Genomic DNA, 115,639 nt, shown 5'->3' with positions numbered 1-115,639 from the left:
ATCACTGGGTACAACTTTAGTAACTATTTGAACTGTAAGCCAGATGGTCAACAGGTAAACTTCATGACTTAGATCCTGTTCATTGTGCATTTGGGGCAATCCAAAGTACTGTACTTTCATTGACTTTAAAGCTTCCTTTGCAGTTTTCATTCTTCATAGTTCCTTATGAATATACGTCCCCTTGTTTAAAATATTCATTATGAGTTTTATCTAGATATTAAAGCTAGACTTTTCTGAATAATACCAGTCTTCCTCCATCAAATGTTATAAAATATGAAAAATGTTGAGCGATGTAAAAAATCTTATAATACACTTAGAGTACATGAATTATATATTAATTATATTAAAGTATGTTCCTATAAATGTGGTACCTTAATCAGTGGGTCTTACAAAATCAGACTTACAAGGAAGTCATTCACCTTTTAAGCAGACAGCATGAGAAACTATGACAGCATCTTGGCTTAGGCTTGGTAGAAGAATCACTGAAGTTGGGTTTAGTATTGACTGTTCTAGTACAACAAAGCTGTCATTTTGAGGTCTATAAACTTAAATATTCAGCTTATTGTTAAGATTAGCTTAATATAGACCAGATTTTCTGTAAAACTACAAAAGAAAACAAGATGTTTTTTCCTCTTAGAAAACGTAAACATACTTTACAGCTTATTAAAAGCAGTTACTGTAATGCATATTTTTAGTAATTTAAAACAAACTGGCTCATACTTTAGAAGATATGTATCAAGTACAAGCTCTTCTGGGACTGGGGATATAGCTCAGTGATAAGAGTGCTTTGAGGCACTAGGTTTGATTCCCCAGTAAGGTTGGGGGTGGGAGGCTGCTACTTAGTAGCCAATAATAGCAATTATAAACCTATATGATGGTTTTTAAAGGTGAGAGCTGGAAATAAAGTTTGACCAGTTTTTGTAGGTTACCTTGTTTTAGATCCAGAAGTAACCTTAAGTTTAGGACATTAAAACTGGAATGAAGACTAGACAAACCCTTGTATCTTGCAGCAAATGGTACTTGCATGTTAATAAAGGCTGATTGACTAAAAGGTATGATGAACACTTGATGTTTGATCTTTTTAGCCTTAATGTCTCTTTTTTGTGGAAGATTCACAAAACTCTGCAGTGAAACCTTTTTCCTGACACATAGTAATTAACTTCATATTATGTGCAAATCTCCCCAGTTTTTTTTTTCTGCACAGAAGATATTGTGAAAAGTTTTATTCAATTTTTATTTCATTTTTGTGCTGTTTAGGTTATCCTTTTTAGAGTGCTTATTTTTCATGCAGTTATTATCAAGTAAATAATTTCCTTACTTTGAAATATGTTTGTACATACTGAGAAACAGAAATTTATTATATGCAGTAAATTCAGCTTATGCTAACTAACAGAAAGACATTGAGACATCTTGTTCTCCATGGGCTTGTCATATTGGTGCAAGTCATTTGCTAAAACATTTTTTTTTTTTGGAAAGTACAGATATTCTAAACAATATAAAATTGCTATTAAGAAGTGAACTATTTTAACTCAAGTAATATCTAAGAACAAATTTCATACAAATTAACAAAGCTAGAAAGTACTTAGATATAACAGTGCTAAGTTGAGCTCTGATTAACTGTAAATTTGATGAAATATTTTAAGGTCTCATACTCAAGATGCCATTGGCTTTATATGTACATGTTTTATTTGCAATATATAAATCTGGTTTAATACCAAGCCAAATCATGTTTTGTATTCCTGTTAAACTCTTAAAATTTTTACTTAATGGTTTGTTGGTTTAAACAAATATTTAATAGTCTACAACTATTTCGGTATATTAGAACTTCAACCTGGGAGTTAGAAAAGTCTAGATCTTGTGCTGATTAGCCATATGAGTTTCAACAAGTTCCACCTATAAAATCAGGAAGTTGCACATTATAGGGTGATGTTTTACCACCTTATTTTTCTAGTAAATAAGACTATTGGATAAAACCAAGACTATAATATAATTATAGATCTAGATTGGAAGAATTATGAACTACAGGGAAAATTTTGAGGATTTCCTACTTCTGGATTAGGCATAAAATATTACATATCAGTATTAAAACTAAGGGTTAATGATGTAGCTTGATGGAAGGCTTGATGAGCATGTGTGAGGTCTTGGATTCAGTCCCTAGAACCACTAATAAAAAGATACAGTAACTAGATTAATTAGAATCTTTCTGGTTTGTTTTATTTTATTTTTCTTGCCTGCCATATGATAAAAAAAAAAAAAATCCAATTTTAGCTCTGGTTATCAGTTATTTCCTAATATGAAGGGAAAGTATGTGCTGTGATTTTCATACCAGTATAATTAATGCCAGATCACTCAATTCTCTTTTTTCTTTCATTTCTTTATTTTTGCAGTGCTGAGGGTTGAACCTAGGGCCTTGAACATGCTTGGCAAACTACTACTGAATCACATCCCCAGCCCTTTTCCGTCCTTCATTTATTCATTTTCAGTATTGAGAAGTGAACCCAGATTGCTGCTACCACTGACCAACATGTGCAGACCTTTTTTAAACACTATTTTTAGACAGGTAACTTGTCCTCCTGCCTCATCCTCCCAACAGCTAGGATTACAGGTCTGTGCCGCCTTGCCTGGCTTAAGATGTCTTTCTACTTGCCTACTATGTGAGAGGCAGTGTGTTCACTCTCTAGTATGACAAAAGAAAAAAATTTTTCATTGACACACTAATAATTTATCCTGAATTGGGTACATATAAGATTTTTTCCTCCCTCTTTTTTTTTTTTTTGCAATGCTAGCAACCAAACCCAAGGACTCACCCATGCTAAGCTAAGCACAAGCTTTTCTACCAAGCTACAACCTCCAGCCCCAAATTTTGTATTTTTGTATATTGTTCTCATACAGGACAAAGGTAAATCAAAATTAAACTTTTCCCCTCCTTCTAGTACTAGATACTTGTGATTGCTCTTATATTTAGAATTTTTTGTTCTTGCCGTGTTGCCCAGTCTCGCTTCTAACTCAGTTCTCTCCTCAGCTTCCCTAGGATTACAGGTATGCACCACCACTCCCACCTGGTTTTGTTGTTTGTGTTTTGTTTTATTTTGAAATGGGATCTTGCTATTGTTGCCCAGACTGGTCTTGAACTCCTGAGTTGAAGTGATCTTCCTGCTTCAGCCTCCCTTGAGACAGGGTCTCCTAAATTGCTCAGCCTGACCCTGAAATATTGATTCTTCTGAGTAGCTAAGATTACACATGTACACTATTGTACTCGGCTAAATTTGGTGACTTTTTAAACTCAGAGTTGTCTAAAATGGTTATAACAGAGCCTTTTTAAAATATTTGGCATCATGCAGTAAAACTTGTGGTTAATCCTATCTATGCATGCCAGCTCGCCGAGATCCATGGGTAATTATTTTTATAAGAAATAGGATGTTAATTCTAGGCATCTAAATTTTCATGTGTACATTCCAAATTTCTATTTTTTTTAACTTCCAAGTCAGTGTATTGTCATTTCTGCTTTAGAAGACTCTGAGTCTGAATCAGTTTCCAGTATGATTTTGAATTGGGAAGTATAGTTTTTTAAGATCATCATAGGCAATGTTTGTCATTCCATAAATTCGTTTTTGAAATGCAAGTTTGTTTAGTTTATTGCCACCATCCAAGTCAGCCAGTATATTTCCTTTTGGTTTTTGGCTTTTAAAAAAAAAACAAGGATCTTAGACAATATTTAATTATAGTCTAAGATCACAAACTAATTTGCAGTAAGATTCTAGATCCAGATTATAGTTTGGATTAGTTAGAACAAATATGGTGCTTACATTCTAGAAAACTACACCCAGTTAAGAAAGTCTTTTGTTAAAGTATTGAAGTAAGCAATATGCAAAAATATTGAAATGATGTAATTGAAGTATAGGCAGTTGGTTCATTATGTATGCCTATAACATAAATGCTTTGAAAATTACATTTCTCTGCCCATGAACATCATCCTTCATTTAGTAGAGCTGTTCAAAATGTTTGTGGAACTGCCCTGCTTTTAGGACTTATAATAAATATTCTTGAAAGATTCCGTATCTTTTTTTTTTTTTTTTTAAGGTTCTGGGGATCAAACCCAGTGCCAGGCAAATGCTCTACCACTAAGCAATAACCCCCAGCCCATTCTTTTGAAAAGTATGGAACTAAAGGAATTAGAGTGGCTTTCTTATGTAGGCAGTAACCTGGTACATGTCATGTCAGAACCAAATTTAAAGCTGTAAGCTTACCTTGAGAAATAAAAGGAGTTAACCAAATTGTTTTTGACATATCTTCAGCTATTTGTAGCATACTTGTGAAAACACTAATTTCACAGGGCAAACTCAACCCAAAATTTTTGGTTAAAAATAATTACCAGGGCTGGGGAGATAGCTCAGCTGGTAGAGTGCTTGCCTTGCAAGCATAAGGCCCTGAGTTCGATCCCCGGTACCGCAAAAAAAAAAAAAAAAAAAAAAAAAAAAAATTACCAACATTTGCTTTTTAAATAAAAAAGCTGCATCAAAGTTGCAATTCAAATGAGTTTTATAAAATTTGCATCTTGTATCATCTCTTATTACTTTGCTCAGAGTAGATAGGGTTTAAACGTTGTGCTTCAAGCTTACTGGGGTTTTTTTTTGCAACACCACATTGAAAGACAAATTTCCTGTTCAGGGCAAGAATACAACCTGATAAAGTATCGCCCAAAATACTAAAGGTTCTGTCCATTGAGAACCTACCCCTAACGAATTGGGTCCATAAATTAAATGGATTGTTGGAATGGCTATACTAGAAGCATAAAAGATCAAAACTTACAAAACAAATGAGACTATAATTCAAAATTATGTCATGTTTTTAAAATACAACTATGTACATCATTTTCCTAGTGGCATGTTTCATCTTGTGGCTATCATCTAAAGACTAAAATAACGGGAATGGGGATGAGATGTTTTGTGGGGTTTTTTTAGGCAGTGCTTATCTTGTTCTTTCCTAGTGTGCCTAACATAGTACTATACACATGGTAAGCATTCAATAAATATTTGTTGAGCTAAATCAAGGTTCATTAGTATATAAAGGTAGTGTCTTAATTACGTTAAATCGGGTCTTTAAGTTTTACATCATAATTATCCATGAAGATTTGTCCCTTGATAACCAAATGGAGGATGTCTGCACATCATCCACTCCCCCACTTGCAGGGAAAAATACTAAGTTGGTAGATAGAAAAGCCATGTTCTAGATTACTGGTTGCCAATCTAGATTCTTGGTGCTCTTTCTTGAGAATGGTATCAGTCTCTGAACACACATTTCTTCAAAGGAGATACAGAACTGATCAACAGCATATGAAAACATGCTCAAGTCATTAGTCATCAGCAAAATGCTAATAAAAGCCACAATGTGTTACTACTTTATATGCACTAGGATACCTACAATAACAACTATTGTCCAGAATGTGTAAAAATTGGATCCCTCCTACATTGGTGATGGGAATATAAAATGGTAGGTTCAGCTGCTGTGGAAAAATTTGTCACTTCTTCAAAAAAGAAAATAGAGCCTCGTGTGCATGGCCCTAGGTTAGGTGCCCAGCACTGCAAATAACAACAAAAGGGTAGAATTACCATCTAGCAATTCAACTCTTATAACTTCAAAAGTTTCTTTGAATTTTTAAACAGAATAACTTTTAAAAAAAAAGCTGTGATTAAATTACAAAAATTTGAATAAAATGCCAAGAAAATAAAAGAATTAACTAAAGTATAAACAACTGGAAAATAGGATTTAGCAAACGCAACATTTCTGAGAGCTGATTAAAAACAACAGATGAACTTGTGAGAAATCGAGAAAAAATAAGCAAGCAAAAATGCATTGTTATGAAAAAAAAAAAAAACTGCCCAACATTTGTTATGAGAAAGTTCATATCCAAAAATAGAGAAAGGTTTTTAAGTTCTAAGAATATGCCATACCAAAAATTTTTAAATGGGAACTGAGTGATAGGCAGCAATGAATGGCTGGCTCACTCCTGTAATCCCAGCAGTTTAGGAGGCTGAGGCAGGAGATTGCAAGTTCAAAGCCAGCCTCAGCAACAAAGCGAGTCCCTAAGCAATTTAGCGAGACCCTGTCTCAAAATAAAAAGAGCTGGGCACTCAGTGGCTAAATCACATAGTGACTAAGTGACTAAGCACCTTGGGTTCAATCTGTAGTAATAATTGCTGGGATTACAGGCATGTGCCACAGCGCCCAACTAGTTTTTTAATCTTTAAGGAACATGATTCCCATACTAAACTCTTCTAGCATATAGAAAAAGACTGCCAATTTCCAAGTTGGTATTACAAAGCTAAAGTATCCACCACCACCAAAGAAGAGAGATCTTGCAGGCCTCATCAGAACAGAGCAATGATCCTGACAAAAGTACTAGCAAATGAGGTAAACAGCAGGGAATTGATAAGCAGCAAAAACTGCCTCACCAAGAAACAGATATCCTCTACTTGAAACCCAAGTTAAGGAGCAACAAGGAACGCAGCCTCCCTCTGGTCCACCATCTTGGATCTCAGTACTAGCAAATGAAGTCCAGACTCTAGTCAAGAAAACACCATTTAAGTGATGTTTATTCCAAGAAAGCAAGGATGGTTTTAAGAAAATCTATTGATATTAATATGCCAAAGGAAAAAAGTATCTCAATAGGTGATTTAAAATTCATTTGGTAAAATACAATCTCCACACTTTATTTTAATCTAATACACTAGTAGTAGGAAAGTATGAAAAGGACATTATTTTAAAACAAACGCAAGCCAACTGTTAATTTGTACTTAACAAAAAACATTCATCAGAGGCAATCTCATTAAAAATGAGAACCACCATAAGAATAGTCAATTTAGCAGTTCTTTGAAATTTCCATACAATGTTGCATTTTTTAAATTAGGTATAAATATTGAAAAGGAACAGACAAAATATCTGCAGACAATGTGGTGTTGCTCAGAAAAATTCCAAAAGGGTGAACTGAAAAATTCTGAAAATTTTCTACAAGGAAACATTTGTAGAATGTCTTTGTATGAGCTGAGATAGTAGCATAGAAATCTCCATTCTGATTGTGCAAAATACCCCAGTATCTGAATCTAGGTGAAAATAGGACCCAAGCAGGACAGGGTTGTAGCTCAGTGGTAGAGCACATGCCTAGTATATGTGAGGCACTGACTTTGATCCTGAGCACTACATAAAAATTTAAAAAAATAAAGATTGTGTCCATCTACGACCAAATATGTATATATATATATACATATATGAAGATAGGACTCGAGCATCCTACTACAGAATTCCAAAAAGAGATTCTTCCCTGATTGTTGACTAGGGCATAAAAATATGATGGAGAAATCTAGGGTGTGGTGGCCCACGTCTGTATTCTTAGTAACCAGAAGGCTGAGGCAAGAGGATGGCAAGTTCAAGGACTAAGGATCAGTGGTAGACCACCCTGGGTTCAATCCATAGTACTGAAAGAAGAAAAAAAATGTGTGTGTGTATCCTTCCAATAATTGTCTCTTTCCTTTTACCTAGACAGTTCAATTGATTTCAGTTGCTTTCCATGGAGAACTATGATTCTAAGAAATTAGTAGTGACAATAGGTTGCAGGTAATAATCACTCAGGAAAAATGAGAGAATCTGATTTGATTAACATGTGTAGCTTGAGCTGAAAGTAGAAGCACTTCCACTGCATTTGTAAGGGGTGTCTGAATGCCAGGAATTCAGGAGGGTTAAATAGCTATTCAAATTATTTCTTAGAATAAGAGTGCCCATTGAGGGCATTGTGTATAATACATCTGTCTAAAACAGGGGGCTGGGGAGATAGCTCATTTGGTAGAGTGCTTGCCTTGTAAGCACAAGGCCCTGAGTTCGATCCCCAGCACCCACCAAAAAAAAAAAAAAAAAAAAAAACAGGATGGAGGACATGAAAGCTTTAACAGCATAATTATTTTGTTTCTAATTAGTATACCTGACAGTAGAATGCATTTGACACATCATACATAATTGGAGTATAATTTCTCATTCTTCTGGTTGTACATGATACAGAATCACACTGGTCGTGTAGTGATATATGTACATAGGATAATAGTGTCTGATTAACTCTACCCTTCCTACCCCCATACCCCCTCCCCTTCACTCCCCTCTGCCTAATCCAAAGTACCTCTAGTCTTCCCTAGCCTGCCCCCATTGTGAATTACCATCCACATATCAGAGAAATCATCTGGCCTTTGGGGAGGTGTTGGCTTATCTGGTTTAGCATGATATTCTCCAGTTCCATCAACAGTGTGATTTCATGGCCTGAATAGTGAAACAATTGCTTTGAATGGTACTGGATAGATTAAAGAAAGAAGACCACCTCAAATGACTGAATCTGATTGCAAGATATGGTCAGAATTGTCGTAGAACAATTTTAATACTCTGTTCTTCAGCCACAGAAAACCTTCCAACAAAACAAAATCAAGTTTAATCCAATAAGTTGCTGAATTAAAATGTCAGTTGACAGTGCTTATCATGTTACATTCAGGACATTAATGGGGGAAAGAGTGGAAAACCTCAAAATTAAACAGGCATTTTCCCCAGCCCTGATGACTACACAGCTAAACATACCCCTCCATCTTCTTGTGGAAGAAGCAGAAGCTCCCTTACCTGGAGTTAACTTGCAGGAAGAGATAATTCTTGCCTCCCCATCAGTGCTTCAAACTGGGAATATAAATGACAACTTAGGAATTCCCTTGATCCAGCATCAAAGTTGATGGAGACTTCTCATAACCCAGCATCACCAGGAACTCAAATTCTTCAGGAATAAAAGTTTAGGTCACACCTCTGGGTAAAGAATTTCAGCCAGGAGACTTAGTGACTGAAGAAAAGAGAAACATTGTAGCTAAAGAGATTGGAAATCATAAAGCTCCTTTAGCCTTATGATCAGCTGTAAAAACACAATGACAACCTCTCCCTATATGTCCTTTCCTGCTATGTCCTGTGTATATTTGTTTATAACTCCCCTCCCCCCTTTTAAATTACCATCTTTTTTTCCCCCACTACATTATTTAGAACTTGTGAAAGTTTAACTTTAGTATTATTAGTCCTTGAGAGGAGTACAGGAGAACTAGAGAAGAAATGGACTTAATGTAGAGACCCCAGACTCACTGTTTGGATACTGGGTTGGGAAGACTGAATCCAGAGGTCCTATGAGCTACATCTCCCCCACCTTTTTAAAGTTATTTTTGAGACAGTGTTTTCCTGAGTTGCTTTGGACCACACTAAGTTGCTGAGGTTGGCTTTGAACTTGAGATTCTCCTTCCTCAGCCTCCCAAGTTGCTGGGATTATAGGCATGCATCACTGCACCCAGCCCATAATATTTCTTGAATTGTACCTTGTTTTCCAAACCAACTGTCATCACCCTATTTGGACTCTCATTGCCTATTGCCTAGACTGTCCAGAGGTTTGTAATAACCATTCTGCAGGGATATTGAGTGTGTCTGTGTGTGTGTGTGTGTATATGGTATGTTTTCTTTGGTGCTGGAGATCCAAACACAGGGCCCTTGGGCATGATAGATAAGTGTTCTAACCACTCTGGCCACACCCCTAGCCCCTCATTCTGCTTTTGAAAGTACATGCCAGCCTGTTAGAAAATTAGCATTTTGTTTTAAAACTGTCAGTACAACTCCCAAAAAAGTGATCTGTTGGGTCGTGTCTTGTTTTTTTCTTCCTTTCTTTTTTCCTCTCTCTCTCCCTCCCATCCTTCCTTCCTGTTAGTTTTAATTTTTTTTTTTTTTTTTTTTTTTTTTTTTTTGCGGTGCTGGAGATTTGAACCCAGGGCCTTGTGCTTGTGAGGCAAGCACTTTACCAACTGAGCTACATCCCCAGCCCCCAGTTTTAAATTTTGTTTTGTTATTTTTTTAAAATTTAGGATGAATATTTATTATATATATATATAGGAAAATACCAAATCATATGTGCATAACTCAATAAATTTTCACTAAATACATACAACTGTAACCACTACTCATACCAACAAATAGAACATGATCATCACCCAGTAAACCTCTCTTAAGTTCCTTTCCTCAGCACTGGTCTCCCAAAAACTAATAACCCCAGACATCTAGTACCACCGATTAGTTTTGCCTTTTTTTGGACTTTATATAAATGATACTTTATATGTCTAACATTTTTTGTTTAGCATTTTTTCTGAAATTCTTCCATGCTACATTTAGAAATCACTTATTCTCAGTTCTGTAAAGTATTCGTGTGTGTGTGTGTGTGTGTGTGTGTGTGACATAATTTATCCATTCTGTTGATAGACATTTAGATTGTTTCCAGTTTTGAGCTGCCCTGCATAATACTGCTACAAAACATTTTTGTACATGGTTTTGGTGCTCAAATTACATGCATTTTGTGTAAATACCCAGAAGTAGATGACTGGTTCAAAAGAAATGCCTATATATTAAACTTTATAAGTAGCTTTCCCAAAGTTGTGGCAATTTACACTTTGTCATCAGTGTATGAGAATCGCAGTTACTCCACATCCTCACCAATGCTGAGTATTGCCGTTTTTATTTTAGCTATTCTGAGTGGTATAGTGGTATTGCATTTTAGAGTTTTCTTATTATATAAATCAGCTTTGTGCTACTCCAACAGAATATGAGACAACTAACTTATAAAGAGAAAAGGGGGCTAGGTTGTGGCTCAGTGGCAAAGTGCTCACTTAGCATGTGTGAGGTCCACATAAAAATAAATAAATAAAATAAAGGTATTGTGCCCATCTACAACTAAATATATATATATTTATATATATTTATATATATATAAATTTTAAAAAACAGAGAAGGTTTGCTAGCTCACACTTTGGGGGGTTCAAAGTCATGGTACCTCTTTTGGTTTAGTTCTGGTGAGGGCAGTGGATGGTGGCACATCATGGTAGGACCACTTTTAGGAGCAAAAGAGTCACATCTCCAATAACAACAAAAAGAGCCACTGGAGGAGACAGGATTTCCACAGTCCTCTTAGAGGACACGCCCCCCAATGACCTAAGGAACTCTCACAAAGCCCCACCTCCCAAAGATTCCATTAACTGCCCAATAACACCACCCTCTGCAGTTCAAGCTTTCAGTTACACTGCACCCTTGAGGAACATTCAAAAAAATGATAAGCCGAGTGTGAGTCTGTGTCTCTGGGGCAATGAAGAGCGGCTGGTGGCGTCGCTGCGGTGGTGTCCCGGTGCTTGGCACAGACGGCTGCAGTGCAAGAACTTAACCCTCTCTCGAAAGTATACTGTGAAACCAAAGAAGGCAAACCACCAAGGGCCATCTGAAATTGTGCTTGGCTTACTGATAATCCCGGGCAAAATTAGAGAGCATAAGCCTACCCCATAGTTTTCCTAAGACTGCTACAAAGATGTTTGTCATAGAGGCTTGGGCTGAGTATATTGTGGAACGGGCTACAAAAGACCCATATGGCTTCCTTACAACAGTTATTTTGGCCCTTACTCCACTGTTCCTAGCAAGTGCAGTGCTGTCCTGGAAACTGGCCAAGATGATTGAAGCTAGGGAGAAGGAGGAAGGAGCAAAAGAAGAATCAAAAACGTCAAGAAAATATTGCAAAAGCTAAACGACTGAAAAAGGACTGAAGGAATGAATAGACTCCGCAACCAGAGAAAAATCTTTTGGAAATTATGCAACTTTGGAAGGACTCACTAAGATTTCTTTGGATTTCATGATAGTATTATTTAGTAAATGGAATCTGACCATATAGAAGACTCATGTCATTAGTTTTGACATCAAAACTGTAATTTTAGGCTTGGGTATAGAAGTTTGTTGGTATGTACTGTCAATTATTTAAAATAAACATTAATTACACAGGTTGAGTATCCCTAATCAGAAAATCCCAAACCCCAAATTCTCCAAAATCCAAATTTTTTTGTGCATAAACAAGTGGAAAATTCCACACCTGACTTCTTGAAGGGTTTCAGTCAAAACACAAATACACTAAAAATATCATAAAAAATATCATATAAAATTACCTTCAAGCTATAGAAATGAATTTTGTGTTAAGACTTAGGTTCTATCCTCAAGATATCTCATGTATATGCAAATATTCCAAAATCTGAAAAAATCAAACACTTCTAGTCCTAAGTATTTCAGATATGGTTACCCAACCTGCAAATTCTTAAAAGTTCTTCATAAGTGACTAAGTCATTTGCCATTGTAGCTTTTGTACTGAAATGAAAACATCCTATGGAGAAAAATGAGTTTACATTATGAACTTTATTCAATTAGTGGCTTAAAATGGGATCCTGTTCTGGACAAAGGATGTTAAGAATATAAAAGAATTATCCTCTGAGGTGAAAAGTTTGCTTTGGCTTAAAGGAGATAGAGTATATTAATCACATCTTTTATCATTATTGCTTATTCCTTGGAATGTAATCATTTCTGGATTCCTCAAAATAAAACAGTATTTTTTTTTTTTTTTTTTTTTTTTTTTTTGTAGTGCTGGGGATTGAACCCAGGGCCTTATGCTTGCAAGGCAAGCATTCTACCAACTGAGCTATATCCCCAGCCCAATAAAATAGTATTAATCAATGAGTATATTAGTCTATTTTCTTCATTTTTTCTGATTTTAGCCTTTGAGACAACTGGCAATTATCAAGACATTCTCATTTTTAAAACCGAGTTTTATAAAGAATTCCCTTGCCTTGATTATGTAGAGTACTACCTTCTCCCTTGCCTTGATTATGTAGAGTACTACCTTCTGGTTTTAACAGTTTTTGTACTTATGAACACTGCCATTTTCTTAAGAGATGAGTTGTTGAGAAGAATAACACTGATTTAAAACTTGCAGTAAAAATGCCAAATGCTGTAGTATCTTAGAACCAGTTTATTTTTGTGTTAACTAGAACAGTGAAGTAGGTAAAAAGTTTTATCAGATAATTTGTTGATTATATAGATGGCACTTTTGGTTTTATTCCATTCTTTAACTCATAGGTAGTGATGTCCTGTACTTCTTGATCCAACAAGTTTGAGGTGAAAACTAAAATTTGATATTTCTTTTACAAAGTTAACAGCTAAATCAAACTTCTTACATGGTTAAAAAAAAAAAAGGCTTAAAATTTGGGAAGATTTTGTTGGGCATAGTAATAATTGAACAAATAGGATAAATCATATTCAAAAATGAGAGTGGTATAATTGGAAGTACAGAGCTAAAGGATCTTTCAGTTAAGTAGTATTACTGGAACTTTTGACTGTTACACATGGCTTTTCTAAATGCATGGTCCAGTAATTTTATTCACTGTATTTAATAGCTTATTAATGTTTCTGTACCTCTGAGAATGAATTTTAAGTTAAATAATTGTCCAACAGCTCTAATTTAAAAATGAAACCAGATATTAAAATAAATTTGATACTTTTATAAGAAAAAAATAAGTCATAGCAGTTATTGACAAATTAAATCAAATAAGTGTTTATTGGCACTTTGCATATTCTTCTTAATTTCCTATTTTCTGAAGTGTCTCTTTAGCCCTGTTTTGTATTGGGTGCCCATCTTTTTTCTTGATTTATAGACTATATACTTATTTTTTACTGTCTGTAATAGAAATATCTAAATCTGCAGTTTGCCTTTCAGTGTGTGTGTGTGTGTGTGTGTGTGTGTGTGTGTGTGTGTTACTGAGAATTGAACCTAGTGCCTCACTCATACTAGGCAAGAGCTCTACTGCTAAGCTAAAACCCCAGGCTTTGCCATACACTCTCTTAATTTGGGATTTTTTTAAACCAAAGTTCCTCATTATAATGTAATCCAAATTAGTTCCCTTTATGATTAGGAATTTCTGTGTTGTTTAAGAAATCTTTGCTTATCCCAAGGTCATGAAGCTATTCTCTTATGTTTCCCTCTAGAAAGTGTACTGTTTTTCCTTTCACATTTAGAATACGGATAGTCCATCTAGAACTGACGTTTACGTATGGTATCAGGGGGGGGATCAGTCAAGATTTATTTTTTTCCATGTTAAGGTCCAATTGACCTAGTATCATTGACTGAAAAGGGTATTCTCCCTCCAAAGTACTATAGAGTTGCCTTCATTTCTAATCAAGTTACTGAGTGTTGGGGAGGGTCTTTTTCTGGTCTCTTTCTCCTATTCTCATGCACTGTTGAAATGAAGTCCTACATCCTATAACTGTCCTTTCCAAACATTCTTCCATCCTTCTTTCAGAATCATCTTTCTGTAGCAGATATGGTGTCATTTCTGATACATACAAAATGAATTGTTTTCAAGGCTAATCACAATCTGAATTCAACCTGTATTTCTAACATTATACCTACCAATCACTGGCAAAAGAACCTTTACCCTCTCAGTTCAATCATGCTGAGTCCCCAGTCCAATTCTAGTTGAATTGTGTACTTTAGAAACTTCTTCCCCATTATTATTGTCTGGTGAACGAAATTAATCTTGCTACTCTTACCCTGATATCTTGTGGATCTTGAATATATTTATAGCAGTACAGCTTGTCCTCTGATCCCTGATTCCATGCTTGATTGGTCTGACTTCATATTTGCCACAGGGTCCTGATTCCAATTCGATTTTGCTATCAATTATGATGCAGACCTATTGGACTCTCTGCTTGGCTGGGACCCAAACATCATACCTGAATATTGCCACAGTGTTATTCAGGAGGCTAAACAAGTCCTCATAGAACCTCCAATCACAGCATGGGATCTGGTTCAAACTTCTTGAAACAATGATGTACTCCCATTATTGGCCACACCTGTGAGCACTGCCTAGCGATTCTAGCCGTGGTGTCCACCTCTGACACAAGCTCCATAAACACTGTTTCCTATCCAAAGTTCTGTGTCCTTTTGGAAGTTGTCATATAGGCTACAGATCACTGCTATGGGGCCAGTCCCAGACTCAGACCTTTCTTTCAGCCTCTGCCCCACATTTCCCTTTTCTTTTTCCAACCCATCATTGTTTATGTTCTGTCCTGTTCTATAATCAAAATGGTATGTATTTCAACATCTATGCCATATTTCTACCTTCACAAGCAGTTAAGTCATCCTAGACATCATTTACAAACTCGCCAGCTCCACCATCCCCATGAAAACATGATTTGCTTTCCCACCTTTTGTCACCTCCCCAATCTCTGTTCTCTTATTTGCTTTTATTTGTGTATCACTTTCAGCATGCCACAACTAGCCTTGGATCGTAAGTAATTATAGTTATGTATGTTTATATAATTCTATCATTACTGTTTCCCTTCAATTGTAGAACACTGGATAGTGTTTTTATTCCTCGTACATAGCAGAGTTTAAACATAGGAAAAAAGACGAATATTGGCTCTACCATTTATTTACCTGTTGTGTGACCTTAAGCAAGTCATGTAATTTTCCATTCTGGTTTTCTCAACAGCAAAAATGGGAACATAAGCCAGGCAAGGTGGCACATGCCTGTAGTCCCAGTGGCTCAGGTGCCTGAGGCAGGAGAATCTCAAGTTTGAAGCAAACCTCAGCAACTTAGAGAGGCCATAAGCAACTTAGGGAGACCTGTCTCAAAACATAAAAAGGGCTGGGGATGTGGTTCAGTGATAGAGTACCCCTGGGTTTAATCCCTGGTACCAAATAAATGAATTAATTAATTTAGCAAAGAAAATGGGAACAGTTGTTCCACAGTATCCTCAGGGAATTGGTTCCAAGATCCACTCCATGGATACCAAAATCCAAGGATATTCAAGGCTCTTATATAGTGGCATAGAATTTGCATATAACCACAAACATCTTCCTATATACTTTAAATTCTCTAGATTACTTTAATACCTAATATAATGGAAATGCTATGTAAAAATTTTATATGCCATATTATTTAGGGAGTAATTACAGGGGAAAAAAATCAACATGTTTGGTACAGATAGTTTTGTTTTGTTTTGTTTTGTTTTTTCCTAATTTTTTTGACCCACAGTGAGTTGAATAAATGGATGTAGAACCTGCCAATATGGAGGGTCCACTATATGCCCAGAACTGGAATTACTTCACCATATGGTAATTATATTTTTAATTTATTGTAAAATAATGATAATATTTTCCACAGTTATTTTTTGTATATGTAAAGGTAGTGATAACTATATGTTGATTTTCTGCCTTCCACTTTACTAAATTATTTTATTCTGCTTTAGCATTGAATTATCTTGGGTTGTCAGGTATGACATCATATAAACTACAGAGTTTTAAATTTTTCTAATTCTTATGTAAAATTAAAATAATTAGAATTGTTTTCTTCTTTGATTGAATAGTGTTATATGATGTTAAATAGTAATGAAGATAGAGTCCTTAGGCCCTGGGTTTGTCCCAAGCACCTAAAAGAAAGAAAGAAATTTCACCATTTGACCCAGCTATCCCACTCCTGGGCCTATACCCAAAGGACTTAAAATCAGCATACTACAGAGATACAGCCACATCAATGTTCATAGCTGCTCAATTCATAATAGCCAGACTGTGGAACCAACCTAGATGTCCTTCAACTGATGAATGGATAAAGAAACTGTAGTATATATATACAATGGAATATTACTCAGCTATAAAGAATAATAAAATTATGGCATTTGCAGGCAAAAAAAAAAAAAAGAAAGAAAGAAAGAAATGGAGATAGGGGCGTCTTTCATCTGTTGTGATCTTAGTGGGGCTCCTGCTAGCATTTCCCCATTCGCTTAGATAACAGTTGTATGACTAAGATTTCATTCATATATTATCTTGGGTATTTTTTGACACCAAGTACCAATTACCAATTCTCTTATTCTCTGGACACCAACTATTCAATTCTGACATTGATTATACTGAGTGAGGTTAAAGTCTCAGTCCACTTCAAATGTCAGTCACAAGTCCCAGGCTTCCTGACTTTCTTTTAACCAAATGGCTATAAACCAGGGGTTTCTGTGACTACCCCCCATCTGGTTTGGAAATTTGCCAGAATGACTCACAGAACTCAAAATCCTTTATTTGTGATTACCAGTTTATTATAAAGGATATTATAAATAATACAAATGAAGAGTCAGAGAAGAGGTACATAGGGTATAGTCTGGAAGGATTACTACTGTCCTGTGGAATTGGTGTGTGCCACCCTCCCAGCAAGTAGATGCACCTAGAAGCTCTCTAAACCCTACCATTTAAGTACAATCAAATATCGATTGACTTAATCTACAGCTTCTCTTCTGTCCTCTATTCACCAATGAAAGAATGAGACTGAAAGTACTAAGTTTGGATTCAAGGTGCCGTCTTTCTAGTGACCAGCTGCCATTCCACCAAAAGTCACATTATTAGAACAAAAGCTACTCCTATCTCTCAGGAAATTATGATCTTTAGGAGCTTTGTGTTACGAATAAAGAACAAAGACCAAATATATTCTGCACAGCCTTTGAATTGTGACAGTTTGAATTTTATAATTTTCCAACTTTACGATAATGTACAAGTTGTTCAGATGCAATAGAAATGAGGGTGGAGATGTAGTTCAGTGGTAAAGCCTTTGCCAAGCCTATGCAAGGTTCTACCCCCAGTACTGGAAAGGAAGGGAAGGTGGATTGATGGGAAGAAGGAAAGAAACTGCTTTAAATTGTGAATTTTGCTCTTCTCTCCTGAACTAGTGATATGCAATATGGTACTCTGTTGTGATAATGGGCAGTGGTCAGTGAGACACAGTTCCCAATTAGGAAACAACCCATACTCTATAGTATCCTGTTCAGCTAAGCCATGATGTTTGATTGGTTAGATTGTTTAGATGCATTTTTTATTTATGACACATTCAACTTACGATGGGGTTATTGGGACATAACCCCACTAAAGGTCAAGAAACATCTGAATTTCTCATTGTACCACATCTTTTAATATTTTTGTTCCATTTAGCTTTTCTTTTTAAAGATTTTTTTTAGTTGTAGATAGACACAGTACCTTTATTTGTTTATTTTTTATGTGGTGCTGAGGTTTGAACCCAGTGCCTCACACATACTAGTCAAATGTTCTATCACTGAACTACAACCCCAGCCCTCCATTCAGTTTTTCCTCAGAAACCATCAATTATGCTTATGTATTTAATGATACACTTATGGCTTTAACATCCATCATTTCCTCTCTAATATTCTTTTAATCTGTTTTTGAAAAACTACACGGCCTGTGTTGAAATTTCTCTTATTGCCTCAATAATGTGTTTTTTTCAGTTGGTTTGATTGAATCAGGATCCAAACAAGGTTGACATTGCATTTGCTTAATATGTCTCTTAAGTATCTTTTAATCTGTGAAAAATTCCCTCCCCTCCCCGCTTTTATGACATTTAGGGAAGAAAATGGGTCATTTGTTTTGATGAATTTCCTATAATCTGACTTTGGCTGTTTGCAGCCTCATGATGTGGTTTAATAAGTTTGTATTTTATACCTCTCTCATCCTGAATTTCCTATAAACTGATCATGAGATATACTCTTGATTCTATATCTTGGAAATCTCTTGGCAACAGTACTTCCTAATTTACTTCCTATTGTTCTATCTCCAGGAGGCACTTATCATCTGACTGACTCACTCCTTTCTGATGTTAGCATTGATCAATAGGATCATATTCGCTCCTTATGTTTGCCCTGGATATCTAAGATATTCGCTTTAGGGCTCCCCGAGATACCCAAATCCACAGATGCTCAAGTCCTTTATGTAAAAGGGTGGAGTGTTTGTATATGACCTATGCACATCATCCCATATATGATAAATCCTCTCTTGATTATTTGTAATATCTAATGCAATGTGAATGCTGTGTAACTAGTTGTTGTACTGTACTGTTTAAAGAATTTTAAACGTCTGTAAATGTTCAGTACAAATACAACCATTGTACGTCTAACTACATTGTACAGGAACAAGATGTGAGGCGAACAATGTTCAAACAACAAGTGATAGAGACTGAAGTTTTGTGCAATTGCAGGGAGTACCATAGCATATAACGACATATCACTTGGTGTGAACTCAACATAGTGTTTGGCACTGACAAACCAAAGTTTTACATTTCAGAACTTACAGGAATTTCTTTTCCAAAAACATTTATACTGTTTTTGGCTGGGATTACAGAGGCTGGTCTCCAAATATTTTGATCCATGGTTGAATTCATGAATGTAGAGCCTGGAGATAAGGAGAACAGACTGTATTAGGCTCCTCCTCAGATTTTTATCTAAGTGTTTTAATATCAGTTGGTGTTCCATATGCTTCCATTATTTCACTAAGGTTTACAAAGTTTTATTCTCTAATTATTTCCTAACTTCCATGTGCAATAAATACATACATACATGTACACTGTATTTCTGGTTACATATATGTGTTTCATTTTATCAAGGTCCTTACTTGTTTTGTTGCTCATACCATCTTATCTTCAGCCAGCTGGAAACTTTTCCAGGCTGTTGTTTTTAGCTTCTCTAATCTTTTAACCTCTTTATTCTTTTTTGTTTCATTCGATACATCCAATTAAACAAAAAGCACCAGCAACAGAATGAAATTTAAGATCTCCCTTAGTGATTTTTCAGTTTCCACTGCAGTAATCCTAAGTGTGAACTTAAGGAGTCTGAAGAACATTTTATTTTAAATAACTACAAAATACTAAAATTCTTGTTCTAGGAAGATGTATCATATCTACCAGTGATTTTATAAACCCTACGTCATATCCTAGGTGTATGTGTCCCCAGCTTTATAGTACTGTGATGTAAAAAGCTACAGGGAGCTACATCCTGTGGACTTTGATCGATCTCTCTCTCTCTCTCCCTCTCTCTCTCTGTCGCTCTCTGTCTCTCTCTCGCTCTCCCTACTCCTTCTCCTCCTTCTCCTATTAGCCAATGAAAATACTCAAACTTCTTTCTGAAACAAGACAACAAAACCTTTCCCTACTCTTTTTATTTTTTTGAAGCATGATCTTTTAAAAATTTTTTGACCAGTTTGGGCTCAAACTCGCAATCCCCCTGCTACATCCCCAGTAGCTGAGATTACAAGTGTGCACTATATGCCCAGATTGCCCCCTACCCTTGACCTTGCATTCGTCTTTAATATAGTTTTATCTCTCTTTCTCTTTTCCTTAAGCTTCTTGATATCTCTATTTCTTGGCTTACTAGTTCACTCCACAGTTCTTTCCAGAAAAATCTTTTTGTGGTAATAGGGATTAAACCCAAACCCTTCAATACGGCTAAATACGGCTAGGCAAGTGCTCTACTACTGAGATAACATTCCAGCCCTTTTCCCCTTTCTTTTTTTCTTTTTCTTTTTCTTTTTTTTGTTTTGTTTTGTTTTGTTTTGTACCCAGTATTGAACCCTGAGGCGCTTAAATCACTAAGTCACATTCCCAGCCCATTTTTCTATTTTATTTAAAGACAGGGTCTCTAAATACTTGCTTAGGGTCTCACTGAATTTGCTGAGGCTGGCTTTGAACTCCTGGTCCTCCTTCCTCAGCCTCCAGAGCTGCAGAGATTACAGGCATACATCACCACACCTGGCTCCCTCTCCGCTTTTTAACTCATTAAGTTCAAGTTTTCAATTCCATAATGGGAGGATGGGATATAATGGGTGTTGGTGTTTCCCTAATTTCTAACTTCTGCATCATGATCTTCTCTCTCCTAAGGTTTCTCTTGAGGTGATCTCTTTATTGTTGGGTTTTATTTATTTGGTACTGGGGATTGAATCCAGGGAGACTCTACCACTGAGCTACATCCCCAACCCTTTTTCTGTTTTTATTTTGAGACAGGGTCTTGCTAAATTGCCCAGGCTAGCATTGAACTTACAATCCTTCTGCTTCAGCCTCCCCAGTAGCTGGGATTATAGTTGTGAGCTGTTGTGCCCTGCTTGTAAGGTAAAATTCTAACTCTTCTATTTATAAATTGGGCAACTTTGGCAAATTACTCCCTAAAGATGCTTCCTTGTGTGTACAATAAGAATCATTTTTATGTACCTCACAGTGCTGTTTTAAAGATTAAATAAAATATGTGGTGGAGATTAGAATATACCACCCTGAAAAATGACTGTAGGTGATGAGAATATGCCACCCTAAAATTAATTTTTGAGCTGGTTATTTTGAGGAGCTACAAACATATAAACTCTGAAAGGTTACCTTTTTGTGAAGGAAATTTACTCTTATTTTTCTATTTTATTTTTGTGACAGAGGCTGGCTTCAAAGTCCTGGGTGCAAGCAATCCTATGCCTCTGCCTCTGCCTCTGCCTCTGCCTCCCAGGTAGCTAGGGACCCACCACTGGGCCTGGCTGGCAATTTACATTTATAAAGGAATTTTTACTAGTAAAGGGATATATTCCAGGAAGAGAGCTACTCTGCTACAACTTTTGCCACCTGAGACTCTGATGTGCATAACAAGACAACATTTATTCACTATACATTTCCTCCTTTTTCTCTCTTATAATGTATCTCCATCTCCTGGAAGCGCCATACTATTATTCCTTTCTGTTGCTCAGAATAATATATAAGCCTCAATCATCTGGCTTGCTTCTTCAAGTCTCATATTTTTATGGAACTCCTGTGCGTGTGTATATAAATAGAATTGTTTCTCTCCTGTTAATCTGCCTTATGTTAATGTATTTTGTAGACTATTCAAAGAATATATAAGAGTAGGAGGAAGCAATTTTTCCACTCCTAGATAGGATATACAAAATATCTCTCTCTGGGCCCAGATAGCACATAAAAATGACAAGTATCTGTTATGATTACTGTCATTAAAAGGCAGATCTGAGCCTGGCACTGTGGGGCTTGCCTGTAATCCCAGTGACTTGGGAGGTTGAGACAGGAGGATTGCAAGTTCAAGGCCAGCCTTAGTAACTTAGGGAGGTCCTAAACAATTTAGCAAGCACCTCTCTTAAAATAAAAAATAAAAAGACTGGGAATGTAGCTCAATGGTAAAGCACCCTGGGTTCAACCCCTGGTATGTATGTACATATGTATGTATGTATATATAAATTAAAAAATAGAAAGGTAGATAGATAGATAGATAGATAGATAGATAGATAAATGGCAGATCTGGGAAGATACCACATGTGGGCAACCATGAGGTTACCTCTGCACACTGGGTAGGATATGGAGAAGCAACAGCCCAGTCTTAAAATTTTGTCTGTGGCAAACTGTGTAGAGGAAAGTGTCTTGGTGCATTCTGACTGTTCTAACAAAATACCATAAACCGGGTGGCTTATCAACAACAGAAACCTATTTTACATGGGTTTGGAGGCTGGGAGTTCCATCAGAGGACTGGCAGATTTAGTGTCTGGTGAGGTCCCATTACTGGTTTGTGGACAGCCTTTTTTTCTCTGTCATTACATTGGTAGGAATGGAGAGAGACTCTATGGGTCTCTTTTATAAGAGCACTAATCTCATTCCTGAGAGCTCCACCCTTGTGACCTAATCATCTTCCAAAGGCTCCACCTTCTAAAATCATCACTTTGGGGCTTAGGATTTCAACATATGAATTTGGGGGGACAGAAAAATTCAAACCATAACATAGAGTGTCTTCCAGACTCTTCTGTTTTCATAAGTGGCATGAAGTTTGGAAATCTTGGCAGGCTATTTCTCAGGTTACTGCTATATACTTCTAGTTCTTATATCTAGCAACACCTCATTTGTTTAATAGACAAAGACCACTGAATAATAGGAAGAAAAGTTAGGGATCCGCTCTTATCAGTGTGATGCTGTGTAGTTCACACAGCATCTTACATCCATGATGTCATTCAGAGAGCACCACCACAAATCATGTGTTGAGTTGAGGTTTTTTGTTTTTTGGTGGGTTGTTTTTTTTACAGGGAATCAAACTCAGGGGCAACCTACCACTGCGTTATATTCCAAGATCCCCATCTTCTCTCCTCCATTTTATTCCACATTTTTTCTTGGTGCTTTATAGTTGTATGTAATGATGGGATTTGTTGTTACATATTGTGCATGCACACAATATACCAATATAATTTGGGCAATGTCACTCCCCAGCATTTCCCCCCTCCATCCCCTCTTTCCTCCTCAGGTCCCTTTTCCTCTAATCTATTGATCTCTCTTTGATTTTCATGAGATCCCCCTCCACCTTTCTTTTCCTTTTTCCTCTCTAGCTTCCACATATGAGAAAAAACATATGACTCTTGCCCTTTTGAATTTGACTTATTTTGCTTAGCATAACATTTTCAAGTTCCATCCATTTTCCTACAAATGACATTATTTCATTCTTCTTTATGGCTGAGTAAAACTCCATTGTGTCTATATAGCACATTTTCTTTATCCCTTCATTCACTGATGGACACCTACACTGTTTCCATAGTTTGGCTATGGCGAATTGTGTTGTTACAAACACACAGTTAATTGGGTATGCATGTATCACTATAGTATGATGACTTTAATTCTTCAGGATAAATATGGAGGAGTGCTATAGCTGGGTCATATAGTGGTTCAATGCTAAACTTTATTTTTTAAAATTTTTTTGTAGTTTTCAATGGACCTTATTTATTTGTTTATTTACATGTGGAGCTGAGAATCAAACCCAGTACCTCTCACACGATAGGCAAGAGCTCTACCACTGAGCTACAGTTCCAGCCCAATGCTAAACTTTTGAGGACCTCCATACTGGTTGTACTAATTTATAATCTCACCAACAGTGTAAAGTATTTGTTTTTCTCAGCATCCTTTTGTTGTTTTTGTTGTTGCTGCTGTTGTTACTGGGAATTGAGCCCAGGTGCACTCAGCCACTGAGCCACATCCCCAGCCCTTTTTAAAATGTATTTTGAGACAGGGTTTTACTAAGTTGCTGACTGGGATTACAGGCATGCACCACTGTGTCTAGCTTAACATCCTTTTGTCTGTGTGTGTGTGTGTGTGAGAGAGAGAGAGAGAGAGAGAGAGAGTGTGTGTGTGCGCTTGCACGCATCACACACTTGCCAGGCAAACACTCCACCACCGAGCCACATCCCCAGCCCTCCCTTTTTATTTTATTTGGAGACAGGGTCTTGCTAAATTGATGAGGCTGAACTTGATCTTGGGATCCTCCTCCTGAGCAGCTGGGATTATAGGTATGTACCACCATACCCTGCTTGTGCTGGGATTTTTTTCCCCTCTTTTTGCAAATAAGGAAGCTAAGGTTTAGAGAAATTTAAATGACCAACTTCAGTACACCTAGCTAACAAGAAGCTGAGTTTACATACAAATATAAGCCATTTGATTCCAAGCCTGGTGCCTTTTCTGATACATGGGAAAGAGAGATAAGTCAAAAAGGTGGGTGGTAATGACTAGGGAAGGGATGGAGAAGAAATGGGAAAACCAGGCAGGAGGTAAAATCTTAGGATAAGAAAGAACTGTCTGGCAGGGACAAAATCACTAGGATAGTCTTTAGTCCTAAGAAGCAAAGGAAGGATGAGCATATGTTTGAGCAGTGAAGGCCTTATAAACAAGTGAAAAGGAGGCAGTATGTATGATGACACAATTATGGAAATTTTTTAAAAGGTTAGGAATTCAGCTGAAGAACTTTGAAGAAACCATCAACCCTCCATTTTTTTTCTTTCTTTTCTTTTTTCTTTTGGTACTGGGGATTGAACCCAAGAGTGCTTTACCACTGAACCACATTCCCAGTCCTTTTTATTTTTTTGAGACAGGGTCTTGCAAAGTTGCTTAGGATCTCACTCAGTTGCTGAAGGTGGCCTCAAACTTGTGATCCTCCTACCTTAGCCTCCCAAGTCAGTGGGATTACAGTCATGTGCCATCACCTCTAGAACTCTCCACTTTATAGATGAAGAAATTCAAACTCAGGGAGATACCTGACCAACCTTAGGTCCTATACCATGAACAGCAAAGCCAGACAGAAGGCCAGCCAGGATTCATGGGATATATATGTTAAAATATTGAAATGCCTCTCTCTTTTTGCAATTTTGTTAAACTTTTTTCTTTCTTTTTCTTTTTTTAAGAAATAGGGTCTTAGCTGGGTATGGTGGCACATGCCTGTAATTCCAACGGCTCAGATGGCTGAGACAGGAGGATCTCAAGTTTGAGACCCTAAGCAACTTAGCAAGGCCCTAAGCAACTTAGTGAGACCTATCTCAAAATAAAAAAATAAAAAAGGGCTAGGGATGTGGTTCAGTGGTGAAGTGCCCCTGGGTTAAATTCCCAGTATTGCAAAAAGAAGAAAAAAAAGAAAAAGGAAGAAAGAAACAGGGTCAGGCGGACCCTAAATTCCTGGGTTCAAGTAATCTTCCTGCCTCAGTCTCCCAATTAGCCGGGACTGCAGGTGCACACTACTGCACCTGTGCCTATCCTTCTCACTCTTCTTCTTTCTCTTCCTTAAATTGCTGGGAATTGAATCCAGGGCCTTGCACATATTGAGCAAGTGCTTTACCACTGCGCTACATCCCCACACTCTTTTTTTGTAAACAGCTTTATTGATGTATAATTTAAACATCTTAAATTTCACCCATTGTAAGCATATAGTTCAATACTTTCTAGTCAATTTATGCAGTTGGATAACCACCAGCATGATCTAGTTTTAGAATAGTTCTATCATACCAAAAAGAAAACATTAATTATGTCTATAGAAACTAGTAAATAGCCATTGCCCTCAAAACTCCAAAAGAAGCTTCTTCCACAGTCTTTGAACCCCCCTTTACTCCTCATGATCTAACCAAAGGTCGCTGGTTCACCTAGTAGAGTTTCCAGGACCAGGACTTTACCCCAGCAGTGAGTAGCCTCTATTCTGAATGATTGGTACCTGCGCCACAGGTGTAGTTAAATAACTTTATTATTACTCCTGGGAAGAATCAAGGCAAGTACTCAATTCATCTGGTTCCCACTCCTGAGCTGTTCAAACAGCATCCAGCCTTTCGGGAAGACTAATCCTTAATTTGGATCTTGAAAGTCCCCTAAAGGCCCATGTATTAAAGCTTTAGTCCCCAGATAGTGGAATTACTGGGAGGTGGTAAAGCCTTTAGGAGATGAGGTTTAGAGGAAGGATGTTAGGTCACTGGGGGCATCAATAAATCAAGTTACATTATCAATATTGCAATTGCTCCATGGTCCTTTTGTATTTGGTTTGGTTGACTGAGTTTTTGTTTGTTTGTTTATTTTGGTAGTACTAGGGATTGAATCCAGGAGATCTTTAGCACTGAGCTACATCCCCAGTCCTTTATTTTTTGAGACATATTTTGCCTTGTTAGCATTTTGGATGTTGTGTTTTGAGTTTTTGCAGCCCATAATTTTCTCAAAACGAATGTCTGTGCCTCCTGTACTCATACAACCATTGTGTTTTTTCACTTTCAGTACAGTGTTCAATAATTATAAACATTCAACACTATTATAAAATAGGATTTGTTAGGTAATTTTGCCCAATTATGAGCTAATGTAAGTGTTTTGAGCACATTTAAGGTGGAATTGGCTAAATTCTAATGTTTATTATGTTGGATATATTAGGTGCATTTTCAGCTTACGATATTTCCAATTTATGATGGGTTTATTGGGAACATTTGTAAAAGTTTTCCTAATTCATAATTTTATCTACAAACCGGAGTCACACAAAATAAGCCACATATACAAACCATGGTTATTAATTTTCTCTGTTCTTTATTAGGAGATTCACATGAAATGACTGGGTCAAGTTCAAAAAATTTTAAATATAGTACATTTTGCTTTGTAAATATGCTTTTTAAAAAGTATCACTCTAAATTGTGATTATGGAGTTTTTGCTACTTCATGAAATGTAATCCAACATATATTTTAACTAGATGACATAAGATTTTAAAATTAACCTAAGTATTTCTATGTAAATTACAATGAAGCCAAGTTCTTTCCTTAATATATTTATTTATAAAAGTTATTTTTAAACTTAAAATAGTACAACATTCCTATTGCATTTTATCTTGGACTGTTAACATTATATTTTTGACAACTCACTATAATTTTTAATTTCTTTTACTAGATGAACAGAATTTGCAATCTGGATGAATCTGAAAAGGTTATGCATTCTGGTTTGCAAAATTTTATTGATAAGAAAATAAACCAGAGAGATTAGGATCCTTGCTCAAGCTTGCTAACAACAGAAATAGGGTAAAACTACAAACTTCAAAAAAATTTTAGTGCCTTTTCAAACATCCAGTAATCAAGTTATTGATTGCTGAACTGCCTCCATTTCTCTGGTAAGATCAGCCATGAGGAACAAAGTACTCTACAGATATGTAAACTCAAGCAAGGGACTCTGTGTTGACACCCAGGACCTCACACTTCACACCTACTTGGCAAATACTCTACTACTGAGCTACATCCCCAGCCCTTTTTGTTTTATTTTTATTTTGAGACCCAGGCTAGCTTCAAACTAGTAATCCTCCTGCCTCAGTCTCCCGAGTAGTTGGAATGCTTCAACAAGGAAATCCTCACAGAACTGCTCCTGACTTTCCAATCTAGTGAATCACTAGGAAAAAAGCATCCATTAATCAAATTATATTATCAAGGGTTGGGGTTGTGGCTCAGTGGTAGAGCACTCACCTAGCACATGTGAGACACTGGGTCTCATCCTCAGCACCATGTAAAAATAAATAAAATAAACGTATTGTGTCCATCTACAACTAAAAGTATACATATATTTTAAAAACTTACCAATGTAGCAGCAATTGCCTTATGGTTCATTTGGTTTTTGTTTTGCTTTTTTGTTTTCTCAATACTGGGAATTGAACCTGGGAGTGCTTTAACACTGAGCTACATCCCCAGGCCCCTTTTTGTGTGTGTGTGGTGGGGATCAAACCCAGGGCCTTGTGCTTGCAAGGCAAGCACTCTACCAACTGAGCAATCTCCCCAGCCCCCCAGGCCCTTTTATTTTTTTATTTTGAGGTAGGGTCTTGCTAAGTTGCTGAGGCTGGCCTGGAATTTGTGATCTTTTGCTTCACCTTCCCAAGTAGCTGGTATTATAGGCATGTGCTACCACATCCAGCTCCAGTGTTTGTTTCCTTCCTCCCTCCTTCCCTCCTTTCCTTCCTTCCTGTGAACGGTGTAGGATTTATTTGCAATGGTGCGTTTGTGGATCCTCAGTGTTCTTAGTTTCCCCTTTTTCCTCCTTTTAACTATCAGAAAGTTCAGTGGCTAATTTTGTCCTCCATGTTTCAGGCTTTTCCTTTCCCTTGGAAGGATAGCCCTCAGGCACATACACAGTTTATGTATGTCCTGATTTTATTTCGTACTAGAGATGGAGGTTGGGGCAGTTCGTAAGATGAAAATTACTTCTTGCAACCCACTGTCATTTTCTGTAACTGTGGAAATTTTTTAAAAATACCATTATCAAACATAACAAATATAACAATTCATTAGTATCATTTAAGATCCATTCTCCAGTTGTCTCAAAAATCTTTTTTACAGTGTGAATCAGGATCCAAAAGAGCTTAGCTTATTGCATCTAATGTTTAAGTATCTTTTACCACAAATGATGCTGTTAAGAAGATTCTGTAGGATATGGAACACTTTAACCATATTATTGTTGAACAGTTTTCCAAAGTGATTCTATCAATGTTACTCCCATACAGTTTATGAGCGATTCGCCTTCGCTTCCACTTTTGGAATTGTCTGACGTTTTAACATTTGCCGATCTGATCACAAACCCACTCTGCAAAGAAATGTGATGTGAACCTAGTCTTCAAATGTTGCACATTCAAGTGGTTCATTTATTTATTTGGGAACTGGGAATTGAACCTGGGGTACTTTGCTGCTGAGCTACATCCCCAGACCTTTTTACTTTTAATTTTGAGACAGTCTTGCTAAGTTGGTGAGACTAATTGTGAACTTGTAGTCCTGCCTCAGCCTCCTAAGCCTTGGATTACAGGCATGTGCCACCACGCCTGTAATAAATATTTCATATATCACGCCTGATACAAATATTTCATGCTTACTGAATATAATAATATACCTCTACACCATCTGAAAGTTACTACTTTAGCTCTCAAATATGCCAGAATCTATTGTACATTTTTGTTTTTGTTTTGGAGCTGAAGCTCAAGCCCAGGACCTTGTTAGGCATGTGATTTACAATTTATTGAACTATACTCCCAACCCTCTATTATACTTTAATGAAAGAATGAAAAATATAGGTAATTACGTGCTGTTTAGTATTTCACTCATTACTGATATTGACTTTTTCCTCCTGTAAAGATCTTTTTAATACATATGAAACTGAAGGGACTAGATATTAGTTTTACTGTGAGCAATGTCAGAATTCCTGCAACCACTTTTCTTCCTTCTTATTATGTGTCCTGGCAGGCTATTTGCTCTGATGATGCCATAATGCTTTGCTTGTGGGGTCATCTGGTGTCACTCCTTTAGATAGAATCAACTTTTAAGTGACTCTTAGGATGGTAAGCCTGATCTTCTGGAGCAATTTTCTGAGCTTATAAGGATGAACATCCTTAAAAGAAAAAAAATATCTGGTAGTTTTTTTCTATAATCTTACCTCTTTAAGAGGTAAGATTGGGATATATGGGTCTTACTCACTGTTGTGATATTGACAACACAACTGGACTAACACTTGATGTGCTTCTGGTTAATTTCTGGTTGCCAAGAGCATTCAAACTTCCTCAAGGACACAATCATTTTGCACAAAAAGGGGGAAACCAGTCCATTTCTGGCAATAGAGTGGAAGTCAGAGAGGAAGAGTATACCAATATAACCTCTCTAGTGAGGAAGAACAGTTGTCTAATATTATACTATGGAATAACTGGCATATTTAAAAGATCTTTTTCTTTTTTGAACACATTTCACATTATGGATGTTCTCAGAGAACATAATGGTCTATCTTAAGAGTGTGAAGAATGATATCCTACATTGCCTATATTTATATCTTAGAGATATGTCTGAAAAGAAAGCCAAGTGAATAAAATGTCAGATTTTAAGCTTTCCTTCTGGTAAAGTAAAAGCCTCTACTCAGTGTTAGTCACCTTGATTTAATTTTTTTTTTAGAGATAGAACAAGAGGTGCAAGATTTTGGTTTCCATTTTCCTCTTATAAACCAATGACATCTTCAGTTCCGGATGAGTCTTTAAAAATGTGGCTTCTGATAAATGTTGGCTGAATTGGTGCATTCCTAGAATAAATTGTTTGCTCAGCTTTCCCTACCCAAATTCATCCGTAGTTTGTGGTGGGCCACAAAACTGCCCACCACCAAACTGCCCACTACAAAAAGGGTTGAAGACATCTGGACATGATAAAAATATGTGTATATTATAACGCAAAGCTGGTATATTTAAAAAAATTTCATGCCTGGGGTAAAATCTCTAATCCAATTTCGAATGCCTTAACACCTATTAATGATACACATGAAGTTCCACAGGCGTAAGGGAGCGGAAATCACAAACCAAAGAAAAACTTTAAAAATTTCTCTTTTCAGATAAGTTTCAGCTCTACAAATCTAAAAGCCCTTGCCTTTAAAATACCAGTGTCGTTCTGCTCTCAGTTCTCATCCCATTGTACAAGGAAACGTGGGTCTCTCGTCCCCAAGTAAGGAATATGAGGTTTCCAAGTCCGCGTGCAACCGAAAGAAGCCCCGAGAGTTTTATCTGGTCCCGAGTGATAAACCTATGGAAGTAGGCTTGCTGCGGAAAAGACACCCGAAAATAAAAAATCTGTAAACCGTACACCTGACAAGTGGAAAACCAAAATGAGACAGAAATAAACCACACGGATCCAGATGTCATCAGGATCTCGCAGTAGAGATGGAAAAATTAACTGTGCTCGGGTCAAAACTGCAGCGGCGACTCTTAACTCACTAGGGGTAGCTGGCGGGTCGGGCGGGAGCTGGGATGCGGGGTACCCACAGCGCCTTTTGCCGCGCCCCTGCCCCTCCCCCGGGCGCTCTTGCACGCCAGCCAATCCCCTAGCGCTATCCCCTTCCCATCGGAGGCCCCGCCCCCCGCGCCTGGGATGTTGGGCCCCCGCGGCGTGACGCGAGCACGGCAGCTCCGCCCCCTGCGTCTCTGGCCTCGCTGGCCTTTGGGGGATGGTTCCATCATGGCGTCAATGCAGGTGAGAAGAGTTTGCTGCATCTGGGCGGGTGAGGGAGCCGCGGAAAGGGTGTGAGCGTTCGGGCGGAGGCGGCGTCCGAGAGTCCGGGACCCAAGGGCGGACTCCGGACCCGTCCTAGTAACTGGTCTTCTCCTAGCTTCAGGGCGTCGCGGAGGGGTGAGAGGCGGCGAGAGGAAGGGCGGGGGGGGGGAGGGTGTTTCGGTCGGTCGAAGCGGACACCAGCCGGCCGGGAAGTTGGGGGATAAAGAAGGCTTAGAGGGGAAGAAAGGGCGAAGTTTGGTGTTGGCTCCGCGTTGGTGGTCTCGGAATCGCCTCCCTGCACTCACAGACCGCCGCTGCTGGCCTTTCTGTCAGCTCCAGGGATGCCTTTTCTTCCGCCGTGCCGGGCCCGGCGGAAACAGCTGCGCCCGCCGTTGTCGCCCGGGCAGGAGCGGCCCTCAGTGGGGCTGAGTTGAGTGTGGGGGAGCTTGAAAAGGCGTTCTCAGAGAAGGCGCTTAGCGGCCTCTACCAGCCTCCACTCTGTCCTCCCAAACTGCTCGGTCCCTTCTTTCTCTTCCCTTTGACTCGTAATCATTTGCCTGGTGGGTACCTTCTTCTGTTAGCTTCGGCGCTCACTAGCAATCCTGCAGCAGCTCACCGCCCCCTGCCCCCGAATATGCCCCTAGGCCACGTACATCATTTGTCGCCTTCTGTGCAAGCTCGGGAGCTTGGTCATTAGCCCCCTTAAACCTCTAGGGATAACTCGCCCTCTGATTTTTTTACTCCCCACAATGCCCCACCCTTGCGGTCGCGGTGAGGTAGTAGCTCTTTGCCCTTCTTCTCCACACCTTTAAATGGAACCTTAATTTGGTGGAAGACATTTGTTAACCTTTGTCATATCTACCTGACTAATTTGCCCCCCACAAATCCAGGGAGTTTGTTTTTTCAGGCAAAGATGGCAACCACTTTTGTAGCTTTTTTAAAGATTGTCTGCATTATCTATCTTGGGTTTATTCACAAATAAGACTAGCGATATTGAAACATTTGAGAAAAGAAGGTACAACTCTCCTTAGGTGTGTCAATTGAATGCTGTTTAGAGTTTTAATACCATCCTCTTAAGAAAGAGACCACGTTTTTCCTAGAAGGATTTTCTTGCTTTTGTTTTTAGAAAACTAAGCAAATCTCTGTCCTCTCCATTTTTTTCCATGCTAGAAGTGTTTTTCTTTCTTTTTTTTTTTTTTAACACATTTTCTTCCTATTTTATGCAATACATGTATTTTTTGCTTCACATTTCTGTGCTTTTATGTTGTCAGTCCCCTTTCTACCTATTCTTTATAATAATCTCTTTACCTTTGTTTCTCTCTGGCCTTTCCTGAAGAACAATAAAATTGCGCAAAACATTACTAGTTGAAGAGATGTCACGAAGTGGTGCAGAGAAAAACAAGAACAATTTCAGGAAACATTATACTTCACACTAACCTCCCCAGAGATGTTAGAGAAGTTTCGTCATTTGAGGCCTAAAAAGGAACTGTGAAACACCAGTTGAACAGTAGTAGATGGGCTATGTTCCTGCTTTAAGATTTTTATCTGTATTAAGATTAAAGCATTATTTAAGACTAAAAGTTAAGATCTAAGTATACACTTGTGGTTTATATATATATATGCTTTTATGCTAGGGATAATTGAACCCAGGGCATTGCAAATGTACCGGCAAATGCTCTAGCACTGAACTATCTCCTGAGCCCTTTTTAATTTATTTTGAGGCAGGATCTAAATTGAGGCAGGGGCACTCACCTGGAACTTGAAATCCTCCTGCCTCAACTTCTAGAGTATTGGGATTATATGAGCTTGCCACTACACCTGGCTTGTGATTATATTTGACAGGAGAACAGGGTTACCTGGTTAGATTTATACTTCAATTATTTTGGAAAAGGCACATTTGTTTCTGAGAGAGATATCAATAATCTTGACTTTTACATGGTGACTTAAGCAATGGAAAAAATATTTGACAGTGCAGTAGTGCATTTTCCAGTGCCTTAAGTACTAACTCTGAAGAAAATATTTAAGTTTATTGTATTAGAATGTGATAATGTTATGGAGACGAAACATGGAAGGAAGTTAGAAAGTCAACATTTGGAGGATTTCAATTAGTATAAAGTATGCTATAACGCAGAGTGCTGTTCTGATGATGCCCTTATTTAAAAAACTTTTAGTAGAATTGTTTTTCCCACCAGTACCAGGGCTAGAACCCAGGGCCTCATGCATGCTTGGCAAACACTGCACTTCTGAGCTACATTTGCAGCCTATTAGATTTTTTAAAATCTTACATTAGGATATTACTGCAGCTGAAGAGGTTGCTTATAAAGCTGAAAGAGTTTTTGTTTTGTTTTGTTTTTCCTTTTGATACTGGGATTTGAACCTAGGGGCACTTTACCACTGAGCCGCATCCCCAGTCCTTTTTATTTTATATTTTGTGACATTCTTGCTAAGCTACTTTGGGCCTTGGCAAGTTGCTGAGGCCGGCCTGGAACTTGCGATCCTGTATCAGCCTCCTACGTTGTTGGGATTACAGGTGTGCACCACCATGCCTTGCTGGAGGAATTGTGTTTTTAGAACATGCCATGTTATACAAATACAATGTGGGATTTGATTATTTGATAAAAATCAAATAAATTATTCTTTACGATCAATGCAATAAAATCAAGTAAGGATAGACTGAATTTCTTACTGGAGAATGTGTATTCTAGAATTGAGATCACAGCTGCTTTCATGTAGTCTGTCAATGCTTCCCAATCTTTCAGATTGTCATACATAGGAAATAGTTTTTTGAGTAATACACTAAGATGGATTTTATTCTTCTTTCTGTTTCTTCCTTGAACAAAGTCACATGGCCAAAGAACTTTACAGTTAGGTTATATTATAAGAAACCATTCTTATTTATTTATTTATTTATTTATATGAGGGCTTGAACCCCAGATGTTTTACCACTGAGTTGCATCCCCAGTCTTTTATTTTCATTTATTTTGAGGCAGGGTCTCAAAATTGCTAACCTTGAACTTTTGCTCTTCCTGCCTCAGCCTTTGAGTTGCTAGGTTATAGGCATGTGCCACTGCACCTGGCAAGAAAGCATTCCTTTTTTTTTTTTTTTCTCGATATTGGAGATTGAATCCAGAGATCCTTTGCCACTGAGCTGTGTCCCCAGCTCTTTTTATTTATTTTTTATTTTTATATTTTTGGTATTGGGGTTTGAACTCAAGGGCACTGTACCACGGAACTACATCCCCAGTGCTTTTTAGTTTTTGTTTTGAGACAGGGTCTCAGTAAATTGCCGAGGCTTGTCTTGAATTTGGTAGTCCTCCTCTCTCAGCCTCCCAAATTGCTGAGATTACAGGTGTGCACCACCACGCCCCACTGAGGAACCATTCTTTGTTTTTTTTTTGTGTTGGGGGTGGGGTACCAAGGATTGATTCCAAGGATGCTTAAGCCACTGAGCTACATTCCCAGCCCTTTTATTTATTTTTATTTTATTACTTTTTTTTTGAGACGGTGTCTAAGTTGCTGAAGCTGGCTTTGAACTTGCAATTCTCCTGCATCGGCCTTCCAAGTCACTAGGATTAAAGGTGTGTGCCACCACACCTAGCTAAAGAAACCATTCTTAAGAGAATATTATGTTCTTGGTGATACTTAAACTTGGCAAGAGTAAAAGGAATCTATATTTGTGTTAATTCTAGAAATCTTAATATATTAAATGGAAAGTTCTTTGTAACACGTTTTTAGTTTTAACACTTTATAGTCTAATTATTTGTTATAAATTTTCCATCCCCAAGCTATAAAATCATTATTAAAGTGAATTTTAGTTAATTTTTTTTTTTAGGGCTGGGGATTGAACTCAGGGACTCATGCATGCTAAGGCAAGCCCTTTTTATTTTGAGACAGTAACTTTGAACTTGTGATCCTCCTGCCTCAGCCTCCTGAGTGTTCTGGGATTACAGTTGTGTGCCACTGGACCCAGCTATATTTTCCAATTTTAGAAATCAGCTGCTTCATTCAGACTTCTTTTTAGTTAGAAGTTTTAAAGTATACCTGGTATATATTTCTAACTTGATGCTATTTATTTTAGATATAGACTCTTATGTTATGTCTTGAGATCTTAGAAAGTCAGTGAATAAAAGTTGATATTTGTCAACTCTAAAAAAGTATTGATACATTCGAGAGAAATGATTAGTTGAATTACTCTTTGTGAGTTTTCTACAATTTCTTCCTTTTACCTAGCTGGTCTTAGACTGTTTTGTTTTGTTTTAGTTGTAGGTGGACAGTGGATCCAATACCTTTATTTTATTTTTTATGTGGTATTGAGGATCCAACGCAGGGCCTCACGCATGCTAGGTGATGCTCTACCACTGAGTCACAGCCCTAGCCCAGTCTTAGACTGTTGACTATTGATTTGGCTGGATGGGAAGGAGGTTGAGATTAAATAATAGGAGACAGAGTAAAAATGTGTGTTTATTGTCAGAAGGCTTAGAAATAATTTTTGGAGTTATTCACAGTTCTCTTTTTTTTTTTTTTTTCTCTGTTCTTTATACAAGTAATTGGATGTAGTGAATCAAAAGTTAGAAAATTGAATGACGTTTTGGATGCTGAGTCTCATTAAGCATTGAGAACTTCAGTTTTAATATCTGAGGTTGTTGAATTCTTTAGTGATAAGGCTGTCAGAGAGCTGTTGGAATAAGGGCAAGGGAAAAAGCATAGAATAGAATTGAGGATGTTCTTTGAGTGGTAAACATAAGTAGGTAGTAGACCATATGTAAACAAAATAATAGTAATCATCTCCTTATCTCAAAGCAGTTGATGTACTCTTTGCTTTTAGTTAATCATCACTTTATGAGATCTCTTTTGTTTTGGTCTTACAAGTATTCATTTAGGTTTTTATTTAACTTTGCAAATCTCTTCTCCCCTGGGCTATAGACTTCATGAAAGCACAAAACCAAAAACAATTTCCTCTTTTCCTTAAGTGTGCATATAGTGAACAGTTGTCCATTACTTGAACTTAAAAAAATACTTCTAAATCACAAAATCTGTATTTTTTATTCTGTTTCAGGGAAATTTATTAAGCAATTCTATTAAAGTTCAAATCTATAAAGAAATTCCTTAAAAATTTATATATGTTCCCCAAAAGTTCCTTATTTTCTTGATTTATGTTTTCCAAACTTTTATTGTTTCAAAAAATTTTTTTTGGGTGCTGGGGATTGAACCCAGGGCCTTGTGCTTACAAGGCAAGCACTGAGCTATCTCCCCAGCCCCTTCAAATATTTTTATATTCATTTTTTTCCCTCTGAATTATTCTTGCTACCTTGTAAAAGGGAATTTCAGGTAACCCTATTTCATTCTATAGAGAGAAACTGATTTCAGTCTGGTAAGTACTTACTTAGGTAAGTGACTTATTTGAAATTACGTAGTAACTGAGTAATGATGCTCAGATTAGATAACAAACTCTGACATAGACTAATGAATCCAGGTCCTTTCACATGCTGGGCAAGTATTCTACCTCTGAGGTATGTCCCCAGCACCCAAGTTTGATATTTCTTAGATGGCCTTGCAGAACCACAGAAGACCCTATAATCAAAATTGCCCATGTATTAAAAAGGTTATGAATGAAGAGCCAGATGAAACTACACATACAGCAATATTCCTAAGGGTCTTTCAGCACAGCAGGTACCATCTTGGAGTTGGGTCCATGTCATGCTCTCTGCATGTACATGTGTTGTTCAGACCAAGAAGCTCTACAAACCCTGTTCTCTTAGATTTTTGAGACTACTTCTTAAGAAGCATGGTTGATTAGAGCATCGACCCGACGTTGGTGATCAATTCCGCTTGTTTTGCCTCTTCCCAGAGATTGGGAGGGTAGGGCTAAAAATTCCAGCCCTCTAATCACAGGATTGGTTCCTTTAGCAAACAGCCTCCATCCTGAGGCTATCCAGGAACCTCGAGCTACCAGTCACCTCATTAATAAATAAAAAGAGGCTTCAGAGATTCCAAGAGTTTTAGGAACTGTGTGCCAGGAATTGAAAGATTTAATATAGTTGACCTTTGTTATCTATATGGAGACTGGTTCCAGGGATCGCCCCCCCCAATACCAAAATCCATGGATGCTCAAGTTCTTTATATAAAATGTTACAAGTATTTGCATGTAACATGCATATTCTCCCATGTCTCCATCTTTAAATTATTTATAATACGAAGTACAATGTAATGTTATGTGAATAGTCATTATACTGCATTATTTAGGGACTAATGACAAAAGTCTGTACATGTTCAGTATAGATGTAATTTTCCCCCTTTCCCAAATATTTTTGATCCAAAATTGATTGAATCTACAGATATGGAAGCTTCAGATGTAAAATCCTTGGATACTGAGAGTTGACTGTATTTATTTTTATAAATCACAATACCTCACTAAGTAACTGCCACACTTTTCCATGGCAATTGCACCATTTTACATACCTACCAGCAGTGTGCAAAGGTTCCAGGTTCTGTGCTTTCTCAGGCCATTGTTTTGTGTTACTTGAGGGGTGAATTAAGTTATCCTAGTGTGCATTGTTATTGTAGTTTTGATTTGCATTTCCTTAATAATTCATGATGTTGAGTATCTTTTCTTGTGCATATTGGCCATTTGTATTCTTTTCTTTGAATGTCTATTCAACTCCATTACCCATTTAAGAAATGTAGTTTTTTGTTGTTTTAAGAACTCTATATATTCAGAACACAAGTCCCTTATTAGAAGTGTGATCTGCAGATATCATCTCCTGTGGACTTGTTTCACTTTCTTTGTGAAGCACAAAAAAAATATTAATTTTGGTGAAGTCCATTTTATCTATTTCTTTTGTTTGTGATTTTGGTGTCAAATTAAAGAAATCATTAACTAGTCCAGGTTCATTAAGATTTACCTGTATGTTTTCTTCTAAGAGTCTTATAATTTTAGCATTTACATTTAGGTCTTTGGCTGAGTTTTACTTTTTGTACATAGTTTAAGAGATATTTATTTTGTAGTATTTGTATTGCAGCTTTTTTTTTTTTTTTTTTTTTTTTTTCCCAAGTACTGCAAGGTCAAAGGTGAGAGCCTCTATTTTATTCAGGTTATTTCTCTAGGTGAGCAGAGAGGTATTTTTCAAATAAAAATTGATAATGAAGCCCTACTATTAAATAAGTGATTGTAATCCTAATAAACTATTACTGAGGTTTTTATGTATTCCTATGTCAGCCTTTATTGTAGTTAAAGGAGGCACACCAAATTTTAGACTTAAAAAATCTTTGGACCATTAGGGCATCCTATCTTCCAAGCATCTCCTTTTTAGTGGTACTAGGAGCCCAGGAGTGTTCTGCCTGTGACCTGTATCCCCAATTTTTTTTTTTAAATGTTGAGGCAAATTCTCACTAAGTTGGCCAGGTAGGGCTCAAACTTGAGATTTTCCTTCCTTAGTCTCTTCGTTGCTGGGATTACAGGTGTGCTCCTCTGTTTCTCTTTGCTTCTGGCTACATTTCTTTAAACCTTTGTAGGGTTGAGAATGTAGGGTGCTTGCCTAGCATATTTAAGGCTCTAGGTTTAATCTGCAGCACAATAAAAACAAGGACATTAGCAATAAACTATTTTGCATCTTTTCATTAGAGGTAGTCCATAAAATAATTTTGAATTGTAAAAATAGAATTAAAAAATAAATTTTCCTTTTGTATTACATGAAAACAAGACATATAAAGAAATTAAGTTTATAGGGTTTTTTTGTGGTGCCAGGATTTAAATTCAGAGTCTTATGCATATTGAGCCAGTGCTGTACAATGGAACAATACCCCCAGCCCCTAGATGTTTTTTAATATATAAATTTGATTCAAGACAAATTGTTACATTCTTAAGAATACTAATTTGTGAGGCACTGGTTTTGATTCTCAGCACCACATGTAAATAAATTAAAGGTTCAGTGACAATTAAAAAAATACATATATTAAAAAAGAATACTAATTTAAGAATTCTAGTGGAAAAAAAAAAATCACATAGTTGAGCATATTGATGTCACTTTTGCCCTTGATGTTAATAAGAGGAAACTTCTTAGAATTCATTCTTCATGGCAGTTAGTTTGAGCTACTTTTTTTTTTTTTTTTTCCCCTCTTGGCAATACATCTGTAGCCCATCCTTACAATTCAGATTCTGTATCATTAATTCACCTACCTGATACAATTTATTTGTAACCCAGAAGTCAATATTGGAGGTGTCTTTTTCAGCCATTTACATACTTACAGAGCAGCAAAGAATTTGAGTTGCCCTATGCATGGATTCCCAACTGAAGGTCCAAATGAGCCCATGCTCTCTCAACTTGTTCTACATGTACTGCAAACTGATATCTATTTTGAAGTCTATTTGTGCCGTGTTGTTTGTATTTTTGTGCTTTTTGTTGATGATTGCTATATAAAATGGCCCCCAATCACGTACTGAACAGTGATCTAGGGTTCCTAAGTGTATGAAAGCTGCCATGTACTCTATGGAGAGAGTATATGTTAGGTAAGCATCATTGAAGCATGAGTTGTTTGATGTTAATGAATCAACAAGATATTGTAAATAAGGTGTCTTTAAACAGATGGTTCACACACGAAAAAAAGGGTTATTATTGATTGACTGATGAAAATGTGACCAGAGGCCTGTAGAAACCTGTGTATTTCCCCTAGGAACAGTGAATTTGGTATTCACTAATTCAGTTTCTGCCGAGACACTTCAGAGAGATCTAACTATAGTGAATGAGAATTAACTATATTTCAAGTTTCAGACTGCTTTTGATTTGAAAATGTTGAAGCTTGATTAAAACAGGTAAAATGTAATATTACTAAATCTAAGTTCCTTACTTGACTTTTTTTTTTCCCAACCTCCCACCCACCCATCTCCCCCATCTCACATCTCCCCTATACCAGGATTAAACTGGGGACCTCAACACATGCTGGGTGAGCACTCTTTGTCACTTTGCTACTTCCCTTACCATTTTAAAATTTTATTTTGAGAGAGGATTTCATTAAGTTGCTTAGGCTGGCCATGAATTTGCAATCTTTCTGCCTTAGCCTCCATAGACTTGTGCCACCACACCCAGCTTTTTCTTCCTCTTTTTATTGTAGATCTTTATCTTCCCTTAGGTTTTTTTTTTTTTTTTTCCCCCAACTTGACCCACACAGTTCGAATCAGTGGTTTTTACTTTGGCATTACGTTGAAATCATCTCAAAAAGAAAAAAATAAAATACTACCCCTATGTTATTTAATTGAGCTGGCATGCTTCCTGGATATTGGAGCTTTTCTTAGCTCCTTAGGTAATTCTAACATACAACATAAGTTTAGGACATGTCTTCACTGCAGTGTAAGAATTCAGGCAAATTATGTAAATTGGATACAATTTGCATCTTGGATCTGGTTTAGAGTTCAGGAGACCTTAAGCATTTTTTAAAATAGAGCATTATAGTTATACATAATAATAGGGTTCATTTTGACAAAATCATGCATGTATGGAATTCGATTTACTCGATTTCAGTCCCTGTTGACCCCTTTTCTCTCCCGTTTTTCCTCAATCTATTATTCTTCCTCTACTGGTCTTTCGTTTATTTATTTTTGATTGTTGCTTTTTAGATATAGGGTTTTTTGGCTTTTTTTTTTTAAAGTTCTTTATATATTCTGGATATTAATCTCCTGCTAGAGGAGCAGCTGGTAAAGATTTTCTCCCATTCTGTAGGCTCTCTCTTCATGCAGAAACTTTAATTTGATGCCATTCCACTTCCTGATTCTCGGTTTTATTTCTTAAGTTTTAGGGGTCATACGGGAGTCAGTTCCTGGACCAGCATATTGGAGTGTTTCTTCTAGTAGTTGTAAAGTTTTGATAAAGTTTTGATACCACCACTTACGGGTGACAAGTTCTGCTCCCTCTACTGTTGAAGTTTAAACACTAGAGAAGCACGCCAAGGCAAGCATATTAAGCAGGTTTTATTTAAAGGTAATAGTACAGACTTCTCCCAGGAAGGAGAAGGGGGCCATGGCTGATGTTCTAAAGTCCCAAGAAGTGAGCACACCCTACATCTTATAGGTTAAGGTCTCTTTTGTTTTCCAGTTCTCTCCCCCCTTATCTCTCCTTTCTATCTAAGTGACTAGGCCTGGTTTTGCAGGTGCAATGTAAAAAGTGAGAAGTGGATGGGGCAGGGGGAGGGCCAAAGCGATTCAGCCAGACAAAGGCCCAGGGGGCATTAATTAGCAGCTCCTTTAGTTAGCATGCTTGCAGTCCTTGATAAAGGCAGGTAAATTTGGTAATCAGTGAGCTCTGGAGATCCTTAACATTCCATTCTCCCGGGGGCAGTCTCCAACTTCCAGAGGCAGGTGACTTTCATGGCCTTCATTTCCTCCATTTGACCTGATCCCCTATTTCTTTCTTTCTTTCTTTTTTTTTTTTTTTTTTTGTGGTACTGGGGATTGAACCCAGGGCCTTGTGCTCGTGAGGCAAACACTCTACCAACTGAGCCATATCCCCAGCCCCCATTCCCCTATTTCTACACTAACTGCCTGTCCCCAATTCTGGCTTCAGTTTCTGTTCCAGTTCCTGTGTTTGATCCACTTTGATTTGACTTCTGTGCAGGTTGAGAGATAGAGATCTAATTTCATTCTTCTGTATATGGATATCCAGTTTTCCCAGCACCATTTGTTTAAAAAGCTATCGTTTCTCCAACATGTATTTTTGGCACCTTTGTCAAGTATGAGATGACTGTGTGGGTTTGTCTCTGTCTTTATTCTGTTGATTTTTGTGTCTATTTTGATGCCAGTATCATGCTGTTTTGTAACTATAGCTATGTAGTAAATTTGAGATCAGATATGGTGATGGACCATAGGCATTTTAAAGTTTAATTCTCTGAAGGATCTTCAAGAATCAAATTTAAGGCTGTGGAAATGTTCATATATGTACCTGGCTTTCTATATAATTATAGTCCTACAAAAGACCATTTATTTCCCAAACCTATATTTCAGAGCACAGTTTGACCTGAAATTCCTTGTTTGAGGATTATTGTGTAGAAAGGAATAATATCTGCTATGAGAGTTTTTTATGGAGCAGCATTAGTGTATACCAAGTACGTTAAGGTGTGGTTATGTAGGTGATCCATAGTGTTAGGAGGTGAGTGATTCTTCTGGACCAAGAATGTGTACCTAGGCAAACTTAGAAATTATTTTATAGAATGAATCTTTTGGAGTTGAATATGAATAAAAATCTCATTTTTAAAATAATCTTAGAAACTCCGTATTAAAAAGTGAATAGTCCTTTCCAGGTACTTGAAATGTGAGTCTTTTTTTTTAAATTATTTTTGCCTTTCTTTGGGGTTATTTATTGCTAATCCTTCCATCCCCTAAGACGCATGCCATACATCTTATTTGTTCACTAAAGTCTCTGAGGGTCAGGTTGTTTATTGTGTTAGTCAGCTTTTCATCACTATGACCAAAACACCTGACAAATACAACTTAGAGCAGGGAAAGGGTTTTTTGGCTTATGGTTCCAGAGGTTTCTTTAATGGTAGGCTGAGTCCAAGAACCTGAGCCCCAAATGAGGCAGAACATTATTGATACCACTGTTTACTGGTGATGAGTCCTGCTTCCTCAGGTGTTGAAGTATAACGCCAGGGAAGCATGCCAAGGCGCGTAGAGTAGAAAGTAAGAAGCTTTATTAAAGAAAAGTAAAAGCAGACTTCTTCCGGGTAGAAGAAGGGAACCCAAAGGCGGAATCCATCGGATTGAGCAAATCTTGTCCTTTTTATAGGTTTTATTCTCCTGTTCTTTCCCCTTTATCTCTTTCCTTTCTGCCTACATGATTAGGCCGGGTTTTGCATAAAGTAAAGAGGTAGGCAGGTAAGGGCCCAAGGGGCATTAATTAGCATCTCCTTGCCTGTAGTCCCTGACTTGGGCAAGTAAATTTAGTTATCAGTGGGCTCTGCAGGTCCTTGACATTCCATTCTCCCAGGGTAGTATCCAACTTTCAGAGGCAAATGGCTTTCGTGGCCCCCATTTCCTCGTTTTGACCGATCCCCTATTTCTACACCAACTGCCTGTCCCCAATTCTGGCTTCAGCATCATGGCAGAGGGCATGGTGGAAGAGTACGGCTCCATTCGTGGCAACCAGGAAGCAGAGAAGGGGAAGTGGGTAAGGGGCCACAAGGAAAATGAATCTTTCCAGTCTGGTGTGCCCCTATTGACCCCAACCTTACTGCAATAAGTTAAGCTTTTTACTATAGTCTTTGTGGGTAATGGTGGTCCAGGCCTGTATTTCTGACTTCCAGGGAGAGTGAGGCAGGATGTTCACAAGTTCAAGACCAGTCTGAGCAATTTAGTGAGACCATATCTCAAAGTAGGAAATAAAAGGGTGGGAGGTTAAAAACAAAAAACAAAAACAAAACTGTACTGAAGGTATTGCTGAGTGGTAGACTCACTTGCTTAGTATTAGTGAGGCTGTGGGTTTTAATGTAATTTCCCCGCCCCCTTGCTAAGTTCATGACTAACTAGAATTTGTATAGTGTCCACCTTCTATTGTCAAGCAAAAGTACTGAATGCAGGCAGGTGTGGTGGCACACACTTATAATCCCAGCAACAGGGAAGATTTAACAGAGGAAAATGGCAAGTTTGAGCCCATCCTGGACCCTTTTTAGTGAGACCCAGTTTCAAAATAGAAAAAATAAAAAGGGCTTGGAAGATTGGAGAATAGAGACAAGGGAAAAGGGGGAAGGAATAGGGAAGGGAAAAGGGAAATACTGGAGCAAGTTATATTGCTTGCTTGTATAATTTTCTCAAAATGAACCCCAAGATTATATAACTATAATGCATTAATAAAAAAATTTTTAAGGATTTGGGATGTAGTTCATTGGTAAAGTGCTCTTGGATTCAATTCCCCAATACATTAAAAAAAAAAAAAAAAAAAAAAAAAAGTACTGATACAAGAAATCCCTAAAATCACAAGATGGCATATCTGAATATACTGAGTAAAAAACAGATCACCTATATTCCTTGAGTATAATTGTCCCAATTATCTTTTCATTAAGCAGATATTTGGGTTTAACAAAGTAATTGACCTGGAATCGTAAGGTCTACTGGTTCATTTTAAGCTTTTATTCCTGCTGGTATAAAATGTAAATAGTATTTAGAAATACATAGGGTAAAATATTTTGTGAATATCTAATTGGGCAGAAGTAGCAAGGAGAAGGGGGATATTATACTAAGTAGCTTTTCCTTTATTTTTAATTAAAAGTGATAATTTTATTTGCTTTAGACAAGATGGTTACATTATGATGTTGAGTTATGAACCTATTGGGTTTCATAATGGTAATTTGCTCATTTGATTAGCTAGGATTCCTACTAAAACCAAAGTTTCATTATTAGTTTTTTAGAGTACACTTTAACCATCATAGTTCTGTAGTGAGGTGGATATGCAGAAATAACACTAGCATTTGATAAAGATATTGTAATACACAAAATATTTAAGATAATATAGAAGGGTGCTAAAACTATGGTGACAAATGTAAGGAAATCCCACGGAACCACGCCGGACAGGGGAAATCACATAAGGGAGTTTATTAAGCAAACAGTGTCTCCCTGCAGGGTAAGAGAGAAAATGAGAGGAAAAGAGAAAGGAAAAGAAAGGGCACGCGCTAGAGAGAGTGGAAAGCCAGGAGGAGAGAAAAGTGAGGAGGACAGACGGAAGAATGGGAAAAGATGGTGGGGAAGCAATAGTAAACAGTTGAATTCCGCCGGGCTAACAGGGGACCAGTATTGGAGAAGGATACTTGCAAGCTGACTGATGAACCAATAGCTAGCTAGGATGTTCACAGATTGACAAGTGGTTGGGAGGCGGGGAAAATGCACCTGATGGGCGAGGGAGCAGCTTTATACTTTACAACAAATATATATATATGTATGTATATGTATGTGTATGTATAACTTCTGGAACTATGGGAAAGTAGTTACAGGTATATATGATTGAATTAGACTGAACAGCATGTACAGGAACCTGGTGTAGCTTAAATTTGTTATAAGTAGAATAATCTGGATTCTGATGTTTTTGATCTAAAGGGACTTTTGCAGGGTTTTTTTTTCTTTTTCTTTCTTTTTTTTTTATACTTGGGATTGAACCCAGGAATGCTCTACCACTGCATTACACCAGCAGCCCTTTTAATTTTTTATTTCAAAACAGGTTTTTCACTAAACTGCTTGAACTGCTGACCTTGAACTTTCCATCCTTCTGCTTCAGCCTCTTGGGTTTGCTGGGATTATAGTCATGTGCTACCACTCCTCTCTAAATGAACTTCAGAGAACATTTGATCTTTTTTTTCTGTGAATGAAAAATGCAGGCCCAGAGTAACTTTCCTAAATTTAACTTAGGGTTTACCTGCAGTTCACAAAAGCCTCCAGTAATTCATCCCTCTCAAAGTATTTGTAATTCATTTTTTCTCAGTTTTGTTTTAAAACTACTTGACAGAATAGAAATGTTCTTAAAGAAATTACCAATTCTATTTATGATGAATTCATTACAAAACTAGATCTTCAGTTCACTGGAAAATATTGACTTTGGAACAATAAAAATGACAACAGTTCATCCAATTCCATCTAACAACCAATGGACAATGAAAAGAATATGAGAGCATAATCCCCCAAACAACAACACTCTAATACATTACTATCATTATGCTACAAATAACAATTATTTTTCCCTAACAGTATTGTGAAACAATAATTCTTCAAGAGAAATGCTAGGCAATAAAATAATTTAGCCTTATTTTAAAATAGATATCGATTTATAAGGCAAGTATACTTATACACGTCTTCAACATAGGAGCCTCTTTGGGAGGCATTCTAGATCCAGATTTGAGTATTTTATTTGAAGTGTTAATTTCCAGAACCACAGATGCTTTTGGTCTAGCTTGAGAAATTAAGGTTTGATTCTGGAGTCGTAAACTCTGATCCTTGGAGCCAAGCTGGTTTAAGGTACATGTGCATATATTGGTTTCGTGGTGGAATGCATACTAGGCTTCATTTAAAGGAAACAGGCAGTCATTCCTCAACTCTGGTTGGTTCAGTTATTTTTATTTATCAATCGGAATATTCCCTAAGAAATTTTGAACTCTATAGGCTCCATACTGATCTTCATCTTAACTGCCTCCAACCTCACATAAACAGAAACCAACTTCCTGTTTATCTTCCTGTTTTTCTTACTTGGCTAATCCACTGTCACCTTTGTTTTTTCTCTTCCTCTCACTTGCCTTGTCTGTTCATCACCAAATTCAGTCTGTTCTGCATCCTTATTAAGTTTTTATTTTTCCAGTCGTATCTCATTTTATTTCTGTTAGTTTTCAGGCTGACTTCCTGGATTTTATTTTGGTCTATCCACTATTGTCAAAGGGATCATTTTTTTTTTTTTTAATTAAAAAATATGTGTATTGTTGAAATACTAGAAAATAGATTAGTAAAAAGATCACTGGATAGTGAGATTAAGGGGTGAATTTCATTTTAAAATATTTTGGTTTTTATTTTTTCCCTTGTATAGGCATTTTTATCATTAAAAAAAAAAAACAATTTCTTGTGAAGTCACTAATTCTATGCTCTGAAATGTGAATGATCTCTCCTTTTAACTATGTTTAAGTCATTTCTCACCCTCCTCCTGTCAGTATTTACGTATGCATATGTTTCTTTTTGACAAACATTGCCCTCTATCACATGTATACTGATTATCCCCTTGTTCTCCCTCCCTTCACTACCAAATTTTAAGAGTGGCCTAAAAAAACAATTCATTTAAGGAGTAAAAGTTACATTTACCTTGGAAGCCTACCTTATTCTCTTCTGGTTGTTCCCACAGTATAGTTCTGTCCTGGATTTTATATGTCATTCTTTATTTTTCTTTGTAGATTTACTCTTGTATTCATTTATTTATATTGAGACATGGTGTTATTAAGTTGTGGAGGGCTATACTAGGTTGCAGAAGCTGGCCTTGAACTTGAGATTTTCTTGCTTTAGCCTTCCAAGTCATTGGGATTACAAGTGTGCACCACCATGACCAGTGAACAGTGTTTTCCTTAAATATTTTAACACATTTTATTATTGTGCACATACATGATTTTCTTCAGAGTATATATCTAGGAGTATAAGTGCTAAGTTTTAACATTTTTGTTCAATTTCACTAATAATACATCCTTTAAAAACAAATTTTTCAGCTTATTCGCTTGCTGGTAGTAAATGAGGTCCAGGGATACTACATATTCCCCAATATTTGGTATTGTCTGGGTACTTTTCTTGTGAATGTTGTCACATTGTGATTGTTTTAGATTTCCGTGGTCGATAAAGAAAATTGAGTATGACTTTGTGTGTTTATGGACCCTTCATGTTCTTATCTAGGAAATGCCTATTCCTGTGTTTTGACTGTTTAAAATTCAGTTATTCTTTATTGATTAAGTAATTATTGTGTTTGACTAATTTCTAATTCTTGAATTCAGCATTATAAAAATGCTCTACTTGTTTTTGGTCAGAATCCCTAGGGCCAAATCTAGTCATAAGAATCATTTCAAAGAGTTTCTGCGATTGCTTTGTTTTTGTTTTCTGTAGATTTATTCAGGGTAGGTAGTCTGCCATAGTGCTGGGAATGAAAGTCTGCCTAGTCCTTGAAACACATTCTTCCTTTAGCTTTCAGCTTACTACAGTGTTTATCCTTTGGAGCCCTACTGTATCCTGTGAGCATCTAGAAATTATTTGCATGTTTGTCTTCTCTTTTAGTCTGTGGGCTTTCCAAAAGCAGGAATCATGTAGTCTTGTCACTTTGTATCCAGTATCAGATTTTTTCAGAGTGTTAGTTTAGGGGGAAAAAAAAAAGACTTTTCCTAAAAGAGGAAAACGTTTCAATAAGTAGTTGTTAGGAATTAAGGTCTTGTAAAGTGTACTTGCCTCATATATTGAGATCTGCTTTATTTTAAAATAAGATTAAATTATTTTGTTGCCTAGCATTTCTCCTTGAAGAAGAGACATGACTATTGTTAAAATTGTTTCATAATACTATTAGGGAAAAATAATGATTATTTGTAGCATGATAGTAGTAATGTATAGAGTGTTGTTGTTTGGGGGATTATGCTCTCATATTGTTAACTTTTTGTTGTCCGTTGGTTTTTAGAGGGAATTGGATGAAATATTGATCATTTTATATGTACACTTGCTCTATCACATACTGTTACATATAGCTACATTTTCAGTGTTTTTCCTTTTCTCGTTTGTATTTCTCCTTAAGAATTTTTACCCTGTAGAATAGTTTCCCAAAGTGTCAGTTTGAGATACACCTTTTTAAGATGTAAAACCTAATTCCCCATCCCCTTATTTTGTTCTATTTTCCTCTTTTTTTTTTTTTTTTTTGGTTCAGGAATTGAACCCAGGTGTGTTCAACCACTGAGCTATATCTTCAGCCCTTTTTTATATTTTATGTAGTGGTAGGGTCTCATAGAGTTTCAGCTTAGGCCTTGCTGCTGAGGCTGGCTTTGAACTTGTGATCTTCCTGCCTCAGCTTCTCTAACTTCTGGGATTAACAGGCCTGTGCCACTGTGCACCTGGCTGCTCACATTTTAATGTACCATATGTTATGGTTTGGATCTAAAAATGTCCCCTGAAAAGCTCATGTATTAAGCAATGTAACAGTGTTCAGAGGTGAAATGATTACATTATGAGAGCTGTAGATTATCAGTGGATAATCCATTTGATGGATTGATTCAAATGGGCTTCATAATGGGAACTGAAAGCAGTGGGTTGTGACTGAAGTAAGTAGGTCACTTGGGATGTGGCCTGGACTTTCTGTCCATTGCTTCTTCCCCTCCCTCCCTCTCTTATTCTGCTCCCTCTCTCCTTCTGGGCTGCCATGAGGTGAGAAGCTTTCTTTCACCATGATATTCTGGTTTATCTCAATCTCAGAGGAATGGAGTTGGCTGACCATGAACTGAACTTCTGAAACCATGAGCCCAGAATAAGTTGTTCTTGTCAGGTATTTTGGTCACAGTGATGACCAACCATGTAATATCCAAATATTATAATATTAGTATATTAACATACCATATAATATACTTGTTTGGTTATTATTTGTTGATTCTCTGCTTCCCAACTTGAAGGTAAATGTTAAAAGGCAGAAATTTTGTTCTTTTGAATAGTGTATATTGCAAGTATCTAAAGGATTTATTCTGCTCTTTAGGTTTTGTTTTATAATCACAAAGTTATCATTAATTTTTTGTTTTTGTTTTTGTGTCAGCGTCTGTCAATGAGGGATAATACTTAATGATTTAGAAGCTGGACTTTTGTTCAGAATGAATAAGCTTTTTAGGATGTTATTGAAATTACATAGCTCGCTTTTCTTAATTATTTTATGGTACTGGGAATTGAACCCACAGGTCCTTACCACTGAGCCACACCCCAGCCCTTTTTATTTTTATTTATTTATGTATTTATTTTAAAATATTTTTAGTTGTAGATAGGCAAAATGACTTTATTTTTTATGTGGTGCTAAGGATCGAACCCTCACACATGCTAAGCAAATGCTCTACCACTACTACAACCCCAGACCTTTATTTTTATTTTGAGACAGGGTCTTGCTAAATCTCTAACTGTTAAGCAATTACAGTAGTACTTTGTCTATACAGATAACCTGAACTAATGTTTGAACTAATGTATAAGTACAAGCATTGATGAAATGATAGAAACTGAAGATAAAAATGTGTTTAAACATTGCTAAAACAGAGTATGGTCATGGAACTGTTAGTAGTTGGTGCTTTTCATTTTATGAAGAATTGACTTTGTTTCTAATTTTCCTAGTTTCAGTGAGGTAGTATAATCTAGTTTAAAATCATGTAAAGCAATAAATGTTATCCAGTATTAATGCCACTGAAGATAAGATTTGTTGCACCAAAATGATGTGATTTATTTACTAAAATAAAATAAATTTATTCATTAAGTGAGGGGAAGGGTTGGGAACAGGGAAACAGCAGGGAAGAAGAGGGAAAAAAGAAAAATCGGATGTCAGTGACTAGAGATTACTGACAATAAACAAATAACAGTTAAACAAGTGAAAAACAAGGATATCAAGCTGTCAGAACTACTTAGTGAAGGGTTAAATGGGCCTGAGCCTATTATCCATGTTATTGCATTTATTTTTATATTTTTGATACTCAAAAATGTTAATCTTTGTATTAATTCAGTATATCTCATTTCTTGATTGTGCCTAAGGCAACTTTTTTTTAATATTTAAACTTGGTTTTACATTATGAGTTTATATTTGGAAAAGCATCCGCATTTCAAGTTGAGGGAGACCGAGTGAGTAGTATATAATGTCTTTCCTTTTTAAGTAAAGTTCTCGGAATTTGGAGGATTTCCACAGTAGTTTTCCTCAAAATATGATCATTGAAATAAGGCTTCTCAGAGATGTTTTACATATTGGGAGAGGTTCCATTGTTTTTGGAAACCTCTTTGTCTTCTACCTCCCCTTGGAGAATCACTGTGCATGTTAGTAAGTCAAAAGTCTATGAGAGGAGGCTGGGGATATAGCTCAGTTGGTAGAGTGGTAGAGTGCCTGCCTTGCATGCACCAGGCCCCGGGTTCAGTTCCCAGCAGCGCGCGCACAAAGTCTATGAGAAAATCCTACACTGACCATTTTTTTTTTAAAAGAGTTTTTCACTGTTTTTTTTTTTTTTTTTTTTTTTTTTTTTAACTTGATCGAAGTACTTTTGTTTCTTAACACTAGTAGAACCCATTAACACCCCACTAACCCTTGTTCAGGTGTAGAAATTTGTTGCAAATATTTTCCTCCTTTTTTTAAAAAAAAATTATTAGGCAAATTTCTATATTTTTATATAATTAAAAATTTTCTTAAGTTCTCTTTAATTTTCAGTTTGCATTTTAGAGGCATCTGAGGTCAGAAGTTACAGGTGATTGAAAAAAGTTTGTGTTCATGACCTCATAGTCTATAGTAATGTGCAACAAAAGGGAGTTTTCTAATTCGTTGTATCAAAATTTTTAGATGCCATTTTTAGATGCACTTTTTAGATGCCATGAATTGAAAAGACATAGAAATATTACTATATTGGTTATAATATTTAACTGTCCAAGAAAAGCAGAAGCCAGTTTGTTTGTTTTATACTAGGAATTGAACCCAGAGGTACTTCACACTGAGCTACCTCCCCAGCCCTTTTATTTTTTATTTTAGGCAGGCTCTCACTAAGTTGGTTAGGGCCTCACTAACCAATTGAGATTAGCCTCTAACTTTTGATCTTTCTGCCTGCGCCTCCCAAGCTACTGTGATTACAGGTGGTGTTTTTTTTTTGGGGGGGGGGGGTACTGGGGATCGAACCCAGGGCCTTGTGCTTATAAGGCAAGCACTCTACCGACTGAGCTATCTCCCCAGCCCTGATTACAGGTGTTTTTAAGGAGAGAACTCTTGAGTTACAAACAAATATTCATGCTTGTTCTCTTTACTCCAAGAATGAACACTTGTAACCCCAACTAGACAAGAACTCTGCCACTGAGCTGTATCCCCATTGCTGTTATTTTTTTTATTAAAGTCTTTTATTTTTACAGACTGCATTTTGATTCATTTACATAAATGGGGTACAACTTTTCATTTCTATGGTTGTACACAATGTAGATTCATACCATTCATGTAATCATAAATATACATAGGGTAATACTGTTTGATTCTACTATCTTTCCGTTCCCCACCCCCTCCCACCCCATTTTTCTCTACACCATCCAAAGTTCCTTCATTCTTCTTTTCCCCCTACCATCCCCTATCATTATATATTGTCATGCACTTATCAGAGAAAACATTTGGCCTTTGGTTTTTGGGCTTGGCCTGTTTCACTTAGCATGATATTTTCCAACTTCATCCATTTACCAGCAAATGCCATAACTTTATTCTTCTTTGTGGCTGAGTAATATTCCATTGTGTATATATACCAGTTTCTTCATCCATTCATCAATTGAAAGGCATCTAGGTTGGTTCCACAATCTTAGCTATTGTGAATTAAGCTGCTGTGAACATTGATGTGGCTACATCACTGTAATATGCTGATTTTAAGTCCTTTGGGTATAAACCAAGGAGTGGGATAGCAGGGTCAAATGGTGGGTTCATTCCAAGTTTTCTGAGGAATCTCCATACTGCTTTCCAGAGTGGCTGCACCAATTTGCAATCCACCTGCGATGTATGAGTGTGCCTTTCCCCCCACATCCACGGCAACACTTATTATTGCTTGTGTTCTTGATAATAGCCATTCTAATTGGAGTTGGATGAAATCTTAGGGCGGCCTTAATTTGCATTTCTCTAATTGCTAGACATGATAAGCACTTTTTCATATGTTTGTTGATCACCTGTATATCTTCTTCTGTGAAGTGTCCGCCCATTTCCTTAGCCCATTTATTGATTGGGTTCTTTGTATTTTTGGTGTAAAGTTATTGAAGTTCTTTATAAACTTTGGAGATGAGTGCTCTGTCTGAGGTATGTGTGGAAAAGATTTTCTCCCACTCTGTAGGCTCTCTTTTCACATTATTGATTGTTTCCTATGCTGAGAAAAAGCTTTTTAGTTTGAATCTATCCCATTTATTGATTCTTGCATTTATTTCTTGTGCAATAGGGGTCTTGTTAAGGAAGTCTGGTCCTAAGCCAATGTAATGGAGATTCCTGTTATTTCAATTTATGTTCAAAAGTGAGCTTTCAACCCATAACCTATGAACTGTTGTGGTTTTTGTTTTTTTGCTTTGTTGTACACTGAAGAAGAATGTTTACTAATGATAACAAGGGAAGAGATGTACAATGAAAGCTATACAAATGAGAATGCAAAATCCAAAACACATCTAGTATGTGGAAAAATAACTTTACATGTTCCAGGTGCTGATATATTATATTTTAATGTTGTATGGTAAATGATCACCTTGAAAGATTATGTGCAGTGATCCTATTTAAGAAAATAATTATGGTCCCTAGATTGTAAATAATTTTTAAATTTTTCAAAAAGCTTTTTACAAGAAGTTTAATGTAAATTTCTCTGGGAAGCTTGTCTGAGATATATTCTTTAAGGATTATGAAGATATCTAGACTGTTAAAACTATAATCTTGATAGGGTAGCTATGGAATTGATGTTTTATAAGTAACTGCTCTTCAGAACTTTACAGCATTGGTGTTGAAACATTCTGACATTAGATTATGAATTGCAGGGCAAACCATTCAGGTTTTGAGAATTAGACATGTAAAATTATAGAAGATATAAGGGACTTATAAAGAAGAGGTATGAACATTGGAGGAAATTTGATCAGTAATTTCATACTGTATAACTAGGAAGAAATTATACTGTTAAAGTACAAATTCTATTGATAATCTTTTCTAGAAACGACTACAGAAAGAATTGTTGGCTTTGCAAAATGACCCACCTCCTGGGATGACTTTAAATGAAAAGAGTGTTCAAAATTCAATTACACAGTAAGTACTTAAATTTTAAAGTACTTCGTTTATTGTCAGTATGGTATATGAATATATACTTTTTTCCTTTTGGTCCTGGAGATTTAACCCAGAGCACTTTACCACTGAGCTACATCCCCAGACTCCATTTTTTTGTTTTCTTTTTTTAAATTTTGAGACAAGGTCTCACCAAGTTGCTTAGGACCTCACTAGATCTTGAACTTGATCTTCCTGCCTCAATCTCAACTGGAATTACAGGTGTGCGCCACTGTGCCCAGCTATACTAGCTTTTTAAAAATTCCAAATTATTTTCATATTTATCCCATTCTCTTAAACTAGTAAGTAGATAAACAGACTTTATTCCATGCATTTATATACATAATCAGTTTTGTTTTATGTAATCATGTCACATTATACACATGATTACATAATTTGTAAAGCTTTTCTTCTTTTGCAGTGCTAGGGCTTAATTGAACAAAGGGCCTCATGCATACTAGGCAGGCATATTCTACTACTATACCCCCCACCCCCAGCTCCTGTAAAGCATTTTTTTAAAAAAAACAAATTTGCTTTGGTTTTAAATTAAAAAAAAAAAATTTAAGATTTTACGTAATTATTTTATGATTTTTTTTTTTTTTTTTTTTTTTTTTTTGCTAGCAGGGCATCATTTAACAACTTTTCTCAGCTGAGGGTATAGCCCAGTGGTGAAGAACATACTTAGCATGCAGAAGGCTGTGGTTTCCATCCATAAAACAACAAAACAAAAACAAACTAAAAAATGTTTTTAAAATATGCATACAGTACTCTTAGACCTAGTAAAATGGACCACTTCTATGGTCTCTGAAAAAAAGAACAAAGATATAGAAAAAGATTTGACTTATAACTAACTATACTTCATTTCGATATTTCTAATTTAGGGGATAACTTAAAACAGTGTAAATGTCAATAACAGAGAAAGGGTTTGTAGTACAGCAAAATGGTATCACTTGAGTTATAGTCTTGTCAGAATGTAAGGCACAGTTTTGGGTAGTCATAATTACTTTTGAAAATTTCTTAGGGTGTATTGATATGTATCCTGTCTTATTCCACCAAAGCCAGTTTTCCCTCCATAGTAGAATAGCTCTTTCTTTGATTAAAAGCCAGTATGTGTGAAAAATACTAAATTCTAATGTTTAAACATTACAGAGTAATATGTATTCACAGAAATTTAAGTGCTGAGACTGAAAAAACAGCACGCTCTCCCATTGCATACTTACTCAGAGCCTATGCTTATAATTGGAATCATAAACACTCATGGCTTCAATTTATGTAAGTGTGCACATAATACAGCTACTGGATTTCACTTTATGTAGGCATCAGTGATGTAGAAAACTGCAAAATGATTAGAATGAAATTTATAAAACACACACAAAAAAAACCTTTAACAGTGGTTATCTCGGGTGATTATTGTTATATTTATATATTTCTAAAATTTCCACAATGAACGTATCATTTTTAATTGGTAAAAAGTTAATAAAATTTCCATGTACAAAATGGAAAATTATACCTTTTACTCGTCATGCACAGATATTATGTGATTAATGAATATTTGCTTAACTATTATTTAGAAAGCTATGTTTGTTTAAGTCACAAGTAAATTTATGATACATTGTGTGTTCTAAAAATTGTTATATAAAGAATGAAAGAGCACCAGGAAGTTTTATAACTTTTCTTTGCAATAACTCTGCCTAATAGACATGGGGGCGCGTGGATAAAGAGAATTTTGAAGACTAAGATCATCCTATTTCACAAAGAGAATAGAGTTTTATTTTTCTTTTAGTCCTGCTGGAGATAGAACCCAGAGTGTCACACAAGGGCTCTGCCATTGAGGGCCAAGCAAATTTTTTGTTTTGTACAGACTTCTTTTTTGTTTTTTGGTTTTTGTTTTGGTACTGAGAATTGAACCCAGGGTGCTTAAACACTGAGCCACATCCCCATCCTTTTTTTATTTTTTACTTTTCATTTATAGACATTCTCACTAAGTTGCTGATGGCTGGCTCTGAACTCTTGGTCCTCCTTCCTCTCCTCCTGAGCTGCAGGGTTTATAGGTGTGCACCACCACACCCTGCTGTATATAACCTTTGTATTGCATCTAATTTATACTATGTACCAGTTCTGATATTAGAAATGTGCTAGGTTTTTTGTACATGTGCTATCATTTTTCTTCCTAATAACACTGAGGTAAATGTCTTTGTTTTAGAGTTGAGATATTCAGCATGCATTCTGAAAATGAATATCCATACTCTTAAGGGTCTATATGCTTTAGCTGATTTCTTTCAGAGAATAGGCAGTTATTATTTTATATACTCCTAAGTTCATACTGTGTAGGTGATGACGAGAACCCCAATACTGTGTTCTTTCTTTTATTTAAAATAGTTTTATACCTGACAAGTATAAGCTTAAAGGAATTGACGATGTATGTACAAATGTGTAACAACAAATCCTACCATTAAGTATAAGTATAATGTACCAATAAAAAATATGGGGAAAAAAGTAATTGGCCGATTACAATAAATAATACATGACAGAGCTAGTATTAGGAACTCGTTCTCTGTGTGTATGTGTGTGTGTGTATGTGAATGAACCTAGGGGCACTCAACCACTGAACCAAATCTCTAACCCTTCTTATTCTCTCAATAAGTTGCCCAGACTGGCCTCAGACTTGGGATCCTTCTGCCTCAGCCTTCCCAGTTGCTAGGATTGCAGGAGTACGCTACCATGCCTCCCTAGTTAGGAACTTATTCTTAATGACTTCAGTTCACTTTTGCTTCTAAATGCTGCCCTATCATCTTTGCCATCTTTATTTCCTCTTCCCTCCTTTTAAAAAAACGAGGTAGTAATCAGAATATAAATAAAAACAGACTTATGTTCATTATTGTTATATATGAAAACTAAGTTTGGAAAGATACCATAGATTTTTTTTTTTCCTGGATTTTATTAAGTAATAAAAACAGAAATAAAGAGAAATCAGTGTAGATACTTGGCTTTCACCCATCAGACTAAGTAGACTCATCTCAGCTTAGCTTACTTTTCCCCATTCAGTCTTTTTAGGAATACTGATGAGAAAATAAACCTCTTAGCCATAATCTTGGTACTCATTGTTGACAACTCCTTCCCCCGTTGCTTCTAACGTTGACATCAGAAAGTCAGTTTATTAGTTTGATGTTATCTATACAGTTTTCCAGTAACTTTAGAAATATTCTTCAGAACAGCCAGATGAGGTGGCATACTCCCCATAATCCCAGCCTCCTGGGAGGCTGAGACTGGAGGATCATAAGTTCAAGGCCAGCCTCAGCATTTTAGTGAGATCCTGTCTCAAAATATTAAAAGGGCTGGGATGTAGCTCAGTGGTAAAGTGCCCCTGGCTTAAAAGAGAGTTGTTAGGGTGATAAAATGAACTGTTCCAACTTAATGACTCCAGTAAGGCTGGGATGTAACTTGGCAGCAAAGCATTTGCTTCACATTCGCAAAGCCCTGTGTTGGATCCCCAGTTCTGAAAAAGACAATCCCACCAAAAAAAATTTAAAAATAAGATAAATGACTCCAATCTCAGTACATGGCATTTCAGTGTTTCTTTTTCTTTTTCTTACACCAGTCCCTTTTATCTTAAGTTTTACACCTGTCTTTTTTTATTCTAGGTGGATTGTAGACATGGAAGGTGCACCAGGTACCTTATATGAAGGGGAAAAATTTCAACTTCTATTTAAATTTAGTAGTCGGTATCCTTTTGACTCTCCTCAGGTAATTGCCTTGCTTTTAAACATTCGAATGTATTTTTAGATTATAGCAAAATCCTGAATAGAGATTTTTTTGACCATGTCTTTATAATTAAAGACATTATAAATATGTGAATGGATTTGTTCTTTCATTATCTTACCTGTAATACAATAAATATCTTATTAACATTTTACTGTATCAGGATCAGGATTTTCCTGCCTTGTGCTTTTTTCATAGATTTTAGCATAAAAGGGATTGAAAAATCTAGCCAGACTCTGAATTGTGGAAGTTAGCATTTTTTAATAATTGTGGGCACTTTTTTCTAGATCAGGTCATTGAACAGCATGTTAAACAGGCAAGTGTTGGGGTTGGGACTGTAGCTCAGAGGCAGACTGCTTGCCTACTATGTGGAGGCACTGGGTTCGGTCCTCAGCACCACATAAAAATAAACAAATAAAATAAAGGCATTCTGCCCCTCTATAACTACAAAAAAAAAGTAGTTAAAAACAACAGCAGCAGCAGCAACAGGCAAGTGCTCTATTGGGAAGAAGTGTGTCCTTGATTCTACATTGACATGTATCTTTGTAGTCTTATACTACAAGAGAGAATACATTACCAGTTGTTAAATACGAACATATCAGCTCAAAATCTGATCATTATGATTTGAGACCTAATACTTAAACAGGGTATGATGGTGGTGGAGGAACATTTTTATTTATTTTTATATAGCATTGTATTAAGTATTGAAGTATTATAGAGATAATTTAAAGTGTATGAGAGGATATGTGCAAGTTATTTGCAAACACTATGCCATTTTATATATGGACTTGAGGAGTCTGGATTTAGGTGTCCATGGGAAGTCCTAGAATCAGTCTCCCATAGATACTGAGGAAGTCTGTATTTCCAGATATCTCTTTCTCTTTTTCCTCTATTTGAGATTCCATATCCACTGATTCACAAGCAAAAATCGTGTGGTTTCCTGGGGTTTTTTAATGTCTCCCTGATTGACCAGTAGGTCTCCTAAGTGTATACAACACAATAGTCCTTGAAGTCTTGATTAAACTTCTTCAGGCTGGATGTCTGTGTTAGTTAGCCTATATTGCCGAGACCAAAATACCTGACAGGAACAATTTAGAGGAGAGAAAGTTTATTTTGGCTGTATGATTTCAGAGGTCAGTAGTCAGCCGACTCCGCTCTGGTCCCAAGGTGAGACAAGACATCATGGTGGAAGAGGTATTTTAACTGTGGTCAATGATTAATTGGAGGTTAGAGAGAGGGAGACTTTAGGATGACTTTCAGTTTGTCACTTGGTAAGATGGATAAATGAGTTACTAGAAGTACTTTTTCTTCAGAGTATTACTCTAATAAAATACTTCATTTTTAAATTTGAAGTTTGTGAGATCTGTTGATTAAAATGATAAGATTTATACCAACTTTTTCTAATATGCTATCTAATGGGATGTTCTGGGAACTGAACTAAATACAGGAAATAATTTCCTAGATAACCTGAAATTCAACTTGTTAGGTACTAAAATATGCTATTAGAGGAAAACCATGTTTCATAGCTACTTTCAACAGAATATATCACACAAAGGTTAGTTTTTTTTATTGGTCACGTTAAGAGAGTAAATAGAAGTCAGTTATTGTATTGTGCTATTAAGAAAATTGTCTTAAGGCATAGAATTAAATGATTACAGATTCCTTGAACTCTAAAGTTTTCTTGTGGGCAGAAAGGTATTAAGACTTGATGTTCCATTTTAACCATTTTTATAAAAATTGAAAGTAAAGGGATATATGTTGTCATGACTTCTAAGCATCGGTAGACTGTAATAAAAAAAATAAAGCAAATGTCTTCCTTCTCTCTAGAAAATTACTTTCTCTTGAGGTACCCATCCTCTTAACACCTTCAACCTATTCTTGTTTCAGCACCAGTATAACATAGCAAGTTAGACATTTTCAACCTGAGGGAGATTGGAGAAGGGAAGTCAAAATTTTTCATCAGAGGAAAATATGTATTTCTAAATAAAACTTAAGTTAAAAAAAATTCTAAAATAAAACTTAAGTTAAAAAAGTGTTCTCTAAACTGTCTCTTTATTCTAAATCAAATATCCATTTTAAACTTTTTAAATTTTTTAATATTTCTGAAAGTTGCAGCATTTATAATTCTGTCATTTTCATATTCCTTTTATTCTCCTCCTCTGATTTTACTTCTACCTGTTCTGATTTTGATGTTGTCCAGATTCTTTATTAACACTCCCTTATTCTTCTCACTCTTCTTTAATTTTCAGTCATCTTAAATAGTTGACTCCCAGATCAGCCCCTCTGGGTACAACTTCCTCCCGCCCTCCCTTCCTCCTTTCTTTCCTTCCTCCCTCTCTCTATAGATTGAACCCCAGAGGTGATGTGCCACTGAGCTACATCTCCAACCCTCTTAAACAACCCCCTCCCCACTTTTGGAGACAGGACCTTAGGATCTCACTAAGTTGCTTCGAGCCTCACTGAATTGCTGAAGCTAGTCTCAACTTGAAATCCTCTCCCCTCGGCCTCCTAAGTCACTGTGATTCAGGCATTCACCACTGTGACCTGCCACCTTTTCTAATGTTTCATTTCATACCCTTTGCCTTTTTTTTTTTGCAGTGCTGGGTATCGAACCCAGGGCCTTGTGCATGCAAGGCAAGCACTCTACCAACTGAGCTATATACCCAGCCCATTCATTTCATACCCTTTGGATATAACATACTTGAATGTGTCCACACAGTTCAAATCTGACACATCTTACCTGATCCCTTTTCATAATATTTTCTTGGGTTACTATTTGCTTACCTGCTTTGTGTAAAATTCTTCCCTTCCCTTTTTATATGTGGTGTTTCAAATCCTTTTGCAATGATTAAGCCATCTCATTTCTTACTATCATTGCTAAAAGTTTCTAGTTTTTATCTTCAAGTTGGACTGTTAGAGCAGCCTCTGGTTCTTTGTATTAAACATCCTTTATTGGTGCCATTAGATTTCTTTGAAGGTATTAGTAATTATCTCATGGTTTTCATATACAAACACACACCTTACCGGCACCCTGCATTCCACCTTATCCCATCTCCTTTGCCACCACAGTAAATGCTTTCCATGGTTTTTTTTTTTTTTTTTTTTTAATAAATTTTTTAAGTTGTTGATGGACCTTTATTTTATTTATTTATATGTGGTTTTGAGGAATGAACCTAGTGCCTCACACATGCTAGGCAAGTGCTCTTCGACTGAGCCACAACCTCAGCCCTCTCTATGGTTATTTCCTGTGGAATAAAGTCTTCAGCTTGGCATTCAGGTTCGTTTATGTCATGTCAGAACTTAATCATTCTGCACACTATCTCTGTGTATTTTACTATATAGAATGATGATTCTAATAATTTAACTTCCATTCTGATATTATCTTCTAACAGCACTTAATGAAGTCTTTAGGGGAGGTAGAGTCAGCTTCATTTAAAAAAATTTGTATTCTTTTTAGGTATACATGGCAATATAAATATATTTTGATATATTTATACAAAGTGGAATATAATTCTTACTAGGATTACAGTCTTGTGATGCACACAGAGTTGAGATCCACTCTGGTGTTTTCATATATGTACATAGGAAAGTTATGTCAGGTTCATTCCACTGTCTTTTATTCCTCTTTCCCTTCATTCCCCTTTGAGCCTCATTTTTTAAGTGAAGAATTTGAAACTTGTAGAAGTAAAGTGTCATTTGTTTTGATACCTAGTTGTAAAACAGTCAAGACTCCAACTCTTTTTTTTCTCCTCCATGCCATACTACCAACTAGGTATAAGTACCAACATGGGAAAAGTACCTGTTTAACTTTACAGTGATTTTTGTCTTAGAAAGTGAAAGATTATATGTGGAATGTGAAAAGTTTTAGGACAAATGTTCCTATTCTTTTGGAATACATGGATTCCTTTTTAACATTAGTTAATGTCATAGGCCCTCTCATAGAAATTGTAAATTGATAGTTGTATTAATCTCAGCATCTGTATGATTTTAAAACAATATAGTGGGTTCAGCAATCAAGCATGATGAGCATATAGATTTCAAGGCTTTTCCTTTAACTTGAAACTTGCAGAGGTTCATTGCTCTGGGGAAGTGGTTGGAACCACTCTTTTAGGGCTGTAAGATTTCCCATTCACCAAAGGTCATGATATAATGCCTCAACATTGACACTTGTTAGGTCAACTAGTCTTTCATATTTTTATAGAATAATAGTACTGAATTTATCATGAGTTACAGGAGTAGAATTTGGAAAACATTCCTGGAATAGACCAATCTCATTGTGAAATTACTACTTTCATACCTGTAAATGAGATCTGTATTTACCTTTATAGTTTGCTTTGTTTCCTTCACCATTGATTATGATTATTTTCTCACATTCCATCTCATCTTCCTGTGAAAAAGCTCTCTAAAATTTGTTTGGCTTGGTCATTTGCTTTAAAAGAAATAACAGAGTTGGGCATGGTGTTACATGCCTGTAATCTCAGCTACTTGGGAAACTGAGGCAGGAAGATCTCAGGTTTGAGGCCAGCCTGGGGAGCTTAGAGAGGCCCTGTCTCTTAATAAAATGGACTGGGGGTGTAACTCAGTGGTAGAATACTTGCCTAGTATGTGCACGACCCTGTATTCAACCCCCAGTATTGCAAAAAAAAAAGGAAAGAGACACACCAGATTTTCATCATCCTCTTCCATTAATTTGCAGTATGTCCTTTCTTTTCAGACACAGAGAAAATTTCTTTTAGTGTATATATTCTATTTTCCTATACCTAGGATGCAGGTAAATGGTTAATTCAACATGTGTTGAGCTTGCATTATGTGCCAAATACCATTCTCTTTACTTGAGAGACAGAAGAGGATATGGAAATTAAAAAGACATCAAACCTGCCTCTAAGTGGCTGATTATCTGTTAAGTATTTGGATAGGTGGTAGGCATTTATTCATTTATTCTCTAAATATTTTTTGAGCACGTGTCATGGAACAGACACTTCTAGGTGCTGGTGATTCAGTGGTGACCAAAACTGCCACAATAGTTGGGTATGGTTGCACATGCCTGTAGTCCCAGCACTTGAGTGAAATGGGAGGATTACTTGAGCTCAGGATTTCTAGGCCAACCTGGACAACATAACAAGACCTTGTCTCAAAAAATAACTACTGCAACAATAAATTCTTGGGCTGGGGAGATAGCTCAGTTGGTAAAGTGCTTGCTTTGCAAGCACAAGGCCGTGGGTACGATTCCCAGCACCACAAAGAAAAAAAAAATTCTTCATTGTGTAGATTTATGTTCTTATAGGGAGTGGCAGGTATAAACAATAAAATAATGGAAAAAAGTAGAGGAATGAGAGCATTTGGGTAAGATTTCACTGAGAAGGTAACGTTGGAGGAAAAATCTGAAAGAGGTAAGATTTGTGAAAGAGAAAACTAGAGAAAAGGAACAGGCGAGTATAGAATGCAAAAGCACTGAATCTAAAACTTGTAGAGTTTCTCCCAGAGTACTATGTAAGCAAGAGGGTATAGTGTAGGACATAGGTCAGAGACAATTTGGGCTGGAGGGCTCATCACAGGTTGCAGTTGTAAGAATTTAGATCTCCTCTGAGTAAAATAGGGAAGCCTTTGAAAATTGTTAGAGGAATGACATCCTCTTTAAAACTAAAAGGATCAGTGTACCTTTGGCAAAGAAACTGTTGAGGGAACAAGGTTACAGAGAATATTGCAGTAATCCAAGTGAGAACTGATGGTGACTTGCACCAGAAGGGTAGCACTTTGGGAAGGTGGGCATAGTTGGACTTTTTGTTTTTATGGTGCTGGGCATTGAACCCAGGGCTGTTCTGCCACTGAATTACACCCCCAGCTGTTTTATTTATTTATTTATTTATTTTGGAGAGGATCCTGCTAATTGCTCAGATTGGCCTTGAACTTGCAGAACTCCTGTCTCAGCCTCCCAAGTCACAGGGATTATAGGCATGCACCACCATGCCCAGTTTGGACATATTTCAAAGAATGAATAAACAGGATTTTCTGATAGATTGATAGGAAATATGAATAAAGGAGAGGTGTCAAGGAAACTATGAGGGACAATAAATTTAAGTGTGAATTGTATGTTTTGGGAGCAAAAGGGAAAGTAGTGACCAATTGAGAAGACTAAAGAAACAAAGAAAAACCTATCTGAACTGCTTGGGGCTGTGGTTGGGCTCAGTGGTAGAGCACTTGCCTAGCATTCATGAAGCACTAGGTTCGATTCTCAGCACCTCATATAAATAAAGAAAGATACATCAACAACTAAAAAAATTATTTTTAAAAACAGAGTGAACTGATTGAACTGGTGGGATTCAAAGGACATGAAGAGTTTATGTGAAAAGTATAGGGAAAGACATGAAAGGATTTTGTCTTTTTTTTTTTTTGTGGTGCTGGGGATCGAACCCAGAGCCTTGTGCTTTGTAAGGCAAGCACTCTACCGACTGAGCTATCTCCCCAGTCCGAGTCTTAACTCTTGCTTTTCCTTTCGCTCCTCCATATTAGGAACTCTTCCCTTCCATAAAATACCCACTGTTTATATCCCCTTCTGTCAAAATGTTCTGTTTGAAAGAAGTGTATCTGAAGTGCATCTTTATTACTTTGTAAATGTCTCAGTTATAATTGTTAAACTTTCCAAATCTTAAGTTCTGTTGAAAAAAAGTGGTTATTTCAGAAATAGTATGAGGAATATTTATTTAGAACTGTCTGTTTGATCCTAAAGTCATATTGATGCTAAGAGCAGTGCCAAAGGTACACCTCTCTTGTCTAAAACTTTAGAAATACTAGAAGAAAAGAATAATCACTTTTCTCCTCATCATTATTCCCTCCTCCTATTTACACCCTCTTTATACAGGCCCCTCTTTTTCTTTTACTCATTATTTCTTTGTTGCGGAGATCCAGAACCTCTTTTTATGGTATCTTCATCTTTCCTTTTATTCCTAGTGCAATTCTTCTTCATGTAATGGTGATCAAGCTTGCTTGTTTTTTTTTTGTTTGTTTGTTTGTTTTCCCTTTAGTATTAAGGATTGAACTGGTGGAGGGGGTGAGTCACTTTACCTCTGAGATGTACTTTTCTTTTTCATTTTTTGAGACAGGGCCTTTCAAGTCTCTGGTTACAGGCATGTGTCACCATACCCAGCTCAAGCTTTCTTAAATAACAATTTCTATTGCCTAAAATTGTCTAGTATCTAGGACACTTGAAGAGAAAGAAGTTGAACAATGAACCCTGGTCATTCAAGTCTTGGGGATAAAGTAGAGAGAAGATAAAGGAGAAGACAGGCTAGATGGACAAGTATAAAGGGAAAAGAATGATTACCATCCAGGGGAATCCAAGTTGAGTTTCATCGTGTCCAAAAATTTTGTCTTTACAATACATGTATTGCTGGATGGTGATGGCAATTGTGGAGACCCAGAGAAAATTATTAATATTGATTCTGCTGGTTATAATAGAGGACTCAAAGCAGAGAACTGTATTGAAAACTGATAAAATTTCAGTGCCTTGTCATTTATGTAATTATCATTTAACTACCAGAATCGTGTGTAATTAAATATGATTTAGTTTTATTACACTAAACTCTCTGCTTATATGCTGAATTTTTTTAGTTTATTAAGTACTATTATCTGCTTATCAGATGAAATCAAAGAAAACCTTCATGTTATCGATAGAAAACTTGATATCCAGATTATAGATGTCAGCTTTTATAATCATAGATTGTTTTGTGTTGAGATCATATTAGGTGTCTGCCTTTAAAAAAAAAAAAAAATGGTGCATTATCATTAGGCAACTGCCTTAATCTACCTTCAGATGACTACTCTGAATACTGTAGAATGTTGTCTTTGTTATAAAATCTCAATATTGTGAGGTTTTCATTATTGCACTTGATATTTAGGAATTCTTGAATTTCGTATTAGAGTTTCCTAATATTAATCCTTTATTTGTTCTTAGCAATAATGCTGTGTTTTTTGGTAAACTGTATAAACATGTATTATTTACAATTACAGGTCTAATTTCAATTACTGATCAATCTTTAGTAAGGCAATATAAATATTGGCAATTATCAGATTGAACTATTCTTAGACTATTAAATTTGAATGGTATTCATTCTTGCTCTAGATTTTTATCACTGTGATGGCTTTCAGTTTAGATTTTTGTAATTATTACATTCACAATATGCAAAAGTTACCCAGAGGTCACCTGTTTAAAATTTTAGTTGGGTATAGATTATGCATATTTATCTCCCTAATTATCCTGAGCATAGTTCTCTCTTATCTTGCTCACCTGCTCTTAAAAATGAGCCACACTGATTTGGAAACTTAGAGACATCTGAGAAACACTTCTCAATATTATTTATATACATTAGATCTAAAATTCTTTTCTAAAATATCTTCAAAAATCTGTAATTCTGTTTTAGTTTGGTTATGCAGTGGGGAATTGTACAGTTTCCAGTTATTAACTGTTGTAATTAGTTTGAATCTGAATAAATTAACAAGTTCAAATCCACTGAACTGTTTTCAAATCCATTGTGTTCAGTTGTTACATCAGTCCTAGATAGTTTTCTCAGCTACTTGGAGCCCTAAAAATATTTTGAACTCTAGAAACAACTTAAATTTCTTGGCTGCATTAAAAATACTGAAAATGTCCTCCTTGGGCTTGTACTTAGTAGTAACTAAACAAGGATGGATAATAATTTGTACTTGAAGGAAATTCAGCTGTGGTTACTGTCCCCATAACATGCAAAAAACTGGAGTAGCAAAGTTTACATTAAATTGTGGAAACTGTGGCTTACCAGCCTTTCACATGAATATAAACTGTTGAAAGTTTTTTGTTTTTTTTTTCTTTTATTGCAGGAATTCACCTCTGGCATGTAAACTGAACCTTCCCATGTTTAGACAAACTTCTTAAATTCTGTATCTAGCAGGTTAGGCCCTAGTATTTACTGTAATATGTAGGAATAATGAATTCCCTTGTTTTGGTTGCTACAGGTTTCAGACTGAATGCATTTGCTTTGCATGCAGCATGTTAAAAAACCTCTGCTTTTTAAATATAAGGATTATTAAGATTGGATTTACTTTTTATTTCAGTCTTGGACTTCAGTGCTATTTCTTCCTGATTCCTTTCTCTTTTTTCTTCGCTTATAGAATGCCACTTTTGCTGTAGGTGTCTTCTGCCACCACTCATCTCTTTTCTTTCTCTTCTGTCTGGATTCCTTTGTTCATGGCATCATCTTGAGTCTCGGGTCACATGAGTTACTTTAAGAATTTTCTCTCCAAACTAGGCATGGTGGAGCAACCCCTGTAATCTCAGCAGCTCAGGAGGCTGAGGAAGGAGGATTGAGAGTTCAAAGCCAGCCTCAGAAACTTAGCGAGGCACGGAGCAACTCAATGAGACACTGTTTCTAAATAGGTTCACACACGAAAAAAGGGTTATTATTGATTGACTGATGAAAATGTGTGACCAGAGGCCTGTAGAAACCTGTGTATTTCCCCTAGGAACAGTGAATTTGGTATTCACTAATTCAGTTTCTGCCGAGACACTTCAGAGAGATCTAACTATAGTGAATGAGAATTACTATATTTCAAGTTTCAGACTGCTTTTGATTTGAAAATGTTGAAGCTTGATTAAAACAGGTAAAATGTAATATTACTAAATCTAAGTTCCTTACTTGACTTTTTTTTTTCCCAACCTCCCACCCCATCTCCCCCATCTCACATCTCCCCTATACCAGGATTAAACTGGGGACCTCAACACATGCTGGGTGAGCACTCTTTGTCACTTTGCTACTTCCCTTACCATTTTAAAATTTTATTTTGAGAGAGGATTTCATTAAGTTGCTTAGGCTGGCCATGAATTTGCAATCTTTCTGCCTTAGCCTCCATAGACTTGTGCCACCACACCCAGCTTTTTCTTCCTCTTTTTATTGTAGATCTTTATCTTCCCTTAGGTTTTTTTTTTTTTTTTTTCCCCCAACTTGACCCACAGTTCGAATCAGTGGTTTTTACTTTGGCATTACGTTGAAATCATCTCAAAAAGAAAAAAATAAAATACTACCCCTATGTTATTTAATTGAGCTGGCATGCTTCCTGGATATTGGAGCTTTTCTTAGCTCCTTAGGTAATTCTAACATACAACATAAGTTTAGGACATGTCTTCACTGCAGTGTAAGAATTCAGGCAAATTATGTAAATTGGATACAATTTGCATCTTGGATCTGGTTTAGAGTTCAGGAGACCTTAAGCATTTTTTAAAATAGAGCATTATAGTTATACATAATAATAGGGTTCATTTTGACAAAATCATGCATGTATGGAATTCGATTTACTCGATTTCAGTCCCTGTTGACCCCTTTTCTCTCCCGTTTTTCCTCAATCTATTATTCTTCCTCTACTGGTCTTTCGTTTATTTATTTTTGATTGTTGCTTTTTAGATATAGGGTTTTTTGGCTTTTTTTTTTTAAAGTTCTTTATATATTCTGGATATTAATCTCCTGCTAGAGGAGCAGCTGGTAAAGATTTTCTCCCATTCTGTAGGCTCTCTCTTCATGCAGAAACTTTAATTTGATGCCATTCCACTTCCTGATTCTCGGTTTTATTTCTTAAGTTTTAGGGGTCATACGGGAGTCAGTTCCTGGACCAGCATATTGGAGTGTTTCTTCTAGTAGTTGTAAAGTTTTGATAAAGTTTTGATACCACCACTTACGGGTGACAAGTTCTGCTCCCTCTACTGTTGAAGTTTAAACACTAGAGAAGCACGCCAAGGCAAGCATATTAAGCAGGTTTTATTTAAAGGTAATAGTACAGACTTCTCCCAGGAAGGAGAAGGGGGCCATGGCTGATGTTCTAAAGTCCCAAGAAGTGAGCACACCCTACATCTTATAGGTTAAGGTCTCTTTTGTTTTCCAGTTCTCTCCCCCCTTATCTCTCCTTTCTATCTAAGTGACTAGGCCTGGTTTTGCAGGTGCAATGTAAAAAGTGAGAAGTGGATGGGGCAGGGGGAGGGCCAAAGCGATTCAGCCAGACAAAGGCCCAGGGGGCATTAATTAGCAGCTCCTTTAGTTAGCATGCTTGCAGTCCTTGATAAAGGCAGGTAAATTTGGTAATCAGTGAGCTCTGGAGATCCTTAACATTCCATTCTCCCGGGGGCAGTCTCCAACTTCCAGAGGCAGGTGACTTTCATGGCCTTCATTTCCTCCATTTGACCTGATCCCCTATTTCTTTCTTTCTTTTTTTTTTTTTTTTTTTTTTTGTGGTACTGGGGATTGAACCCAGGGCCTTGTGCTCGTGAGGCAAACACTCTACCAACTGAGCCATATCCCCAGCCCCCATTCCCCTATTTCTACACTAACTGCCTGTCCCCAATTCTGGCTTCAGTTTCTGTTCCAGTTCCTGTGTTTGATCCACTTTGATTTGACTTCTGTGCAGGTTGAGAGATAGAGATCTAATTTCATTCTTCTGTATATGGATATCCAGTTTTCCCAGCACCATTTGTTTAAAAAGCTATCGTTTCTCCAACATGTATTTTTGGCACCTTTGTCAAGTATGAGATGACTGTGTGGGTTTGTCTCTGTCTTTATTCTGTTGATTTTTGTGTCTATTTTGATGCCAGTATCATGCTGTTTTGTAACTATAGCTATGTAGTAAATTTGAGATCAGATATGGTGATGGACCATAGGCATTTTAAAGTTTAATTCTCTGAAGGATCTTCAAGAATCAAATTTAAGGCTGTGGAAATGTTCATATATGTACCTGGCTTTCTATATAATTATAGTCCTACAAAAGACCATTTATTTCCCAAACCTATATTTCAGAGCACAGTTTGACCTGAAATTCCTTGTTTGAGGATTATTGTGTAGAAAGGAATAATATCTGCTATGAGAGTTTTTTATGGAGCAGCATTAGTGTATACCAAGTACGTTAAGGTGTGGTTATGTAGGTGATCCATAGTGTTAGGAGGTGAGTGATTCTTCTGGACCAAGAATGTGTACCTAGGCAAACTTAGAAATTATTTTATAGAATGAATCTTTTGGAGTTGAATATGAATAAAAATCTCATTTTTAAAATAATCTTAGAAACTCCGTATTAAAAAGTGAATAGTCCTTTCCAGGTACTTGAAATGTGAGTCTTTTTTTTAAATTATTTTTGCCTTTCTTTGGGGTTATTTATTGCTAATCCTTCCATCCCCTAAGACGCATGCCATACATCTTATTTGTTCACTAAAGTCTCTGAGGGTCAGGTTGTTTATTGTGTTAGTCAGCTTTTCATCACTATGACCAAAACACCTGACAAATACAACTTAGAGCAGGGAAAGGGTTTTTTGGCTTATGGTTCCAGAGGTTTCTTTAATGGTAGGCTGAGTCCAAGAACCTGAGCCCCAAATGAGGCAGAACATTATTGATACCACTGTTTACTGGTGATGAGTCCTGCTTCCTCAGGTGTTGAAGTATAACGCCAGGGAAGCATGCCAAGGCGCGTAGAGTAGAAAGTAAGAAGCTTTATTAAAGAAAAGTAAAAGCAGACTTCTTCCGGGTAGAAGAAGGGAACCCAAAGGCGGAATCCATCGGATTGAGCAAATCTTGTCCTTTTTATAGGTTTTATTCTCCTGTTCTTTCCCCTTTATCTCTTTCCTTTCTGCCTACATGATTAGGCCGGGTTTTGCATAAAGTAAAGAGGTAGGCAGGTAAGGGCCCAAGGGGCATTAATTAGCATCTCCTTGCCTGTAGTCCCTGACTTGGGCAAGTAAATTTAGTTATCAGTGGGCTCTGCAGGTCCTTGACATTCCATTCTCCCAGGGTAGTATCCAACTTTCAGAGGCAAATGGCTTTCGTGGCCCCCATTTCCTCGTTTTGACCGATCCCCTATTTCTACACCCAACTGCCTGTCCCCAATTCTGGCTTCAGCATCATGGCAGAGGGCATGGTGGAAGAGTACGGCTCCATTCGTGGCAACCAGGAAGCAGAGAAGGGGAAGTGGGTAAGGGGCCACAAGGAAAATGAATCTTTCCAGTCTGGTGTGCCCCTATTGACCCCAACCTTACTGCAATAAGTTAAGCTTTTTACTATAGTCTTTGTGGGTAATGGTGGTCCAGGCCTGTATTTCTGACTTCCAGGGAGAGTGAGGCAGGATGTTCACAAGTTCAAGACCAGTCTGAGCAATTTAGTGAGACCATATCTCAAAGTAGGAAATAAAAGGGTGGGAGGTTAAAAAAAAAAACAAAAACAAAACTGTACTGAAGGTATTGCTGAGTGGTAGACTCACTTGCTTAGTATTAGTGAGGCTGTGGGTTTTAATGTAATTCCCCCCCCCTTGCTAAGTTCATGACTAACTAGAATTTGTATAGTGTCCACCTTCTATTGTCAAGCAAAAGTACTGAATGCAGGCAGGTGTGGTGGCACACACTTATAATCCCAGCAACAGGGAAGATTTAACAGAGGAAAATGGCAAGTTTGAGCCCATCCTGGACCCTTTTTAGTGAGACCCAGTTTCAAAATAGAAAAAATAAAAAGGGCTTGGAAGATTGGAGAATAGAGACAAGGGAAAAGGGGGAAGGAATAGGGAAGGGAAAAGGGAAATACTGGAGCAAGTTATATTGCTTGCTTGTATAATTTTCTCAAAATGAACCCAAGATTATATAACTATAATGCATTAATAAAAAAATTTTTAAGGATTTGGGATGTAGTTCATTGGTAAAGTGCTCTTGGATTCAATTCCCCAATACATTAATAAAAAAAAAAGTACTGATACAAGAAATCCCTAAAATCACAAGATGGCATATCTGAATATACTGAGTAAAAAACAGATCACCTATATTCCTTGAGTATAATTGTCCCAATTATCTTTTCATTAAGCAGATATTTGGGTTTAACAAAGTAATTGACCTGGAATCGTAAGGTCTACTGGTTCATTTTAAGCTTTTATTCCTGCTGGTATAAAATGTAAATAGTATTTAGAAATACATAGGGTAAAATATTTTGTGAATATCTAATTGGGCAGAAGTAGCAAGGAGAAGGGGGATATTATACTAAGTAGCTTTTCCTTTATTTTTAATTAAAAGTGATAATTTTATTTGCTTTAGACAAGATGGTTACATTATGATGTTGAGTTATGAACCTATTGGGTTTCATAATGGTAATTTGCTCATTTGATTAGCTAGGATTCCTACTAAAACCAAAGTTTCATTATTAGTTTTTTAGAGTACACTTTAACCATCATAGTTCTGTAGTGAGGTGGATATGCAGAAATAACACTAGCATTTGATAAAGATATTGTAATACACAAAATATTTAAGATAATATAGAAGGGTGCTAAAACTATGGTGACAAATGTAAGGAAATCCCACGGAACCACGCCGGACAGGGGAAATCACATAAGGGAGTTTATTAAGCAAACAGTGTCTCCCTGCAGGGTAAGAGAGAAAATGAGAGGAAAAGAGAAAGGAAAAGAAAGGGCACGCGCTAGAGAGAGTGGAAAGCCAGGAGGAGAGAAAAGTGAGGAGGACAGACGGAAGAATGGGAAAAGATGGTGGGGAAGCAATAGTAAACAGTTGAATTCCGCCGGGCTAACAGGGGACCAGTATTGGAGAAGGATACTTGCAAGCTGACTGATGAACCAATAGCTAGCTAGGATGTTCACAGATTGACAAGTGGTTGGGAGGCGGGGAAAATGCACCTGATGGGCGAGGGAGCAGCTTTATACTTTACAACAATATATATATATGTATGTATATGTATGTGTATGTATAACTTCTGGAACTATGGGAAAGTAGTTACAGGTATATATGATTGAATTAGACTGAACAGCATGTACAGGAACCTGGTGTAGCTTAAATTTGTTATAAGTAGAATAATCTGGATTCTGATGTTTTTGATCTAAAGGGACTTTTGCAGGGTTTTTTTTTCTTTTTCTTTCTTTTTTTTTTATACTTGGGATTGAACCCAGGAATGCTCTACCACTGCATTACACCAGCAGCCCTTTTAATTTTTTATTTCAAAACAGGTTTTTCACTAAACTGCTTGAACTGCTGACCTTGAACTTTCCATCCTTCTGCTTCAGCCTCTTGGGTTTGCTGGGATTATAGTCATGTGCTACCACTCCTCTCTAAATGAACTTCAGAGAACATTTGATCTTTTTTTTCTGTGAATGAAAAATGCAGGCCCAGAGTAACTTTCCTAAATTTAACTTAGGGTTTACCTGCAGTTCACAAAAGCCTCCAGTAATTCATCCTCTCAAAGTATTTGTAATTCATTTTTTCTCAGTTTTGTTTTAAAACTACTTGACAGAATAGAAATGTTCTTAAAGAAATTACCAATTCTATTTATGATGAATTCATTACAAAACTAGATCTTCAGTTCACTGGAAAATATTGACTTTGGAACAATAAAAATGACAACAGTTCATCCAATTCCATCTAACAACCAATGGACAATGAAAAGAATATGAGAGCATAATCCCCCAAACAACAACACTCTAATACATTACTATCATTATGCTACAAATAACAATTATTTTCCCATAACAGTATTGTGAAACAATAATTCTTCAAGAGAAATGCTAGGCAATAAATAATTTAGCCTTATTTTAAAATAGATATCGATTTATAAGGCAAGTATACTTATACACGTCTTCAACATAGGAGCCTCTTTGGGAGGCATTCTAGATCCAGATTTGAGTATTTTATTTGAAGTGTTAATTTCCAGAACCACAGATGCTTTTGGTCTAGCTTGAGAAATTAAGGTTTGATTCTGGAGGTCTAAACTCTGATCCTTGGAGCCAAGCTGGTTTAAAGGTACATGTGCATATATTGGTTTCGTGGTGGAATGCATACTAGGCTTCATTTAAAGGAAACAGGCAGTCATTCCTCAACTCTGGTTGGTTCAGTTTATTTTTATTTATCAATCGGAATATTCCCTAAGAAATTTGAACTCTATAGGCTCCATACTGATCTTCATCTTAACTGCCTCCAACCTCACATAAACAGAAACCAACTTCCTGTTATCTTCCTGTTTTTCTTACTTGGCTAATCCACTGTCACCTTTGTTTTTTCTCTTCCTCTCACTTGCCTTGTCTGTTCATCACCAAATTCAGTCTGTTCTGCATCCTTATTAAGTTTTTATTTTTCCAGTCGTATCTCATTTTATTTCTGTTAGTTTTCAGGCTGACTTCCTGGATTTTATTTTGGTCTATCCACTATTGTCAAAGGGATCATTTTTTTTTTTTTTAATTAAAAAATATGTGTATTGTTGAAATACTAGAAAATAGATTAGTAAAAAGATCACTGGATAGTGAGATTAAGGGGTGAATTTCATTTTAAAATATTTTGGTTTTTATTTTTTCCCTTGTATAGGCATTTTTATCATTAAAAAAAAAAACAATTTCTTGTGAAGTCACTAATTCTATGCTCTGAAATGTGAATGATCTCTCCTTTTAACTATGTTTAAGTCATTTCTCACCCTCCTCCTGTCAGTATTTACGTATGCATATGTTTCTTTTTGACAAACATTGCCCTCTATCACATGTATACTGATTATCCCCTTGTTCTCCCTCCCTTCACTACCAAATTTAAGAGTGGCCTAAAAAAACAATTCATTTAAGGAGTAAAAGTTACATTTACCTTGGAAGCCTACCTTATTCTCTTCTGGTTGTTCCCACAGTATAGTTCTGTCCTGATTTATATGTCATTCTTTATTTTTCTTGTAGATTTACTCTTGTATTCATTTATTTATATTGAGACATGGTGTTATTAAGGTTGTGGAGGGCTATACTAGGTTGCAGAAGCTGCCTTGAACTTGAGATTTTCTTGCTTTAGCCTTCCAAGTCATTGGGATTACAGTGTGCACCACCATGACCAGTGAACAGTGTTTTCCTTAAATATTTTAACACATTTTATTATTGTGCACATACATGATTTTTCTTCAGAGTATATATCTAGGAGTATAAGTGCTAAGTTTTAACATTTTTGTTCAATTTCACTAATAATACATCCTTTAAAAAACAAATTTTTCAGCTTATTCGCTTGCTGGTAGTAAATGGAGGTCCAGGGATACTACATATTCCCCAATATTTGGTATTGTCTGGGTACTTTTCTTGTGAATGTTGTCACAATTGTGATTGTTTTAGATTTCCGTGGTCGATAAAGAAAATTGAGTATGACTTTGTGTGTTTATGGACCCTTCATGTTCTTATCTAGGAAATGCCTATTCCTGTGTTTTGACTGTTTAAAATTCAGTTATTCTTTATTGATTAAGTAATTATTGTGTTTGACTAATTTCTAATTCTTGAATTCAGCATTATAAAAATGCTCTACTTGTTTTGGTCAGAATCCCTAGGGCCAAATCTAGTCATAAGAATCATTTCAAAGAGTTTCTGCGATTTGCTTTGTTTTTGTTTTCTGTAGATTTATTCAGGGTAGGTAGTCTGCCATAGTGCTGGGAATGAAGTCTGCCTAGTCCTTGAAAACACATTCTTCCTTTAGCTTTCAGCTTACTACAGTGTTATATCCTTTGGAGCCCTACTGTATCCTGTGAGCATCTAGAAATTATTTGCATGTTTGTCTTCTCTTTTAGTCTGTGGGCTTTCCAAAAGCAGGAATCATGTAGTCTTGTCACTTTGTATCCAGTATCAGATTTTTCAGAGTGTTAGTTTAGGGGGGAAAAAAAAAAAGACTTTTCCTAAAAGAGGAAAACGTTTCAATAAGTAGTTGTTAGGAATTAAGGTCTTGTAAGTGTACTTGCCTCATATATTGAGATCTGCTTTATTTTAAAATAAGATTAAATTATTTTGTTGCCTAGCATTTCTCCTTGAAGAAGAGACATGACTATTGTTAAAATTGTTTCATAATACTATTAGGGAAAAATAATGATTATTTGTAGCATGATAGTAGTAATGTATAGAGTGTTGTTGTTTGGGGGATTATGCTCTACATATTGTTAACTTTTTGTTGTCCGTTGGTTTTTAGAGGGAATTGGATGAAATATTGATCATTTTATATGTACACTTGCTCTATCACATACTGTTACATATAGCTACATTTTCAGTGTTTTTCCTTTTCTCGTTGTATTTCTCCTTAAGAATTTTTACCCTGTAGAATAGTTTCCCAAAGTGTCAGTTTGAGATACACCTTTTTAAGATGTAAAACCTAATTCCCCATCCCCTTATTTTGTTCTATTTTCCTTCTTTTTTTTTTTTTTTTTTGGTTCAGGAATTGACACCCAGGTGTTTCAACCACTGAGAGCTATATCTTCAGCCCTTTTTTATATTTTATGTAGTGGTAGGGTCCTCATAGAGTTTCAGCTTAGGCCTTGCTGCTGAGGCTGGCTTTGAAACTTGTGATCTTCCTGCCTCAGCTTCTCTAACTTCTGGGATTAAACAGGCCTGTTGCCACTGTGCACCTGGCTGCTCACATTTTAATGTACCATATGTTATGGTTGGATCTAAAAATGTCCCCTGAAAAGCTCATGTATTAAGCAATGTAACAGTGTTCAGAGGTGAAATGAATTACATTATGAGAGCTGTAGATTATCAGTGGATAATCCATTTGATGGATTGATTCAAATGGGCTTCATAATGGGAACTGAAAGCAGTGGGTTGTGACTGAAGTAAGTAGGTCCACTTGGGATGTGGCCTGGACTTTCTGTCCATTGCTTCTTCCCTCCCTCCCTCTCTTATTCTGCTCCCTCTCTCCTTCTGGGCTGCCATGAGGTGAGAAGCTATTCTTTCACCATGATATTCTGGTTTTATCTCAATCTCAGAGGAATGGAGTTGGCTGACCATGAACTGAACTTCTGAAACCATGAGCCCAGAATAAGTTGTTCTTGTCAGGTATTTTGGTCACAGTGATGACCAACCATGTAATATCAAATATTATAATATTAGTATATTACATACCATATAATATACTTGTTGGTATTATTTGTTGATTCTCTGCTTCCCAACTTGAAGGTAAATGTTAAAAGGCAGAAATTTTGTTCTTTGGAATAGTGTATATTGCAAGTATCTAAAGGATTTATTCTGCTCTTTAGGTTTTGTTTTATAATCACAAAGTTATCATTAATTTTTTGTTTTTGTTTTTGTGTCAGCGTCTGTCAATGAGGGATAATACTTAATGATTTAGAAGCTGGACTTTTGTTCAGAATGAATAAGCTTTTTAGGATGTTATTGAAATTACATAGCTCGCTTTTCTTAATTATTTTATGGTACTGGGAATTGAACCCACAGGTCCTTACCACTGAGCCACACCCCAGCCCTTTTTATTTTATTTATTTATGTATTTATTTTAAAATATTTTTAGTTGTAGATAGGCAAAATGACTTTATTTTTTATGTGGTGCTAAGGATCGAACCCTCACACATGCTAAGCAAATGCTCTACCACTACTACAACCCCAGACCTTTATTTTATTTGAGACAGGGTCTTGCTAAATCTCTAACTGTTAAGCAATTACAGTAGTACTTTGTCTATACAGATAACCTGAACTAATGTTTGAACTAATGTATAAGTACAAGCATTGATGAAATGATAGAAACTGAAGATAAAAATGTGTTTAAACATTGCTAAAAACAGAGTATGGTCATGGAACTGTTAGTAGTTGGTGCTTTTCATTTTATGAAGAATTAGACTTTGTTTCTAATTTCCTAGTTTCAGTGAGGTAGTATAATCTAGTTTAAAATCATGTAAGCAATAAATGTTATCCAGTATTAATGCCACTGAAGATAAGATTTGTTGCACCAAAATGATGTGATTTATTTACTAAAATAAAATAAATTATTCATTAAGTGAGGGGAAGGGTTGGGAACAGGGAAACGCAGGGAAGAAGAGGGAAAAAAGAAAAAATCGGATGTCAGTGACTAGAGATTACTGACAATAAACAAATAACAGTTAAACAAGTGAAAAAACAAGGATATCAAGCTGTCAGAACTACTTAGTGAAGGGTTAAATGGGCCTGAGCCTATTATCCATGTTATTGCATTTATTTTTATATTTTTGATACTCAAAAATGTTAATCTTTGTATTAATTCAAGTATATCTCATTTCTTGATTGTGCCTAAGGCAACTTTTTTTAATATTTAAACTTGGTTTACATTATGAGTTTATATTTGGAAAAGCATCCGCATTTCAAGTTGAGGGAGGACCGAGTGAGTAGTATATAATGTCTTTCCTTTTAAGTAAAGTTCTCGGAATTTGGAGGATTTCCACAGTAGTTTTCCTCAAAATATGATTCATTGAATAAGGCTTCTCAGAGATGTTTTACATATTGGGAGAGGTTCCATTGTTTTGGAAACCTCTTTGTCTTCTACCTCCCCTTGGAGAATCACTGTGCATGTTAGTAAGTCAAAAGTCTATGAGAGGAGGCTGGGGATATAGCTCAGTTGGTAGAGTGGTAGAGTGCCTGCCTTGCATGCACCAGGCCCCGGGTTCAGTTCCCAGCAGCGCGCGCACAAAGTCTATGAGAAAATCCTACACTGACCATTTTTTTTTTAAAAGAGGTTTTTCACTGTTTTTTTTTTTTTTTTTTTTTTTTTTTTTAAACTTGATCGAAGTACTTTGTTTCTTAACACTAGTAGAACCCATTAACACCCCCACTAACCCTTGTTCAGGTGTAGAAATTTGTTGCAAATATTTTCCTCCTTTTTTAAAAAAAAATTATTAGGCAAATTTCTATATTTTTATATAATTAAAAATTTTCTTAAGTTCTCTTTAATTTTCAGTTTGCATTTTAGAGGCATCTGAGGTCAGAAGTTACAGGTGATTGAAAAAAGTTTGTGTTCATGACCTCATAGTCTATAGTAATGTGCAACAAAAGGGAGTTTTCTAATTCGTTGTATCAAAATTTTAGATGCCATTTTTAGATGCACTTTTTAGATGCCATGATTGAAAAGACATAGAAATATTACTATATTGGTTATAATATTTAACTGTCCAAGAAAAGCAGAAGCCAGTTTGTTTGTTTTATACTAGGAATTGAACCCAGAGGTACTTCACACTGAGCTACCTCCCCAGCCCTTTTATTTTTTATTTTAGGCAGGCTCTCACTAAGTTGGTTAGGGCCTCACTAACCAATTGAGATTAGCCTCTAACTTTTGATCTTTCTGCCTGCGCCTCCCAAGCTACTGTGATTACAGGTGGTGTGTTTTTTTTTGGGGGGGGGGGGGTACTGGGGATCGAACCCAGGGCCTTGTGCTTATAAGGCAAGCACTCTACCGACTGAGCTATCTCCCCAGCCCTGATTACAGGTGTTTTTAAGGAGAGAACTCTGAGTTACAAACAAATATTCATGCTTGTTCGCTTTACTCCAAGAATGAACACTTGTAACCCCAACTAGACAAGAACTCTGCCACTGAGCTGTATCCCCATTGCTGTTATTTTTTTTATTAAAGTCTTTTATTTTTACAGACTGCATTTTGATTCATTTACATAAATGGGGTACAACTTTTCATTTCTATGGTTGTACACAATGTAGATTCATACCATTCATGTAATCATAAATATACATAGGGTAATACTGTTTGATTCTACTATCTTTCCGTTCCCCACCCCCTCCCCCCCCCTTTTTCTCTACACCATCCAAAGTTCCTTCATTCTTCTTTTCCCCCTACCATCCCCTATCATTATATATTGTCATGCACTTATCAGAGAAAACATTTGGCCTTTGGTTTTTGGGCTTGGCCTGTTTCACTTAGCATGATATTTCCAACTTCATCCATTTACCAGCAAATGCCATAACTTTATTCTTCTTTGTGGCTGAGTAATATTCCATTGTGTATATATACCAGTTTCTTCATCCATTCATCAATTGAAAGGCATCTAGGTTGGTTCCACAATCTTAGCTATTGTGAATTAAGCTGCTGTGAACATTGATGTGGCTACATCACCTGTAATATGCTGATTTAAGTCCTTTGGGTATAAACCAAGGAGTGGGATAGCAGGGTCAAATGGTGGGTTCATTCCAAGTTTTCTGAGGAATCTCCATACTGCTTTCCAGAGTGGCTGCACCAATTTGCAATCCACCTGCGATGTATGATGTGCCTTTCCCCCCACATCCACGGCAACACTTATTATTGCTTGTGTTCTTGATAATAGCCATTCTAATTGGAGTTGGATGAAATCTTAGGGCGGCCTTAATTTGCATTTCTCTAATTGCTAGACATGATAAGCACTTTTCATATGTTTGTTGATCACCTGTATATCTTCTTCTGTGAAGTGTCCGCCCATTTCCTTAGCCCATTTATTGATTGGGTTCTTTGTATTTTTGGGTGTAAAGTTATTGAAGTTCTTTATAAACTTTGGAGATGAGTGCTCTGTCTGAGGTATGTGTGGAAAAGATTTTCTCCCACTCTGTAGGCTCTCTTTTCACATTATTGATTGTTTCCTATGCTGAGAAAAAGCTTTTTAGTTGAATCTATCCCATTTATTGATTCTTGCATTTATTTCTTGTGCAATAGGGTCTTGTTAAGGAAGTCTGGTCCTAAGCCAATGTAATGGAGATTCCTGTTATTTCAATTTATGTTCAAAAGTGAGCTTTCAACCCATAACCTATGAACTGTTGTGGTTTTTGTTTTTCTGCTTTGTTGTACACTGAAGAAGAATGTTTACTAATGATAACAAGGGAAGAGATGTACAATGAAAGCTATACAAATGAGAATGCAAAATCCAAAACACATCTAGTATGTGGAAAAATAACTTTACATGTTCCAGGTGCTGATATATTATATTTTAATGTTGTATGGTAAATGATCACCTTGAAAGATTATGTGCAGTGATCCTATTTAAGAAAATAATTATGGTCCCTAGATTGTAAATAATTTTAAATTTTTCAAAAAAGCTTTTTACAAGAAGTTTAATGTAAATTTCTCTGGGAAGCTTGTCTGAGATATATTCTTTAAGGATTATGAAGATATCTAGACTGTTAAAAACTATAATCTTGATAGGGTAGCTATGGAATTGATGTTTTATAAGTAACTGCTCTTCAGAACTTTACAGCATTGGTGTTGAAACATTCTGACATTAGATTATGAATTGCAGGGCAAACCATTCAGGTTTTGAGAATTAGACATGTAAAATTATAGAAGATATAAGGGACTTATAAAGAAGAGGTATGAACATTGGAGGAAATTTGATCAGTAATTTCATACTGTATAACTAGGAAGAAATTATACTGTTAAAGTACAATTCTATTGATAATCTTTTCTAGAAACGACTACAGAAAGAATTGTTGGCTTGCAAAATGACCCACCTCCTGGGATGACTTTAAATGAAAAGAGTGTTCAAAATTCAATTACACAGTAAGTACTTAAATTTTAAAGTACTTCGTTTATTGTCAGTATGGTATATGAATATATACTTTTTTCCTTTTGGTCCTGGAGATTTAACCCAGAGCACTTTACCACTGAGCTACATCCCCAGACTCCATTTTTTTGTTTTCTTTTTTTAAATTTTGAGACAAGGTCTCACCAAGTTGCTTAGGACCTCACTAGATCTTGAACTTGAATCTTCCTGCCTCAATCTCAACTGGAATTACAGGTGGTGCGCCACTGTGCCCAGCTATACTAGCTTTTTAAAAATTCCAAATTATTTTCATATTTATCCCATTCTCTTAAACTAGTAAGTAGATAAACAGACTTTATTCCATGCATTTATATACATAATCAGTTTTGTTTTATGTAATCATGTCACATTATACACATGATTACATAATTTGTAAAGCTTTTCTTCTTTTGCAGTGCTAGGGCTTAATTGAACAAAGGGCCTCATGCATACTAGGCAGGCATATTCTACTACTATACCCCCCACCCCCAGCTCCTGTAAAGCATTTTTTAAAAAAAACAAATTGCTTTGGTTTTAACTTAAAAAAAAAAAAATTTAAGATTTTACGTAATTATTTATGATTTTTTTTTTTTTTTTTTTTTTTTTTGCTAGCAGGCATCATTAACAACTTTTCTCAGCTGAGGGTATAGCCCAGTGGTGAAGAACATACTTAGCATGCAGAAGGCTGTGGTTTCCATCCATAAAACAACAAAACAAAAACAAACTAAAAAATGTTTTTAAAATATGCATACAGTACTCTTAGACCTAGTAAATGGACCACTTCTATGGTCTCTGAAAAAAAGAACAAAGATATAGAAAAAGATTTGACTTATAACTAACTATACTTCATTTCGATATTTCTAATTTAGGGGATAACTTAAAACAGTGTAAATGTCAATAACAGAGAAAGGGTTTGTAGTACAGCAAAATGGTATCACTTGAGTTATAGTCTTGTCAGAATGTAAGGCACAGTTTGGGTAGTCATAATTACTTTTGAAATTTCTTAGGGTGTATTGATATGTATCCTGTCTTATTCCCACCCAAAGCCAGTTTTCCCTCCATAGTAGAATAGCTCTTTCTTTGATTAAAAGCCAGTATGTGTGAAAAATACTAAATTCTAATGTTTAAACATTACAGAGTAATATGTATTCACAGAAATTTAAGTGCTGAGACTGAAAAAACAGCACGCTCTCCCATTGCATACTTACTCAGAGCCTATGCCTTATAATTGGAATCATAAACACTCATGGCTTCAATTTATGTAAGTGTGCACATAATACAGCTACTGGATTTCACTTTATGTAGGCATCAGTGATGTAGAAAACTGCAAAATGAATTAGAATGAAATTTATAAAACACACACAAAAAAAAAACCTTTAACAGTGGTTATCTCGGGTGATTATTGTTATATTTATATATTTCTAAAATTTCCACAATGAACGTATCATTTTTAATTGGTAAAAAGTTAATAAAATTTCCATGTACAAAATGGAAAATTATACCTTTACTCGTCATGCACAGATATTATGTGATTAATGAATATTTGCTTAACTATTATTTAGAAAGCTATGTTTGTTTAAGTCACAAGTAAATTTATGATACATTGTGTGTTCTAAAAATTGTTATATAAAAGAATGAAAGAGCACCAGGAAGTTTTATAACTTTTCTTTGCAATAACTCTGCCTAATAGACATGGGGGCGCGTGGATAAAGAGAATTTTGAAGACTAAGATCATCCTATTTCACAAAGAGAATAGAGTTTTATTTTTCTTTTAGTCCCTGCTGGAGATAGAACCCAGAGTGTCACACAAGGGCTCTGCCATTGAGGGCCAAGCAAATTTTTTGTTTTGTACAGACTTCTTTTTGTTTTTTGGTTTTTGTTTTGGTACTGAGAATTGAACCCAGGGTGCTTAAACACTGAGCCACATCCCCATCCTTTTTTTATTTTTTACTTTTCATTTATAGACATTCTCACTAAGTTGCTGATGGCTGGCTCTGAACTCTTGGTCCTCCTTCCTCTCCTCCTGAGCTGCAGGGTTTATAGGTGTGCACCACCACACCCTGCTGTATATAACCTTTGTATTGCATCTAATTTATACTATGTACCAGTTCTGATATAGAAATGTGCTAGGTTTTTTGTACATGTGCTATCATTTTTCTTCCTAATAACACTGAGGTAAATGTCTTTGTTTTAGAGTTGAGATATTCAGCATGCATTCTGAAAATGAATATCCATACTCTTAAGGGTCTATATGCTTTAGCTGATTTCTTTCAGAGAATAGGCAGTTATTATTTTATATACTCCTAAGTTCATACTGTGTAGGTGATGACGAGAACCCCAATACTGTGTTCTTTCTTTTATTTAAAATAGTTTTATACCTGACAAGTATAAGCTTAAAGGAATTGACGATGTATGTACAAATGTGTAACAACAAATCCTACCATTAAGTATAAGTATAATGTACCAATAAAAAATATGGGGAAAAAAGTAATTGGCCGATTACAATAAATAATACATGACAGAGCTAGTATTAGGAACTCGTTCTCTGTGTGTATGTGTGTGTGTGTATGTGAATGAACCTAGGGGCACTCAACCACTGAACCAAATCTCTAACCCTTCTTATTCTCTCAATAAGTTGCCCAGACTGGCCTCAGATTGGGATCCTTCTGCCTCAGCCTTCCCAGTTGCTAGGATTGCAGGAGTACGCTACCATGCCTCCCTAGTTAGGAACTTATTCTTAATGACTTCAGTTCACTTTTGCTTCTAATGCTGCCCTATCATCTTTGCCATCTTTATTTCCTCTTCCCCTCCTTTTAAAAAAACGAGGTAGTAATCAGAATATAAATAAAAACAGACTTATGTTCATTATTGTTATATATGAAAACTAAGTTTGGAAAGATACCATAGATTTTTTTTTTTCCTGGATTTTATTAAGTAATAAAAACAGAAATAAAGAGAAATCAGTGTAGATACTTGGCTTTCACCCATCAGACTAAGTAGACTCATCTCAGCTTAGCTTACTTTTCCCCATTCAGTCTTTTTAGGAATACTGATGAGAAAATAAACCTCTTAGCCATAAATCTTGGTACTCATTGTTGACAACTCCTTCCCCCGTTGCTTCTAACGTTGACATCAGAAAGTCAGTTTATTAGTTTGATGTTATCTATACAGTTTTCCAGTAACTTTAGAAATATTCTTCAGAACAGCCAGATGAGGTGGCATACTCCCATAATCCCAGCCTCCTGGGAGGCTGAGACTGGAGGATCATAAGTTCAAGGCCAGCCTCAGCATTTTAGTGAGATCCTGTCTCAAAATATTAAAGGGCTGGGATGTAGCTCAGTGGTAAAGTGCCCCTGGCTTAAAAGAGAGTTGTTAGGGTGATAAAATGAACTGTTCCAACTTAATGACTCCAGTAAGGCTGGGATGTAACTTGGCAGCAAAGCATTTGCTTCACATTCGCAAAGCCCTGTGTTGGATCCCCAGTTCTGAAAAGACAATCCCACCAAAAAAATTTAAAAATAAGATAATGACTCAATCTCAGTACATGGCATTTCAGTGTTTCTTTTTCTTTTTCTTACACCAGTCCCTTTTATCTTAAGTTTTACACCTGTCTTTTTTTATTCTAGGTGGATTGTAGACATGGAAGGTGCACCAGGTACCTTATATGAAGGGGAAAAATTTCAACTTCTATTTAAATTTAGTAGTCGGTATCCTTTTGACTCTCCTCAGGTAATTGCCTTGCTTTTAAACATTCGAATGTATTTTTAGATTATAGCAAAATCCTGAATAGAGATTTTTTTGACCATGTCTTTATAATTAAAGACATTATAAATATGTGAATGGATTTGTTCTTTCATTATCTTACCTGTAATACAATAAATATCTTATTAACATTTTACTGTATCAGGATCAGGATTTTCCTGCCTTGTGCTTTTTCATAGATTTTAGCATAAAAGGGATTGAAAAATCTAGCCAGACTCTGAATTGTGGAAGTTAGCATTTTTTAATAATTGTGGGCACTTTTTTCTAGATCAGGTCATTGAACAGCATGTTAAACAGGCAAGTGTTGGGGTTGGGACTGTAGCTCAGAGGCAGACTGCTTGCCTACTATGTGGAGGCACTGGGTTCGGGTCCTCAGCACCACATAAAAATAAACAAATAAAATAAAGGCATTCTGCCCCTCTATAACTACAAAAAAAAAGTAGTTAAAAACAACAGCAGCAGCAGCAACAGGCAAGTGCTCTATTGGGAAGAAGTGTGTCCTTGATTCTACATTGACATGTATCTTTGTAGTCTTATACTACAAGAGAGAATACATTACCAGTTGTTAAATACGAACATATCAGCTCAAAATCTGATCATTATGATTTGAGACCTAATACTTAAACAGGGTATGATGGTGGTGGAGGAACATTTTTATTTATTTTTATATAGCATTGTATTAAGTATTGTAAGTATTATAGAGATAATTTAAAGTGTATGAGAGGATATGTGCAAGTTATTTGCAAACACTATGCCATTTTATATATGGACTTGAGAGTCTGGATTTAGGTGTCCATGGGAAGTCCTAGAATCAGTCTCCCATAGATACTGAGGGAAGTCTGTATTTCCAGATATCTCTTTCTCTTTTTCCTCTAGTTGAGATTCCATATCCACTGATTCACAAGCAAAAATCGTGTGGTTTCCTGGGGTTTTTTAATGTCTCCCTGATTGACCAGTAGGTCTCCTAAGTGTATACAACACAATAGTCCTTGAAGTCTTGATTAAACTTTCTTCAGGCTGGATGTCTGTGTTAGTTAGCCTTATATTGCCGAGACCAAAATACCTGACAGGAACAATTTAGAGGAGAGAAAGTTTATTTTGGCTGTATGATTTCAGAGGTCAGTAGTCAGCCGACTCCGCTCTGGTCCCAAGGTGAGACAAGACATCATGGTGGAAGAGGTATTTAACTGTGGTCAATGATTAATTGGAGGTTAGAGAGAGGGAGACTTTAGGATGACTTTCAGGTTTGTCACTTGGTAAGATGGATAAATGAGTTACTAGAAGTACTTTTTCTTCAGAGTATTACTATAATAAAATACTTCATTTTTAAATTTGAAGTTTGTGAGATCTGTTGATTAAAATGATAAGATTTAATACCAACTTTTTCTAATATGCTATCTAATGGGATGTTCTGGGAACTGAACTAAATACAGGAAATAATTTCCTAGATAACCTGAAATTCAACTTGTTAGGTACTAAAATATGCTATTTAGAGGAAAACCATGTTTCATAGCTACTTTCAACAGAATATATCACACAAAGGTTAGTTTTTTTTATTGGTCACGTTAAGAGAGTAAATAGAAGTCAGTTATTGTATTGTGCTATTAAGAAAATTGTCTTAAGGCATAGAATTAAATGATTACAGATTCCTTGAACTCTAAAGTTTTCTTGTGGGCAGAAAGGTATTAAGACTTGATGTTCATTTTTAACCATTTTTATAAAAATTGAAAGTAAAGGGATATATGTTGTCATGACTTCTAAGCATCGGTAGACTGTAATAAAAAAAAATAAAGCAAATGTCTTCCTTCTCTCTAGAAAATTACTTTCTCTTGAGGTACCCATCCTCTTAACACCTTCAACCTATTCTTGTTTCAGCACCAGTATAACATAGCAAGTTAGACATTTTCAACCTGAGGGAGATTGGAGAAGGGAAGTCAAAATTTTTCATCAGAGGAAAATATGTATTTCTAAATAAAACTTAAGTTAAAAAAAATTCTAAAATAAAACTTAAGTTAAAAAAGTGTTCTCTAAACTGTCTCTTTATTCTAAATCAAATATCCATTTTAAACTTTTTAAATTTTTAATATTTCTGAAAGTTGCAGCATTTATAATTCTGTCATTTTCATATTCCTTTTATTCTCCTCCTCTGATTTTACTTCTACCTGTTCTGATTTGATGTTGTCCAGATTCTTATTAACACTCCCTTATTCTTCTCACTCTTCTTTAATTTTCAGTCATCTTAAATAGTTGACTCCCAGATCAGCCCCTCTGGGTACAACTTCCTCCCGCCCTCCCTTCCTCCTTTCTTTCCTTCCTCCCTCTCTCTATAGATTGAACCCAGAGGTGATGTGCCACTGAGCTACATCTCCAACCCTCTTAAACAACCCCTCCCCCACTTTTTGGAGACAGGACCTTAGGATCTCACTAAGTTGCTTCGAGCCTCACTGAATTGCTGAAGCTAGTCTCAAACTTGAAATCCTCTCCCCTCGGCCTCCTAAGTCACTGTGATTCAGGCATTCACCACTGTGACCTGCCACCTTTTCTAATGTTTCATTTCATACCCTTTGCCTTTTTTTTTTTTGCAGTGCTGGGTATCGAACCCAGGGCCTTGTGCATGCAAGGCAAGCACTCTACCAACTGAGCTATATACCCAGCCCATTCATTTCATACCCTTTGGATATAACATACTTGAATGTGTCCACACAGTTCAAATCTGACACATCTTACCTGATCCCTTTTCAATAATATTTTCTTGGGTTACTATTTGCTTACCTGCTTTGTGTAAAATTCTTCCCTTCCCTTTTTATATGTGGTGTTTCAAATCCTTTTGCAATGATTAAGCCATCTCATTTCTTACTATCATTGCTAAAAGTTCTAGTTTTTATCTTCAAGTTGGACTGTTAGAGCAGCCTCTGGTTCTTTGTATTAAACATCCTTTATTGGTGCCATTAGATTTCTTTGAAGGTATTAGTAATTATCTCATTGGTTTTCATATACAAACACACACCTTACCGGCACCCTGCATTCCACCTTATCCCCATCTCCTTTGCCCACCACAGTAAATGCTTTCCATGGTTTTTTTTTTTTTTTCTTTTTTTAATAAATTTTTTAAGTTGTTGATGGACCTTTATTTTATTTATTTATATGTGGTTTTGAGGAATGAACCTAGTGCCTCACACATGCTAGGCAAGTGCTCTTCGACTGAGCCACAACCTCAGCCCTCTCTATGGTTATTTCCTGTGGAATAAAGTCTTCAGCTTGGCATTCAGGTTCGTTTATGTCATGTCAGAACTTAATCATTCTGCACACTATCTCTGTGTATTTTACTATATAGAATGATGATTCTAATAATTTAACTTCCATTCTGATATTATCTTCTAACAGCACTTAATGAAGTCTTTAGGGGAGGTAGAGTCAGCTTCATTTAAAAAAATTTGTATTCTTTTTAGGTATACATGGCAATATAAATATATTTTGATATATTTATACAAAGTGGAATATAATTCTTACTAGGATTACAGTCTTGTGGATGCACACAGAGTTGAGATCCACTCTGGTGTTTTCATATATGTACATAGGAAAGTTATGTCAGGTTCATTCCACTGTCTTTTATTCCTCTTTCCCTTCATTCCCCTTTGAGCCTCATTTTTTAAGTGAAGAATTTGAAACTTGTAGAAGTAAAGTGTCATTTGTTTTGATACCTAGTTGTAAAACAGTCAAGACTCCAACTCTTTTTTTTTCTCCTCCATGCCATACTACCAACTAGGTATAAGTACCAACATGGGAAAAGTACCTGTTTAACTTTACAGTGATTTTTGTCTTAGAAAGTGAAAGATTATATGTGGAATGTGAAAAGTTTTAGGACAAATGTTCCTATTCTTTTGGAATACATGGATTCCTTTTTAACATTAGTTAATGTCATAGGCCCTCTCATAGAAATTGTAAATTGATAGTTGTATTAATCTCAGCATCTGTATGATTTTAAAACAATATAGTGGGTTCAGCAATCAAGCATGATGAGCATATAGATTTCAAGGCTTTTCCTTTAACTTGAAACTTGCAGAGGTTCATTGCTCTGGGGAAGTGGTTGGAACCACTCTTTTAGGGCTGTAAGATTTCCCATTCACCAAAGGTCATGATATAATGCCTCAACATTGACACTTGTTAGGTCAACTAGTCTTTCATATTTTTATAGAATAATAGTACTGAATTTATCATGAGTTACAGGAGTAGAATTTGGAAAACATTCCTGGAATAGACCAATCTCATTGTGAAATTACTACTTTCATACCTGTAAATGAGATCTGTATTTACCTTTATAGTTTGCTTTGTTTCCTTCACCATTGATTATGATTATTTTCTCACATTCCATCTCATCTTCCTGTGAAAAAGCTCTCTAAAATTTGTTTGGCTTGGTCATTTGCTTTAAAAGAAATAACAGAGTTGGGCATGGTGTTACATGCCTGTAATCTCAGCTACTTGGGAAACTGAGGCAGGAAGATCTCAGGTTTGAGGCCAGCCTGGGGAGCTTAGAGAGGCCCTGTCTCTTAATAAAATGGACTGGGGGTGTAACTCAGTGGTAGAATACTTGCCTAGTATGTGCACGACCCTGTATTCAACCCCCAGTATTGCAAAAAAAAAGGAAAGAGACACACCAGATTTTCATCATCCTCTTCCATTAATTTGCAGTATGTCCTTTCTTTTCAGACACAGAGAAAATTTCTTTTAGTGTATATATTCTATTTTCCTATACCTAGGATGCAGGTAAATGGTTAATTCAACATGTGTTGAGCTTGCATTATGTGCCAAATACCATTCTCTTTACTTGAGAGACAGAAGAGGATATGGAAATTAAAAAGACATCAAACCTGCCTCTAAGTGGCTGATTATCTGTTAAGTATTTGGATAGGTGGTAGGCATTTATTCATTTATTCTCTAAATATTTTTTGAGCACGTGTCATGGAACAGACACTTCTAGGTGCTGGTGATTCAGTGGTGACCAAAACTGCCACAATAGTTGGGTATGGTTGCACATGCCTGTAGTCCCAGCACTTGAGTGAAATGGGAGGATTACTTGAGCTCAGGATTTCTAGGCCAACCTGGACAACATAACAAGACCTTGTCTCAAAAAATAACTACTGCAACAATAAATTCTTGGGCTGGGGAGATAGCTCAGTTGGTAAAGTGCTTGCTTTGCAAGCACAAGGCCGTGGGTACGATTCCCAGCACCACAAAGAAAAAAAAAATTCTTCATTGTGTAGATTTTATGTTCTTATAGGGAGTGGCAGGTATAAACAATAAAATAATGGAAAAAAGTAGAGGAATGAGAGCATTTGGGTAAGATTTCACTGAGAAGGTAACGTTGGAGGAAAAATCTGAAAGAGGTAAGATTTGTGAAAGAGAAAACTAGAGAAAAGGAACAGGCGAGTATAGAATGCAAAAGCACTGAATCTAAAACTTGTAGAGTTTCTCCCAGAGTACTATGTAAGCAAGAGGGTATAGTGTAGGACATAGGTCAGAGACAATTTGGGCTGGAGGGCTCATCACAGGTTGCAGTTGTAAGAATTTAGATCTCCTCTGAGTAAAATAGGGAAGCCTTTGAAAATTGTTAGAGGAATGACATCCTCTTTAAAACTAAAAGGATCAGTGTACCTTTGGCAAAGAAACTGTTGAGGGAACAAGGTTACAGAGAATATTGCAGTAATCCAAGTGAGAACTGATGGTGACTTGCACCAGAAGGGTAGCACTTTGGGAAGGTGGGCATAGTTGGACTTTTTGTTTTTATGGTGCTGGGCATTGAACCCAGGGCTGTTCTGCCACTGAATTACACCCCCAGCTGTTTTATTTATTTATTTATTTATTTTGGAGAGGATCCTGCTAAATTGCTCAGATTGGCCTTGAACTTGCAGAACTCCTGTCTCAGCCTCCCAAGTCACAGGGATTATAGGCATGCACCACCATGCCCAGTTTGGACATATTTCAAAGAATGAATAAACAGGATTTTCTGATAGATTGATAGGAAATATGAATAAAGGAGAGGTGTCAAGGAAAACTATGAGGGACAATAAATTTAAGTGTGAATTGTATGTTTTGGGAGCAAAAGGGAAAGTAGTGACCAATTGAGAAGACTAAAGAAACAAAGAAAAACCTATCTGAACTGCTTGGGGCTGTGGTTGGGGCTCAGTGGTAGAGCACTTGCCTAGCATTCATGAAGCACTAGGTTCGATTCTCAGCACCTCATATAAATAAAAGAAAGATACATCAACAACTAAAAAAATTATTTTTAAAAACAGAGTGAACTGATTGAACTGGTGGGATTCAAAGGACATGAAGAGTTTATGTGAAAAGTATAGGGAAAGACATGAAAGGATTTTGTCTTTTTTTTTTTTTGTGGTGCTGGGGATCGAACCCAGAGCCTTGTGCTTTGTAAGGCAAGCACTCTACCGACTGAGCTATCTCCCCAGTCCGAGTCTTAACTCTTGCTTTTCCTTTCGCTCCTCCATATTAGGAACTCTTCCCTTCCATAAAATACCCACTGTTTATATCCCCTTCTGTCAAAATGTTCTGTTTGAAAGAAGTGTATCTGAAGTGCATCTTTATTACTTTGTAAATGTCTCAGTTATAATTGTTAAACTTTCCAAATCTTAAGTTCTGTTGAAAAAAAGTGGTTATTTCAGAAATAGTATGAGGAATATTTATTTAGAACTGTCTGTTTGATCCTAAAGTCATATTGATGCTAAGAGCAGTGCCAAAGGTACACCTCTCTTGTCTAAAACTTTAGAAATACTAGAAGAAAAGAATAATCACTTTTCTCCTCATCATTATTCCCTCCTCCTATTTACACCCTCTTTATACAGGCCCCTCTTTTTCTTTTACTCATTATTTCTTTGTTGCGGAGATCCAGAACCTCTTTTTATGGTATCTTCATCTTTCCTTTTATTCCTAGTGCAATTCTTCTTCATGTAATGGTGATCAAGCTTGCTTGTTTTTTTTTTTGTTTGTTTGTTTGTTTTCCCTTTAGTATTAAGGATTGAACTGGTGGAGGGGGTGAGTCACTTTACCTCTGAGATGTACTTTTCTTTTTCATTTTTTGAGACAGGGCCTTTCAAGTCTCTGGTTACAGGCATGTGTCACCATACCCAGCTCAAGCTTTCTTAAATAACAATTTCTATTGCCTAAAATTGTCTAGTATCTAGGACACTTGAAGAGAAAGAAGTTGAACAATGAACCCTGGTCATTCAAGTCTTGGGGATAAAGTAGAGAGAAGATAAAGGAGAAGACAGGCTAGATGGACAAGTATAAAGGGAAAAGAATGATTACCATCCAGGGGAATCCAAGTTGAGTTTCATCGTGTCCAAAAATTTTGTCTTTACAATACATGTATTGCTGGATGGTGATGGCAATTGTGGAGACCCAGAGAAAATTATTAATATTGATTCTGCTGGTTATAATAGAGGACTCAAAGCAGAGAACTGTATTGAAAACTGATAAAATTTCAGTGCCTTGTCATTTATGTAATTATCATTTAAACTACCAGAATCGTGTGTAATTAAATATGATTTAGTTTTTATTACACTAAACTCTCTGCTTATATGCTGAATTTTTTTTAGTTTATTAAGTACTATTATCTGCTTATCAGATGAAATCAAAGAAAACCTTCATGTTATCGATAGAAAACTTGATATCCAGATTATAGATGTCAGCTTTTATAATCATAGATTGTTTTGTGTTGAGATCATATTAGGTGTCTGCCTTTAAAAAAAAAAAAAAATGGTGCATTATCATTAGGCAACTGCCTTAATCTACCTTCAGATGACTACTCTGAATACTGTAGAATGTTGTCTTTGTTATAAAATCTCAATATTGTGAGGTTTTTCATTATTGCACTTGATATTTAGGAATTCTTGAATTTCGTATTAGAGTTTCCTAATATTAATCCTTTATTTTGTTCTTAGCAATAATGCTGTGTTTTTTGGTAAACTGTATAAACATGTATTATTTACAATTACAGGTCTAATTTCAATTACTGATCAATCTTTAGTAAGGCAATATAAATATTGGCAATTATCAGATTGAACTATTCTTAGACTATTAAATTTGAATGGTATTCATTCTTGCTCTAGATTTTTATCACTGTGATGGCTTTCAGTTTAGATTTTTGTAATTATTACATTCACAATATGCAAAAGTTACCCAGAGGTTCACCTGTTTAAAATTTTAGGTTGGGTATAGATTATGCATATTTATCTCCCTAATTATCCTGAGCATAGTTCTCTCTTATCTTGCTCACCTGCTCTTAAAAATGAGCCACACTGATTTGGAAACTTAGAGACATCTGAGAAACACTTCTCAATATTATTTATATACATTAGATCTAAAATTCTTTTCTAAAATATCTTCAAAAATCTGTAATTCTGTTTTAGTTTGGTTTATGCAGTGGGGAATTTGTACAGTTTCCAGTTATTAACTGTTGTAATTAGTTTGAATCTGAATAAATTAACAAGTTCAAATCCACTGAACTGTTTTCAAATCCATTGTGTTCAGTTGTTACATCAGTCCTAGATAGTTTTCTCAGCTACTTGGAGCCCTAAAAATATTTTGAACTCTAGAAACAACTTAAATTTCTTGGCTGCATTAAAAATACTGAAATGTCCTCCTTGGGCTTGTACTTAGTAGTAAATAAACAAGGATGGATAATAATTTGTACTTGAAGAAATTCAGCTGTGGTTACTGTCCCCATAACATGCAAAAAACTGGAGTAGCAAAGTTTACATTAAAATTGTGGAAACTGTGCTTACCAGCCTTTCACATGAATATAAACTGTTGAAAAGTTTTTTGTTTTTTTTTTTCTTTTATTGCAGGAATTCACCTCTGGCATGTAAACTGAACCTTCCCATGTTTAGACAAACTTCTTAAATTCTGTATCTAGCAGGTTAGGCCCTAGTATTTACTGTAATATGTAGGAATAATGAATTCCCTTGTTTTGGTTGCTACAGGTTTCAGACTGAATGCATTTGCTTTGCATGCAGCATGTTAAAAAACCTCTGCTTTTTAAATATAAGGATTATTAAGATTGGATTTACTTTTTATTTCAGTCTTGGACTTCAGTGCTATTTCTTCCTGATTCCTTTCTCTTTTTTCTGCTTATAGAATGCCACTTTTGCTGTAGGTGTCTTCTGCCACCACTCATCTCTTTTCTTTCTCTTCTGTCTGGATTTCCTTTTGTTCATGGCATACATCTTGAGTCTCGGGTCACATGAGTTACTTTAAGAATTTCTCTCCAAACTAGGCATGGTGGAGCACCCCTGTAATCTCAGCAGCTCAGGAGGCTGAGGAAGGAGGATTGAGAGTTCAAAGCCAGCCTCAGAAACTTAGCGAGGCACGGAGCAACTCAATGAGACACTGTTTCTAAATAAAATATTTTTAAAAAGGGCTGGGGATGTGGCTCTGTGGTTAATACCCCTGGGTTCAATCCTGAGTACCAAAAAGAAAAAAAAAAAAAAAAAAAGAATTTCTCTCCAAGAAAAATACTGCTTTCCTTTGCTCTGTGAATTGGCTGGTCAAAGCATGTCATGATAACCTTCATGTTTACCTGTCTGTATTTCTTTAGTAGTTGTTGATATACTGATTTGTTTTTGCCTAAGAAGATAACTTGGCAGTTCTTCAGTTTTTGGCACTTGCAGAGCACTATTCTTCTTCTTGATAAAGATACCTTACAATATAGGGGGCTTTAAAAAGTAATTGTGGCCAGGGAGTAAACTCTCTAGACATTGCTTGTGTTCCTAATGAAAATACCCTGCTGATCAAAATAGCTTTTATGGCATAATGAATACTCCAGATTATCCCCATTCTGTGAGATTTGTGAATTCCCATTCTAGACATCTACAACACATTGTGCAACTGCATATGATATAATAAAATATTGCTTATATTCATGAAATAAAGTTTCATTAAAACAATTGTGGACAGACTCAAAACATGGAACTGCAAGATTATTGAAGCAGGTATTTCCTTTTATAGAGCGGTAGTTTCAGCAAAAAAGTGAAGAGGGCACAGTAGGTCTGATAAATGTAATCACGATAAATGACATCATTAGAATATAGCTTTTCAAAGGCAAAATCCTTTTAGTGTTTTCTGCAATGGGGTAGGACAAGTAACTTTGATTTCTTTTACTTGGAGGCTTAACTTTTCAGCTTTATTTTAACCTTTTATTTTTTTTTAAAGTGGGAATGGAGGTATATAGCCAGAACTTCAAAGGAAAAAAGAAAATTTTAAAAAAATTTATGCAAGTATGGAAAAATCATTCTTTTGAAAAATATTCCTTTTGCTCTTAGCTTCAGCCAAGAAAATTAGTCCTGTGTGTTAGTATATCTAAAATTTTAGAAGATTACAAATTGCATGAAATACTGCTTTGTTAAAATGTAAACATTTGTAAAATTGTAATAAAGTTTAGATTTGTAACTTGATGCTTAAAATATTTACAGTTACACATTCCAAATATGGGCATGCTTTTCTCTCTTTATGCTTAATGCTTAATGTCATTGGTTATCTTCTGCTCTAAAGGCCCCCCCCCAAAAAAAAAAAAAAAGTACAACAAGAACAATATGTGAGGGGACTGGGGATATAGTATAGCTCAGTTGGTAGAGTGTTTGCCTCACAAGCACAAGGCCCTGGGTTCAATCCCCAGCACCTCAAAAAAAAAAAAAAAAAAAAAATCTATGTTTCCAATATGTTTAATCAGTTTCTGTCATAACTTAATGTAGGACATGTACTTAGTGATATTCTGCTGCTACTTTTGATAGTAAGAGCTAAGAGATGTAAGCCTGATTTGGAAATTACTAATTCATACCTGATGAGATTTATAAAAAAAAAATCTCATTGCACCTACTGAATCAGTCTATTAAAGTAGAACTCCTGAATGTGTGTTTTTAGCCAGAGTTTCCAGTAATGTTTGTTTTTTCTTTTTATGTTGAGATCAGTAATTAAGAATTACTGCTGAATTGCAGATTAAGTATAGTACGACCATATAAACATTACTTAAAGATTGGTGGGTTACATAAATCTAAATTTTATATTAAAATAATTTTGCTGGGGATGTAGGTTCTGTGACAGAGTACTTGGCTGGCATGAATGAGGCCCAGGTTCAGTCCCCAGGACTGCAAAAATAAATAACTTCACTCTTGAGTTTTTTATGTACTCCTTAAAGGAAAGGTAGAGAAAAATAGCAAGTAATTAGGGGACTCATTCAACCTTTGTTTTCCTTTGTTTGTTTTCCTTTATCTAGATTCATAGTTATTTGATGATGAATGGCTAGTAATTGTGCCCAGATGTGTGAGGGAAGGTGGAATATACTGAAGTTATTTCCTTTTGTTTATATACCTCAGGTGTGAGCTTTGTTGCAGATGGTAGGGGCATTCCTACTACCCGTAACTAATATTGCCTTAAAATTGAATTTTTCTGTTGAAAATTTCAGTGTATGATTTTTATATGCTGAGAATAATGAGTAGAATTTGAAAAACTATTCTTAAAAATCTGATTTGCCTTTTACCAGTGGAAAAAATACATTGAGATTTAGAAATTTTAAAGGGAATATTTGAAAAATAACTGAAATATAAAATAATTCAGGTTTTCCTCCCCCATTACATGTTCATTCATTCAATGAAACCAGTAGTTACTGAGCTAATGAGAATAAACAAATAAGCAGTTGTTTATCCTGTTCCTGGGGCTGATTTTGGTGTTTGTTTTATTTTTTAATCAATACTTGTTATATGTGGAGAATATTTAGTTTTTAGTAGTAGAGGATGTTTGAGTGTTAATGGAATTTTATTCTTTCTTAGGTCATGTTTACTGGTGAAAATATTCCTGTTCATCCTCATGTTTATAGCAATGGTCATATCTGTTTATCCATTCTAACAGAAGACTGGTCCCCAGCGCTCTCAGTCCAGTCAGTTTGTCTTAGCATTATTAGCATGCTTTCCAGCTGCAAAGAAAAGGTAGGACTTTTCAGAATTATTCCAGGTAATATCTCTTCTTTCAGTTTAGGTAGATTAACAATTTTAATACATAATTACTTTTATTTGAAGGAAGGACTCATGGTTTTTGTTTTAAAATTATAGGGAATGTCATGTTTAGTAATGAATTGGAAAGTTATTTTGATTATCTTTCATTCCACACATGAAGTTCCAAATAGGCGTTTTAAATGTTCAATGAACTAGGAGTCACACTTTTACTGTTTTGTTTTTTTTTTTAAGTAGAAAATTTGCACGCACGTTCTTAAATAATCCGTATTATATTTCCATAAACATGCACAAGGCAAAAGAGAAGAAGAAATTCTTGTTTCTGGATTTCCCAATGGAAGACCCAGAAATAAGCATCATAGTTCCTGTCATCTCTTTGCCAGCTCACATCCTATCAGCCTTTTAGGGGATTTCCCAGAGACCAGAACTCATCTATCCAAATGATTAGGTTGAAGGAGGAAGACCATTACCAGCAGAATTTTCAGGACTTTCCTTCTCTTTTTACTCCCTTTCTCTATAAACTTATATTTCTGGTGGAGGTGGGGAAAAGCCCAGAATGAAAAATCTCAAGAATTAAATTTAGGACTGGGGAGATAGCTCAGCTGGTAGAGTGCTTGCCTCGCAATTACAAGGCCCTGAGTTCGATCCCCAGTACCGCCAAAAAAAAAAAAAAGAATTAAATTTAGCATACCCTTTAAAGTTATCTGAATCCTATTTCTGTCCCTCTTATCATTTCTGCTTAAGGGTTAGGGTAGCACAATATTGATATATTTCTACATTTTAAAGTCTCTTTCCTCCAAGGGTTACCTTTTGTACTATTTAAAGGAGAGGAGAAGCAAATTTGTCTTAGACATCAGGCAGCTGTTTGTATACAGACATGTGTTTAGCATTTTTTTCCTCTGTTCTCCAAATTAAACTGATGTACTGCCATTTTTTATTAGTATTTAGAAAGCCTTTGGATAAATAGTTCATTTTAAAATGATAGTTTATGTAGAATCTGAAACAGTCTTAAACCTCTGTTTCACACAGTGACTTTTTGGAATGTTAGGTCCATAAGAAATTTCTTGATGTTCAATTTAAAAAAAAAACAAAAAAAACATTTTTTGCTCAAATAAGAATGGGAAATATGGATTGAATTATATTTTTTAATTGTAGGATTAAGAGCACTTACTATGCAATTTTTTGTATCATATAATGTATCATCAATAATTAAAAGACATATATCCTATTTAGGAATATTAAAATGTGCAGAAAAAAAGTACATCTTAGATGAAATAAGGCACATATATCTAATGTTAACACACATGCAAACTGCACCCCTGCCCCCAGTTCCAGGAATTGAACCCAGGGGTGCTGTATCATCAAGCCACATTCCCAGCCCTTTTTTATTTGTATTTATTTTTCATTTTTAGACAAGTTCCCTCAAATTCACCCAGTCTAAGAGGTTTGGAAACAATTCTTTTTCATTTCTTGCTTTCATCTTTTCTCCTCTGACCGCCCTCCCGCCCAATACACATGTACACACATTTTAAATTCATGTGCAGAAAAAGGCAGTTGGCAGTTAAACAGTGCTTTTTGTATTTCTTTTATGCTTAATGACCATAGGGAGGTGAGGTGGTAACTATAGGGTTTAATTTAAAAAGTTACTAAGAGATGATGACCAGTAGTATCTGCACATAGCCTTGTGATTGTTAACTTCTGTTTATATTTAACTGTATTAATATACTGTTAAAAACCAGAGAATGGCTATATTCTGTACACCTCTTTTACACCATTCCCCTCATGTTCTAATTGTCTGCTACTAGTGTTTCTTGCATGCTTAGTACAGGACTAATCATTTAGCTGGCATGGTGGCACATGCCTATAATCTCAGCAGCTTGGGAGGCTGAGGCAAGAGAATCACTAGTTCAACTCAGCTTCAACAATTTAGCAAGACCCTGTCTCAAAGTAAAATATTAAAAAAGGCTGGGGATATGGTTTAGTGGTTAAGCGCCCCTGGATTCAATCCCCACTACCAAAACAAAAATAAAAACACTACTCATTTAAATTGATAAACTTATAGTAGAATCTTTCTGTAATACATTTAATCATATGATAATCTAGATGTCAGAATTTTGTGAAATATACAATTGAACAAATATTTGTTAAGTAAGCATTTATTCTTTTTGCTTTGCAATGTTCTCATTACAAAAATGAAAAGAAAATAGGGATATAATTTTATAATACTGATTATTTTTCTGGAAATTTTCTCAGATTTATCAATAGGGAAGTATTGGGATAGTTTAACATCTGTGCTCTAATGTTCTTTTTTTGTTAAATGAAATTATTATTAATATAAACTCATAAGGGCATTATGAGGCTCAACTAAGATGATAGTTGTATATGTGAATTTTAAAAGTGTCAAGTTAACTGCTTTCTTGCTATCTAGGTAGTCCTTCTTAATATTGCTTTCTCATTGGACCTTCCATAAATGATATCTCTCGATTAACCTCATAAAGAATTCCCTTAGTCTTTCATCTTTATTAGCTTAGCTAAGCAGAAATTAAGACTAAACCTGCAAAATATTTAAGAATAGAGTAAGAAATCAAATTGTCAGAATAATTCTGAAAGTAGACAAAAAGGATATTTGTCATATGATCTATAAACATTCCCTTGATAACTTTAATATAAATTTAACATGTTTCTAAAACATTTTAGAAAATCACTCATTTCTTTTTCTAATTAACATCTAACCATTTTCAGGAAAAATCTCTCCCATAATCTACTTTGAGTGTTGTTGATACCAGTATTTCTGATGCTCTCTTGCAGAGCTGCCATACGTTGCTCTTGTTATTTCAGTCTGTACATATAATTAACAGGCTAGTGTCTTATCTTTGGACCTGTCCTTAATAATACTATGTTACAGAAAAGTGATAAACCTTTGTGGAGGTTTATAGATGGTTGTGGTTTTTCAGACAACCTTAACTAGTTTTTTCTGTTTTCATTTGTTTGCAAAAGTAATTATTACTCATAGGGAGGTAAGCTGTAAAGAATTTGGCTTCGAATATCTTCCTTTTGGTTGATGGGCATTCTCCAGTGGAACCTAACCTAGACCACATACATACAACACTTTTCTTTTTGTTCATTTGTTTTTTAGCAATTTAACTGTCAAAAGTCTACATTTCCAGAATGTATTTATAGTTTTTATTGTTTCAGTTATGCTGTCAGTGTTCCTATTGCTTTTACAGATCCCATAATAATTTTGCTTAAGTTTTTATTAAAACTACCTCCCCTTTCATTATTATATTTTAGAACTTACCTACTTAAACTTTTGGTTTCTTTGTTTCAGAGAAGACCACCAGATAATTCTTTTTATGTGCGAACATGTAACAAGAATCCAAAGAAAACAAAATGGTGGTATCATGGTAAGCAGTTTTAATTTGGAGTGATAACTTTTTAGTATTTTGGTTTGAAAGATTATATATCTGTTTGCTAAGAGATGGGAAAATGAAAAGATATAATTGATATATTTTTGTAATATGGAGAACAGTTTTTTAAAATAGTACAGGATGTTTTACAGATAAGTTAGACTAGATTTTTAGTAGGGCAAACAAAATCGTAGCCATCATATGAGTAAAATAAGGCATTATACTAACATTTTGACACCATTTTACTGCAAAAAGGAAGTCCTTAATTTTTATTTATTTTTATTTTTATTTATTTATTTTTTTTGGTGCTGGGGATCGAACCCATGGCCTTGTGCTTACAAGGCAAGCACTCTACCGACTGAGCTATCTCCCCAGCTAGTCCTTAATTTTTAGATCAAAATAGAACCTAGCTCTTAAAAAACCTGTCATTATAAGTAGAATTTTTTTTTTGTCGGTCCCCCTCCCCTTTTGTTTTTGCAGTCAGGATTAAACCCAGGACTTTGTGTGTGCTAGGGAAGTAGTTTTGATGCCTTGTATACTTAGTTCTGCTACTCTTCAGTTTTTTTTGGGAGGGGAGGGGGTTTTAAATTATATAAAACTTTTTAGATTGTATTACCCTTCAAAAAAGTTGAGGTCTGAATCTCAACATCATATACATCTACAAGCCTGGGATCCTAATTAGAATAAGATATACTCCATGTTGTACAAATATGTCCAAATAGAGTCTACTATTATACATAACTAAAAAGAAAAGTTTTAAAAAGCACATTAAAAAAAGTTGAGATCTGAGGCTTGGTTGTGGCTCAGTGGTAGAGTGCTTGCCTAGCATGTGTGAGGCACTGGGTTTAATTCTCAGCACCATATTAAAAAAATAAAGATATCATGTCCATCTACAATTAAATTATTTTAAAAATAAGTTGAGATCTAATCATTTGAGTTTTATTAAGTACTCAATAATTTTAAGCATCCGTTGTTCCTATTGGGCAAATAATGGTAGCTTTCTGATTCAGAACTGCTAGAATAATTTCTAAACTAATCTCAGTGCTTCCCAAAAGAAGCATTTTAAATTAAAGGCAAGAAGTTGATATTCTTCTGTGAACTGTCCCCCTCCCCGGGGGGGGGGGGGGGGATTGTTCGATTCTAGAGCCTTGTGCCTGCTCAACAAGTCCTTTACAATCCTGGGCACTTGCCCTCTCAGTGTACTCTTTGTAATCAGCCTGTATGATTTTGTATACATAAAATCATTTGTTTTCCTGGTTGTTGGTGATGGTGGTTTTTGGTTTCTGGAAAGTAGAACTGGCAAAACTAACAGGAATCTGGCCTCCCCCATCCCCTTATTTATCCACACAGTGTGAAACCTTCTGTATCCTCACATAAAATGAGTGAATTTTAAACTTGAGTTCTCAAAATGTTGAAATAAAAGATGACCAGAGTCAGTGTAGTGGCACTATGCCAGCAGTTAAAAATGAGAAAATACAGTGAAAGAATGCCATTCATGAGAACTGCACAAATATGAAAACTTGGGATAATTAATGTTAATGAGAAATACTTGAGACCCAAAAGAAAGAAAGAAAAAAAAAAGACAAAACTTTAAGAACTATGAAAAAAGCAGAGATACTTTAATGAGAAAACATATTGTTCTTAAAAAATGTAATTTCAGGAAGAATCTAGTGGATTAATAGGGGTCAGTGTTTGAAAATTTTGGAAGAAATACGTAATAAGAGCAAAGTTTGAAGTTTGAACTATAAAGATAGTGAAGGAGAATTTATCAGGCACTGAAACATTAAGAATAGGTCATTTGGGGGCTGGGGTGGTAGAGCACTTGCCTAGTGTGTGTGAGGCAGTGGGTTTGATCCTCAGCACTGAATATAAATAAATTTAAAAAATAAATGTCCATCAACAACTAAAAAAATTTTTAAAAAAAGAATAGGTCATTAGGCCTGGGGTTGTGGCTCAGTGGTAGAGAGCTCGCCTAGCATGCGTGAGACCCTGGGTTTAATGCTCAGCACCACATAAAAATAATAAAATAAAGGTATTGTGTCCACCTACAACTTAAAACACATATCAAAAAGATAAATCATTGTATAGAATTACTCTATTTAGGGCCTGTTGTATATGAGATTTGGTAAATGCATTATACATCATTGAGAAGGGGAAAGAGTATCCTTAGATAATTGGTAATCATCTGGAAAAGAATAAATTTTTATCTCATATGTAAAATATTTCTTATGGATCTTTTTTTAGAATACAGTAAAGGAAAAAAGTTGTTTGACTTTTAATGTGTATATATGTGTTTCATTGTTCTTTGTTTTTGTTTCTTGTGGTCAGTACTGGCAATTGAACCCAGGTCCTTGCTCATGTTAAGCAGTCACTCTTAACATGGGCTACATCCCTAGCCCTTTTTGTTTTTTGAGACAGGGTTTCAATAAGTTGTCCAGGGTAGACTTGAACTTGGCAATCCTCCTGACTCATCTTCCCAAGAAGCTGGAATTCATAGGCATGTACGGCTATGCTCAGCAGAGCAATGCATTTTTAAAATTTGTTCTAATTAGTTATACATGACAGCAGAATGCATTTCTACTCATTGTACAGGAATGGAGCACAATTTTTCTTACTCTGGTTGCACACAATGCAGATTCACATCATTCATGCAGTCATACACGTATATAGGGTAAAAAATGTCTGTCTCATTCCACCATCCTTCCCCGATACCCCCTCCTTCCCCACCCTCTCCTCTGCCCTATCCAAAGTTCCTCCATCCCATTATGGATCAGCATCCACATCTCACAAAACATTTGGCCTTCGGTTTTGGCTTACTTCACTTGGCGTAATATTCTCCAACTCCATTTACCTAGAATAGTGCACTTTTAAAAACATTTTAAGGGCTGGGGAGATAGCTCAGCTGGTAGAGTGCTTGCCTTGCAAGCACAAGGCCCTGAGTTTGATCCCCAGTACCGCAGGAAAAAAAAAAAAAAAATTTTTTTTAAAGTACAGCCCTCTCCACGCTCACCCTATTGTTAAAGGAGGGTACTATTCCTGTTTTTCCCTTCCTTGCTGTTCAGTAGAGAAATTTCCAAAAGATAAAATGTTTTCAAAGACTTTTGAATGTTCAAAGTATTTGAAACATTCTTTTTATATATATATATATAACCACTAAGCCACACCCCCAGCCCTTTCTAATATTTTATTTAGAAACAGAGTCTTGCTGAGTTGCTTTGGGACCTTGCTAAGTTGCTGAGGCTGGCTTTGAACTCATGATCCTCCTGCCTCAGCCTCCCAAGCCACTGGGATTACAGGTGTATACCACCATATCTGGCTGAGAAGTTCTTTTTCAAAGAATACTTTCAGAATTTATTCTTACTTGCTTTTGAATAAGAAATGGAAAAAGGTTGTATAGTGAAAACAGAAATATAAGAATTAATTCCTTAAAATATATACAATTCATAGAAATTTTTTAGTTTTGTTACTAAGAAAATTTTTTACAATTATCTGTTACTGAGAAACCTATGCTTTCCCAGTTAAAATGTTTTTAAAAAAAAAAAAAAACTTCAGAGATACATAATCTTCTGTGTAAGCCAAGTACCCCATACCCAAAAAAGAGACTTTTCAAATTAAATGAACTTCCTACATAATGTAATTTTAACCTGGGGTTTCTATTAGGAATTAATATTCCCAATAAACAGATTGAACTATCCCTTTTCTCTCTTTTTTATTCCCAATATAAATTAGACATTTTTACAAGACATTGGAGTTTTATTCACCTAAATATAACTATTCTAATCCATTCTCCAATCCCAGGTATAGACACTTTTTTTTCATTTACAGATAATTGTTTTTAAAATGTCCTTGGTTTGTTGCCTTACAGTGACCTTATTATCTCCAAATATATTTTCTGTTCCTGCTGGAACCCTGAATACCTAAGTTACTCACTTCCACCATTCTCCCTTTAAGGGACAAATTTGTTGCTTAAGGGAGCTTCATATGCAATCAAGGAAGGATGATATTTGTAATTCACTGAGATGGTAGAGCAGCTGTTGATGTCATCCAACTAGGATGGCTACAGAGAATTTTCTTTGAACTTTTCCTTCACCTCTAAAAGCTAAAGCATTTCAACTGTAACACTTTTATATATCAGAATGGCAGTTGTAGGCTCATCTTGGCATTTAGTTGAATCTGTATAATTAATCAAAAAGGTAGACTTAGCCTTAGCGTAACCTGTCAGCTTTTTTTTTTTTTTTTTAAATACACACACACATTTTAATATTTAATGTCAGCTGGGTACAGTGGTGCATACCTGTCTATAATCCTAGTGACTCTGGAGACTTGAGGCATGACAAGTTTGAAGCAAGCCTCAGCAACTTAGCTTGCCCCTGCCTCAAAAAAAATACAAAGAGCTAGGTATGTAATTCAGTGGTAGAGTATATCTGGATTCAGTTCCCAACCCTGCAAAACAAAAAACAAAACCAAAGATTGAATAAAGGCTTACTTGGAATTGGATAAACTCATTGAAACACTTGCATTTCAGTTTCTAGAAACTAAATGGAGCTGTATGTCTGAGGTATCAGCCTTCTTAGTTGTCCTGTGTGGTGCTAATCACAAGATGGAGACACTATTAAAATTAAAAATCTGGAATTCATTTTACCTCCTGGTTGTGTAAGAGGAAGACTGAGAGGCTGTGGTTGTTGTGTAGTGGTAGAGCGCTTGCCTAGCATGTGTGGGGCACTGGGTTCAGTTCTCAGTACCACATATAAATAAATAAAAATAAAGTCCATTGACAACTAAAAAAAAAATTAAAAAAAAAAAAAAAAAGGGGGAAGAGTCAGCTTTTGTGCCAATGTTGAGCTGTTACTTACCAGGATTGGGTTTTTAGAAAAAGCCTCTTTCAGTAAAAATTTGTGATCTTCCATTTTATTAATTAGTACCCCTTGAAAATTAGGCCAAGCCTGCTGCCATTACTGTGCATATTTCTTTCAAGGTATTTTGGCACATAGTGTATTAAAGTATAACCAATATATTAGTGTTGAAAGTCTTTGGAGATTTAAAAAAAATTGCATTTAGGGCTGGGGAGATAGCTCAGTTGGTAGAGTGCTTGCCTCACAAGCACAAGGCCCTGGGTTCAATCCCCAGCACCACCAAAAAAAAAAAAAAAAAAAAAAAAAAGTTGCATTTGTATGTGAGTATACTTTCCTTAATTGTTATTTACTTGAAGTTTTACTATCAGTATGTTTTCCTGAACTCTTACAGTATTCTATTTGTTTCTGTTCACTGAGGAATTAATATATCTGCATTGGAATGCAGATATTCTGTGTTACTAGTAAAGGCAGGGGTCCATATGCTTTGAAAAATCAATTGCTCAGAGAATGGGGTTAAAGTATATATATATATATACACATACACACACATATACATATATGTTTGTGAAATAAACTCACTTCAGCATACAGATGAACTGAGGAATTTACCTGTGATTCATACCTAGAATCTTCCTTAGATAACAGGACCTCATCTGAGTGAACAAAATAATGAATGTTATATTTTTAAATAAAATAATTGCTCTTAATAAAGATACAAAATATCTTTTTGTTAAACCCTAAAAATATATCAATTAGGTAAGCCAATTAGAACCCTTAATAACCTTAGCCATTTGTTTTCTGGAGCCAATATTAAGCATATTTAGCTTAATAGTTTTCTGAGCAATTGCTTTCCACAAAAGGGAAGACAGACCTGTGATTCTTTAACACTCTTTAAAGTGATAAAAAGTTGATCATTGGTCAGTTACAAATTATAGTTCAAGGTTGTTATTGAGTATTGACCTCAAAAGCCTAGTTTTTTAGGAACTAACTTGGCATAGTGTATAAATTCATCTAACCAATTGATGAATCTTTAACTTGGCAAGGAGTAGAGAAATATCTTGTGTTTTAGAAACCATGGACTTTATTCTATGTAGCATATATATTTATATGCAGAGCATAAGATTGTCTCAAATTGATAAAAATCAAGCTCCTTTTCTTCCTGTCTTATACTTCAAGTTTTACCTATAGTAGTTATAACCCTTTTTGTTTGTTTGACCCTTTGTTATAAAACCACTTATTAAAATTCTTTAGTCCAAACAGTTTGTGTCCTCTGTTCCTGCTGCATAACAATTCTATTATTTGCCTACTATGAATCATTTCATGAAAGAAAAGCTTTAATTCCCTGAACTCAAGAGAAAAAAGTAACTACAAATATTGTTTCTTGGTGGCAGCATCCCACTTAGTATCTACTGGCCTATGTTACTGTGTTTCTTTTTTTCTAATCTTGTGTCCCTGAGAATGTCCATGGAGATGTTTTTTATATAATGATGGTTTTTATACTTTGGGGAAAACTTAATGACCTTTCTTATCTAATACAATTCTCTCTCATCCGTATTTCCCAGAAGCAAAATAAAGTTAGCTGTAGTAAATATCACTTCTTTGAAACTTGTAATTTGTATATATGAGAATGCAATTTTAGTAGGGGCTTCTGAAATTCCAGAGAAAATCAAAATGATTAATATGAGATTTAATTTTTCTAGCAATTAGCTTGCCACAGATATTTTAGCTTAGCTAAGAGGTTAAAAATATTATGGTCTTTTACAACTTTTCATAGATCTGTTTGACTTGACCTAAGATGGATTTACTCCAACTTTTTGTGTGATAGTCCTGGTGTCTAATAATCACTTCATCTAGGTACAAACTGTTCTTCGTACTCACAAATGAGCCCCCCCCTTAGTTATGGCCCTTTTATTTAGGGAAAAGCTTTGACTCATACCAGTCTCTATACTTAGTTTATTTGTGAACTCAAGATTACATGTAATCATCATGGATTTATAATCATACAATCCCTGTGGGTCCTGGTGTCAGATCACTGGACTGTAACTTCAGAACATGCTAGTAAGTTTGTTTCCTCAAAGCTAGGATATTTACGGCAGGTAATATCATATCAGTTCTAAATTATCTGACCCAAGATAGAGATTGTAGTGTTACAAAATACTTTATTGAAGACATGATGTTTTAAAAAACTTCATATTCTTACATTTGTTCTACATCTATAACGTGTATCTTCTTCATTCCAAGTTCCATAGTAATGTAAGAAATGGATAATGGATAACTTTCATGTACAGCTTAAAAGATATAAACTGTCTGTTGTTTTCTTGTTAAGTTTAAAGGATTCTAATGAATTAGATATTTTTGCTTATTTATTTTGATGCTGCGAATTGAACCCAAGGCCTCCTTTCTTAGCTGGGCATGTGCTTTGTCATTGAGCTACATCCCTAGCCTTACGATTTTTTTTTTCTTTCTGCATTGCTGGGGATCACACCCAGAGTCTTTCACATGCTAGGCAAGCGCTCTGCCACTGAGCTACCCAGCCCAACTTATTTTTTAAAATCTGGTCTGTTTCATCCTTCAAATTTTTCACCCTTTAGATTACCCAAAAATTACGGGATTATGGAATGCTCCAAGAATTTTTGCAGCATAGCAGTCAGACTTCAGTGGGTTTTGGTTCTTGTTTAGTTTCTGAGAGTGAGAGTTTTATTAGCAATATGTCAATACTGACATGGAATTGTTAAATATTTTGGTCAGTATTTTCTGGATTTTCTTCCTAAAAGCTTACATAACTCTCCAGTAGTTGCCGTCAGTCTTCCTGCTTTCTGAAGAATATCTTTTGGACATATTTTATGAAATAATTTTATAAAATATATCATTTCAAAAAATTATCCATGTTACATTTAATATAATGTGCTGAGCCAACCAGAAGTTATTACAAAATAGTTCTGTGGGATTTTTAAGTGACCGTTGCATTTATATGTGTACTTGCTGAAAACTTATTTTCTAAAGGGAAAATAAATAGCATTAATTTTCTATGGGTTGATTTGGAGATTGTATCTCATTGGTGAAGAAGGGTTGAATGACTTCATAGTCTAAAGACACAACCTACATTGTGTTAAATAGCATGGCAGGAGTTTACTTTCTGTCTCATTACAGTTTTATCACCCATAAAAGAATTCTCGTTAAGATTGTTACATCCTGAATATATGCTAACATAATGGTTTCAATTTGTTATTTTATATAGAACTAATATGTTAAGAATATATAATTTTAAGATGCGTGCAAACATTTATAATAAAGGAATAAAACTAATTACTATTTAATTGAACACAAAATGAACGTTCTGTTTGCAAGGATTGGGGTAGACAAGTAAACTTTTTTCTTCTATTTTTACATTAGACTAACTTGTAGGTTTTACTTATGCATGCTTGACTTTTTAATTATCTTTTTTCTCCTTTTCTTCAAGATGATACTTGTTGATGCCACTGTTATCATCCTCCTAGCAGAAGATAGTCCTACTGAGAAAATGAGCACTTTGATCATTCAGTCTTTGAACTTTAACCTTTGACTGGAAGTGACCTATAGGCAATGAAGACTACTTCCTTTTACTGCATTTTTACTCGTGTGCATTCTGGGCGCATGTTGATCGCTGGTTCAGTCCACGCAACTGACATGCTTATATTAGTCATACAGTATTAATGCAGGTGTCAGGAAATGTCAAATATAATTCCATTTTTTATTTTTATTTTTTTAAGCTTTTGGAAAAGTTCCAGGTCCTCATGTATTGTGCAATAACAATGACTTCCTTGGTGGTTTTGGGACGTTCATTGCCGGCAATGAACGTTGTAACAGGAAAAGTTTTCATTAACTCCTGCCACTCAATGATTAATGCATGATAGGGCCTATGAAATGAACTTTTATCAGCTATGGTGGGATTATAAATAAAGTGAGGGATCCAACATTACTTTGAAAGTCACCCCAACTGTTTATATTTGGATTCTATGCACTGTGATCCTAAGGTTAACAGCATGAATTAACATGCGTCTTTAAAGGACTGTAATGAAAGATCATTGCATATTTATTTAATTGTTTATATCTGCTGTCAAATTGTTTTGACATGGAAGGTTTTCAAGTAACATTGGCAGAGAGGTACAATATGTTATCCCTATGGTGAAAATAAATTCATTTGTTGTATATAGTTCCTCAATCTCTGAAGTAAAGGTATGAGTAATATAGGGTATGAGTGGTTTAATCAAGGCTTTATTTTGGAAGTAAGAAAAATGGCAGTGATGAATAAATTGCTGCAGTCCATCATTTGGGCTTGTCATTTGTACATTAAAGATTTTTTCCAAGTAGATTACACTCTGTTACTTCCTGCTAGCCATCAGCATGAGCCCTACTGCCTAAACACTATTTCATTTATTTATGTTTGGAAAATCTATAAACATTTTTGTTTGCAATCTTGTTGCTTTTGTTACATTTTAAGTCAAGTTTGAATGTTATAGTACTTTAATTGGAAAACTTTTGTCGCGTTTTTTCTTGTAAAATTTCTTTACCTGTAAGTATCATCTTGTTCTTCGATCCTGTACCCTAAAATAAGAAATACATTTTTGACAGAGGCTTAATGTTTTAACAAAAGAGTGTGGACATTTTTATTTTAAAATTTAGGCAAAAGTACACTATCAAATGGTATGTTTGCTTATTTGTCTCACACAACCATATAGATTTTCCTGGAGGATTTTGTTTTGTTTTCTTGTTGAAAAGATTTTGCTTACAGCTAGATAAAGTTTTTCTATTAAAAAAAATTGTTGAAAGGTCCCATTCTCAGTACCATGTAAGTTAATGATATAACAACTAGGTTCTCTTTTTAAAAAGCGATTAATGTATTTTATAAATTACCTTTTCACATATGCAAAATCTGTTTCTACTACAATGTTATTTTTACTAATGCCTTATTGTTGCACTCTTTTTGAAATATCCTGCAGTGAATTTATTAATCAATTTGGGCTTTAAAATAAAAGCCAGTTGGCTGAAAGGTCTGAAATATGTACCCCAGTAAAACCATCCAATCAATAATTGGTAAATAATATTTTAAAAATTGTTTTTAATCTCTGTAGATGACATTTTGTAGCTTTATACATGTTGTTAATTAAGGGCATATAATTTTACACTCTAAAAGTATAATTGCTGAACTCAGGGGTGGGTAGACTTCAAAAATATGTCTGCTGTAGAAACAACTTGAAAAAAGTTTTAAACCATGGCCAGCCACCAAATTGTGGACACTGTTTATACTGCTTGTTAGCAACTACCACTTTAAAAAAATCATAAACATTTTTGTTCTGTTTAACTAGATATATGTAAGTTCTCAGTGATCACTATCAGTTTTATCAGTTGCCCTGTTTAACCTAGATGAAAAAAACTTTGAATTATTCTTAGTTTTTAATAGCTTTTAACATAAAAGTTGTAGCTGTAAATTATGTATTTTCATATTTTACGTAATTGCTCTAAACTACTGATTAACTTGATCTTTTTCAATGGGGGGGCAGGAAATCTTTCTCCATATTGCTGGCCCTGTTACTAAAATCATTTTATAAAGAAATGACCTGTGACATTTATTCACCAAAGGAATCAATATACCAGGTCAAAGGTTAACAATGCTATACTATATATTAATAGGTCTTATGTAGCCTCAGTTAAGTTTTTTACAATAGTGTTTTAACATACCTCTCTCTACATATAGATATCATAAAGTTAAATGAGGCAGAGGAAAGAAAAACCAAATTATTTCAGTACATTTTATGGCTTAAAGAAAATAAGAAATATCCTAAAATATAGGCGCACGAACCATTCAGAATTCATAATCAGGTTAATAGTACTCCCTGGAAATTAGGAGTCAGTGAAAATTCCTTTGCACTTAGATTTAATTATTTTATATGTAAGTTACATTATTAAAAGTCATAAGACATTAATCTGAGTCATTGCTTTTCCAAGGGCAAGTAATGGCTTCGTAATAAGAAAAGAAAAAATTCTCTGTAATGTGTTGTTTAAAGGCAACCAGAATACCTAGAAATGTACATAGGAATATGCTAATACCCTCTTCCCTCCATGGGGCTTTAGGCCTACAGAATTATACTTTCATACCTAGAAGATATGTATTCTTTACTTCCTTATTTATTTATTTATTTATTTTAGGCCATTCTTGTATGCCAAATTCTGTTAAAACAGTAATACATTCAGTTCCTTTTTATGCATGCTTAGATCACGACCTTGGCGCCCTTTCAAAAAAAATTTTTCAAGTAGGGATTAATGCCATAGGTTTTACAAAGAAAGATTGTTTTCAGTTTTTTAAGGGAAATTTTTAAAAATTGAATTTTGTGGCTGTAAAGGAATTAATATTCACCTCTAAAGAACTTACAATGTGTAATTCTTCCGTTTAACCCACAGGGAAAATAAGCATTTTTATCCCCAGAAAAAAAGTGCTGAAAGTAGCTTTTATATAGTCAAAAGTTCAACTGGAAAAAGATCTTAATCCTTGTTTTGGTTAGGTACATAAGTATTTGTTATAAAGTAACTAGAGTAGTTCATTACCTTTTCCCTTCTAAATTTTAAATATATGCAAATACATATACATATATATATGTCATTAAATACCTGCAGTGGATAATTTGTTCACATTCTAAAACAGGTATCTAGTGACTGCTTAATTCCCAGATTGCATTAAAGACAAAATGACAAATAATGGAAATTAATAGTGATATGAAAACAGTATGTAACTACATGTTGTTTCTGGTAATCAAGTCTTATTTTTTAAAAAGCCTATTGTTTTTGAGAAATGAGATATTTAAAACTTGTTAAATCTTCTTAAAAATAGAAGAGGAGAGGAGGTACTGTGTGTTCAAAAATTTTTTTAAATAAAGAATTCAGTGTCACTAGTTTAAGCCTTTATGGTTACTGCTGCTTATGTTTCTCTATCTCACTTTTATTAATTTTTTTTGTACATAGCTGAATGTTTAAAATTTACAATTATAATTGTTAGTGTATATAAATTGGTTTTCAAAAAAAACTGAGAATTAACCATATTTTACTTTTTTGAAGATTCTTTCTCAAAATCAGCTATAGTACTATTCTGTTACGCATGGTTGAGATCTGTCTGAAGTAGGTGAGGTGTCTTTTAATCTCTGCCAACTGACCTCAGTCATCTTTGCAGTCCTTTTAAAAATTTTAACACCCCTTTTATTTTTATTTATTTTTTACTGTCTCACAAATTTGCAGTGTATCAGTGTTCAACAAACACTTCGCTTTTCTGGCTTCTAAATTTTCTTTTAAAGGTTAGGGAATCTAAAGAAGGAAGATTTATAATCACATCAGAAATTTTTTACGGCATTAAAAGAATTCTTCTTCCTATAAATAAAATAGATGTTCTTGGCACCTAATTTCATTTCATAAAAAAATGGTTAAATTTGTTGAATAATTGACCTAAATGAGCTGTTAGTCCTAATTTATTTCTTTGGTACTATATGGGAATTTCACTTCTTTTCTTTTTGGGTGGTGACTCTTCCAAAGCCTACTTATTGCTCAAATGAATGAATTATTGGTTTTTCCATTTAATTCTTCAAATCATTTTGAGATGAGTTATTTTTCTAAAATAATTTATGGAAGACTTTTGCTTACATATTGTGTATTAATTTAAAGACAAGATTATATATAGCTTATCATAGACATGTGGAATCTAAATATGTACTTCAGCTTAGCTCTCTGTCCTAATTGAAGTTAATGGTTCTATGATCCTGGTAAGTGATGTGTAAATTGTAAATTTAATTCTCAAATTTAGTATTCAGGCTTGTATTTGGTGACAAGTTTCCAGAATGACTATATGACAGTCTTTTTTAAGATATTTTTTTGTTGATAAAATAGTTATCTGAGGCTATTTTGAATATATGGAAGGAATGACTGAATAGAAGCTGGTCTAAACTTACTTCAGCTCCAGTTGTACATGTTGAGTGAAGAATTGGCGGGAAGGTAATCCAGTTCTTGTTCTGTTTCTTGGCACATGATACTATCTGGATTTTTGAGGAAAGGTTTAAACTGTTTTATCCCCCTGCCCCAAAGGCAAAAGCCTAATTTTAAAATTTCCCGAACTTTGACTTAGCACAATTTGTCAGATTTCCTAATATATGGAAAGAGTGAATAATCCTGCCTGTTATTTGAAGCCTGAAAGAGACTGTTAAGGAACTTAGTAGGTTTTTATCAGATACCATGAAAATGCAAGTCTCTTCCTAGTTAACTATAGTTTACATAAATGCAAATTAATTATCAGGCTCCGAGTAAAAGAATTATTTGAGTGGATTATTGGGTTAATTATCTAGTAGCAAAGAAATAAGTGCATGTTCAGATCAAAATGAATTTGTTTTAGTTGGTACAATTTTTCTTTTGATATTCAGAAATACAGGTTGTGCATTTTATTAATAGAAATGGAAGCTCATGCTTGATTTGAAAAGGGCGGATGTATATATTTTATAAATTCAAATTGCAAAAATATGTAAAGTTACTACTTTTTAAATAGAAAAATGTTAAGACAGACATCTGTTATATATTTTTAAATACATGTATCAAACTTTTGTTAGTTGAATATAGGTTACTTTGTGTGCTTTATGGAATTCAGTAACTTTTAATAATAAAGCAGTTGTCATTTGATTTTTTCTGTATATTTGAATACTAAATTAGATAGATACTAGATTTCTTTGTAGTTCATAATAATGTAAAACTATATATTGGTTCCTCTCTGCAAAAGACTGAGCTTTTAAGGGTTATGGAAACAAACATGTCCATTTCCAAACTGAGCGCAACAGAACAATGATAGCCACTAAAACTGTGTAGTTAGTTATTCATCAGATAATTTTAATAGTATAGCTAGTTTATTTTAGTGGTTCTTTATGCTTTGATTAAATAAGTCCTGATTAAAGACTGGGTGTTTTCAGAGAAGTTAGAAATTGAGAGCCACGCACTTTCTTAGAGTTACCATGAGTCTGATGTTGTTGGCCTACAAATTGTACAACTAAGAAGGACATACTACTATAAAGAACTTCTGGATGCTTTCGAGTGTACACACATCAGTTTACTTAAATGAGTTGACTCTTGAAGCAAAAAGAAGAGAGAAAAATAAGCAGAAGAAGGGAATATCGCTGCATCTGTTATTCCTGGCAGGAAGAAATTAAATATGCTCTGCTGGTACTCTAAATTTTCTTTTCCACAGGGGATCTACTTGCCCCAGGAGATCCTGGTTCTCTTTGGGGCAGCCATACTACCATAAGAAAACATATATATATATTTATATATATCTCAACAAGCTGTTTTTGCAGCCCTAAACAACTAGATTAGTGGATGGTTAGAGATGTGCAAGAACTTCCTTTGTACTTCGATGGCAGTCTTTCCCTTTATTTTAATCCTTAAAATAATTTCTACTTCACATAGTAGAACTTTTGTCCACTTGTGTAAGCTGCTGTGCATAAGCGATTCTGCTGAAGTACTCTCCCTATACTATTTTACACACAGATAACATGTAACAAAATTAAACACAAACTGAATTGAAGGTTCAGTGACGGTTAAAGGTTTGGTCTACTGGAATAGTAAGGCCTAAAGCTACAGTTGTTCTACATCTGTCCTATTGGAAACCCCTCTCAATATATTTCTAATTGCTTATGTGATTTTTAAAAATATTTGCCTGATTAATACAAAATATGTAAGTGGGAGAACCTTTGTGTCCTTTATAGTTCAGTGGGGTATGGAAATCTAAGGAAAGTTGAAAACAGAAAACTGTAAGGTAGAAAATATCTTCTCGGGCTTGGGAGATAGCTCAGTCGGTAGAGTGCTTGCCTTGCAAGCACAAGGCCCTGGGTTCGATCCCCAGCACTGCAAAAAAAAAAAAAAGAAAAAAAAGAAAGAAAAAGAAAATATCTTCTCATGTCTATACCTTGCCTTCAAAGACCCAATGTGACTGACTAATAACTATCAGGCAGTAATCTAATATGGATGACTATATAATCATTCTTGTCCTTTCTTCCCTACCTCCTAACAGTCATCCATCCTAAACTTTCTGGTAATAGGCCCAGCATTACAATTGTGATTGTGTTCCTAGCACACAGTACCTAACACATATACTTTTAATAAATGGATCTTGAAATAACTTGATTATACTTGTATTTTTCATGCAATTTCTGATGGTTTGTTTTTTCTTTTTGTTTTGCTATTACTGGGAATTGAATCCAGAGTACCACTGAGCTGCACTCCCAGCCCTTTTTATTTTGAAACAGTCTCGTTAAGTTGCCAAGTCTAACCTCAAACCTGTGATTCATCTACCTCATCCTCCCCAATTGCTTTGGGTAGAGGGGATGCACCACAGTGCTTAGCTCAATTGATAATAATTCTGGACACCATCTGAGTGAAATGTAGCAGAACACACAACCCTTCTGGTCCTAGAGAGTTTGAGAAGTTTGCTTTTAAATAAATTATAAATCATTGTTCATGGTTCTTTTTCTTTCTTTATACCTCTGTCCTTCAACTTATTTTTCTTGAATATATTCAATAAAGAATATAAATACTTTAAATATACCTGAGGAGCCATGAGATCATAAAGGAAACCTGACACAAAGATTAAAAACAGACTAAGCGTATTTATTGAGTATCTCATATGCCAGGAGGGATGGTAGATAAGAAAAACTGTATACCCAAGGCCTATGTAATTACAAGAAATAGGTAGAAAAGTATAAAAAGTGGTGACCCCTATGAGGTACAGTTAAATGTCAGTTTCAGATTATTACAGAAATAGCATGTAACAAGTACTGTTATAACCTGAAAAGTAAACTTTGTATATGAGTTCCAGGAAAGAATGAAGGTAACAAAGATACACAATCCCCACTACTAGTCCAACATGAAGATAGCACAGGTCAGTATAGCTGGTTTAGTGAGCTAGGGGTAGAAGAGAGTAGGAATGAAATCCTGGTATCAGATCATATGGGTCCTTCAAAGAGGTTATTTG

At 35.6% G+C, this 115,639-nt stretch overlaps 1 protein-coding gene and 1 pseudogene across 3 annotated transcripts; both read left to right on the top strand.

Annotated features, from left to right (window-relative positions):
• The first annotated feature begins 10,808 nt into the window (after positions 1–10,808).
• Positions 10,809–12,302, top strand: LOC306655239 (small integral membrane protein 15-like; annotated as a pseudogene). The gene has a single exon. The product of its transcript is annotated as a small integral membrane protein 15-like (transcript).
• Positions 12,303–30,922: 18,620 nt separating this feature from the next.
• Positions 30,923–113,943, top strand: UBE2W (ubiquitin conjugating enzyme E2 W). Of its 2 annotated transcripts, XM_079140720.1 has the most exons (6): positions 30,923–30,998; positions 53,409–53,500; positions 57,157–57,259; positions 96,171–96,326; positions 99,679–99,754; positions 108,071–113,943. In XM_079140720.1, exons 1-6 carry the CDS (start codon positions 30,984–30,986, stop codon positions 108,082–108,084), a joined length of 456 nt encoding a protein of 151 aa, XP_078996846.1. In that variant the 5' UTR covers positions 30,923–30,983; the 3' UTR covers positions 108,085–113,943. The 2 variants fall into 2 exon arrangements, with proteins under 2 accessions (XP_078996846.1, XP_078996845.1); XM_079140719.1 differs by lacking the exons at positions 30,923–30,998; positions 53,409–53,500; positions 57,157–57,259 and adding exons at positions 80,430–80,549; positions 84,198–84,300.
• Positions 113,944–115,639: the final 1,696 nt, after the last annotated feature.

The sequence above is a fragment of the Sciurus vulgaris genome (genome assembly GCF_902686455.1).
Source record: "Sciurus vulgaris genome assembly, chromosome: 1".
In the NCBI taxonomy this organism is placed as follows: domain Eukaryota; kingdom Metazoa; phylum Chordata; class Mammalia; order Rodentia; family Sciuridae; genus Sciurus; species Sciurus vulgaris.
Note: the sequence above shows the minus strand (reverse complement) of the source record. Positions and strands in the feature narration are given on the sequence as shown.

What these genes read in the sequence shown, in the direction of transcription:
- UBE2W (XM_079140720.1), top strand. An exon ending in GTTCAAAATTCAATTACACA is followed by an intron (nt 53,501 to 57,156) that starts GTAAGTACTTAA and finishes TTTTTATTCTAG; the next exon opens with GTGGATTGTAGACATGGAAG. An exon ending in TTTCCAGCTGCAAAGAAAAG is followed by an intron (nt 96,327 to 99,678) that starts GTAGGACTTTTC and finishes TCTTTGTTTCAG; the next exon opens with AGAAGACCACCAGATAATTC.